This window comes from Diabrotica virgifera, chromosome 7 (assembly GCF_917563875.1).
Source record: "Diabrotica virgifera virgifera chromosome 7, PGI_DIABVI_V3a".
In the NCBI taxonomy this organism is placed as follows: Eukaryota; Metazoa; Arthropoda; class Insecta; order Coleoptera; family Chrysomelidae; genus Diabrotica; species Diabrotica virgifera.
The window spans coordinates 173,617,694-173,761,872 of NC_065449.1; the positions used below are offsets into that span (position 1 = coordinate 173,617,694).

General features: G+C 32.9%; 1 protein-coding gene across 1 annotated transcript; it reads right to left on the reverse strand.

The window, feature by feature from the left end:
* Positions 1 to 21,601: 21,601 nt before the first annotated feature.
* LOC114335131 (gustatory receptor for sugar taste 43a-like) lies at positions 21,602 to 113,700 on the reverse strand. Its single transcript, XM_050655942.1, has 9 exons — positions 113,560 to 113,700; positions 95,455 to 95,644; positions 90,591 to 90,784; positions 51,494 to 51,884; positions 42,306 to 42,403; positions 32,442 to 32,609; positions 31,589 to 31,657; positions 25,785 to 25,874; positions 21,602 to 21,788 (listed from the first exon to the last, which is right to left on the reverse strand). The coding sequence occupies exons 2-9, from the start codon at positions 95,639 to 95,641 to the stop codon at positions 21,729 to 21,731; spliced, it is 1,257 nt and encodes a 418-aa protein (XP_050511899.1). The 5' UTR covers positions 95,642 to 95,644; positions 113,560 to 113,700; the 3' UTR covers positions 21,602 to 21,728.
* Between the last annotated feature and the right edge of the window lie 30,479 nt (positions 113,701 to 144,179).

Consider the following 144,179-nt stretch of genomic DNA (forward strand, 5'->3'; position numbering starts at 1 on the left):
GTTGGAAGAGACCGTATACCGTATGTATCGAAAGTATAGTATCTTGTTACTGTCTTCTCCTGTAACTTCTGATCGAGCAAAGATTGAAGTTTTAAACTGTTAGTTCATCAGATTAACTCAATTAAGTCGAAAGATGAACTTGGGCTTAATAGGCTTACGAAGCAACACAAAATAATAAATAAATAATGTAAATATGTAAATAAACGTAAATATGTAAAATATGTAAATAACATTTAGTAAACAAAATAAACTAATAAATAAACAAAACAATAAACAATAAATAAGTGAGTTATAAATTCTAAAATTCCCTCATTTTTCTTTAGTCTCAGAATCCGTATGGCTTGCATTTTTAGAAGCCTCGGTTGGTGTAACCAGAGAAGGTTTTCATTGTTTTCTTAATCTGGTAGGACATAAAATGATATTTTAAATATTGTTTTATGTGATATTAGATTGCTTAGAAAAATAAATAAGCTTTTAAAAACCTTACACTTTATTATAAAATAATTTTTTTTTATATTATTATGGCATTACTGCGCGATTTTATAAACAGTTCGAGAAATGGATGGTTTGTTGGTGACTTTACTTCTGTACAAAAAATGTTGGGTGATTTTCCAACCCTAGCGATACTTATAATAAAAGGAGTTAAGAGGTTCGCAAAGAAGAAAGAATGGAGGCTTCACCTCTACGTCAACGCTCTAGTTAGGCTATTGATTATGTATTTTAGAAAGGACTACAACGTTAACGTGGTTTTATTGTTTCATATAGTCAATGGACCTCTAAATATGAAAAAACCGCGGAGTGCTACCATTTAAAGGGGTGCGTTTTGGGGAAAGGGGTGAATTAGCCTCTAGGCCCAGGGCGCATTAGGGTGAGTTCTATGCACCGTTGGTACATATATTTCTACAGGAAAATTGTTTCAGATTAAATTTACTATCGAAATATCACCCTTTAAAATCACAACCCTATTTTTTTTATAAAAATGAATTTAAAAAAAAGCAAAAAAAATCACGAAAAAAGCAATTTTGTTTTTTGTCCCATAACTTTTTTCCACGGGGATATAGGTATAATAGGCATTGCTTCACAGAAAATAATCTACCATTCTTCCTCTTTAAAATGACGTTTGGTAAAAATTTCTGGGATTTCCAATTTCCGAAATATGATTTTTTAAAATTTGACACTCAAAGCGATTTTGGGCAATTTTCCCCATTATTTCGCATTTTCCTCATTATTTCCAAACATTGTTTTGTAACTTTTTCCTGTTTGATGATTTTTGATATATTTTACGAGTATTTTTAAATTTCTCATCATAACTTTTTTTCTTCTACATTTAGGTATATACATGTGCCATAAAAAACAAAGCTTATTTATTTACTTTATAATTATGTACTGTATATATTTCTAGGACTATTATTTTTAAACAAGATATGCCTTTTCAAAGTGTGACATATACATGCAATATGTCCCACTAAGTTGGAGCCATATGGAAAACTTTTGTATTAACTAAGATAAATCATCAGATATAAAATTTTATCAATAGTATATGAATGCGAGGTAGTCTAGGCGCCAGAGGGGTCACCGTGTCCTTTTCAATTCTGATGGACAAACTCAACGGTCTCTTATGGATTTTTGGCGGCTGATTACGAATTTGGAGGGTGGATTTCGATCCGAGTGGTCAAAAAATTGTTATAAACAATTTAATTGTTTATAAATTGTTTATAAGGCTCTGGCTCATAAACTAAAGGAGATAAAAAAGAATGTTTTAAGTAAAGCTTGTTCGTTAATAAAAAACGAAGAAAAAAACATTTTTTAAACTTAAATCCAACAGTTTGAACTCAAGATATTGTAAAATTAGTGCACAATGCAAATTGCAAATTGCAAAATAAGTATTTTTCGAAGCTTTATCGATCGTAACTCAACTTCTACGCATGCAAATGAGCCGTGAAAGGTATATTTTAAAGCTTCATTAATAAGCTTCCAAAAACAGTTTGTTAAATTACTTTATTTTCATTTGTTTTAAAATTATACCCGTTTGAAGTTAAAATTTTCTTAAAAAAATTGTACATTAATTTGTTTAAAAGGGTTTCAAGTAAATTTGAGCTCTAAACATTTATACTTTAATTAACAATGATGATAGAAGAACTCAAAAGCAACATTTCGAGCTTTTTAAAATGTTGGTAAGTTTATTTTTGGTCAAGATATCGATATTTTAATGGCGCGCAATGAGGCGCAAAATCGGCTCACAGTCGTCAAGTATGTAAGTATTTTTCGACGCTTTATCGATCGTAACTCGGCTTCTACGCATGCAAATGAGCCAACATGTGATATCCATATCAAAATGGATCGAGTTCTTTTACAGCATCATCATTGCATATAAAACGAGCATTTATGTTGTGGCGGCATACACACAATTGACGTGCCTTGATGATGTTGCAAAAGAACTAGATCCACTTTATATAGATATCATATAGATAATTAGACTCTGAAGCCCCAGAAACTTTTACTTTTACTGCCTACAAGAACAGACTTAGTAGCACCATGTAACTGTAAAAATTGCTCTAAGAACTTATGCAGATAAGTTGATCTAAAATAGTTGAGATTTTCTGTATATCTCGATGCAGATGCATGAAAGATAATGTTTGTAAAAATAATATTAATAAATAATGTCAACTTACTTTTTAGTAATATTTCTGAAATATTAGTTTTTAATTTTTTTTTCTCATTCAGTACAAAAAATAGAAGACAAAGTAAATAGAATGAAATGTGATACGAGGTACAGTATGATGATTTAATTATAAGAATTATATAATAAAATTTTATTAGGATCTTCAAAAATAAAAAATGAAGATAACACATATATACCTACATAGAAATTATAATTTTCATCGAGAAGTTAGCGCGTGAACCTTTACGCGGTGAGCCAATCTCGCGCCTAAGAGCGCGCTATTAAAATATCGATATATTAGCCAAAAATAAACATACGAGCATTTCCTTAAGCTCAAAATGTTCCTTTTGAGTTCTTCTATCATTATTGTTAATTAAAGTATAAATTTTTATAGCTCAAATTTGCTTGAAACCCTTATAAACAAATTAATGTGCAATTTATTTAAGAAAATTTTAACTTCAAACGGATATAACTTTAAAACAAATGAAGAAAAGGTAATTTAACAAGCTTTGTTTGCAAGCATATTCATTAAGCTTTAAAATGAGACCTTCTAAGGCTCATTTTCATGCGTAGAAGTCGAGTTACGATCGATAAAGCTTCGAAAAATACTTATTTTGCAATTTTCAATTTGCATTGTGCACTAATTTTACAATATGTTGAGTTCTAATTGTTGGATTTAAGTTTAGTAAATGTTTTTTCTTCGTTTTTCATTAATGAACAAATTTTATTTGAAACAATATTTTTTTATCTCTTTGAGTTTATGAGTCAGAGCCTTATAAACAATTTATAAACAATTAAATTGTTTATAACAATTTTTTGACCACTCGGATCGAATTCCACCCTCGAAATTCGTAATCAGCAGCCAAAAATCCATAAGAAACCGTTGAGTTTGTCCATCAGAATTGAAAAGGACACGGTGACCTCTATTTGGCGCCTAGACTAAGGTAAGTATGTTAAAAAATATGAATTTCGCGCAAGAGTAAAGTACATTTAGGTATATTTCACAATATCGAAAAATGTTATTAAGAAAAGTTATTTGGAATTTAAAATTACCTTATAATATGCAATTATATTTTTGTAATGAAAAAAAAATTAACAAATTTACTTTTTCTCAAATTACGGATACCCTTGGATATCCTACGGATATCTTGTTTAAAAACAGTACTCGATTTTTTTACAATACACCATTTTACAGTAAAGAAAATAAGCTTTCTTTTTTATTGCACAATGTATATATCAAAACGTACCAGAAAAATTATAATAACCATAACTTGCTTAAAAATGTTCATACAACCTTATCCAATAGACCATTTTAAAAGAAATTGACTTGTCTTCCTACTAAATGCACCATTGCATAATATGCATATACCTCGAAATGAGTAGAAAAAAGTTACAGAACAATGTTGGCGAAATAATGGGAAAATTGGCCCAAAAATGCTGTGAGCGGCGAACTTAAATTATATTTTGGGACCTGTAAATCCTAGACAGTTCTACCTAATTTCATTTTAAAGAGGAAGGATGGACGAATTTTTCTCTAAAGCAAAGCCTGTAGCTATATTTCCGTGGAAAATAGTTATGGGGCAAAAAACAAATTTGCTTTCTTTCATGTTTTTTTTTGCCTTTTTTTTTGAATATACAGGGTGTCCAGAAACTCTACCGACAAACGAAGACAGGAGATTTCTCACCTAATTTTAAGACAATTTAGCTGAATTAATCTAATCCGAAAATGCTTCCTAAGGAGCTTCCTAGAGCTCTTTGAAGATGGCGTCTTGTAGTTAGTTTTTCGCAAACACCTCCAGAACTCTTCTAGTTAGAAAAACGAAAATTGGTACGCGTATTTATCTTTCAGAGATAAATTAATTTCATATATTGCGAAGTTCTAGTACCGGTCATAGGCGGCCGTTTTGGGTAGGACAACGGTTATTTTATCGCCTAAAATTTTTGTCTTTAACTTTTAAGTACTTTTGACCTTGGATTATTAAATTGTAATTCTAGTACTAAAACGTATTCTTACTTTAAGTCGGTAGGACACACCGATTTCTAGAAAAATCTATTTGAAAATTTTTCGTCTCTAGAATTTGAACAAAAAATTTAAAAAAAGTTTCAAAAAGAGACGGTGTATTTCAACAAATTAAGGCAAGAGTAACTTTTAGTACTAAAATATCTCATAATTTAATAATCTATTGCCAAAAAACCTTAAAAATTAAACACAAAAAGTTATGCGATAAAATAACCATTGACCTACCCAAAACGGACTTATATGACCGGTACTAGAAATGCGCAATTAATGAAATTGATTCATCTCTGGAATGTAAATAAACGTACCAGTTTTCGTTTTCTAAATAGTTTTTTTTTGAAATTTTTTTCGGAATTCAAAATACGAAAAATTTTCAATCGTTTTTTCTAGAAAACGGTGTATCCTATCGACTTAAAGCAAAAGTACCTTGTAGTACTAAAATGCCTCATAATTTAATAATCCAGAATCAAAAATGCTTAAAAATTAAAGACAAAAAAGTTATTCAATAAATTCACCGCCGCCCTACCCAAACCGGACACCTATGACCGGTATTCTTTTTCTCATGATCATCTTTCAGTGCGTCACAGTTTTTCGATTTCTTTCTAACGCATTAAATTGTATGTGACAGAAAAAAAGGCACGTCCGTGATTACAGACATTTACAACATTTATTCTAGTTATTATAGTTGTCGATAGATGGCGCCATAAAAAAAATAATTTTTTTTTAATTAGATAATAATATTAAAAATATCATCTGTATAATTTATAAGACTATACAAATCAAAGAAAATACCATTTGACAAATGCAAGAAACACATTTGATTTGTTTTTATTCCAAATTGAAAATAAAATGTGACAACTGTCAGATTTAACTAAAATGTCATGTTAGAATAAATGTCATAAATGTGTATTATCACGGACTTGCCCTTTTTCCTATCATTTGTTACGCACTGAAAAATGCTCATGAAAAGGACAATACTAGAAATTCGCAATGAATGAAATCGATTTATCTCTGAAAGTTAAATAAGCGTACCAATTTTCGTTTTTCTAACTAGAAGCGTTCTGAAGGTATTTACGAAAGACTAATTACAAGACGCCATCTTCAAAGAGCTCTACCTCTACAAATAGGCAGCATTTTCGGACTAGATGAATAAGGCTAAATTGTCTTAAAATCATCTGAAGAATCTCCTTCGTTTGTCAGTAGAGTTTCTGGACACCCCGTATATTATTATTAGTTGTGTAAAAAAAATATTTTTGACTTTAAAAGGTAATATTTCGATAGTAAATTTAATCTGGAACCATTTTTCTGTAGACGTGTTTGTACCAAAAGTGCATAGAACCCACCCTAATTCACCCTATACCTAGGGACTAATTCATCCCTGTCTCAAAAACGCACCCCGTTACATTGTAGTATTCCGCGGTTTTTTCATAGTAATTTAGAAGTTCATTGACCATATTATGAAACAATAAAACCCTGTTAACGTTGTAGTTCCTCTTAGCTCTCTTATTTTGAACATAATCAATAGCCTACTTGTTGACATTATTATTTATGTAAACAATAAAACTAATAGAAGGCCTTCTATTAGTTTTATTGTTCAACACAGGTAAGTTCATTAAGGGGGGCCGAAAAAAAATCTATCCTTAAAAAAACTCGAAATTGTCAGATTAAGATAAGGTAAGTTAAGTACATGCAAAAGAGTGTATATTTCAAAAAACTGACGATTTGTGCCAGGCGTAAGGAAATGGGCGAGTCCCAAAATTTCACAAGAAAATAGAGAATATTTCGCGAAATAATTGACAGATCGAAAAACTAAAACATACGTGCTCAATATTTTTTAAAAATCTATCGAATGATACCAAACACGATTTCCCACGGAAAGGGGTGGGGGAAAAATTTAATATTTTAAATACGAATCCCGCGATATTTCGCGAAATAAGCATCAGATCGAAAAACTGTAAAATACACTTATTCAATATTTTTGAAAAATCTGTCGAATGACACCAAACACGACCCCTCACGGAGGTGGTGTGGGGGTTACTTTAAAATCTTAAATAGGAGCTCTCATTTTTTATTGCAGATTTGGATTCCTTACCTAAAAATAAGTAACTTTTAGTCGAAACATTTTTTCGAATTATGGATAGATGGCGTTATAATCAGAAAAAGCGATTGTTGGAAATGGAAAATTAAATTAAAAAATGGCAAGCACCCACTAAATTGGAAAATTTTACTTAACTTTTTTCGGTTTTAGGACCTACTCTTCACAACCCAATAGGTCCCAAAAGCGCTCGAGTGACTGCACATTTAGCATATTTTGCTCGCCTGCCAAAATAATATGGAAAAATAAATACAACAAAAAACTCACCCAAACCAAAGAAAATAGACTCATTTCTTCATTGCTCAAACTCTTACAACTAAATAGTGTTTGCCCTCTGTGACTTGTATATTATACTTATCTACAATTTTTATTTAGGTTTAGCTGTAACATAAAATTCCTAAGTTTAAAACCTACATTGAAACCGCTATCCAGATAGTGTCAATCTCGTTACTTAAATGCAGATTTTATCTTTAGGACTTCTATGGGCGTAATCTTTTGTTTGTTACATAATAGAAAACACAACTGTTTGTATTAAATGACAGCTGAACAAAACAATACCAAATAAAAGAAAAAAATTGAATAATCTGTTAATGAAAATATTATATACTCAAGGTAGATTTTTTCAATGTAATTATTGACGCATTTTTGAATGAGATAATAATTAAGACACAGTGAATTAATAAAATTAAAAATATTCTGAATATTGACGTTGGGTAAAAATTCCATCGAAAGTTGATTCGGTGATCGCGGATTGAGGTTGTAAAGTTTGTTCCAGGGTAAAAGTCTTTAGATTTTCGGATCAAGGACTTCTCAATATATTAGTAGATGTCGCTGAAGCGATATTAGCAAATACAGAGTCTGAAAGCGAATTATTTGTATAATTTTGCTTAGGGAGACAGTTTGCTTTCTTTTTGATTCAAGACAGGCCTTTTGAAAGAGCGCAAAGAAGGACGATGGTGGCCTCTGAAACAAAATGACATAGACTACTCATGTGAGTACACGGAAACAACTTTCGATGGAATTTTTACATAGATTAATTGACTAAGTGACCACATAAGCCGAATGACAATAAATAGAGTAGTCAGGACAGCAAGGGACAGTTCCCAGCGAGAGAGAAGGAGCAGTGGCGGCCGGTCAGGGTCGGCAGTGCCGACCCGCACATTTATAGATATTACAGATTTTTTTATTATTCAATTTAATCAGAGTTTGTGTCATTTTTTGTATCTATGAAATAAAAAAAATGTCAGATAATACAGACTAAATTTTATTCTTGGTTTTTAAAAGGATTCGACCAATCCGAGCGTTAACACTAGAAAGCCGGAGGGGCAAATTTGGCCCCTGTTGCAATTTAAAGTTATTGTAGTTTTTTCATTTGAGGCAATAATATTTTCATATTTTATGACTTTTAATATGATACAAAGCCTTATTTAAAACAAAAAAATATTGTTTACTAAATTTATTTAATGGTTTTTTTAACAAATCTACCATAGAAGTCTAAAGGGGCCAAATTGGCCCCGTGTAAGTTATTATCATTTTCTGGTAAATTTGACGATCCTTTCTTTTAAATTCCTGTCGAATGGGTAAAATTATATTTATGTATGTTTATTGTAAATGGTTACCCTTATACTGGTACTGATCATCTACGTAATAAAGATACAATTGTTGGCGAACACAAGTGAACACAAAGATGCAATTCTTGGAGTAGAGGACCAAATGACGCGTCTTTATACTACAAAAGCAACTTCAAGACGATTGCCTATGTACGTGTTTTATCATATTCTTGACTTGGAAGCAATAAATGCATGGATTATTTATAAAGAAATAACTGGAAGTAGACTCAGTTTCCGTAAGTTTATTCTTCGGCTGTGTGAAGACTTATGGGCCCCATACCTTGTCTCCCGAAATCTGGAACTACGTCTAGCAACACCAGGTCTACCAACAACTATTACTGTTACTATCCAAAAACGAAAAAAATATCAGTTGAAAATATTTTGTAAAGGAAATCATACTTCAAATCGTTGCCACGGTTGTAACAAGGCAATGTGTGGCAAATATCAAAAACTGCAAATTGTATGGTGTTCCGAATATTTTTGATGGGCAGCGAATGTGTTAAACAATAAAAGTAAAAAATAAAATTAGATTCTACCGTCTAGAGTTGATTTAATTTCTTTAAACTGAGTTGTAATTGATTAAAGAACGTGGGGCCAAAATGATCCCTTCCGGCTTTCTAGGTAGGTATACTAAGCCAGACATTCTAGTGTTAAGTGATTCATGCGCATAAGAGACTTTTCAAAAAATGAATGATCCGAGCCATTCATCTGACTGTTCGGCTAGCCGTCCCCAGCTCATTCGTAGCTTGACGATTTACACGTAAAACTCAACGAAAAATACAAGTCGATGAGCAACCAAACATACAATTCTCGGTAGGCATTAAACGGCAGGTACGGCACATTTAAATCTGCCGGTTTCATTTGGAAGCATCGGCAGAAATTGTAAAAAATAATTACGCCGTTTTACGTCGTTTAATTGATATTGTAAATTTTTTTAAGTTGTCAGGAATTATCATTTGTTTGTAGATATATAATATTGTATAATATTTATATCATATAATTATAGATAACTAATAAAATTGTTTAAGAAATACGATTTGGATTTTCTAATTTACTTTACATATATGATTCTAAGATTTAGCGGCATGTCTAAAACAGTACAGAATAAAATAACAAATATAATCAATTAGTTACATTTTGAATAACGTTATTCTATCTGAGAATCAGAAAACCATTTGCTTTTCGCTAGAAGTAGATGAAACTTATGATTATCATGTCATTTACAATAATTATCAACTGTTGTCCGCTACGCGTTACGTGATAATATTTATGAGAGATTTTTAGGTTTTACAGACGTGAGTAAAAGCAATAAGGCAGAATATGTTTTTGGTTTTTTAAAGAAGAGATTAAATTTTTTTTATATCAAAAATAAATTGGTAGGGAAAACTGTGGCAAACTTATGACAGCGCTGTCGTGATGTCTGGTGAATTGAACGGTCTCCAGGCAAAAGTTAAAACTATTGCACCACAAGCTTTATTTACTCACTCTTATGGGAATATAATGAATAGAGTTTTTCAGGATAGATACGTGTAATATTATATTACGTATGGAGAACGGTAAGGGTTTTATACCGATCGAAGACAATTGTTTGAGATCGGTTACCCTTAACTTTCGACATGCTTATAACGTTTTTTGCACGATTGATACCATTATAAATTATAAAATTAAACATTTTCGTCATATTGACTAGTTTCATTCATTTTATCAAGATAGATACTTTGGTTGTTAGGTAGTAACTAGGGTGCATAACAACAATGAAGAATTGAGTTTTTATTTAGTTGTCAATAATTTTAAGTACAATTTTGATTATTATAAATTAAAATATGAGCGAAAGTGAATTTGAAGAAATTGAACGGGCTTGGGAAGAAGGGTGTTCCGCAAGTATTCCCAAAAAATCCAAAATCCGTTATCAAAATACCTACCAAAGTTTAAAAAAATGGTGCGAAGGCAAGAATTTAAGAATCGAAGAAAAGATTCTATTGGCATATTTCGTTCAAAGACATATGCAGTTGAAAGCTCCTGGAAGCCTCTGGGCAGAATATTCAATGATTAAATCCACCGTTTTTCTTTATGATGGCATTGATATTTCCAAGTTTTCAACTTTGATCGCGTATTTGAAAAGAAAAAATGTTGGCTATAGGTCTAAGAAGTTTCAATATTAATAATTAATTCGTTAGTTTTCTTTATTCTTTCAAAAAATAAATTAAAATTAAGAGATTTTTTAACTCGACGGTAAGTGAATTACTTACCGTCGAGTTGGAGTACTTACCGTCGAGTTGGATTACTTACCGTCGAGTTGCTAGTAAATGTCACCTACTGACGTAAAATCTGTCACGGTAAACAGTCAAAAATGATCAATCGTGCAAAAAAAAATTAAAGAATATCGTCTTTTCTTGCCAGTTTAGCTCGCCCAAACGGACTACTGTTTTAGAACAATTTGTTTCGAAAAAAATGCAAACAGTTTGTTAGACGCGATGAAATTTTAAACCCCGGTTAGTTTCCACTGTAGCAGATTTTCCTGAACAGCTTTTGGAAGTTTTTTAATTTATTATCGAAGGCGACGATTTTGAAATTTTGATGTGATATCTTGATCCGTGAAGCAATAGCTTTGAGAACTTTATTAAATGATTACTCTTTTAATATTCTTTTAAATATTTTTAAGAAAGTGTTTGCCCAAACCGATTTGATATTCATTGTTGTTCAAAATCAGTCAACTGACATTATTAATTCCAAAAATAGAATACGACAGCTGGTGCAAAATCTCAGAGATTTTCGTAATGATAGTAGTTTCAAATATATACCCAGTGACGTTTTTTGGGTCGCTTGATATTTCCGAACCACCCCAAAAAAACACAGGCATGATACATATCTCGAGAAACGAGTATATTTTAAAATTTTGGACACCTACTGTGTATTATGCAAATAGATACTCGTTTTTCGAATTTTGAAGATTTGCAAGTTTTTGACCTCCTTGACGATTCAAAATTTAAAAGTTACCTTCGGCAAAGAATTTTTAAGATATTTATTATTACAAATTACTTAAAAATTATGCTAATCCAAATGTTTTGAAAAAGTTGGATAAGTTACAAAATATGTGTAATTTTATATAGTAAGTTCTGCAATTCATTACAACAAACTGATCATAAATTCTCTTATTACCACCAACTTCTGCTTTAAATGAACGGGATTTCTCTTGTCTCAAAAGAATCAAAACTTATTGTCGAAACACCATGAAACAAGAGAGAATGTCAAGTAAACCAAACAAAAAAATCTCCTACGATGATTTTAAGCCTTTTAATTAGATGGTATACCTATATGAGGAGACAAAAAGACCTTGCCAACCCTGTCTCTAAGGCCACGAGCCACCACTGAGAAGAAGAAAAAGCCAATAGTTATTCATCAGTTCTCCCTCCCATTGTTATATTTCGAAACTTTAGTGTTTAGAAACACTAGAACTTAAACTACTAAGACAGTAAGATAACCAGGTCTACGTAGTAAATATGAAATAAATTGGGAATCCTCATCACTTAAACAATTTGGGCTTTATTTGTTTCCAGCTGGGTTTTCAATATATATGCCGGTCCATATCGCCGGTCCGGAATAAGAACGACGTAACCCCAATAAGCCAAATTTCTCAGAAGAGCAAAAAAACGATTTTTAAATATTTAAAATAGGGGCGTAAAACAGTTCTGTCGTTTTTGTATCATCTGTACACAGTATTTTAGAAGTTAATTACGCAATAAACAGGAATTGACAACATTTGCAGGTACGTCATTCTTATTCCAGACCGGCGATATATACACCTATCGTGACTTACCAAGCGGAGTGCCGATGAACCCCAAGGAATAAAAAAAGACTACACCTTCCCTAATAGCACAAGGACGTCCAATGGACGTCCATAGGACGTCCTTCGCTGACTTTAAGGACGTCCCTTGGACGTCCGTTTTTGTCCAAGGAACGTCCTTTATACGTCCTATTTTGGTCCAAATGTCGCGCTACCGAACGTCCATTGGACGTCCATCTAAGGTCCAAGGGGACGTAAATTGAACCTTAATCAGACGTAAATTGCACCTTAATCGGACGTCCTTGGGGACGTAAATTGGACCTTAATCGGACGTCCTAGGGGACGTAAATTGGACCTTAATCAGACGTCCTAGGGGACGTAAATTGGACCTTAACTGGACGTCCATTGGACGTCCTAGTTTGGTCCAAAGCCACATTGCCAAACGTCCAATGGACGTCCACCTAACTTCCGAGGGGACGTAAATTGGACCTTAATCAGACGCAAATTGGACCTTAATCGGACATCCTAGGGGATGTAAATTGGACATGCTAGTCTTTAGGGAAAAGGAACTTTTATTACAAATTACATTATAATATATTAATTTATTGATATTTATTTATTAATAACAAACGGGACAAACAAACTTTCAAAATTATACACGAATGCAGCAAAAAAGAAAAACATAATATATAAATATTACCTATTACTATCTATATAAAATTATAAATAAAAATAAAATAATAAATTAATACAATAAAGTAGATACACATTTATTGAAACAATGTAACATTTTGCATTTTAGTGCTTCAAATAGTACCTAAAACTATTATTGATATTGCTACTGTAATAACAAATCATCTGAAGTAATTAACCGCTCTGTATTTATATCTATATGACCAAATGAACAGTATGTATGAACACTATGTAAAAATTCGAATATTTGGAGTAACTGTGCAATAGAGTACTTTGAATTCTATAAAAATCTGATACATATATTCCAATTGTTTGAAAGACAATGTGTTCATATTTCAAAGATAATAAATATAAATATAAAAAATTTGAATAATCCAACTAAGAAAATAGTTGAATTAAACGTATTCAAAACAAGACCATGTCGACATAATGTACCTACATTGTTTAAAATATTATTTTTTAAGCAATGGTGCCTAATTTATTATACCTCCCAGTTACAGAAATAAGACGAATTGCAAATTTCTATATACCTACATAAATACCATTTATAGGGCTATTACATCTTCCTAAATTCAGGACCGATAGTCAGGATACGATTTAGGACACTAAATTCAGTCACTGAAGCTCGATATTACACTATCCTAAATTTAGGATCGTAAATTATAAACCACAGGGTTTGACAACCAAGTGTTAAAACCACCGGGATTCGGTTTAGGGCAGTCATTGAGAGCAAGACTATGTTATTACCTCCGAATTCTATCCTACTGCATGGATTTTAATCAAATTTTAGGAATAGGCTCAACTTATCTCCTTTTTCAAAGTCTACCCTATGCCGATGTGTGCTTTTGTCTTGGGGCGGTTCCCACCGCCCAGGGGAAACTTCTCGGGGGTGGGAAATTTTTTGCTTAAATAACTACGGAAGTTGCTAGAGAACCTAATTCTAAGCACAAGCTGCTCTATAATTTTTTTTCGAAAACTCGATACTTTTTGAGGTATTCGTAGTTGAAAATTGGCCATTTTCATTGAAACATAACACCTTTTCAAACGGTTTCTTGCGAATACCTTAAAAACAATGCATTTAACTAAAAAAACTATATAAAACTTTTTGTAGCCTATAAAAAAACAAAGAGATTCGTTTCTTTATAAATCTTCTAGTTATAACACAAAAAGGGATATGATACGTAAGAGAATTTGTTTTTTGGTGCAATCTCAAATCAGTGTATTCAACTTGAAATAACAAAGAAACGGTCGATTTTAGGTGTATAGTGCTACCAATACCTTTTGTTGTGATTGAAACGTTCTTCCAAATAAGCAATATTAAATGTCGACTACATTCAAACTAAGCGAGATATGCTGCAAAAAATTGATGACTAACGAATTTTGAGAAAAAAATGAGAAGTGTATTTAACCCCTCATCCACAAGAATTTAAATGCATCGTTTTCCTTCTATAATACATTTTATTAAAGTATTATTTATATAGTCATAAAGTTGAGCGGCTTTGAAATGAATGGTTTTTGAAAAAAATAAAATCAAATTATAGAGCGCATATTTAAATTTTCTTAAAAATCTTCCTTTTTCTCCATGTAACTTGAAAATGATTAGAGATACGGTTATGAAAAATAAAATTAAAATGTTTATCTAAAAGAAACCTACATTTTTTTATGGCATTTATGTTACATGTTACATGGAGGAACAGGAAGATTTTTAAGAAAATTTATAAATGCGCTCAATAATTGCGCTTATTTTTTTCAAAAACCACTCATGTTAAACCCGCCCAACTATTTGAACATAAAAATAACACTATAGTAAAATGTATTATAAAAGGAAAACGATGCATTTAACTTCTTGTGGATGAGGGGTTAAATATTTTTCTCTTTTTTTTTCTTAAAATACGTAAGTCATCAAATTTTTTGCAGTTTATCTCGCTTAGTTTGAATGTAATCGACATTTAATATTGCTTATTTTAAAGGTATATTCAAGCACAACAAAAATTGTTGGTAGCATTATACACCTAAAATCGACCGTTTCTCTGTTATTTCAAGTTGAATACACTGATTTGAGCATGCACTAAGAAAACAAACTCTTTCACTTACTATATATCTTTTTGTGTTTCTAGAAGATTCTAGAAGTAACTAGAAGATCCATAAAGGAAAGAATCTCTGTTATTTTATGAGGTACAAAAATATTTTATAGAGTTTTTTTAGTTAGATGCATAGTTTTTAAGGTATTCGCAAAAAACCGTTTGAAAAGGTGTTATGTTTCAATGAAAATAACCAATTTTCAACCACGAATAACTCAAAAACTATTGAGTTTTCGAAAAAAAAATATAGAACAGTTTTTGCTTAGAATTAGGTTCTCTAGCAACTTCCGTAGTTATTTAACCAAAAAATTTTCCACCCCCGAGAAGAGGTGGGAACCGCCCCCAAGACAAAAGCACACATCGGCATAGGGTCTTTGTTTCTTGAGCTGTTCCCTACTTATTGTGAAAATATCAAGTAAATCGATATAGTAGGATAGAATTCGGAGTCACATACCCTCATTGACTGCCCTAATTTAAGCAGGTTAAACTTTTAAAAGCAGGTAAAATAGGTACGCTCTTCGAAGATGATTGCCTTTCAGTCAGCATCGTGACATGTTTATCGTTTTGGGTACATCCAGTGACATTTTTATTATTTTGGGTGCATAAAAAATGGTACAGGATTGTACACATGTACATCCATCCGATTTACTAGAGATGGCATGGTGGAACTGGAGCAGGTACCTCTTATAACACACAACTTTGGAGAGATTAGAAATATGTATGCTTACTGCGTTAGATGCCGCCTGTAACAAAGTTTGTTTAAACATAAATTTTGGAAAGACACAAAACATGACAAACCTGGTAATACCAAGCGAAAATCCAAAAGCCGACTTCAATGAAATAGCATTTGGTCCATAAATATAAATATTTAGGGCATGAACTCCAAATTGCCAGACAACCAAACTGCCGAGCTACAAAGTAGGATCACCTCAGCATGGTGCGCATACGGAGCTCTATCAGACATCTTCAAGAGGAACATGCCAAATTATCTGAAAAAGAAGACGTCCGACTAATGTGCGTTTCCAAACATGACTTACGGCGCCAAAACATTATTGTTAACCCAGACCACAACAACCAAACTTTGAGTGCCCCAAAGAAGAATGAAACGGTCTAGAGATGGCATGATGGAACTGGAGCAGGTACCTCGGAATAGGTCCCAATCGTCTATTCCACGCACCAGTGACCAAAAAGTAGACGGTATCGGTTTCGATTTCAACGGCGCCGCATCGACCGCAATCCGCAATTTACAATAAACTCGGAACTGGATTCTCGCTGGGAATAGGTTTTAGCACAGCCACATCGAAAGAGCCACCATAGGGTTAGTAGGAAACACATCGGCGACGTTCGTTTCGATTAGGGATGGCACGCTGGAACTGGAGCGGGTACGTCGGAATATGTTTCATTTCAATCGACTATTCCACGTATTACACGTGACAAAACTTTGACGGCATCGGTTTCGATTCCAGCGCCGGTCGTACACTTTTCGGAACGACCGGGCAAGAGATTTGAAATGAAATAGGTACGGAATAGGTACCATAGAGAAACGCATCGGCGGCATCTGTTTCGATTCCAACATCTCACATCTGTTTAATGTGATGGGTTCAAAGGAATTTCAGGTCGATACGGCTGTAACAGATTTTTAATTTATGGCAGATATAGTTGTCATTTAAAACTGTTAAAATTTTGCCTCTTTCGCATTTTGTTTTTATTTATATGACTATAATCTAATCGATCCTATCTTCTATAATAACTTAGTGTCTTCATTTTCCATTTGTCTCGACTTTAGGTAATTTAAAAACCCATAATAATTACATGTAAGAGAAATTTGTTTAGTTGTGATATAGATTTACGAATTGGAGGAAAAACATGGTAAGAAATATAAATATAAATATATTTAAAAACCAAATTAAATACATGTCATCCTCTGGATCACGGGTTCCCAACCTTTTAGTAACTGCGTACCACCTGAAATATTTTGAAGATTTTGGCGTACCACCAAACATTTGGGGGTAGGGGGTCATGGAATGGAAGAATGCCCCCCGATCATATTGTTTTTAGAAACATGTTTACTATCAGAAACATGTCCATTGGCTTGTTTTATAGACACAATTGTGGTGTCTAATTTTAATTTATACCATAGTCCAGTACTTAAAACCAGTCTTACACGAGTAATTAGTGACAAATGGCATCAAAAACAGCATAGCTTGTCAGAAGAGCATTGGATACTCGGATTTTAACTCAATCCAGAAGTCAACTAAGGATTTCCCTTTAAAGCTGTGTTTCACAGAACTATTTTCTATTAGATCGATGAATGTTTCCTGCAATTATAACTCATTTGGTGAGATTCCTGCAAAAGGATTTCTGATCCAGTCAAGTTTGGAATAATCTTCAGAGAAATATTTATTAAAACTTTCTTGAAGAGATTCCAAGTGAAGAATTATGAATTATGTCAACCACTGCATCTGGTATTTGAGGTATTTCGAGGAATACTGTATTCTGCCACATCCGCAGACAGAGGCCCAGCGTAACAGCTTGTTTCACTCACGCGACGCGTACCACCTGAAATCGTCCCACATACCACCAGTGGTACGCGTACAACTGGTTTTCGAACCTCTGCTCTAGATTAAAAATACAAAACTATTTGTACCTACCAACTAGGTTGATCGTTTGAATGTGATGCATAGGGCTAAAACATTAACTTGTAACTGGCTGAATCACTAATGTGTATGCCAATAACAAAAAAATATTACCGAAAAATACTATTGTGTTCCATTTCTACTATTTAGCCATTTGGGAAGTCGAAAAACCATCCTAATTAGGATGCTGACTGACTAAATGCGATTACACTATCCTGAATTCAGAAAGTTCTAAATATCGGACACTAAATTTAGGAAGATGTAATAGCCCTTTTAATACCGTTGGGTATTGTATTCTATGAACTATGGGTGGATATTGACCACCAAACACGGAGAATTGTTTGAATTCTGCACTTGAAGACAATAACGATCCTTTGAGGTAAAAATTCAACGAAACTGTATTCTCCTTTTCATGACCATTTTTCAGTGCGTCACAAATTATAGAAAAAAAGGTAAGTCTGTGATAATACACATTTATGACATTTATTCTAACATGACATTTTAGGTAAATCTGACAGTTGTCACATTTTATTTTCAATTTGGAATAAAAACAAATCAATTGTGTCTATTGCATTTATAAAATGGTATTTTCTTTGATTTGTATAGTCTTATAAATTGTACAGATTATATTGATAATATTATTATTTTATTTAATAAATAATTCTTTTTTGATTATGGCGCCATCTATCGACAACTAGAATAACTAGAATAAATGTTATAAATGTCTGTAATCAGCGACGTGCGGTTTTTTCTGTCACACACAATTTAATGCGTTAGAGAGAAATCGAAAAACTGTTACGCACTGAAAAATGATCATGAAAAGAACTATAGAACTTTGTATAAGATCGTAAATTATCAAAAAAAAAATATTTAAAATTGGATAGAAAATACATATACATGAGGTATAAAAAAGTATCAAATAATCGAAAAATGTGCTAAAATGCCAATATGTATAATGACAAAATTGTAAAGAAATTTTTTGTTTATTAAAATAAGGTTTGCACAACACAACACAAAAATTAAAAATCTCACTGTTTAAAATGTTTGGATGTCATCCTCCTCGGCGTTTGTCCTCCTCTAGGCCATCGAGAATCCATAGGCTATATCCATACGGTGGTAGCAGAGTCTGAATGCTCTCCGGCGTTCAGTTACCAGAAAGTGACTGGCTACCCCGGGAAACTCGAAACTCCATGAGCTGTATGGGGTTGATGACTTCCAAAACTCCTCATCCGGTCGAGGAATCAGGAACATGGACTGCTTAGGCACTTTAGAAAAACTTCAGGAACAGGAACCCTCAGCGTAGTTGATTAAAATGTTGGGCGCTTCATAGGGGCACATTATAATCCATTGGATGGACCTATGCATTGATGCTCTAAATGGCCCGATGAGACATCCGGACGCTGTGTTATGCTGTGAAACAGCGTCTTCATTTCTTTACATAATAATATGTAGTATATTTATAATATTATACAATTCGTATAAATAGGTATAATATAATTTCTTAAATTACGAAAATAAGTGGTTGATGAATAAAACTCTAGACGGGAGCCCTAACGACGACAACGACTGGGAGATCAGCTCTCGAACTTCGAACTGATATCGGTGAATCGAAAATCTATCGCCTATCGTTATATTTTTTTGAACAGAGAAACCAGGTAGTGGGGGCGATTTTCATACGTCCAGAAATCGTCCGTATTTCGTCCAGTAGAAGGACGTCCAACATCGGACGTCCGAAGGACGTACATATTTAGTCCACCGAAGGACATCCAAAGGACGTTCATATTTATTCCACCCGAAGTACGTCCAACGTCGGACGTCCAAAAGACATCCATTTATAGTCCATAGACACTAGGACTAAAACTGGACCTATTTTGGGTACGTATATCTTCAACTTCAAAAAGATGCTCTCAAGATTCATCTGTATAGTACAGATTCATTGATAAAAATTATATTTTTGCTTATTAGAATTACATAATTAGCAAACTTATGTTATCTTGATAACTAGAATAATAAAACATTATAACAAATAATTTACAAATAAGATTTTCACACTTTACAAAAAAAATCAAAAACATGTTTTGGATATTAAGCTGTAAAATTTTGAATGAAATATGAATATCTCTTCGATTTAAACTATTTTATTAACATAATTAAGTTAATATTTTATTGAATTATTTTGCTATTTGATCCCGTAATTCGTAGGTATAATATGTCCAATATGGACGGTCAGAAAACGTTCGTATTTCGTCCAGTACGGACGTCCAAAGGACGTTCATTTTAGTCCACCGAAGGACGTCCAACGTCGGACGTCCGAAGGACGTATATATTTAGTCCACCGAAGGACGTCCAACCTCGGACGTCCGTTTTTAGTCCATGGACGTTAGGACCAAAAATGGATCTATTTTGAACGTCCAGAGGACGTCGTGTGCTATTAGGGTTGTTGCAATAAACAGCTATTAATAATTAATAAAACATCAAAACTTTCTTACAAATTATAAATGTATTTGAAAAACCTATCTGAAAGTAACTTAAATCAAAAAAATTGTTTTTAAGAATATCGCTAAAAATATTAATGTCTGATATCTGGGGTTCCACTGCACCACGCTCGAGTTTACGAAGGTTAACTCTTAACCACTAAATGCGGTACGCCATACCGCGGTGAAAATATATTTTGCTGTAAAATATGTTTTATACTAGATTCCTAAAACACCATCAGTGTACCTCCAAGTAGTGTCTAATTGTACCTGCTCTCAAGTGCTGCAATTTTTATAATTTTATAGTATGGTTTATTCTTTCAGCTACGTTGACGTTAACGTTTTCTTGCGGTACCACTTACCGCGTATCAGTGTTTACGTTTCTATAGTTAAAAGCATTCCAGCAGCTATTTTAATGATAGGAAGTTCATAATATATTTGCTCTACTTTCAACTGCTTTCAACATTATTTTACCATTTTTTAGTTACCTATTTATAAAAGATCTTGTAAGAAACTTTATAATAATATGCATGCGTTAATTATTTTCTTGAAAAAAAAAATAAAGTTTATGATTGTTATTAGGAGTAGTATTTTATTCTACGGTAGTATGAAGAATTATTCTATAGTTTATGTAGAAACCAAATACAGTGGTATAAGACAAATTCATATTGAAAACCAAAGGAAATAAACAACGGTATGACATACCGCATGTCAAAGTCTACGTCAGTAGTTAAGGATTTTTATTAGGAGTTAGTGCCATTTTTCTGTTACTTTAGTTTTTAATAATTTTTTTGGATATTTATTCTGTAGCTGACATGATTTATATAATTTTTTATAAAAAAAAAATATGTATTTTATAAATTCATTGCGTCAGAATAACAAAGTTCTATCTGCAATTTTGTCTAAACTGAGATTTTTATTTAACTTGGTTCTATTTTATGTTCTTAACCTTAGTATGATACTATAGCACCGACATCTATTAAGAGGTGGCTGAAATATGTAAGTTACAAGGTTCTATCTGAGAGAATTTTAAATGTTGATAAGTTAACAAGGTTCTAACTGAAATAAAAAACATTCAACTAAGTACACAAAGTCCTATCTGCAAGAACTAAAAGTGTTTATAAGTTAACAATAAGACTTTATCAAATAACTTGAAGTGGTTTTATTATATAACAATTGTTAAACAAGTGTATATATGGAAGATAAACCTTTATTAAATACGTTTAAATCATTTCTCAAATTAAAACTCCGTTGTATTCACTATTGAAGTAACCTTTTACGGTTAATAAAAATATATTAATTTTTTTAAAATTTACATTGCTAACACATACAAGTGGCGATAATAATAAATTAACTACATAACATAGAAACTTTAAACAGTCATAACTAAAAATGGCACCTGAGGCAGATAGAACTTTGTTATTCCAATGCAACGAATTTTGAACTTTTATATAATGCACTGATTATTGCGCCATCTATTACGTAATTATTTAACTTTATTTCTGAGGCAAAGTTTTGTGCAGTTTTCTAAATAAAACACTGGTTTTAAAATAGTCGTATTTTTATAGATTATTTTATAATTTTTTTACATTTAACCATAAAAGGCAAACATTAGATGTGTTTGTAGTAAAAATTCAAAATCTGTCCCATAAAATTATAATCTAGATCTGCTTGCTTTATTCTTCTTCGCCAAATTGTAAAAGGATCACTAAGTACGTTGTAACAGCTCCTGCTATCTAGAAAAAAATTACTAATATAAATATTAAGATATTTGCTGAAATATTTCAGCAAAAGTGTTTACGGCAGCTCTAGAGTCAATACTTAAAGACACTTAATATCAAGCTATGGACACCTATCAATATAGATGGAGAACGATTAAAATCATCCGTGGTTTACAGATGGCGTTGTATAATTCTGAGAGAACTTTCAAGATACATTCACTTAAAACTCTGTCTGAGAGATCAGCATAATATAAACTTTGAGAAGACTAAAATTCAATAACACATCTCGTTATTATGATCAATAATACGATACACGAAATAGACACTTAGAAATATGAAACATGACATCAAAATAAGCAGAGATTATCAAACACATGAAATAAAGAAGCGAATAGGCCTGCCATGGGCAGCATTTGGCAAACTAAGCCATATTCTAAAAAGTGCAATTCCCATGTTTCCCAAGCGAAAGGTTTTAACCAATGTGTTTTACCCGTACACGTATATGAAGCAGAGACTTTAATACGGACAGACGCAAAAATCCTCAAATAAACTCAGAGTTACACAACGAGCTATGGAACGTGCAATACTGGACGTAAGCCTTCGAGACCACATAACAAACCAACAAATTAGGCAAAGGTTAGGAGTTTAAGACATTATAGAAATAATCATGATGCTTAACCCTCCGTTAGTCGCTAGGATAAACGGAGCATCAAGAGTCGCTACGGTGTCAGAGACCGACAATTAAAAAAAAATAGTTATTGCTATAAAATTCGTACAAATATTTTATATTGTGTATAGGAATGACTGAAAAATATTTTTGAAAATGTTTTATTGAAAAACAACAGATATAAAATGAAAAACCGCTTTCATTTTCACTTCCCTCATCGTCAAAATAATTTTCATCGTCGCTAGGAACCATTTCCCATAATTCCATTCCAACGTTTTTGTTCGGCTTCAAAGGACATCTATAAATAAGAGATAATAAGACCACAACTTACCGATAAAATGCAATAATAACATGCTATATCTTTACCTGAACTGCAAGTTATGCCAATAAAGTAATATTCACACCTTTAATCGCCACGGAGTCTTGAACCGAAAATAGCTATAAAACTCGCACAACTGTACCCAAGTAGGTAAGAATGTACACTAACACGAAATTAGTTGATAGGAAGAGGTACAGAAAGTGGCGATAGAAAAAAACAGTTATTTTGTAAATCCCGAATGAATAATTCTGTCGTCGGTGTGTGACACCGATAGCGACTAACGGAGGGTTAAGTGGAACTAGCTAAGGAGACAGCTAGAACATAAAATATACGGTGGACAAGACAGATCAGAGAACAGAGGCCCAGAAACTATTAGGGAAGTCGAGGAAGACACCAACTAGATGAACCGGCAAGAGTTAAAAAAGTAGTGTGAAACTGGTTACAAGCGGCCAATAGAGATAACACCGGAAAGAACTATCGGAAGTCTATATCCAGCATTAGACGCGATTAGCTGATTCATGATGATGATAGATACTATGTTTACGAGTAGGGGAGACTGGGTAACAGTGAGATATGGGTAACAGTGAGACACTTGAAATATTTTCCATCCTTTTCGCCACGTGGAGATATTATTATTTATGCATGCCTGCTGTATTTACTGGTTACTGATTACTAATATGTTCGGCGGCAGTGCAGTTTCAGTTTAGGATTTATCGTGATAAAGTGTGTTTGGTGGGCACTAAGTAAAATAATACAGGGATTTTGAGAATTTTTTATAAAAGCATGTTAATTATTAAGATTTTTCTAGTATTACTATGACATTGTGTGTAGATTAGTAAACATGATGCCACAGTTTAGCAATGCAAACTAAGTTTTATAATAACAAAAATAATATTTTTTAAATTTTATGGCGAATGGGTAACGGTGAGACGGGGTACATTGAGACATGTCTCACTGTTACGCAGATGTTATAAAAAATTACATTTTGTATTTTTTTTTTCTAAAATTTGTAGTAAAAGGCATTAAGATGATATTGCCAAGGCCAGTTTGTTAACGTCATACTAAACGGCAATTTTTTTTTTCATTAGAGACAAATTTAAATTTAATAAATGTACGTTATTTCCGATCCCTATTTTTTTAATAAATAAGTAGTTTGTAACTTGAATTTGTTTTTTATTTGTTTTATTTTTCACATAAATAAATATTTTGTAATTTAAATGTTTTTTTATGTTTTCTTTCCTATAAATATTATACTGTCTCACTGTTACCCATGCATGGGTAACACTGAGACAAATGACAACTTGACCTTATGTGTCGAATACAAACTAAACAAACCGAACTATTTTCAAACTTGACCTTTTCTTGTGTAATGAACACATGTGAGAATACAATCCTGAAGAAATTTTGTTTATACATGTCACAGTAGTGGACTTATGGTTAAATGAAAAAAAAGTGTCTCACCCAGTCTCCCCTACCTAAGTGTTGTCTCATTGTAAGAAACTTTGTAAAATGGGATGAAAAATAATATATTCTGATAAAATTCAGATTACAAGGGCAATCTAGTGAGTAAATGTGCAAAACATGAGCTATTATATAGCATAATAATTTTTACATAGAGAAAAGTCGCCAATTATGGAATACCATTTTGTTTTGGGGATATAAAATAACACCATTATAGAAATGAAAACAATTTAATGTTCTGACACATCAGTCATACATCTTTATGTAGTAATTAAAAGTCTTCTATTAAATCTCTTAATTAACAAAAAAAAAATCCAACAAAAAAACAAAATCCCAAATGAGTAACCAAATATGGAATAGGTAATCATATATGGAATATAGGCCTAAACCAACGTATCAATAACAACAATAGACATAAACATCTGAGATCAAATAAATTTAGTAGCTTAATTCACCTGCAGACATCACAGATCCATGTATGAAACTCTAGACCAGCACAATCATAATGAGCCCACTTACACTTAGTCCACTATTCCATAATTAGGCACCAACGACTGTCCATATTTGGATTTGTGCATTAGCTCAAACTAGTATCAACATTTTTTCAAGTCCTAATATTTTAATTACAGAAGGTCATAAAATATCAAAATAAAGGTACTGTTGATATACGCAATAGCATAACAAGTCTGTATTCATGCATAATAACCAATAATACTGGTTGAATATATTTACCTTTGAAATATTCTGCGAGACGATAAAACAAAACGCGCCTGTCAGACACGTATCGTTCGCGCATTTGACACAGAGGTGTGAATACGATAATAAAGAGAGCGACTGAAATAGAGGATGATCTTGTAGTGCTCTTCCAACTTATATTTTCGGAGAAATCAAGGAATTCCATATTAGGGCACTATTCCATATTTGGTTACTTTCCTCTATTATATTGTACAGCGAACTCAAACCATAAACAGTACTGTAATAGCGGATATTTTCTGCCTATTTATTGGGATCGCTCTATGAGATATGTATGTAAGAAATTCTAGATGCTAGTTAAATTCGTATTTCAACTGCCACATCTGCTATAATTGTTTAAATAAATTCATTTTTATTTTTCACACAAAGTCTATAAATTTTCTCTTGTTTAACATCCCTTAAAATGTAAACTTTATTAATTTAATGTATTGAGAATCTTATTTATAATTATAAGGCACCGTTTGCTGTTTAAAAGACAAAGATAAAAATGTCAAGCCTAAAGAAAAAATAATCAACAAACAAAAGTTACTATAAATAACGGTAAACAGTATAACCGCAAATATTTACCATGAAGAAAATAGTTAAACCGTAACAAAGCTAAAAAATAAAGCAACTAAAAGCAAGTCTCCCAAAGACAGGTGCTATTCCTCCACCATTACCAAGTACTAGTAATAGATTAATACCTATATCTGGTTTCAAGAAATCTTTGAAGCAGAAGAGTATACCAGAATTGGTAATAAAAATGACTTTGAAATAAAGCAAATTGTTGTCAGTCTTTGTATTTTGTTACTATAAATTACATAAATCTTACCGAAATTAGTAAATGCCTGTCCATTGCAACGATATTACATGAGGTAAATTTGATAGGACAACGATCCAACATTGAAAGTAATAATTGAAGCTAAAAATAACAACAAAAATCAGTTAGTTTACATATTAGAAAATCTTGTATTACAGTTTTAAACAAACCCTACATTAGCCCATTAGCTCAAATAACCCAACTAAATTTTCATGAGAACTTTGCATAAAAGAAAGACGAATTGTACTTTTTAATTTATTATATACCTTAAGAGCAAACAGTAGCGATCAACAGGTAGCAACAAACGCGTTCCAAGATTGCGGCCCTAATTTTGAATATTTTTTTCGAGATATTTGGCACACATATTCGTGATATAATAAAGAATGACGGTACAGATCCCAATTTCAGAAATATGTTAGTATGTGGAAATTACTTTATAACTAAATAAAATATTAAAAAAGGAGCCTGTACCGCCATTAAGAAAGACAAAAAAATACACTTTCTTCAAATAAACTTTTTTATCCCGTGCCTAGATTTTGTGTCACATTGGAACTACTAAAAATCGATTTTTTTATAACAAGGAATCTAACATTACTGACTTGGCAACATTTCGCGCCTATGTGTATAAAAATTATTGTTTTTGATCAGTTATGTGGGAGGGAGGGGATGTGACATGTGCTGAGGTATATGGGATCGGTTCCGCCATGTTACCTTTCTCATTGACACTATTGACAGGTCGTGTTTTTTGGTAAATTTGTGCATTTAAAGAATTTATTTTATAAATTATTTTGAACTTATTTTTGTTGTGTGTTTCGGTGATTTTATAGTGACAATAATATGCCGTCGTGTGCGTTCCCATTGTGTGATTATAACGGTCGAAATAAGAAAAAACCTCCACCAAAATCACTTTACATGGGTTAGTACGTAAGCGTAAACAGTGTACAGGGCGGTATTACTTCCATTTTAGTGATAATGCATGTAAAAAGAACAGGTAATTTTTTAAACTTGGTTTATATGGTTGTAGTTTTCCTAAAGATGTTAAAAGGAGAGAGGCCTGGATACAGTTCGTAAATAAAGAGAACTGGGAACTAAGAAAAGGTAGCAAATTATGTACAAGACATTTTGCAGAGAGGGATGTAGATAGGAATTCCTTAGCTCATCCTATTCGTTTGCGAGAAAATGCAATCCCTACAATTGGTGAATCTCAGGTAACAATGATTATAAATATTAATAAATTATATACCGAACGACAGAATAAGAGATCTCTGTAACATACAAGATATAGTACGGTGGGGAAGACAGAGACGGCGAGAGTGGAATCAGCATGTAACGAGAATGGACAGCGAGAGAAAAGCCCGTATAGCCAGGGATTCGAAGCCAACAGGCAAGCGACCAATAGGAAGGCCCTTTAAAAGGTGGCGAGATAGCTGACAGTCAACATCACAGCTACGAATACAAGCGCAAAATCGGTAAGGAACAGGCCAAAAGGCCTATTATAAGAAGAAGAAGAAGAAGAAGAAGAATTAATTATATAAATAGTTAATTAAAATAATATAAGTAATATTCTGAAATAGGTACACTTTGAACCTGAATATTACACAACCTACAATAATTTCAATAATCCCGCGTATGAAAAAAAGTTGATTAATAACAACCTGAAAATTTGTTAATAGCTTAAGGGTGTCTAGTCGGACAAACTTTGATATATGGGAACACTGGAACAGGGGAAATTTTAATTGTGGAACAGGTTAAAAATTTCAAATGGTCAGACCACGAAAACGTCACATGTATTTTGTCCGACAGGACTTCCAATTGATTTGTTACCCTTTCATTAAACTCCCGTGCAAAAATCAGACTGCTATTTATCACCTGTCATAATTCCTGTCATATGACATCTTCTACGAGTTAAACTCATTATAATTCCCGTTTGGTGATAAATAGCAGCCTGATTTTTGCATGAGAGTTTAATGAAAGGGTAACAAATCAATTGGAAGTTCTGTCGGACAAAATAGATGTGAAGTTTTCGTGGTCTGACCGTTCCAAATTTTTAACCTGTTCCAAAATTAAAACTTCCAGTGTTCCTATATATCAAAGTTTGTCCGACTAGACACCCTTAAGCTATTAACAAATTTTCAGCTTGCTGTTAATCAACTTTTTTTCATACGTGGGATCCAGACATATGTCACTTGCTTTCATTGGCAAATAAGTTTGTATAGGTAATAGGTGTGTACGGGCAGATTTCAACTAGGTTCTTGATATAATTTTTATAATTTTGTATATTATGTACTCAGTTAATTATAAAATACTAATTAATTAAATTAAGTGATCTCCTATCAAGGTTCAAATTTTTATAATATTTTGTAGGAATAACTCATTTATGAATTCTTTATTAAGCACTTATACCATCTAAACTTACCTTTAGCCTTTTAGGATGGTGTGGAATACGAAATAATTACTTGCATTCTATAAACCTTATTGAGAAGTGGCTAAATAGAATTATTTTTGAGATAAATTTAAGATATTCCAGCGAGCTGTTATATAACGAAAGTCAATTTTAAACTGTACGTCAATTGGTCTGTAACAAAGCTCTTATACTCTATATAATATTCGCGGTGTGCAAGTACTTGGAAGGGAATTGAGAAACTATCGTGCGCGAATAGCGGAGAAATATTGCAACTTTTTTAAATAATTCATATTGTCAATTGAAATTGTCAAATTGACGTACATTTCATATCTACTGTCATTGAAGAGGAAAAATTATATGTTGCTCCATAATATTGATATGATATGCAATTATTATATAAAGGTAAATTTAATTAATTGTATTTTGCTTGCAGTACTGCATTTTAATAACTAATTTTATTTACTACATACAATTGTTTACGTTTTAATAACATAACCTGAATCTAATTTTTTCTTCTTATTATTTTTTTGGACTATGGTCTTGACAATTATCCAGTAATCAGGACTAATATAATTGGCCAATATAATTAAAAGTGCGAATAAAGTTGCAGAGCGTAGAAATAGGTGTCGCTTTGCCGAACTTGTACGGTCCCAATAAGACTTTAGCAATAATGTCCATCAAACCAGGTACACAAGGACTATTGCAATTTTACCTAAATGTAATAAATCCATACTCCAGAGATATGTTGGTTACATAGGGTCCAGAATATAAATATCTAATTGTCTACAGGAGAATTTAAAACAAATTAAAAATTATAAAAAACATAGACATAAATATGAAATTAAACAATGGATTGGAAACAAAATAACACAATTATATGAAGAACCTATTAATGGACAACCGCAGTAAATAATAAATATCTAAAATATTACCAACTACAACATTTCTTCAATTTATTGTAATTAATGTCTAAGACATATTTATGTCACATGCTGTATTAAAATTAATGTATTTGTATAAGTGCGCATACAGTCAGAAAAATAAAAGAATAGGGCTTTTCATCGATTGTCATTTGTTTCGAGCTTCTGTCATGTGTCACATAATATTAATATATCTACGTCATACGTCTTTGGTTTGTATCATTGTAAATACCAATAACATATGACGTAGATACATTAATATTATGTGACACATGACAGAAGCTCGTAACAAATGACTGTGAATGAAAAGCCCTATATCCATGAACGATCATATCAATCACTTATTTTGTATTTGCTATTTTTTTCTATAACAAACGTTTGTTATTTATAGAAAAAGACAGCAAATACAAAATAAGTGATTGATGTAATCGTTCATGGGTATTCTTTAATTTTTCCGACTGTATGTTACTGTTTATTTATATTTTTTTATATTTATAATATTATACAGTGAGGATGTTTGAGTTTGCATAAATTCATTATCTCGAGAATGGGCAAATTTGAAGAGAAATCCTCAGAGAGGTCGATTTTTATTTTTAAATTAGGACTTTTTGGCTTATATATAATACTAGTGACGTCATCCATCTGGACGTGATGACAGCTCATTTGAAAGGGTATTTAATTCTCTATTGCTAACAATAACGTAATTAATTATTCATACAAGGTAGCAAACACAATGTTTTTGAATTAAATTAATTGAGACAAAAAGAAGAATCTACCTATGTAATTTATTTAATTCAAAATACATTTTACTGTTGTCCGAAAACAGGAAAAAATGTTTATTTAATACATAAATAATGTTTTTCGCTTAATTTGTCTGCCTCTTAGCAGTTTGAGCATTTAATTTAAGAGAAAAGCAATTTTTATTTTCGAAATTAACATTTTTTTCTGTTTTCTGACAGCAGTAAATGTATTTTGCATTAAATAAAGTACATACATTCTTCTTTTTGTCTCAATTAATTTAATTCAAATAATTCTTTTAGCCCCCTGTATAAATAATTAGGTTATTGTTTATATTATTGAATAGAGAATTAAATAACCTTTCAAATGAGCTGTCACACAACCCCTACTCCCATTTAAAAAAAATCATCGATTCCGTCATCCACGATGGATGACGTCACTAGTATATATATGCCAAAAAGTCCTAATTTAAAAATAAAAATCGACCTGTCAGGATTTTTCTTCAAATTTGCCCATTCTCGAGATAATGAATTTACCTGACTAAAGCCGTATTGTATACCTGACAATATTTAACTAAATGAACATCTGATACCCTTCTCTGAATATGTCAAATGCTAAGGAGTTTGGATTGATCAAAACTTATATTTCACATATTCTTTATTTTAGTTTAATAAATTTTACTATTATGTTATTATTATTATTATTATTATTAAAAGTGTACTTGAAAAGAACTAAAAATTAAACTAATTTTATTTCAAATAACTGTTATTAATCTAACTCGATGCGTATTCCCAAATAAAATCGTAAATACATCTTGAATTAATTTGAATCCGGACCTGCTCGTCGCCATATTGTTTGCCTCACCAAGTGGTCCCATTTAGTAAGTACAGGCAGGATTGCTCGGGTCCTATCCACTCCCTCCCACATTACTGTTTTTGATAGTATAAACGTCACTGTCAGTGTCGAATTACCGACGCACTGTTGCCTCACTTTTGAAAGTTCGCAGAACTTTCGCAATCTTGCACCGCGTTTGTTGCTACCTGCTCATCGCTACTGTGTGCACACATACAATTGACTCATGAGAGATACATTAAAAACGATGTCAGCAATACTACTAATTGAATAAATGAATTGAACTGAACTGAAATGAACTGAACTGAACTGAATTCTCTCTTTATACTTTCTTCGCTTTAATAAGAGTTGCACTCTTTATACAAATTCGTAAGAACCGTAAATATCTATTTTATTATTATAACATTTATTGTGTTTATCTATTATCTAGTTTCACGTTTGGTATTGAATTAAATGAGATGAGAGTAAAACTCCTAGAGGAATAGAGTCAACAACTATTATTCCTCCTCAACCGTAATAACTGGGTGAAAAAACCTACGCCATGAACAAAATTTTAATGTGTTTGTAACGATTAAATGGCCTTTTTTTATATTTTTGAAATTTTTTCCCTGTTCCAGAGTTGCACAAGTAACAACAACTTAAGGATTTTACATATTGTAGTACAATAATTGTAATTATAATGTTCAACATGATGCTCACGCATACAACTCTAAGTAGTCTTACTTCTTTTTATATACAATGACCATTAGCTCCGATGATGACAATTTTATCCAAAACGCTTAGCTAAGGAAATAAAATACTTGTACATACATTAATATACAATTTTTTTCACTTCCTTTATAAAATACGCTTTCAAAAAACGAATAAACAAACTTTGTATGTTTTGTACAATTTGAAATTACCTTTTCATTAGATTGTATCTCAGTGTTATGACTTAACAGCTTGCATACCCTCAGTGACATCTTTTGAACCTACAAGAAAATCTGTTACAATGCATTTAATATTGTTCAGTTTTCATTTCTTGTATGACATATTTGTACGCTTATTTAAACAAGAAAGTTTTTAAACACTATTGATGGTATAATTTTTTCTGCATTTCTGTGTATATTGTCATCATAAATTTTTTTACATATAGATTAGATGTGAAGCAATTTTCACACCGTATTAGGACAACTGCCCAATAAAAACTAAGACGAATAAGAGACAAATGCTTTAATGAAGCAGGAAACTAAAAAAAATAAGAAAAGAAGTAAAGGGCTGTCGAATACAGCCAAAGAGTTGGGGAACTGGGAAATATACATAAATATTCTTGCAGTATATACCAAAAGAATAATAAGAGCAAAAAGGGAATCTTGTATGTGGATCTACAAGGGTATTTTAGATATATTTACCAGCACTAAAATCATGATGAAAGGATAAGTTTTATAGGAGAGACTTCCTAACTTTAAGCAAAAATGTTATATACAGGACATAAGCAACTGGCAACTAGATAAAAATAAGAAGTGGTAAAGTAGAGACTTAAATACAATAAGAGACCACGTCTAAAAAAGCTAAAGATAAACCACCAAACGGTCGAATAAGTACAGAGAGGCTAAGAAAAACACAAACCATCTAGATATTAAGAGTACTTACTCCACTTGATTATGGAAGAGGCAATAGGTTCTTAAGGAAGCTAAACAAAGTAAAAAGTATTACATACTTTCATAACTTTATATTTAGTTTATATTTTCTTAGTGTATTCAAGAAAATACGTACCTCCTGCTCTACAGAGTTACACGGTTCAATTAAAAGAAGCAATCGCCATACGTGTCCAATTATCCATAACACTTGCAACATCATTAAAAGATAGTCTCGGTTTAATATCGCAATATATAAATCATAAGGATGTCTTAACAAATAAAAGCATACTCCAAATAACAATATCTGAAAAAAATTAAGTTATTGTGGTGTTCTACAATAAACTGTTCCAATAAATTAACACACCAGTCGGTAATAGTATATTACTTTATGAGGCGGAGAAGCATGACTTTTCTTGACGCGCCCGATATTACGCGCCGAACGAAGTGAGGCGCGTAATAGAGGTCAAGTCAAGAAAAGTCGCTTCTTTGTCGAATAAAGTATACTATTTTTTCTTCAAACGTAGCAATTTTCAACCATAAATAGTACAATTCATACGCTATTTTTACTCGAAATTAACTGTGACAACTATCAAAGTCGTCTAGATGTTAGAAATTAAAATAATTAAGTCGTCGGTGGGATTTGCGTCACCCTGGTTACAGTTGTTTGACAGTTGTTTGCAATTATTAACGACAGCTTATTGTTGTTGCAACCGCAAGCGCAAATTTAGTGCGAAAATGGAAAACCTAAACGAAATTGAGTCCGCGACTAATGATGCACTAGCACGTTTGGTGCCCTCCAAGTCCGGAATAAAGTATCGGTTAGCGTACAAGCACTTCCAAGAGTGGTGCGATACAAGAGGAGTACGGCAAGTTACCGAAGACGTTTTACTGGCATATTTTAATTTAATGGAAAATGAAAATAAATGGAAATCTTCTACAATGTGGTCACGATACTCTATGATAAAATCCGAGTTAGTTATTAGAAAAAATGTGGATATAAGCAAATTTTTAAAGTTACGTGCCTTTCTGAAAAAGACAAGCGAAGGATATACTGCAACGAAGTCTAAAGTTTTCACTAAAGACGAGTTTGATAAATTTTTGTTTGAAGCGCCAGATAAGTTGTATTTAGGATTAAAGGTAAAAAAAATTATATTGCAAAGCATGTAGTATACTCTACTAAATTATAAAAATATTTCAGATTGTTTTGTTAATTGGGGTTACCGGCGCCTGTCGATGTATTATAATATACATTAACTAATTGTACTTTTAATATTACTATAAATAAAAATGATGTTTAATTGTTGTTAATGACATTTGTATTGTTGCTTTGTGACATGTTTCATATTGTTGCCATGACAACATTTTTCCCTCCGCCGTAAAGAAATGGGAAAAAACTGCTGCCGGCGGAGACATCAAACTTTGACAGGATCAAGTTAGATAAGTAATGTCATCATAATTTGACGTTTGAAGAAAAACGTTATTTTTTTTAATTGAAGACATCTGTATAAACTGTGTTTTGGATGGAATTGAATCAACTCAGTTGATACAAAACTGTGTTTTTCTACTCTTTATCATCGTTTTCTACTCTTTGTCATTATTATATTATAATGTAGGTTTCGTACATTTTGCGTAAACTGCATATAGCTATAAAAATGTGGGTATATAAAAATTAATTGCTTATTATTTTCACCATTAAAAGTCCGGTGCCAGCCACCGGAGGAAGAAGACGTGTCAGCGCAGCGGAGTAGCAGCCGAGAGCAGCCGAATGGAGAAGGGAGTCTCGATAAGCTGGAATTTTCATTCCGGCCACGAATGTAAGCGTGGTAGCGAGTCGAGCACTTCTAACTCCCTAGGCAAGAAGAAGAGGCAAAGACCAATCTTTTGGATGTGGTGAATTTAGGGAATCTGATTTTTATTGTATTCTCTGAGACGCTACAACTAGAGATTGGTTAGTGGAATAAGCAAAACTGGCTCGACCTGAGCCCGTTACGGGATTTCTACTGTGCCTCCGTAAGGGTATCGACACTGTAAGGTGTAGTTTTTTAGAAACCTACATCGGGCAGCCCCGGCCCCTTGGGTCAGTAGAACGAGAATCAGCAAGAGGAACCCTAATCCAGTTCTGTCTGGGTTAGTGAACAGCCGCGATAGCTCCAAGGAAGCCGACCCTGAAACCGTGCTGGCATCGGGCCAGACGGCTGCAAAAAAGGCTCGTCAAAAATAGGACTGTTCGCCCCCAGATGACTGATGGAGCTAGGTCTCGATCATCTCCCCTTTCTATAGCCACTCCCCCAACTTATGAAGATTCACGAAAAGTGAATCGTTACCTGTTTCAGGAGCTGAATAACGAGGAAACCGACGGTTATTCAACTGTGGATGAGCAGCGGCCAGAAGATAAGGATTAAAGAGCGAGTGACGGGGAATTAAAAATCCCTAGGCGAGGAAAGAAGAACGAAAAGTCGAGAAAGAAATCGGAGGAAAAGAGGGAAGACAAAGGCAAACCGAAAGTAGAGGCCATGGACGACGAGGCAGATGAAGCAGCCAGAGGTACAACCAAAAGGGCTAGGACAGCTGGGACCGAAAACGAGAGTGACGACGAACTCGCGAAAGCGAAGGAAGAAATAGAAGCCCTAAAAGAGCTGATGGGAAGGCACTACGGAGTGACCATAAGCAGAGAGGCTGATTACGAAGAACAGTTGAAGGCAAACGAAGAATTGATAGCCCAACAGATGGCCGAAATAGCGGAACTGAATAAATAAATAGCCGAGCAAGATGCGGTGGTAAAGTCCCACAAGCAGGTGGTGGACAAAATTGACGATCGATTCAACAAGCTGATGGAAGCAACGAGCACCCAGAAGCCAGTGGACAAAAAGAGCCAACAACTTATGAAGGCCCCATCGAAACTGCCGAAGCCAGAAAAGAAGACAACAAACGTAAAATCACCGCCGACCGCAGAACACCAGAAAACAAAGACAAATGAAAAGACAAAGAAGAAAAAAGAAGACTTCCCATCACTCCAACATCCAATCTCAAAATATGAGGCGACGTCATGAGAACGAAAAGCAGAGGACGCTATGAGGGCTGCTTCACCCCCAATGATGGAACTCATCCTGCCACGAGGACCAGTAGATCCAATCCACCAAGCGACTAACACAAATGGAGATACGCTTGCCTTGCGTCATTCCAGTGGTTCGGAGACAGAGAACGTTGAAACGAAACAGAGTGAAGAAACCACCGTGTTTCCAGAACAACAGGCAAAACCATACCGAAAACTGCCTTTAATCAAATTACAGAGCGTCAGCGAGACAGTGGCTATCCTCACTATAGCACAAGAACAAAAAGTGTACACGGTCAACAGGATTTCCAGGAGTGGTAGGGAAACCCTCATCTAGGCGAAAAGCGCGGACGACTACAGAAAAATGGTGAGGTTCGTGGAACAGTAAGCAAAGACATACAAAGACAAGAGGCTACAATGGATAGCCTTCCCATTAGACGAGGATATAACACCCAGAGTGGTTTTAAGAGGATTGCCCACAAACACCACAGAGAAAAGGCAATCCTACCTAGTCAGAATGGTAACCAACATAGTGACTAAGGTAGTCCAAGAAGTCCTCCTAGGCACCAGGCAGACACAGAACTTAATGCAGGTAGACAGGGGATACTTGAGGATAGGCTCCTGGAATCCGGGTGGCATATCAACAAATCAAAACATGATGGACGAACTCGCCAACAGATACGAGATGGATATCGTAGCAATACAGGAAACTAAGCTTACCAACAACTTCAACTTAAAGTTTCCTGGGTACGATGTATATACGAACGACCTCACAAGAAGATCAGGAGGAACGGCCATCCTAGTTAAGAAGGGAATTAAACACACAAGATTCACGACTCCACCACTGGTAAACATGGAAGCAACTACAATAGAAGTAAAAATGAGGCAAGGCGCAGTCAGAATAACATCAGCCTATGTAAGACCTCAAGACCCATTAATGGACGATGACCTAGATTGCGTTCCTAAACATCCGAATTGCTGAAACATCGATAATAATAGGAGACCTAAATGCGAGATCCCCAAACTGGAACGATCGAGCTACGAACAGAAACGGACGACTACTAAATAATTACATAGAAAATAACGAAAATACAGTGGCAATGGGCCCAGAAGAACCAACACATTTTCCAGGAAATGGACTTCCCACCCATATAGACATCGTTGTTGCTAAAAGCAGAACTAATCACCCTAAACGAAGGAACAACACACCACAACCCCGTCCTACTAGAACTAGGAACATGGGAAGAAACAAACCCGCCGAAAAAAGTAAAAAAGAGAATAAAGTGGACAAATTATAAAAGGTTAGTGACTGAAAGAATAAATATAGTGCCAGTTATAAATAACCCACAACAAATAGAATAAAAAGTCCTAGAGCTAGAAAACATCATACAAGAAGCAATTAGAAACAGCACAACAGAAGAAGAAGTCGAGATCCACACTGGAAGGTTCAAAGACATAGCACAAGGAGTACAAGACTTGATAAGGGAAAAAACAGAGCGAAGCAAATAGCCAGAAGAACAAGAAACCGAGTAGATAAAACCTGGGCAAACACATTAAACAGAGAGGTCAAAACGGCTCTTCGACTTTACCGCAGTGAAAAATGGGACTACTATGTACAAGAGATGGAAGAACTAGACTCAAACATGAAAAATGTTTGGAAGCTCCAGAAAATGATAAGAAGCGATAGAAAACCCATCCCCCATTACACTTAGAAAACAACATGGTATACACCATAGAAGAAAAAGTAGAGGTGATGAGGTCCACACTCGAAAGAGAATGCAGGTTAAACTGCCATCCAGATGAGGACGTAGACTTCATGGAAGAAGTCGAAGAGCAATAAGAAAGACCAAAGGATCAAGAAGACATCATCCACCCAACATCACCGGAAGAAATAAATTAACATATAAAAACAGTTCACCGAGAAAAGCGCCTGGTCCAGACGAAATAACAAATAGAGCCCTAAAGTACTTGCCTATAAGAGCCATAGTGTATTTTACAGACATAGTGAATGCGATACTAAGATATAAAATATTCCCAAACAGATGGAAAGAGGCTCATTATCATTCCAAAACCTGGCAGGAACCACACATTCCCGCAGAACTACAGGCCAATCAGCTTACTCCCAGCGATCAGCAAGACAGTGAAAAGAATTATTCTCAGCAGACTGCAAGCGGAAACAAACAGACTAGAGATAATCCCAGATGCTCAACTCGGATTCAGAGAAGAGCACTCTAGCGAGCTAAAAGTACTCAGACTAAATGAGTACATAGCAACTGGATTCAACGACAAGCAGTACACTGGAGCAGCATTCCTGGACGTAAGCAAAGTTTTAAACAGAGTATGGCATAAGGGGCTCATATATAAGATGCGAGGTTATGGGTACAGTGGGGCGATGACGAAGCTGATCATTTCGTACTTGGGCGACAGGAGCTTCAGGGTTCGGATACGAACCTAAGTCCTGTTCGAGCTCGGAAACCCGGAGGCTGGAGTGCTACAGGGAACAGTCCTGTCATCTCTGCTGTACACAATATACACCGCAGACGTACCTGGAACACCAGGTACCCTAATGAGTCTTTAAGCTGATGACACTGCGATAGCGGCCAAACATAGAAACGTAGATATAGCAGTGACCAACATTCAAACAGCGTTAGAAGACATCGAGGAATGGAGTATAAAGTATAAGAAAGCCATCAAATCCGAAAAGACGCAAGCGGTACTATACAAGAAAGGAAGACAACGGCCAGAAGAACAGTTGCAGAGTAACCCCATAGAGTGGAAAAATGAAGCCAAATACCAGTGAGTCATCATGCATAAAGGATTAACCTTCCAAAATCACGTAGAAGACACAGTCCAGAAGGCCAATATGGCGAGAGCAACATTAAGAGGACTCACAGGCAGAAAAAGTAAATTAGGACTAAAAACGAGGTTAAGATTAATACACAGCATAATATTACCGGTATCAACATACGCATCTCTCGCATGGGGACAAGTATGCAAAACTCGCAAAAAGAAGATTTAAGCGGTTCACAACAGCAGCCTAAGAGAAGCAGCCAAAGTCCCAAGATACGTAGCAGAAAGATTCCTGTTCAGAGAGCTACAACAGGTGAGAGTCACCGAAATGATGACAGACAAGGCAAGGGTCAAATTCGCGGATCTGGAACAGCACCGAAGCCCCATAATGCGAGAGATGCTAGGGTATGACGCTTTCCACCGATGTAAGCACAAACGTCCTAAACAGCAAATAGTGGAGTAAAGTAAAGGAAATAAAGTGAGACATAAAGAATAAAGTGATAAAGAAGTAAGAATAAAAAAAGATTAAAAAAAAATAGTAGATAGTTTGTAGCTCGAAACACCAAGTGCCGAAGAAACACGTAACCCAAGCGTAGGTACAACACCACGATCAGGTAAAGTCAGCCCTTAAAAAAATAGAAGAAAAAGGCGCAAGCCCCCAAAAAAAAAGCGCAAACCACCAAGAAAATATAAAAAATATAAAAACAAAAAATACTTGAGCACCAAGCCAATGGGCTGAGCTCAGTGGGGCTTGGTACAGTGACTTGGGGCCCAAGCAAGCAATGTTTAGTTCCGCGGATAGGTATTTAGAAGATAAAGGCATAGAGCGCTGCACGCTGGTCAAGTTTTGAATTCGATTAGGGCACCACATTGGTTTCTTATTACCCAGGATTCGATTGTGAAGAGCATTTGGCTACGATAGTTGTGCCCCCATCGCGCATCAGCGTGCTATGGGGGGAAAGGGATGGCCTGGGGCATTGGAACGAGGTGGGGTGATCCCTGTTTTTCGCTCAGGTCAAAACACCTCGCCCCAATGAATTGTTACACCCGAATGTACTTTTTCGATAGGGTGGACATCTCCCACAGGTCGGGTTAAATCAAATTGCTTGCTTGCTTGCTTTAAAGTTTTTAAACTTAAACGATTAATAACTAAACGTGTTTTTATTCTCCGGAAAATTTTTATTTATGTGTCTGCTTATGAAACTAGTCGATTCAGCTAGTTGTAGAAAATGAAGCAATGTTGTAAAAAATGATTGATTATTTACATTTTATTTTATCTTGCAATACGATTTATTTTAAGTAATATGTTTTTCTATTCTCATACTATGCTTTTTCTCTTGAGCAATTTTTCAGTGCGTCACAGTTTTTCGATTTCTTTCTAACGCATTAAATTGTATATGACAGACAAAAAGGCATGTCGGTGATTACTTTGGTAATTATTCTAGTTCGGTGATTATTCTAGTTGTCGGTAGATGGCGCTATATTAGAAAAAATGTATTTACTAATTATATAATATATCTACGAATATAATCTGTACAATTTATATGACTATACAAATCAAAGAAAATACCATTTTATAAATGCAATAAAGACAATTGATTTGTTTTTATGCCCAATTGCAAATAAAATTTGACAACTGTCAGATTTAACTAAAATGTTATGTTAGAATAAATCTTATAAATGTATATTATCACGGGCTTACCTTTTTTTCTATCATTTGTGACGCACTGAAAAATCCTCATGAAAAGAACCATACTTATAATATATCAATTATGATGTCACTATACCTGTATCATAATAAACTTCATTATAATACAGATTTTCATTACGATACAGATTTTTAAACAATATAATCGCGACATGGCATTCACGATAAAGGAGGCACACGCGCAGTTACCAATGGCGAGTCAAATACATACGCTCTGACAGTTCTCAATATGTAAACACACTGTCAAACTGACAAACTACTTAATTTGTTGGCATTGCAAAATTAATAAATTTAAATATATTTTTGTTGTGACTGATCACAGAAAAAATCGTGTATAAAACTTGCATTTAATTATCAGTAGTAATTGCACAAGAGCTCTAAAATTATTGAATTTTTCCAGAGTGACACTTTGACAGGAGCCGTAGGCGAGTGAAATTATGTCAAAGTGTCACGAGGGCAAAAATTCTATATTAATTTTAGAGATCGTGTGCAATTTGTTGAGATTATTTCATGAATAAAACTGTTCAAAACCAAAATTTTATTGTAATTTGTTTATGAAAGTACAACTTAATACAATCAAACACACAGTTGTTATAAATAGTATAGTATAGTTGATCCAAAAGATGGCATAACCCAGACATCCAAAGTGAAAGTTATCCTTTAACACCAAATTGTTCTATATGGTCCACACAATGTCCAGAAAAAAGTCACACCATTTTGAGCGTCGGGTTTGGGGGGGAGAGGGGGGAGAAATCGGTAAATTGGTAGTTTTTTAAGTTTTTCGCCAATATTTCTAAAACTATGCGGTTTAACAAGAACGACCTTTTATACAAAAATGTTCTACATTAAATTTGAAATAAAAAAGGTCTTATGTATAATCTTTCTAAAATGAATGGTTCCAAAGTTACGGAGGTAGTATATTATAACTGGTCCAAAAAAAGGCCTAACCCAAACATCCAAAGTAAAAGTTTTCCTCCAACACCAAAATGTTCTATATGGTCCACAAATTGTTCAGTAAAAAGTTACACCATTTTGAGCGTCCGGTTTAAGAGCGAGATGGGAGAGAAGCCGGTAAATTAGTAGTTTTTTTAAGTTTTTCGTCAATATTTCTAAAACTATGCTTTGGCGTAAACAATGTTATATAAAAAATGTCCTACATGAAATTTAAAACAAAAAATGTTCTATACATAATTGTTATAAAATCAATGGTTCCAGAGTTACGGAGGGTGAAATGTCAAGATTTTCGATCCTTTTTATATTTTTTGGGCAATATTTTTGATATAACTATACCAAAAACCCAGACATCCAAAGTGAAAGTTATCCTCCAACACCAAATTGTGCTATATGGTCCACATAATGTTCAGAAAAAAGTCACACCATTTTGAGCGTCGGGTTTGGGGGGGAGAGGGGGAAGAAATCGGTAAAAATAAAAAGTATCGAAAACCTCCACTTTTCACCCTCCGTAACTCTGGAACCGTTGATTTTATAACAATTATGTATAGAACCTTTTTTGTTTTAAATTTTATGTCGAACATTTCTCTATAGAACATTTCTTACGCTAAAGCATGGTTTTAGAAATATTGACAAAAAACGTAAAAAAACTGCTAATTTACCGACTTCTCCCCCATCTCCCCCCCAAACCGGACGCTCAAAATGGTGTAACTTTTTACTGAACAATATGTGGACCATATAGAACAATATGGTGTTGAAGGAAAACTTTTACTTTGGGTGTCTGGGTTAGGCCTTTTTTTGGACCAATTATACACTACTACCTCCGTAACTTTGGAACCATTCATTTTAGAAGGGTTATGCATACAGCCTTTTTTGTTTCAAATTTAATGAAGAAAAATTTTTTATAGAAGGTTGTTCGTGCTAAACCGCTTAGTTTTAGATATATTGACGAAAAACCTGAAAAACTACGAATTTGCAGATTTCTCCCCCCTCTCCCCCCCAAACCCGACGCTCAAAATGGTGTGACTTTTTTCTGAACATTATGTGGACCATATATAACAATTGGGTGTTGGAGGATAACTTTCACTTTCGATGTCTGGGTTTGGGTCTAACTATACCATACTAAAATATGTATTTGACGGCTGAAAGTCATCACTTTTATAATTTTTAAAACATTTGTCATTAATGTCACTGAATGTATTTTTCGTAGCAACGAAGGGCATCTGACGTAATATGCTTGACGACGGGCAATTATCAAAAAAGTTATCAGTTTAATTTAGATTTATGTAGCTTTCTATTGGTCAGAATCTCCTATGAATGAAATAATCATTATGAAGTTCGTACTCCATATGAAATGGGCCGCCTAGCGGCGAGTTCCTTATACTCGCTTCATAATGACCATCATTAACTGCTCGTTGAATAATATACTTTTTTCAGTTTGAATTATTTATATTGGTGCGTTAATTTCTTGAAATACTGTATAAATAATAATTTCTTACTAATAATTTTGCTCCAAAATAATTGTTTAAAGCTGTACTAGATTCAAACAGACATTCATAACCATTAAGATAATTAATTTTGGATTCATCGAAAGGTACTAAAACAGAAATAAAATTGTTTTTGGTTTAGAATTTATTTTAAAATAGATATTAATGAGAAATAAGTTACCGGCGACTTGCACAGAATGCAAGCCACTGACCATAAAACAATGTAAAATAAAGGCAATAATGTAATTACCCTTTCAGAGTTAACGTGCTGACTATGAGTCCGCTTGTTGAATTATTGGTCGATTTCTGACGAATCATTACGGTCTCGGTCGTAAGGTGCTCGATAGCTTCAAGCAAGGGGACAATTTATTCAGCGGCGATGTGAAAGTTGTCTAGAGTATTTCGTTCTGAAGTTATATTTAATTGCGGAGTGTGAGTCCGCACGTTATACAAGTTGTAACAAATTTTCAGGTAAGATCCAATTATAAAATATTTTATTTCAAGTGTAAATAAAAATATTTATGTGATTTATAATTGTGAGTGATATACTGATTATGTTTTATGTATATCTAAATGATATAAACGTAAATTTTCACAGATTTTTTGAAAATATGAGTTTTGAAAAACAATAAGCATATCTTGTAAAGCTTCATGCGGAATTTCTCTCTGATTCTGAGCCAGAAGTTGAACCTTGTACATGACGATGCTAGTTTGGAAGGAGATTTCAAAGAGATACAGGACCACGTCGCCGACGTGGAAAAAAAATGAAGGAGCCAATCTCAGAAGTCTTGGATGTTCCACATAGATGGTCATATTTCATTACATGTATAGGTATTTACTATGCAGCTCAAACATTTGTTTTTTATTAAGTCTGTGTTTAGTTTCTTAGAAATAGTTGTTTTGTATTTGTATAATTTGGGTTTTTGTGTTTGTAGTACCCATAATGTGAAAAAAATAATATCTTTTATATCTGTCAACTTTTATTTTCGAAGCAAGAGTTTATATACTGATGTGATCTTTATTATTGATATGAGATAATATTCTTATATGTCATTTAATTTAATCAATGCATTAATAATAATCTAATTAATTTACCAGATCACATATCAATATGTTTTCAATCTCAGGGCGAATTATAAAATTAATTACTTACTCTCGTGGCTTCTAAGTATTTCTCAATGGTTCCTAATCGGGATAGGAAAGAAAAGAGTAAAATAATACACACATATGGGTTACAATTATAATCAAAATATTGTTTATTTTATTTAACAGGCAATCACTGCTTAATATGTGCTAGATCTTATTATTCTTAAACATAACATTTACAAATGGGAATCTTATTTCTTTTGGTTTCCAATTGAAAGTTTTTATTAACATTTAACTATTAGGATTTATTAGCAACAATTCTATTTAAGTTTGATGAAGCTTTTCTGATATTATTGATTATGTTCTTCAATTTATAATGTGGTATTTAATACGAAAAACCCATACATTCATGTCCAAACAAATGAGACTCACCTTTTTCTGGTGAACTGAAAATGTCTTCACACAAGACCCGTTTCCTGCTATCCTTGGCTGCGATCAAAACCTCGTCCTGGCTTTCAGTAATGTTCTCCTTTGAAGATTAGCTCGTATAGCTCTCGTTCCTGCTTCTGTCGTGATGCTGTGTTCTACCTTTTTCGAAACTGCAATCAGCTACCGGGACACTCTTGGCTCAAGGAGGTTCTTTACTCTCAACCTGGCCTACCTCTCGTTCCACGATAGATCTCCACACTCACGGAACTACACCGGCTTTCTCACTCTTCGTACACTACCGTCTACTACTGGACTTCACTTCTCGACAGCTCAAAACATTCTGCTCTCTATTTTTCATTCATTCCCCTACTTTCTAAATATCCCTTCCAGATTCACAAATCAACCTTCCACCACCAACTCTCATTCGCAGTATCTCAAAACCAATTTTTAATCTTTCTAAATATGCTTAATGGATTTCAAAAAAAAATAGTTAATTCCCATTCTAAAATTACTTTCTACTATTTACAAAATTTAATGACCTATTATCTACTTCAACTGAGTCTTATTTAGCATAGGCTAATGATCGAACCTTCCGCGAACAACGATAATGACCTATTATCTATTTCAACTGAGTCTTATTTAGCATAGGCTAATGATCGAACCTTCCGCGAACAACGATAATGGTACGCGCCATTCACTTTGTTTATTCTCGGCGCATTGTCCCGAGTTTCGTAAGCTTCTTCTAATCACTTCTTAAAATTACATATAACAATTTGTTGTATACAGGTTGTTCTAAATTTATATGCCCGTGGTTGAGAAAATTGAAAATATTTTATATTAAATTGAATTCTGTTTATAATTATCAAAATTTAATTTTCATATCAAATGGAAATACAACAATACAAATGATATTAAATTTTTGTGCAAATGTTTTTTTGTTTATTTTAAATATATGACAAGTTATCAGACCATTTTTCCGAAAATATTTGTTTTTAGGACCTTTTGTGGTTTTGCGGACTGTGAGTCCGACGTTACATTTTATGGACCATCATGACACGTTATCTCTGAAAGATTAAGTAAAATAACTAAAATAATAAATTACAGATCTGAGCAAAATATTCTTTTCACTATGTGAGATAGGTGATGATTCTTTTGGGAAGTTATAAACTTATAAAACAAGCTGGAAATCATTATCATTCTAGGGGAAACCCAAGAAACTTCCACTTTTAAATAAAATTGTGACTTTCACTTGTACTTCATTCTTCTATAATTTGCAAGGAAAAAGGGCGATAAATGAATAGACATGGGGAATCTAAAATCTGCATTCCACCAACACATCAATTTATCTAGGTAAAAATCAAACGAATTTTGATTCCTAATACTCAATTCATGAGTAAAAATGAAGGAAGATATAGAGAGTTTAATTTATTTCGGAGAACACCATCTGTTTACATAATGTTCCGACTTCTTGATGTCGTCAGAACTGCCTGTGGAATGCTCTGAATCAAAACTAATCCAACTGCCGTGTAAGAAAATTAATAAAAGAGCACACCAAAGGCTGTTCTATTCTGAGGAGATCAAACACAGGCTGTCGAAACATATGTGATATGTGAAGAGATGGTGGTGGTATCTGAAACAAATTAAATTTTTGACGGTCTTAATCAACTATCATTATCATTTTTTATGGTATAATTTTAAAATTAACTAGTTTTGATAGGAAATAAGTCACAATTTTATTAAACAAATGATTTTATGAACGTTTAGACGCCCAAATCGGGTGTCGTTGTCAAAATACAAAATACTATTAATTAAAAATGTTGTTGCTTAGTAAAAAATTCTTCTAATAATTTATTTGATCGGACTCATTTATATCGGCAATTCAGACATATATAAAGACATATTAAAGTAGAAGGCCTTAAAATGACATTGCCAATATTTATAAGTTGCGTTCTTGGGACGACTTTACTGAAAGATAGTTCATTCGATTACATGAAATCAACCCCGGCTCAAGAATATCCGCCACAAAAAAATCATAACATGTGATCTGTCTTTAAAAAGACAACCACATGCAATGGTGACAGTAAAATTCTCACGCTAGAGATTCCATAGTAAATCACGAGGGAACACCAGGAAAAAAACTCGTGATGCTATCCCGACAATATCATTAATATTTTTTGTATTTTGACAACGACACCCGATTTGAGCGTCGAAACGTTAATAAAATCATTTTTTTTTAGTAAAATTGTGGCTTACTTCCCATCAAAACTAGTTAATTGCAAAAATGCCACAAGAAAATAGCTTCAGAACAACGGTAAAATTTTACTCTCATGTTTCCAGGAAACGTTACCCTATAGTTTGGCTATTATGTGATACAAAACTAATGGGAATAAATAAGAAATAGGCACCGAGCCTTGGTTCAATGCTACTTTCACATGAAATTTATTAGTCTCTCCCACACCTGTCCTAACACTATTTTTGTTACTCCCTCATTTATGTCTCTTATAATCTTTATATATTGACCGGGGACTCCTTTCTTATTCCTTTGGTATTGAGAACTCTGCGATGGCATTCCATACTTGGCTTTTTCTACGGTACCATATGCCTGTCGAAAGTCTATGAATAGATTATGTATGGGTCTGTTATACTCCCATCCCTTTCCTAGAAGCTGTCTCAGCGTGAATAGTTGATCTATTGTTGATCTGTTTGCCCTAAAACCGGCTTCATATTCTCCTACGGAATTTTCAGCATAAGGAGTTTAGACCTTAAAAATATATAAAATATGCATAATTTCAGCATGAGGTTAGTCTACTAAGAATGATGTTTGAGAGGATTTTATATGCCGTGTTTAGGAGTGAAATTTCTCTATAATTCGCACATTTTGTTTTGTCCTCTTTTTGTGGATGGGAATTGTGGTGTTTTCCTTTAATCTTGCTAGTATCCTTTCTTCTAACCATATTATATGCGATATGAATAGTAAGGGAGGAAAGTATGCTATCGAGCGTTATAGGAACCTATTGAGTTGTGATTATTAGGCCCTAAAACCAAAAAAAGTTAAGTAAAGTTGTCCATTTTAGTCGGGACTTTCCATTTTTTAATTTATCTTCCATTTTCACCAATGGTTTTTCCAATTATAGCGCTATCTGTCCATAATTTGAAAAAAGGTCTCGAATAAAAGTTGCTTATTTTCACTTAAAGAATCCAAATCTGTAATAAAAATTTGGAGCTCCTATTTAAAATTTTAAAGTAACCTTCACCTCATCTCCGTGGGGGGTCGTGTTTGGTACTATTCGGAAGATTTTTCAAAAAAAAATTCGATCTGGTGTTCATTTCGCGAAATATCCCGGGGTTCGCGTTTAAAATTTTAAATTTACCCCCACCCCTCTTCGTGAAGGGGTCGTGTTTGATATCATTCGATAGATTTTTGAAAAATATTGAAGACGTACATTTTAGTTTTTCGATCTGACGTTCATTTCGCAAAATATTCGCTTTTCTTTTGTGAAACATTTTGACTCACCCATTTCTATACGCCCCGCTCAAATCGTCAGATTTTTGAAATATACACTCTTTTGCATGTACTTAACATACCATTATCTTAATTTGGCCATTCCGAGTTTTGTCAGGATAGATTTTTTTTCGGACTCCCTTAACGAACTCCCCTGTGTTAAGAGCCACTGTATGGTAGAGGTACATCTGCATGGTACCAGATTTCTCCCCATACGATAATCCACTGGTGGATGTGGCGACGTAGTGGGTCTCCCCCATATTTTAGAGTTTTGCTGGTATCTCTTACGTACCCTGCGCTTTGTGATTTTTCAGCTTATTCGAAGCTTTTTGGGTTTCTTCAAAAGAGGGATTTTTGACCGGTTGACTTTTTGAAAGAATATCCTTTCCATTCTTCAGTTCTTTATCGTCGATTAGCATATGGACTTGATTGTCTCTCAGTGCAGGGCCTCTTTTCACTTGACTGTTACTTTCGCCTCTGTCCTTTCAAATTTAAAAGCAGTAACACTAAATAATTTTAAAAATTCCCATTATATTCCCAGTATATTTAATGAAACACTTTTAGCACGCACATTAAATTTGTAACCATGTTAGAGGAATTGGAATTTGTAAAACCGACACGAACAAATTTTTCGTTAGTAGGTATTTGTCAAATTATTATTAATACTATTGTTTTATTGCCCGTTGCGTCTATAATAAAAATATAGTCCAGTCGGGTTAGACGAATAACAGGCCTAACCTTGCATTAGGAGTTGCCGCCAATTTTATTTTTTTAATCTTTAGGTGGGGTCAATAGTAGTGTAAATTTAAATTGTCGACTGCATTTCGCCGTTGCGTTAGCCGCCATCTTGATTTTAAACGAGAACTGCTTTTGCCCAATGTCTCCGCCATTTTCAACTTTAAGACAAAACGTATACGAACCAAAATTGTTAAAAATGTCATTTTCTATAATTCCTATTGTTACAGTTTTTTCGTGCGGTCGGAAAATAATGACAGTTAGATCATAATTATTGAATTATCTCGTTTTTTATTAGTTTTACGACAAAAATGCTTTTATACAAAAATAGAGAGGATTAAATTCTACACAATTTTTATACAATTCATTTTTTTGCTAAAATTAGTATTTAAGGTAGTACGTATGCGGTAAATGGCGCGAGCGTAAGACCTAATTGATTTTATAGCAATTGTTTTTGTTCACAATCAACGCCATTTTCGACTTAGTCCATTCTTTCACGGTTTTTGCTCTAAATTTTAAAGAACCGCTTGGATTGACATGAAATTTGGCATACGTATAGCTTACATGTCAAAGAAAAAAAGTGATATTGTGCCGATGTGTGCTTTTGCCCTGGGGGTGACTTTCACCCCCTCTTTAGGGTGAAAAAATATATGTCCAAAATAAGTCCGGAAATGAGTAAACTGACTAATTTTAAGTAACTTTTGTTCTATAGAGCTTTTTCGCCAAGTCAACACTTTTCGAGATAATGACGAGTGAATATGTTCATTTTTCAACAAAATAACCACATTTTTAGACGGTTTTTCGCAAATAACTCAAAAAGTAAGTATTTTGTCGAAAAAAACGTTCTTAGTAAAATACAGCCTATAAAAAAGTAAAAAAAAAATGGTGTACGCGTTAGGTCTCTTAATCTTGTAGAACTAGAGTTATAGCCAATGAAAAATAGATTCATATTCACCAAATTTCAAATAAAATATTTCGACGTAAAATATCCAAAAAATTAAGCACTTTTTTAGAAAAACCCATTATAACTTTTTTAAAGTGTTTAAAAAAGCTTTATTTCTGTTTTTACAAAAAGTTTCTAGCTTTAAATTTAAGCAAGTTACGCTCAAAATAAAGTTGGTCCCTTTTGTTTTTGCAAAAAAAAAATCGGGAATACCACCCCCTAATTAGCAAGTTAAATGAAATTAATCGTTACCGCTCCACAAATTATTTAACTTTTGTTGTGTTTATATGATCTGCAAGTTTCATCGATTTAAAGTGCTTATTTTTGAAAAAATTTGGTTTCAAAGTAAAATTTTTAAAAATTTTAATTTTGAAAAATATGCTTTTTTTCAAAATAACTTAAAAACTGTTAGAGATACCAAAATTCCCGAAAAACAAAAAACTCAGATTTGCTTTTCTGAATATCATGTATTTTTTTGTTTTTCTGTTAGACAAAAATTGACTGAGATTTGGTGTTTCTAAATTTGCATACATTCGTGATCAGTGACTCGTTCAACCCATTTTAACTACAGCCCTTTCAATAATAAGGACTTTGAACCGATGAAACTTACAGATCATATAAACAATATATACACGAGTCAAGAAACTTGTGAAGTCGTAACGATTAAGTTCATTTAAGATACTAATTAGGGGGTGATTTTCTCGATTTTTTTACCAAAACCAAAAGGGACTAACTTTATTTTGAGCGTAACTTGTTTAATTTTGATGCTAGAATTTTTTTTTATAAAATAAAAATGAAGCTTTTTTTAAACACTTTTAATAAGTTTTAATGAGTTTTCCCCGAAATGTGCTTCATTTTTGGTTATTTCACGTTAAAGTATTCCATTTGGAATTTGACGAATATGAACCTATTTTTCATTAGCTATAACTCTGCTTCTACTAGGTGTAGAGAAGTGATATGTACACCATTTTTTTAAATTTTTTACAGGCTATATTTTTGCTTAGAATGTTTTTTCGACAAAATACTTACTATTTGAGTTATTTCATGCCAGTTATATTCACTGCCAAATAACTCGAAAAGTATTGACTTAGTGAAAAAACTCTATAGAACAAAAGTTACTTAAAATTAGCCAGTTTATCGATTTCCTGACTTTCTTAGGACGAATATTTTTTCACCCCCAAGAGGGGATGAAAATTACCCCCAGGGCAAAAGCCCATATCGGCACAATATCATTTTTTTTCTTTGACTTGTTAGCTATGTGTATGCCAAATTTCATGTCAATCCAAGCGGTCCTTTAAAATTTAGAGGTTTTGCAATATTTTACCGTTAAAGAACGGACTAACTATAATTGTTCCAAATATGATTTCCTACAATTTCTTTTTAACAATTTTTTTATGCGTCTAATATTTTCCGAGTTAAGTGGGAAAATAGTAAAAAGTGGTGGGGGAGCATAATTATTGAATTGAATGTTGTTTCCGAGCTCCCCCAAATTTTATAATTCTATCCTTTAGGGGAGATCAATAGTAGTGTAAATTTAAAATCTCTACTGGGGAAGCGAAGGGGAAGCATAATTATTGAATTGTGTCATTTATTATTAATTTTACGACATAATTGTACATAAACAAAAAAAAAGAGAATTATATTTTATACAATTTTTGAAACTTTCAATGAAACACCAACAAAACTAAGTACTTACATAAAAGACATAAATAATAACTTATATTCATTAAGTTCACTTAAATATATTCTAGCGGGTTTTATTGGTTGAATTTGTCAGTTGATATTTTAAGTTTCATGTCAGCTAATATATTTTAATATTTCAACCATTCAACCAATTCCCCCCCTCTGGTAGACCCGCCACTGGTTCTCTCGAAAAATGGTAGTAAATCGTAGTTGCAACAATTTGAGTCCTTACACCTTTTGTCGAAAAGTTGAAAATGGCGGAGAAATTGAACAAGAACCATTGTTATAAAATCAATCAGGTCTTACGCTCGCACTTTTACCGCATACGTACTACCTTAAATATTGATTTTATCAAAAAAATGAAAGAGGTTAACATTGTACCTACAAAATTTAATTCTCTTCATTTTTCTATAGGTACATATTTGTTGTAAAACTAATAATAAACGAGATAATTTAATAATTCAATAATTATGCTTTAACTGTCACTATTTTCCCCCATAACTCGGAAAATATCAACCGCATGAAAAAAATTATAATAAACGAATTTATAGAAAATCACATTTTCAACAATTTTAGTTTTTACACTTTTTGTCGAAAAGTTGAACATGGCGTAGTATTGAGCAAAAACGGTTCTCGTTTAAAATCAAGATGGCGGCTGACGCAACAGTGGAATTCAGTCAAGATTTTAAATTTATGCTACTATTGATCCCCTCTAAAGATTAAAAAAATAAAATTTTGGACAGCTCGTAATGCAAGGTCAAAAATGCTATCCCGACTGGGCTAATACTAGAATATTAATTATTAATATAAATAGTAACATACCTGATCTCCTGTCAAACATAATGTCATTCTGAAGAAAAAATTTAGAATCATATTTTGTGATGGAACCATCAATTATGGATTTTTTATCTGGATTTTTGTAATTACATGAATAGCCCTTCAAACGAGTGTTTAAGTACTTCAGCCTCTCATTTAAACACTTTACTAAAAAATGGTAATATATTGAGGCAAATTCCATTGTGACGAATAATACGTACAAAGGTAATTGACGTATCAAATAAGAAGTTATACTAGAATGTGGAAGTGCAATTTTGGCCCATACTGCTAAATCAGTCGTGTATATAAACATCTTAGTTAAAATTGTAGAATATAGAATTTTGTTGTAGATCTTATATTTCTGTATAGATGGTATATATTTGGTAAAGTCATCTGCCTAAAATTAAATCAGTTTAAATAAAATAATTTATTGCATTTAGATTATATATTATATATACTAAATATACTGTGTGTGCATAAGTAAAACACAAGTGCATAATATTATATCGCCGGTCCGGAAAAAGAATGACGTAACTGCAAAAAAACAAATTTCTCAGGAGAGCAAAAAACGATTTTTAAATATTTAGAAGAATGATTAAATGAATTGTAATCTTCCAGGAGCATCGGTAAGGCATTTATTCTTATAATGATGGCTTTTGTTTGTATCCCTACTAGTTAGAACTTCATTATCTTAATGGAGCGTTCAAGTATTACGTAACGCGATTTTTAACGCATTAAAATTAAAATCACTCCCTAATTAACAACTTAAATAGAATTAATCGTTACCGCTTCACATGTTGCTTTATTTATATTGTGTCTATATGATCTGTAAGTTTCATCGATTTAACGTGCTTATTTTTGAAAAAAAAAATGGTTATAAAATAAAATTTTAAAATTTTTAATTTTGAAAAAATTGATCTTTTTCAAAATAACTTAAAAATTATTAACGCCAAAAATCTCAAGAAGTAATAAAATCTACGTTTTGCTTTTCTGAATATTTTGGACTTTTTGTTTTCCTGTTAGACAAAAATCGGTTATGCTATGGCTGTTCAAAATTTGCATACACTAGCGATTAGTGACTCGTTCAAGCAATTTTAACTACAGCCTTCTCAAGAATAAGCACTTTAAACCGCTGAGACTTACAGATCGTATAAAGAATAAATAGCTTAAGTAACTTGTGAAGCGGTAACGATTAATTTTATTTGATATGCTAATTAGGGGGTGCTTTTCGCGATTTTTTTACCAAAAAATAAAAGGTACCAACAATATTTTCAGCATAACCAACTTACTATTAAGGTTAGAAGTTTTTTGTAAAAACAAAAATAAACCTTTTTTTAAACACTTTAAAAAGTTGAAATTAGGGGTCCCCGAAAAGTGTTCCGTTTTTTTGGTTATTTTTCGATGAAATATTCGATTTGGAATTTGACGAATAAGAACCTACATCTTATTAGCTACAACTTTGCTTAGACTGGGTCTACAGACTTAGTATATGCACCATTTTTTTAATTTTTTTTATAAACTATATTTTTATTAAGAATATTTTTTTCGACAAAATACTTATTTTGTTTAAAAATGAATAAATTCACTCGCAAATAACTCGAAAAGTATTGACTTAGTGAAAAAGCTCTACAGAACAAAAGTTTTCATATACTTTTTCACCAACGAGAAGGGGCGAAACTCACCCCCAGGGCAAAAGCACACATCGGCACAATATCACTTTTTTTCTTTGACTTATTAACTATGTGTTTGCCAAATTTCATGTCAATCCAAGCGGTTCTTTAAAATTTGAAGGTTTTGCAATATTTTACCGTTAATAGGTCTGGATCCCGCGTATGAAAAAAAAGTTGATTAATAGCAAGCTGAAAATTTGTTAATAGCTTAAGGGTGTCTAGTCGGATAAACTTTGATATATGGGAACACTGTAACAGGGGCAGTAATAATTGTGGAACAGGTAAAAATTTGGAACGGTCAGACCACGAAAACGGCACATTTATTTTGTCCGTCAGAACAGACTTAAACTCTCCGAACAGAGATTAAACTCCCATGCAAAAATCAGACTGCTATTTATCACCTGTCATAATTCCTGTCATTTGACATATTCTACATGTTCCACTCATTAAAACGCCCATTTGGTGATAAATAGCAGCCTGATTTTTGCATGAGAGTTTAATCTCTGTTCGGAGAGTTTAAGTCTGTTCTGTCGGACAAAATACATGTGCCGTTTTCGTGGTCTGACCGTTCCAAATTTTTAACCTGTTCCACAATTAAAACTTCCCCTGTTCCAGTGTTCCCATATATGAAAGTTGGTCCGACTAGACACCCTTAAGCTATTAACAAATTTTCAGCTTGCTATTAATCAACTTTTTTTTCATACGCGGGATCCAGACCTATAAAGAACGTACTAATTCGCGAAATTGGGCTTCGTTTTATTTTGCAATCAGTCCATGATATTAAACATTCGTCAATAACACCACAAATAGGTGCATAAGTAGAATAGTTGGGGGACACTTTTTGTTCTATACACTTCTTCTTTTCCGTCGTACGTCTGCCAGTCCTATCGCTGTCCACTTTCTTAATTTCTTCTAATTCTAGAAGATTTTCTTCCAAAATTAGTGTGCGTATGATGAATATACATAGTTCAATGTTGCTATAAATCACTCAGTTATTAGTACAGTCACTGAAGGTGGATATGAGCTATTACCTCCGATTTCGTTGAACCTCCATCGATTTGCATGAAAATTGGTGAGTGGTTAGAGGATATCTCAAGGAACAAAGGTGACATGGTGCCAACTTGCGCTTTTACCCTGGGGGTGAATGCCACCCCTCCTCGGGGATGTAAATTATTTTATTAAAAATAACCCCACAATTCGATAGAGGGACAAATTATAAGCAAAATTTGTTATATAAATTTATTAAAATAAATCAAAAGTTTTGAGTTATTAAAGATCAAAGATTTTAATTTTTCGTGAAAAGTGTATGTTTTTAACCGATTTTTCATAAATAACTCAAAAACTCCTAATTTCTTCTTCTAATTCTAGCAGATTTTCTTCCAAAATTAGTATGTGTGTGTGATGAATGTAGTTCAATGTTATAAATCACTCAGTTATTAGTATAGTCACTGAAGGTGGAATTGAGCTATTACCTCCGATTTCGTTGAACCTCCATCGATTTGCAAAAAAATTGGTGAATTCTTAGAGGATATCTCAAGGAACAAAGGTGAAATGGTGACAACTTGCGCTTTTAACCTGGGGGTGAATGCCACCCCTCCTAGGAGGTGAAAATTATTTTATTAAAAATAACCCCACAATTCGATAGAGGAACAAATTATAAGCAACATTTGTTATATAAATTTATTAAAATAAATCAAAGCTTTTTGAGTTATTAAAAATCAAAAATTTTAATTTTTCGTGAGAAAAATGTATGTTTTTAACCGATTTTTCATAAATACCTCAAAAACTATACGTTTTGCAAAAAAGTTATTATTATCAAAATTGAGACTAATAGGAAATAAAATAAACTCCTTACCAGTAAAACCTTTCAGTGTTAACTAAAAGTGAGTTATAGGTAATTGAATATATATTTCTTTCGTCGAGTACCCAAATCTAAGTATTCAATCTTAAACACCGGAAAAATGATACATTTTATAACATGAACTTATTAAACATTTGTCAAAGTTCAAAGAAATATCTATCAAATAAGCCCTCGAACAAGTTGATAGCATTAAAATTTATGCACCAAAAATGTTTCAAAATGCATCTTTTAAATTTTCTTCAAAAAATGTTATTGTTTTTTTTTGTAAATAACTCCGTTAGTTTTCAAGATATAAGGTTCAACTAAAAACTAATTAAAATTTGATTCCAAGAGCTATTAAAAACGTCAAAATTAGTCCCTTCTACATTTCCTTCTACATTTTTAAAAATAAAAGGTTAAATGGCCCCGGTTACATGGTTCTCGAAGCAAAATTGAAATATTAAACGTTTCTATGTCGGTTATTTTTTACTCTACGGAGATAGTAAAATGGATAAAGTATTTGGAACAGAAAAAACTAAAATTTAGTTATATATGACTTTTTACGTATATTGAGTATAAGAATAAAAAACCGCTAAACGCCGTAAAAATGAGTGGCGCATACAATATTCCAGCTACAAAAGATCTGATATGAATATTACGTGGAGCGAAAATGTATTTTCATTTTGATGCAAAACAAAATTCAAGTTTTATTTTAAAAGATTTTTTCATATTATTTGCCCAATTTGGAATAAAACGCGCCACAAAAGAGTAAATTTGATACAGTTTGAATTTTGAAACCCTTTTGTGGAGCGTTTACTTCAAATTTAGCAAGTATTATGAAAAAATATTTTAAAATAAAACTAGAATTTTGTTTTGCATCAAACTGAAAATACATTTTCGCGCCACGTAATATTCATATCAGATCTTTTGTAGCTGGAATATTGTATGCGCCTCTCATAGGTCTGGATCCCGCGTATGAAAAAAAAGTTGATTAATAGCAAGCTGAAAATTTATTAATAGCTTAAGGGTGTCTATTCGGATAAACTTTGATATATGGGAACACTGGAACAGGGGCAGTTTTAATTGTGAAATAGGTTAAAAATTTGGAACGGTCACACCACGAAAACGGCACATTTATTTTGTCCGACAGAACAGACTTAAACTCTCCGAACAAAGATTAAAATCTCATGTAAAAATCAGTCTGCTACTTATCACTTGTCATAATTCCTGTCATTTGACATATTCTTCATGTTTCACTCATTACAACGCCCATTTAGTGATAAATAGCAGTCTGATTTTTGCATGAGAGTTTAATCTCTGTTCGGTGAGTTTAAGTCTGTTCTGTCGGATAAAATAAATGTGCCGTTTTCGTGGTGTGACCGTTCCAAATTTTTAACCTGTTCCATAATTAAAACTGCCCCTGTTCCAGTGTGACCATATATCAAAGTTTATCCGACTAGACACCCTTAAGCTATTAACAAATTTTCAGCTTGCTATTAATCAACTTTCTTTTCATACGCGGGATCCAGACCTATCATTTTTACGGCGTTTAGCTTTTTCAAAGTTATTTATATATTAAATGTATAAAGTTGAATGCAATGTTGCTCGATTACACGTTAGGCTTTATAAATGGTCGCCTTTGTCGCATTATCTCCCAAATGATCTAGTGTCCATCTAATGTACACTAGATTTTTTTTCTATTCGAAATAAAAATATTGGGATGGCCGGTAAATGAACTCGAATTGCCCGTTGCCATTTCAAATTAGCGTCGTAACCACTACAACTACAGAAACTATTTAGGGAATAATCGTTAATTGGATTATACGTTTGTAGCTTAATAACTTCCAAACGGCTTAACCGATTTTGTTCACTAAACGTAAGTTTGGAACGTATTGACAAGTAGTATCTTATGCATCTAAGGTCAAGTATGATAACTGAAGCTATTAAAGGAATTATTGAGCTTGAAAAACTGTTTTTCCCATAAGAAATAGATTTGATCATATTTATGAAGCCTATAAATTAAAAATTCGAATTTTCCGGATATAGGGTATACACCATTAGATTTGTCTTGAGTCCTTCTATAAACGCTCAGTTATTGGCGTAATTCGTAGGTTAAAATTTTGAGTAATTGTCAAAAAACCAAAATTTTAAAAGCTTAGTTTTTCAGTTTTTCGGCTATACTGAGCCATGTGTATGTCTGATACGGATAGCTCAGACACCATTTGAAAGCTTAGCTGAACGCTATTGATTTGGTGTATTCACTGTTCTCCTGTCTTTTCTTGAACCGAAGATATATACTGCCAAAAAATATGCCGTTTTATACCTACCAAGTCCTATAGCTGGCTTATGGGTAGTCAAAACTTACAAACTACACCGGTTCTGAAGCGGCCCTCACCCCCTCTTCAAACACAGAAAAAAAATTCAGATCGGTTTAACTTTTCCGCACACATACATACATACATAATGTTATGATCTGCTTCTTATTAATTTTATATTAATTATTACTTATTTGATTAATTATTTAATTGTCGCAAATCATACATGAAAATTGAATAAAAATTTTAGGGTGCCTTTTTTATACTATTAAAAAAAATCCAAATTATCTCACGTTATACTTATCTTCTCTCGTGGGTTCAGTATCTCTGAGTTGATCCTAATCGGGATAAAATAAGGAAAAGAAATAAAGCAAAATATTAAAATAAAAATACAGAATTGTCTTTTATTTATCAAAATCAATACTCTGAAATCTATCGAATCTAAAAACCTGTGGACACTGATGTCCGAATGAAATTTTTACCACTTAAATTTATTATAGTTAACAGAAAACAATTTATCGGTTTGTTCCCGATGACTTTTGTAAAACAAACTAAACAAAACAAATTTATGTCTTCGCAAGGTTACCTATATTTACTATTTATATTTTGAAATATTGGAATTTTAATTCATATGCTTTTTTCTCAAAAATTTAGTTCCCGAATATAAAAATCTCTTTCACATAAATTGACTGACCTTTTCCTTCACTCACTCGGATGTCTTCTCGTGACCCCAAACAGCTCTCCCTCGTTGACTATGTTAAAAGGCTACTCATCAAGGCCTCTTTCCGTTGTCCAGCTTCAAAACTATCAGCATACCAGCACCAATTCTTCAACAAGCCGGGTCTCTTTTGACACGTACTCGATTCAAACAAAACTCCAAAAATTCTCTGCTCTCCCTCTCACAATAATACAGAATCAAAGAGGTATTTCGTCTCAATATGATCTGTCTCTCGTTCCACTTTTCAACACTATTCTCCACTATCAAACAGCCACTGGTATCTGCTAACTATCTATCCACTTAACACGTCGAACCGTTCCTTAGCGATGCCAAAAACATAATGCCTTTCTTTTCAACCTCTCTCAATCATTCTAACTACTTTTCCCCTTCCACATTGCCAAGCATCAGAAACCTCCTTTTCCATTCGATAAACAAAACAGTCATTTTTAAATTATTCCTACCATCCTAAATACTTTCGTGGAAACTGTACAACATTCACTCGGGTTGACACAAAGATATTAAATTTCCAACTTTCTTTTAATTATCCATTTCTAGAAATTGATAATTACCTATACCCTAAATAATCTTTTTCCATTTTAAATCTAAATACATCGTTATTTTCACTTTAATTATTCACAAAAGTCTTTAATGGTTCATCGGAAAGCTCATTAAAAGAGAAATCTACTTACATCCAAACTACATTCTAAGAAATATCTACAGCTCAATATACAGGGTGTATCAAATTTATGTGCCCGCGTTATTTAAAAAAAAAATTAATTTAATTTTTATTTTGCTTTTGATTGATAAAATGCAAACACAATAACATCCCCGCCTTGTTTTGAGATAAAATCAGTACTAGTAAGTGCAACAAAAAAAAATTGATTTTCTCTCGACAACAACACTTTTCTCTTGTTATCATATTATCCTAACCTAATTCTCTTATCCTATTTTAAATTTTATGCATTTGTCTTTATTCGTGGTATTTGCACACATCATGGATATTGTAAACTCCTCGTATCTTTTCTGAATCCACATGCCTCAGGATATAACTGTTTATTCCATTTTCATTGTGCACGATGTATGGACCCTCGAAAATAAGCATTAGTTTTGCGCAAACGTCCCCAGTGAGATTTGATACTCGTAATGCCCTTACCAGCACCTTTTCTCCCTTCTGAAAAGTCACTGGGCGTCGTCTCCTATTATGATTTTGTCTTTGGAGATATTTTTCATTACTGCGCTGCAGCCTCCTCTGCACAATTTCCAAGACTGGTTGGTATTCCCTCTGCTCAGGTTCTTCCCATGGCCGTAATGGCATAACACCCTTCATGATATATTCCGGAGTCTCTTTTGTCACCGTACTTGGAATCGTGTTTAAGTAGTTTTCTATTTCTGCCACTTTCCTGTCCCATCGTCTATGTTGTCCATTTGCAGCAATGCGAAGGAATTTCGTAGTCTCCTGTATAAAACGCCTTGAAGGATTGCTTTGAGGATGTCGGATACTGACAAAATTTGTCCCTATTCCCCTGTCTTGAAGCTGTCCCTTGAAACGCTCACTCCGGAAATACGTCGCATTGTCTAAAAGAATTCTTCTTGGTGTTCCTACGGTGGCTATAAAATTGTCAATCTTTCTCATTATTTCTTCCCCCTTTGTTGTACGGCAACTGTATAACTTTACGTATTTTGAAAAAATATCAACCATCACCAAAATATGCTTGTTCCTTTGCGTGGTCATTATCAGATCACTTAACATATCTATTGCCACAATATCCAATTTTTGACGGGATACAATATTTTTAGCAATATTTTCATTTCTGAAATTTCTGCTTTTATATTTTTGACATATTTCGCATTTTTGGGTCACTTCTTTGGCAATCCGGTAATCCTTTCGGCAGATATAGTTTTCTCGAAAAACCAGCCAAACCTTCCTGCTACCGATATGCCCATTGTCATTGTGTAATTTTTGTATGATCCTCTCTGCCAATGTCTGTGTTACCAAATATAGTTCCTTTCCATCGATTCTTTTGAAAAATATGTCATTTTCTCTCTCCGCTCTTCTTTTTTCTTTTTCCTCCAGCTCTTCTTGATTTATTCTTATTTCGTTTAACGAAAATACACCTTCCTCTTGTGTCAAGATATTTAGTTCCACCTGAAAAACAATTCCTTCCTTTTTTCCAGTGTCTTCATCACGTGTGAGAGCGTCGGCTATAATGTTGTCTTTATAATTCCTCAGCAACAAAATTCCTCGATGTATACGATTGTTAACCAGTCGATTTTTCATGATATGCACTAAAGCTGCGTGATCTGTTTCAATTGTAAATTTTGCTCCCAATAGATAAAACCTTAACTTATTTACACAAAAAAGTACGCTAGCAAACTCTAATTCAGACACACTGTATTTTCTTTCGTGTGTTTTTGTCACCCGGGAAATAAAACAAATTGGCACTTCTTGATTGTTTTGTATCTGCGACAAAACTCCCGCGAATTTTTGGATGGACGCATCAGTTCGTAATATGAAAGGTAAATTGTACATGGGATGATATATTTTAGTTCCTTTCGAGAATTCTTCTTTTAATATTTGGAAAGCTTTCTCTTGTTCTTCTTTCCAATTCCATTTAACACCTTTTTTCAGTAATTTTATCAATGGAATCTCCTTCTGGCTCAAATCAGGAATTAGTTTTTTGAAATAGTTGATCGTACCAAGAAAACCTCTCAATGTTTTTAAATTCGTTGGCCTTGGGTATTCATCTATGAGTTTTATCCGGTCCTCGGCTAAACTAACTGTTTTTGTTTCCAATTTAAAACCCAAATATGTCACTTCTTTTTGAAAAAATTGACATTTTTCAATATTCAATTTTAATCCGGCCTTGTCCAGCTCTTCTAATATAATTTTTATGTGTTTTAAATGACTCGATTTATCTGGTGAAAAAATTAGTAAGTCGTCAATGTAGTGTACTATAAAATCTTCATACCTGTTTAATATTGTATGCAGAGCTCATACCAGTGCTGCACAAGCACTTTGTAACCCAAAAGGCACTACTTTAAATCGGTACACAATACCATCGATCGAAAAAGCGGTGTAGTTTCTACATTTTTCTGCTAAAGGTATCAACCAAAAACTATGTTTTAAGTCAAATTCAGAAAAAATATGTGATCCTGTAATTCTCCCAAAAATAGCCTCGATGTTGAGAGGTGATTCATATTGAGATACCGTGTGTTGATTTATATTCCGGGCATCCAAACATAGCCTCAATTCTCCACTACTTTTTTTAACAATCACGATTGGGTTGATATACGGAGAGTCACATATCTCTATGATTTGATTTTCTAACATTTTATTGATTTCTCCTTTCACCTCCTGTCGGTACTTATATGGGATGGGGTAAGTTTTCGATCGAAAATTTCCTAAGTTTTTCACCTCAAATGAATGTTCATACTTTTTGGCTACTCTGTTTTCTTCATTTATTAAATTTTCATACTCCCTCAATATTTCACGCAGTTCCTTCTCCTTTTCTTCTCCACATATCAATTTTATTTCTTTCTCCTCCGATTCTTTACACATGTTTATTGTGTATTCTGCCTCCTCCATTTTGCATACTTCTTCTTCAAATACCACAGTTTCCATGGTATCTTTTTCGCCCTCTTTTTCTAATCTGATCTCTTTTTCTTCTGGGCTCATCTCTTTTTTCGAGGAATCCCAATCTTCATTTTCTTGTGTCAATCTTTCTTCTTCTTTTTCTTCTGCTGGGCTCATCTCTTCTTTTGAGGAATCCCAAGCTTCATTTTCATTTGTCAATCTTTTTTCTTATTTTTCATTGTTTTTACTTATCTTCTCCTGCTTTCTTTTCTCCTTTTTCTGTCCTTGCTTAATTGCCAAATTCATTTCCACCGTTTGTTTTTTGTCTGCATTATCCTTTTTCCGTTTCTCATGTTCCTTGTCCATTTCCAGCATGTTAGGTTCTTCTTCTTTTCCATCTGTGATTTTCATCGTGTTATTTTTGAAATCTATCACCACATGTTTTTCTGACAATTTATCCACTCCTACGATCATATCATGCATCATGTTTGGCATTATAACACATTGTAGTGCATAAAATTTCTTCCCCAATCGAACCCTTATTCGTATTCCTTCATTTATTGTTGCCAAAGTCAGTTTATTTGCGCCCACTAAATTTACCCTGGGAATTTTGTAAATCAAATTCGTCAAATCCACCTCTCCTATTAATTTCCTGTTAATCAAAGTAAATTCTGAACCAGTATCAATCATAATTTTAATCGGTTTCTCATTTATAAAACCATCTACCAATTTTAAATTTGATCCACTTCCTTTATCATTATTTTCTGCTAATTTAATAAATTCCTTCGGGTGACAAAAAATTCCTGTTTGCTTTTTTGTTTTTAGTGAGCGCTTTCGTGAAAAGACGCTTGCTGTTCTTCGCTTCTTCTTCCGTGCGTCGCTTTGTCTCTCATCCTCATTTTCATATATTTGCGTGTTGTTTACCGCTCTTCTGTTTTCTCTTTGTCTGTCGGAACCGTATCGGTTTCCACGATTTTCCTGTTCATTCCTTCTATTATCATTTCTGTCCTCTTGATTTGTGCGGGTGTTATTTCTATTCTGGTTTTCTCGATATCTGTCTTCGTTCCATTGCCGATTTCTTTGTTCATAGTTTCCTCTTCCATTGTCTCTATTTTCGTTTTCTCTTCTTGTATAATCTCTCCTAAAGTTCTGTCTTCTATCTCTATGGTCTCGATTTTCGCGTTGTCTATAATTATCTTGCGATCTTCTTATTTCTCTTTCTCTCATTTTTGCTTCTCGTATTTGTAAGAATTGGCACAAACTGTCGATATCTTTGTAGTTTTGTAGAGTTATGTGATCTTCTAAGGTATCTTCAAAATGTCTGGCTATCAGTTCTACTAGCTTTTCGGATTAATAATTGTACTGTAGATGTTTTGCATTATTATATAATTGTAGTGCATATGTTTTCTCTGAAATACCCATTCTATCATGGTACCTCCCATTTTGCAATTCCTTGTTTATTTCTAGTTGTTGTATTTTCCCCAGAAATAACTCAGGAACTTTTGTTCAAATTTATGCCAATTGTCCAATTCTTCTTCTTTGCTATCGAACCATAAACTCGCCTCATCTTTAAGATATGGTTCCTTATCGTTTCTTTGGCTGTCTCGAAGTTACCGATGTGTCGTATTTTCTTTTTTAAATTGTTTATGAAAATTACTGGGTGTAATTTTTTTACATCCCCGCCAAATCTTATTTTTACATCCTCTGTACTATGGATAATCGTTTCTCTTCTTTCTCCGAAATTCTGTTGATCCTTAATTTCCTCCATTTGTCTTTCTATTTCTCGTCTGTCCTCTTGTAATGCGTTTTCCAACTTATTTTCCAAATTTTCTAGTTCTTTTTCTGGCCATTCGTTAACTCCTTTATTTTATCTTGAATTTTCATTTCTTGTTCTTTCATGTGATCCTTCATTCTCATTTCTTGTTCTTGCATGTGATCTTTAATTTTCATTTCATACTTTTCTATGCGTTCCTCCATTTTCTTGTTGTTCTCTTCTATGGCTTGTTTTGTTTCCTTCTGATTTTCTTGCATTATTCTTTTTGCTTCATCCATTTTTTGATCCATTTTTTGTTGTGTTTTATCCATTTTCTTTGATGTTTCCTCCTGATTTTCTTGCATTTTATCCATTTTTTGTGACTGGAGTTGCATCAGTTGTAATAATTTCTCTATTCCTGACAATTCTTGATTTTCTGATGCCATGATTGTTGTTCCGAAAATGTCTTCTTGTTTTTTGTTTTCTTTACTTTTGCTTCTGGTTGTTATCGACATGTATTTAAAATTTATCCCCGCCTAATATGAAATTCGAAAATACCTTGTATGCTGTCGAGACGAAAATTTTTCTCTCCCCAAATATAATCAATTTATCCCACAAATTTTTAAATATTTCAAAATTCAAATCAATCAAAAATAAAATAAACATGTAAAATTGTACCTAGATAAAAAAAATTAAGTCAAACAAATATTTCAAAAATTTTAAATATATCAAACTTTTTCCGACGGGCAAATAAATTCACCTTCACCTGTTTTTCCGTTTCCTATTCCCTTCAAATTCACAACCAGAGATACATTAATGCCCTAACGTTGGCTCGCCATGTTGTTATGATCTGCTTCTTATTAATTTTATATTAATTATTATTTATTTGATTAATTATTTAATTGTCGCAAATCATACATAAAAATTGAATAAAAAATCTCAGGGTGCCTTTTTTATACTATTAAAAAAAATCCAAATTATCTCATGTTATACTTATCTTCTCTCGTGGTTTAGTATCTCTGAGTTGATCCTAATCGGGATAAAATAAAGAAAAGAAATAAAGCAAAATATTAAAATAAAAATACAGAATTGTCTTTTATTTATCAAAATCAATACTCTGAAATCTATCGAATCTAAAAACCTGTGGACACTGATGTCCGCATGAAATTTTTACCACTTAAATTTATTATAGTTAACAAAAAACAATTTATCGGTTTGTTCCCGATGACTTTGGTAAAAAAAACTAAACAAAACAAATTTATGTCTTCGCAAGATTACCTATATTTACTATTTATATTTTGAAATATAGGAATTTTAATTCATATGCTTTTTTCTCAAAAATTTAGTTCCCGAACATAAAAATCTCTTTCACATAAATTGACTGACCTTTTGCTTTACTCACTCGGATGTCTTCTCGTGACCCCAAACAGCTCTCCCTCGTTGACTATGTTAAAAGGCTACTCATCAAGGCCTCTCTCCGTTGTCCAGCTTCAAAACTATCAGCATACCAGCACCAATTCTCCAACAAGCCGGTTCTCTTTTGACACGTACTCGATTCAAACAAGACTCCAAAAATTCTCTGCTCTCCCTCTCACAATAATACAGATTCAAAGAGGTATTTCGTCTCAATATGATCTGTCACTCGTTCCACTTTTCAACATTATTCTCCACTATCAAACAGCCACTGGTATCTGCTAACTATCTATCCACTTAACACGTCGAACCGCTCCTTAGCGATGCCAAAAACATAATGCCTTCCTTTTCAACCTCTCTCAATCATTCTAACTACTTTTCCCCTTCCACATTGCCAAGCATCAGAAACCTCCTTCTCCATTCGACAAACAAAACAGTCATTTTTAAATTATTCCTACCATCCTACTTACTTTCGTGGAAACTCTACAACATTCACTCGGGTTGACACAAAGATATTAAATTTCCAACTTTCTTTTAATTATCCATTTCTAGAAATTGATAATTACCTATACTCTAAACAATCTTTGTCCATTTTAAATCTAAATACATCGTTATTTTCACTTTAATTATTCACAAAAGTCTTAAATGGTTCATCGGAAAGCTCATTAAAAGAGAAATCTACTTACATCCAAACTACATTCTAAGAAATATCTACAGCTCAATATACAGGGTGTATCAAATTTTGTGCCCGCGTTATTTAAAAAAAAATTTAATTTAATTTTTATTTTGCTTTTGATTGATAAAATGCAAACACAATAATACATATCCACAAACATTTTCCCTTTTTTAAATAAAAATTGACTCAGATTTCTGAGCTCGGTAACTTTTGAACGGTATAACTGATTTTCAAAATTAGGCATGCGTTGGAAAGGTAATGGTCGCTTCTATTAGAAGCCGCAAAGGTCGGAGTTAAATTTTAGAAGATTTGGGAATTTTGGGGACGAGAACGAAAAACAGACCCTAAATAGGAAGGGCCGTAAAATCCACACCCTTGGACCAAAATGGACGGTTGACATATGAATGGGTGAGTCTTTTCCTGAACTTGTGGGAGTTGGCCCAATTTCCAATTCAGTCAGATTTAGAAAATCGAAAAATTCGTGTATATATATAGTGTCGCGTCTGATTTTTTTAAATTATATTTTTTTTTTCAAAAATATGCATTCTAAACCGGTAAAAATTGTTGAAATTATTAACTAGGTTAACCTAAAGAAATTCTTGTTAGAATTGCTACAAATTTTAATTTTTGTGGAAATTGCGTATGTTTAATTTTTCACTTTTTCCTAAAAAATCGAAATGGTTCTTTTATTTTCATCATAACTTGCTTACTTTTGATGCTATTAACTTCTACTGGAGCTCATTTGATAGGTGCTCCGAAGTACTTTAACACGTGCTTAAAAAGTATATTAGATAAAATGCATCGTTTTCACGTTATGTAAGCTTGAATACTTAGATTTGAGTACTCGTCGAAAAAAATATACATTCAGTTACCCATAACTCAATTTGAAATAACATTAGTTTAGTTTTCTAAGTGGGAGTGTATTAAATTTTTCATTATCTTTAATTTTTGTAATAATAGCTTTTTTACAAAAGGTTATAGTTTTTGTAGACCAGGACTAATCTGTAAAAAACGTCTATTTTTGGATGTGAGAGGTGGCATTCGGATTTTTAAAGATAAAGTTAGGTGACACCTTCTGTAATAATAATTGACTTATGCTCCTTCTCAAATATGCCCGGAACATTAATAAAAAAATTAAAATATTTAAAAATTTCGAAAAACATCGATTCTTTTCTGCTTTCTTTGCTTATAACTTTAAAACGATTCGTTTTGAAACAAAGTCGTAGAGAAATAAAATAAAGATAATTGAATTTTGTATGACATACGGCTGGTCAAAAATGCCTTAAGGTATTAATTTTTCTGCAATATAGCAATAAATTCAAAATAAGGGGGCAAAATACGCCTGTTGTTATTCAATGTTTCTTAACCCCTTTGGTGGTACTTACAACCTTAGTAATTCGCTTAGAAAATTCTTATAACTTACTTAAACGGTAAAAAAAGTTCAAATTTTTTAAAATCTTTCTGAACAAAAAGTAGACCATTTAGAAGTTGGCTAATTTTTTTTACATATAAAGAGGTGCTTTACCTATCTAATACACTTTACAGAAATAAAATCGGACTATTAAAGGGGCCTCAGAAATGTTTTAAAATTATAAACAATTTTTTGACATATAAACAAATAGCTTTATTTAATAATAAAAAAATTAATTTTTAGCAATGCAAATAATTAAAACCGGTATAATTTGACTTAAACTTTCAAATGCTGTCAGCAGAATTGCTAATTTATTTTTAATCAAAATTTATTTGCGTTCAAATATTGCAATTTTTCGATTTTTTTAAAGTTCCACCGCGTTTATCTCTAAAACTATGCATCCTACGAAAAAACTTGTAAAAACATTTTTTGCTTAGAATTACCCAAGAAATACAAAAAATCGATGTTACGTAATTTCTCAAGTTCTTTTTTTATAACAATCTTATCGATATCCGGATCAACTGTTACCCAAAAAATTCGTGTTCTGCTGGTCAAAATACATAAAAAACCTTGGGTAAGTCCATCTAAATAAAGGAGCCCATAGCACCCCCTCCTGGCCACAGCATTAATTTGTTTACAAGCCAAAAAATTGTTTATAACTTTAAAACATTGCCGAGGCTGCGTAAATAATCCGATTTCAATTCCGTAAAGTGCATTAGATATGTGTTTTATTAATGCAAAAAATTGACAAATCTTTATATGTACTAGTTTTTGTTGTGCCAGATTTTAAAAAAATTTAATTTTTTAAAAAAAGGTTAGATTGCAAATTATTATGCAAAATCTAGTAAGTCAATTTTAATGAAATTTGGTAAACGGTTTTAGCACATTACAAAAATTTTCTAAGCGAATTAGAAAGGTTCCAAGTGTAGCCTAAATGATGGAAAAACATTAAATAAAGACAGACTTGTTTTGCCATTATTTTATTTTTATTGCTAGTTTGCAGCAAGGGTGATAAATTCAGACATTTTTAACTAATCGCACCTGATATAAAATTTAATTATCTTTGTTTTATTCCTATACGACTTTGTTCCAAATTGAATCGTTTTAAAGTAATAAGCAAAGAAAATAGAAAAAAAAACGAAATTTTTTGAAATTTTTAAATATTTTACTTTTTTTATTAATGTTCCGGGCATATTTTAGAAGGAGCATAAGTCAATTATTATTAACGAAGTTATCACCTAACTTTATCCGCAAAAATCTGAATGCCACCTGTCATATCTACCTAAAAACAGATCCTTCCTCGTCTATTGGGTAATACGTGAAAAACAGCTTTAAAACACGCATTTTTTTAAGAAAAATAAAATCTTTGATATTTAATAACTCAAAAGGTATTAATTTATGGTAATAACTTTATGTAACAAATTTTGCTTAGAAGTTGCCCTCTATGGATTTCTGGTATTATTTTTAATAAAAAAAATTTCACCCACGAGAAGGGGTGGCATCCACCCCCAGGGTGAAAGCGCAAGTTGGCATCATGTCACGTTTATTCCTTGAAGTATCTTCTAACTACTCACCAATTTTCATGAAAATCGATGAAGGTTCAACGAAATCGGAGGTGAAAACCTTCAGTGACTCCACTATATGTGATGTTTTTGTGGATGTTTTCTAGAATTTATCGGACTGCCCGAAGCTTCCAATGCTAGATTCTGCGATTTCGGATATTCGACATTTCACAGGGGATGTTTTGGCCTTATCTTTTCACACTGGCCAGGTGGGTTGACAAGAACCCTAAAATCAAAATTGAATAAGAAAAGTAGAGGTCGAATTTTCTTTTTATTCTTATACTTGTTGTAGATCTGTCGATCTGTTAATTCCGACGTTGAAGTATTTCTTGAGAGGTAGACTGGAAGCTATCTCTTCAATTTTTGGTGGTCTCCCCTGGACGCTTGCCTGCTGGTTTTCCTTCTAGAGCAATTCTTGTTAGTCTGTGCTTCTCCATTTTTTTTACATGACTGAAGTATCCTCTTCGTCTTTGCGTACCCCATCTGACTACATCTTGCACGCCACATTGTTCCCTGATGATGTTTCGTATTCTAATGTCGAATCTTGTGGCTGAAAATATAGAGCAGTTGATAGGAAACACGGTATGTATCAGAAATGTTTAGAGCTTACTATATACAAACTATTTGGATCAAAAGCATCGCCAACACCTAAGAATGATAATATGGTACCACAGGAAAAGTAGGTGATGCAGTACTCCAATAAGATATTTCGGTAAAGTTAAAATGCTACAAAGAAACAGCGTAGAAAAACTTGTATCCCTTATATTTAGTAATAGTCACGATACACTCAACCAGAGATAGGATGGTACACATTTGTGGGCGGATCCTCCTTGGCGCGAAATACGTCACTCACAGAGTTGTTTTAAAAGTTAGCTTGCAGTACACATATAGTTAACATACGTTTTCGCTTATAAATTCGTTTAATTGTGTTTTTTGAGTTTTTTTTTTAAATATTTCGTTTTAAATAGGACTTTTCCACACTTCTTATTTGTTGTGAGCTTCCGTCATATTATGTCGTATATTAATATTATACACGGATTATACGACATATGACCGAAGCTTGAAACAAATTCCACTTAAAATATTTCATTTTTTAGTTACATTTTTAAAGCCTAAACATTCTATTGTTTATGCAAAAGATCTGATTCATTTTGAAGGGTCCAGGATTATATCGTAAATATTAATTTTTAATTAAATTTATGTTTATGAAGAATGCGATGAAAAATTATAAACGGTCATTAAAAAAGAGGTCACGTTGTACGACAATTCGAATCAGCTGACCGGACATTTACAAAATTACTCACTGCACTAAAAAACATCAGACCTTTCTGACCTTCATCAACAGAAAGCGAACGTGTGTTTATAATTTCAGCAAATTTCTGTACAAAAAAGGAATCAGCTGGAAAGATCAAACACTGAACAATTTATGTTTTCCTAAAACTTATTTCAATAATAAAAACAACGAAAATTCAGATTAAACACAAATTTATAATTTTCCTGTTTCTAAATATGTTCAATATTTAATCAAATTTATACGTTTTAATACTAATTGCATTGAAAAATAATGAAGATAAAATAGAAAAATAAAAAAGAGAGTGAAAAATAATTAAAAACCAATTTCTTCTCTTCATTTTTAAATTTCCCGATTTCCGGGAAATCATAGGGGGCGGGAAATGGAGCTCTAACTGTAAAAGATACAGAATGGAGTTAAATGATCTGGCAGGATTCATTTGCCATAAATTTAAGAACGACTTATCATATAACGATCAGATGGACACGAGGTCATGAAGGCTGAACCAGAAGGATCAGGACGATATTATCCTTGGATGGAATAAGGAATGACCGAAGATGGAAAGGTCCAATCGTTTACATTGACGAAACAAAGGCCACGTTGCTCAGTCGGAAGAGATGTGGGCATGGTTCTTTGTGTTGGGCTTCTGTTACAATGAAAGGTGTTAAATGAATAAACGATGGTATGCGAATAGAGCTAATGAAACGAAGATAGACAAAAGGTAAATAGATAACATTAACTGCTGGTTTGACACTTGGACTCTAAGGAAACGGAAATACTTAATACTCAAACGAAAATATAGGGCGCCAGGTATTTTGACCAAAAAATACTCAAAGGAACAATAATTAACGAAACATAACACAACAATAACAAATTAGCAAGAATGCTACGACAAAACAACATTGTTCTTAGTCTTGAGCTGTAAATAATAAATAAAAAACGACATCGTACACTTTAACAAAACATTTATTAAAATACTCAATGAAATCTCTTAATGCTCACATAATATATGCAAATAAAACGTAAAAACGTCAACCACAAAAACAAAAATTACACAATAATTATTTAAAAATGGTTAACAAATTGCATATACGTTGGTGTATTCACCAACACCGCAAAACTAACAAAATACGAGATGTACCTATAATGTAAGTGAACGAATATAACTCTTATTAACTCAAAAAAAAATAAACTGAAGTTACTCAAAAAAGTAAAAAATCGATACTCTAAATAAAACTTATTCTTACCGTTCACTTACAACAAAAACGAAAGAGCTCTTTGTTTATATATATAAATCTAATAATACTCAATAATAATACTCTAAAGATACTCAAAAAAATTTACATGGTGAAAATGTCTTTTATTTAAATATTAAAAATAAAAAACAAGTGACCGGCATATATGTAAATGTCACTATTAACACTAAAAATGGGCTAAAACTGTAAGTCAATGAACTTATCCCACGGAAGAAACACAAACATAAGTTCCTTGTTCTGGACACGCGAGAAGACATCTCAATACTTCTAATAAAGGATGCGTAACTTACTTGAAGCAGATGTAGAGGATGCCCTTAGAGGCATTCTTTATCTAGGCCAGGTCATTTACCCAGCGGCGAAGTCGAAATAAAAGGAACGACAAAGAATAGCTTTGGCCACAGTGTAATGTGGATTCAGGTGCTAGCGATAGGTGATAACTGGGACTTGGGCCAGGGACCAGCCCAGAAGAAAATTCTAGGCTGGTCCATCACAAAACAACTAACGTCCACTACATGACTGACACGGCTTAACTTACTGCCACAAAGTTTAACTCACGAATCCAAGATATCTCAGATTTCTGCTTAAATAAGACTGACGGCTTGGGGTACGCGACTTGCCAACGGTCGCCACAGAAATGCAAAAAAGGGCCTTATTAACACTATAAAGGGCTTAACAAGCCTAATACTTAAAATGAGTTATGGGATGCAAGGCCCATATCATTCACCAGAAAGCTATTAAAGTCTAACATTCGACTCTATCGATAGCACACATGTGTTTCTAAGAAAAACACGGCACTAGAGATTCTGAAGTCTACAGGGAAATAAGTTAAAATCCATGTAGCAATGAAAACTGAATTAAATTCTACACTGGGAAAACTTAAACGTTATACAGCTTCCCCCCACGATTTAAACCGTGGTGTAATACCACTGTTTACAATCGGAGTCTGCAGTAAGCACCATAAACAAAAGACTGACCATCAAGCAGTAGCCTGACACAGTTGGTAATGATCTAGACACACTAAAATAGGTTTTGGTACTTGAGGTGCTTGAACACAAGTGACCAAATCGGAAAAAGCTAATAAGCAATAAAACTCAAACACCAAACTAAAAAGGGTTATCTCTATGATAAACTAAACGCAAATAAAACACAAAAACTATCAACTATATATACAAGGACTACTCTAATTCTAAACGACTAAGGCAGCAAACACCTACAGTGTTGCTCTAATCCTTATCATAAAACTAAACATTCAACTCGAAAGTCGACTCAAGGTATGGTTCGTTGACTCACAAGTACAACGACCAATGGCAAATATCTACACAAATGGCTCTAGCCAAACTAAAAAGGTGGAACATACCAATGTTGAAGTTTTGGACGCGAAAATAAGGGTTGCTCCAGCTCAACAAAGGCGAGTAGCCAACAAGGTAACGTAGGCAAACTTCGTTATGGTTGTCCCCTCAACCGGTAACTAGGTAAGCGTCAAGCAATGCTAAGGTTTTGACTGCAAGATCAAAGCAAACAAAGTGTCGAAATTAACAGCTGGTCGAAATTTTATGACAGGGAAAGAAAACAGGTTGGCCAAAAGTTCCATAAAAATCTTCTGGGGTTAACCACGGCGGAAAATTTTCAATCGAGAAACTCCCAGAAAGACAAGGAATGTAATCAGGACAAGATATGTCTGAATATATTATAAGACATTATTATAAATAACTTAAATAATATCTACTCAACTAAAATAAAGTCAACTCCATTGGAATTAACTCAAAACCAAACGAAAAATTAGCACAAGCAAACTCAATACAAAAATATTTGTCATAGTGCTTCCACTAACAACAAACAAACTCGAGCTCTAACAAACTCGACTAAACGCATAGGTGCCTTGGAGTCTCTCATCCAGGACTTTATGAGCTACACTCAAAAATTGCCACGAAATCTTTCATTCGGGACTTTAATAATAACAGACGCACTAGTTATTGCTAGTGGTTTGCTTATTTGATTTCACTTTGCCGGTCTAGGACAAAGCATTTCGCAATCAAACGTTCTTAAAATAAGTATAATGTTCACAGAACACTAACTCAAAAAAATATTTACTGCTATCCCGATAACATGAACCGGAAGAGCCTAAACAAATTCAAACAGCAAACAGAATACAAAAGCAAATAAACACGAGTAACATATAAAATTACCAAAGCACAATTACTATCTCACGTAACGAATAAATTCGAACTCAAACAAAAGGAATAGAGAAGTTAGTAAAACATGCCAAGGAGTTCTCAACAAAGAAATATAGAAAGAAATGAACAAAGGAAAGTTCAGATAATTGTCGAAATCTACCTTTAATTAGGACTGGAAGTAATTACGCATACTAGACGCCTTTCTATTAAAATATATATGATAATATATTATTATAAAGGTAATTTAGATCGTTAGGTTAAATCACAGGTAGCTCACAGGTAGGGAAGTATCACAATTTAGTAGGGACTGATGTCCTAAATAGATACGACATTTTATCGAAATAGTATTTTATGTAAGCCCCAAGAACAAAATTCATTCTGCAAACACATCTGGACCTAGTACGTGCCTGTATTTAACAAAAAAATTAAATTCTTAATAGCCGACACAAAATTGCCAAAACATTATCCTAATTCATTCAAACTAGCGACAGAACTAACAATAATTACTCGAATTCTTGTACTCTAAACAAAAATATTTGCATTATCTGCTACCTAAACATAGAAAATTTATATTCACTAGTCAAACTACTTGTGAAATATAAACAAGCAATAAGATGCTACTTTTTACATCTCATTAATACCTAAAATAGGGTCATAGCCCTTTAAAAATATCTACTATCAAAATAAGTGTATCTACAAGCTTTTGCGGTTGCAACATATGCTAAATAAAAGCTAATAAAAACATTACGCCTCTTTATCTGAAATTAGGGTCAAAAGACACACTTAAATACCTCAAGCCCTGACAGATGTTGTTATTGGGGGTGGGACAAGAATTTTGAAATGTCAACCACCTTATCGTAGGCTAGTCGAAAAATATTAAGATTACGTAACGGTAAACGAAGACTCTACACTGAAAAAAGGAATATTTTCTGGACTGGAAGTAGTTTTGTACCGAATAGATTTTAGAATGCTGATATTGGAGTGGTAAAACATAATTTCTCAAACATATTTCACAACAGCATGCGCCGAGGTCTTTCACTCGCGACTAATAGCTAATTGTCAAAAACAATTTCTGGAATGGACAGCTTAACTTCTTTCATTTAAGACTTAAATCACAAACCTAAAACAATAGCATGACGGAAAGCTGCAGGACTCTTTCATTCTCCAGACTAACACCACGCCATGACTAAAAACTCTCTAAAACCACTCAAAACATTCTGGTACTGAAAAACATACGATATCAACTAAATAGGATATCATCAAAAATACATAACCACATAAAAATCCAAAAATATACTGCACAGAAGTCATTACAACAATATTATTCTACAACGTCAGAAAAGATTGGTCATAAAACCGGACAGAACAATATCGTTGAACGACGAAGAAGCATGTACCCGAAAATTTAGAAGACAACGCAATAATAATAGTGATAGTTGCTACCTCTAAAAACAGTTACAAAGCATTTCATAACTCAAAAACGGTACCTAAATGCAATAAAATAAACGCAATACAGTACAAAAAAAATAAATATACCGCAACACAATACATATACAAAAAATATAAAAAGTAAAATGCACAATAAAACGATATAAAGCAAACTACAATAAATCACAAAAGTTGCAAAGTACGGCACAAAATAAACGTAAAAATCAAAAAGTTAAACAATTACAACTTCTTTGTGATTTGCTACAAAAAATACACAGCTCAAGATCTAGATACCTTTACCTTAATTAGATACATAGCAAAAGACGTATCCCTTTGACATAAGGAAAAGTAATAAAAATGCTCAAATTTACTCAAGTAAAATATATCTAAAGAAAAAAGATCGATACTATACTATATACTTCAAAAAATGATACTCTAGAATTCGAAAAGGCAGAAATGAAAGTGTAAGGTACTACACTGACATTTAAATACAATAAGCGGAAACAAACAAACTAAAATGTGTCAAACTATTATTATCTATTAGCAAATAATAACACGAAAATATATTGTCAATAAAAATAGCTGCAAATTAGCCAAACTTGAACAAAAAAAGAAAATCAGGTCTAATAGGAACATGATAAAAAAGAAAATCATGCTTCACGCATAGACAAGAAAATATATATAGCCCGTGAAAAGGCAATTGACAAAGCTCTACGAAATTATGTATAAGGCAACCATAGGTAACAGAAGAAGTCCCACGTAATTTGTATAAGGCTCCACGAGAGGGGCGCCATTTTGTATAACGATCAGATGGACACGAGGTCATGAAGGCTGAACCAGAAGGATCAGGACGATATTATCCTTGGATGGAATAAGGAATGACCGAAGATGGAAAGGTCCAATCGTTTACATTGACGAAACAAAGGCCACGTTGCTCAGTCGGAAGAGATGTGGGCATGGTTCTTTGTGTTGGGCTTCTGTTACAATGAAAGGTGTTAAATGAATAAACGATGGTATGCGAATAGAGCTAATGAAACGAAGATAGACAAAAGGTAAATAGATAACATTAACTGCTGGTTTGACACTTGGACTCTAAGGAAACTGAAATACTTAATACTCAAACGAAAATATAGGGCGCCAGGTATTTTGACCAAAAAATACTCAAAGGAACAATAATTAACGAAACATAACACAACAATAACAAATTAGCAAGAATGCTACGACAAAACAACATTGTTCTTAGTCTTGAGCTGTAAATAATAAATAAAAAACGACATCGTACACTTTAACAAAACATTTATTAAAATACTCAATGAAATCTCTTAATGCTCACATAATATATGCAAATAAAACGTAAAAACGTCAACCACAAAAACAAAAATTACACAATAATTATTTAAAAATGGTTAACAAATTGCATATACGTTGGTGTATTCACCAACACCGCAAAACTAACAAAATACGAGATGTACCTATAATGTAAGTGAACGAATATAACTCTTATTAACTCAAAAAAAAATAAACTGAAGTTACTCAAAAAAGTAAAAAATCGATACTCTAAATAAAACTTATTCTTACCGTTCACTTACAACAAAAACGAAAGAGCTCTTTGTTTATATATATAAATCTAATAATACTCAATAATAATACTCTAAAGATACTCAAAAAAATTTACATGGTGAAAATGTCTTTTATTTAAATATTAAAAATAAAAAACAAGTGACCGGCATATATGTAAATGTCACTATTAACACTAAAAATGGGCTAAAACTGTAAGTCAATGAACTTATCCCACGGAAGAAACACAAACATAAGTTCCTTGTTCTGGACACGCGAGAAGACATCTCAATACTTCTAATAAAGGATGCGTAACTTACTTGAAGCAGATGTAGAGGATGCCCTTAGAGGCATTCTTTATCTAGGCCAGGTCATTTACCCAGCGGCGAAGTCGAAATAAAAGGAACGACAAAGAATAGCTTTGGCCACAGTGTAATGTGGATTCAGGTGCTAGCGATAGGTGATAACTGGGACTTGGGCCAGGGACCAGCCCAGAAGAAAATTCTAGGCTGGTCCATCACAAAACAACTAACGTCCACTACATGACTGACACGGCTTAACTTACTGCCACAAAGTTTAACTCACGAATCCAAGATATCTCAGATTTCTGCTTAAATAAGACTGACGGCTTGGGGTACGCGACTTGCCAACGGTCGCCACAGAAATGCAAAAAAGGGCCTTATTAACACTATAAAGGGCTTAACAAGCCTAATACTTAAAATGAGTTATGGGATGCAAGGCCCATATCATTCACCAGAAAGCTATTAAAGTCTAACATTCGACTCTATCGATAGCACACATGTGTTTCTAAGAAAAACACGGCACTAGAGATTCTGAAGTCTACAGGGAAATAAGTTAAAATCCATGTAGCAATGAAAACTGAATTAAATTCTACACTGGGAAAACTTAAACGTTATAATCATTGCAAAGTTCGTCGAGTGCATCATTTACGTGGATAGATCATTTGAGCGAGGGTGGTTTGTCAAAACCATCTTCTGCATTCATGAATGCCATTGAGAGTCTCAACAGGGTATTTTTTGCTGCACATAATAAAGATGGATTAGTATGTGGTGAAAATTTCATAAAAAGTCTTTTGTTGCAAAGTGTAGATATTCAATGCCCCGAAAAGGCAAAACGCTTGTTCTTTAGAGCAAGAATGTTCATTCGCATAAAAGAACTAAATAGATCAATTACCCTCCAGAGAGCTACCAAAAGAAAATGGAAAAAAATTTTGGCCTAGAAAACAATAAAAAGCTCTTAATAATGTGTATATGGGATTGAGCCACAATTGTTGGTGTAACGAAAATTACATTTCTTAAATACTACCGTTTGAGTTTCGATTTCCATTCCGGAAATCGCGAAAATTAAAAGTTAAAAGAAAATTACCTAAGTGTTGAAAATTCTGGGAAACTGTAGTAACCGTCTCGTAACCTCGTTCAGGTTACAAGAATTTTCCCAGAATTTTCAACAGCTAATTTTCTTTTAAATTTTAATTTTCAAAGATTCAAGCTCGACTCTTCAATACGATTTGATTGATATGTCACAGGTACTATTTCTGCGATTATATTATATGGCACTTCCGGTTAGAACTTTTTAACCGAAAATTATAGGTATAATAACCAAAAGTATCTCTACATTTATTCTCATTTTGCTAAGGCACGTCAAATAATATATCGCTTTAAAACGGTAGGTACTTCCGGTTGCAACTCTAAAACCGGAAGTCCGATGTCAAATGTCTTATCTTTAACACCATCCTTGGGTTATAAGCTTTCATTCGACATCTCATTTGTCATTCTATCTGTATTAGTAACGGAGGAGTTATATTCACGGATGGACGGACAGACAGTCATGAAAACGGAAGTATATATTTGTTCTCGTCTTGCTAAAGCGGATCGAATAATATATCGCTTGTACTATTCCGGTGACTTTAAAACAGTACTTCCGGTTGCAACTCGAAAACCGGAAGTCCTAGGTCAAATTTCTCACCTTTAGTACCATCCTTATAATATAAGCTTTCATTCGACACCTCACTTGTCATTCTACCTGGTATAATGACGGAAGAATTGTGTCTACGGACGGACGTACGGACAGACATACGTAAATAATTCAACGTTTTCACATTTTTTCAAAATTGGGTGAAAACAACATGCATATTTTATTTAAACTACTGTATATGCGCATATTTCATACGTTTTTATTAGCATACTTGCCTAAGTTTAGTAATAAGTGTAGGAATAAAACTTTTATTTATACAAACGTTAATTCGAAAACAGCACTTATTTATTTCATGTTCTCTATTCAAACCTAACTAAATATTTAAAATAATGCTCGAACATATTTTGTAATTATATACTTGTTTAGTTTTTGAGTTACTTATACAAATTTATTTGGTCTTTTAAATACCTTTTTTAATTTTAATTTGTGGATAATTATTTTAAAATTTCTTGGACAAAAAGTTGTATTTACATATATAGTAACTTCTGCGTAAATTTCAGATTTTTACCTTTTGTAATTTGAATAAAATAAGAGAAGTTTGACGTTATTTATATTGGTTTCCTTATATCTCGCCAGCGATTACTCTGTGAGTGACGTTATGCGCTCGGCAGACGAAAACTCGTTTTTAGGAACATCCGGGCCTGAGTAATAGTCCAAATAATGAAGATTAAAATAGGACAAAACCTCGCAATTTTTACAGAATGGATCGATTTGCATAAAAATTTGGAATTGAGTTGACCCTTCTGCTTCAAAATCTATAATGTGCTAAAGGGCGCTTTTTATTTTTAAGGGTAAAAACTACCCTTTATTTCTAAAACCTATAAAAAAGCTTAAAAAGGGTGAAATTTGTTCAAATGCATTACATAATGATTGTCTAATACTCTAATTAATTGATTGGTTGACTTACCTGTTAAGGAGGGACAATCATAATTGTCCTATCTTACATTTCGAACATTTGTACTTATGGTAGTGGTCTTTTCGGGCCGCTGATCACAGTTTAAAGAAGCAGAAGAAGAAAAAGAAGATTATTAAGCTTCTTGACAAGTGACGTCCGCGCATCACTGTTTTTTTTTTTTTTTTTTATTTTATTTTTATCGCACAAGACATGGGTGGGTTCAAAAGAATCAATGGGGGGGAGCGTACAAATGTTCGAAATGTAAGATAGGACAATTATGATTGTCCCTCCTTAACAGGTAAGTCAACCAATCAATTAATTGTCCTTCACATAACATTTCGAACATTGGTACTTATGGTAGGCTGTTGAAAGATTAAACAATATTGTGCGATAAATAAACAAAAGTACATTGCAATCCAAAAATGAATAGTACTTAGCAATTTTTTTTTTTTTTTTTTTTAGAAACTTTACACAAAATATATACATATGTATACCTAACTAATATATTAGAGCAATTATTAATTAAGATTCATGTTTATATTTTAATTATATGAGATGTGTATTTTCAACCAGGTACAAATAAACATAATAAGAAAATTAATGTTCTTATTAATATTAGTAACCTACACATGTAATATAATTACAATTACATACAATTACATGGACTCACCAGAAAATACGGTTTTGCAAAGAGTCCGTAATCTTTTGCTAGAGGTTTATTATAAAAAATATTGAATACTTGAGAATTTTCTGTCCATCTCGCCGTCTCTCTAATATCTTCTATAATCCAGTTCTAACTCTCGCTGAGGTAGATGCATGTCTGACACTATACACTTTAAAAATATTAGTGTCTATATTTTTAATTTAAAAAAAATGTTATATCTATCTACTCAACGCCTGGGTAGATGTTGCTTTATACGTCTCTTTTTTTTTTGTTTTTAGTTATAAACAAATTGTCTTCCGATTTAGGACGAATGTTTTAGAAATCTCTAAACACTCTCAACTGTGTTTTTTGTTTTAAATAGGTTGATATTTGTTTATTTATTATTATTATTATTATTTTTTGGGGAAGTCTTTATCCTATGTTATATCAAAATGTCAATTTTATCTTGATCCATGAAAATATTCTGAATTTTTATTAGGTACAGGGTTTGCAACCTCTGAACTGAAGTGAGTGCAATCAACATTACAAGTTTGTAAGTAAGATTTTTCAGAGAAAGGCTTGTGAGACGAAATAATGTTTCTAAATAAAGTAATACTGGTAGAGGGTCCCAAGTTAATTAATATTTGGGCAATTAAGGTTTGAGGTTATATATACATTTGTAAAAAAATTTAAAAATGTTTTTATAATATTCTAGGATATCTTCTATCAACGCCAATGCAGCATTGTGAATATTAATATGAGCTATAATTATAATCCGGTTCTACGATAGATTTAATAAAATTAAAATTTGATAATTCATAAGCAAAATGGTTATTATTTTATACTAAACCGTCACCATCTCTTGAAAACTGTATCATACAGATTTAGTGATTTGTTGTAATAGATGGGATGGAATCCTCAGGAATGCCTTTTCTTAAAAAGCTTGCCTGACAAGAATATGGAAACCCAAAGGATGTCCTGGATATAAAACCCCAAAAAAAATTCTAGATTAAATTTTTATCAGGTCCATAATTATCTTTTTGGTTGTGTAAGGTATGGTGGTCAAAGGTTGTGTACCAAGGCTGAAAAACATAAAATATAAATCCATGCCAATCTAGAGTTAAGGCATTAGCTTTCTCTGATCCGGGGTCAGGGTTCAAAATTACATACCTTGCACATTTTGTTTTTTTTTTTTTTAGGATATGTGGCAAACATATCGATTTCTGGAATAAGAAGCTGCTCAAAAATTATAGTAACACAATTATCACTTAAAGAATACCTACTCTGTTTCTATTTTTAAAGATCTTGATTCCGAGTCAGGCAAAAGCATTTTTTTTTACTGTTACAGATACAAAAATCATTTTTAAATTCCTATTTTCACAGAATTATTAAACTTATCTGCAAATGTTGAGTACTGTACACTACCCATCTTGTTAATGCAAGACACAGCTGTTGCGTTATTTATTCCTAGCAAAATGTTACAATTCCTATATTCGTTGAAAAAGGATTTCAAGCCACTATATGCTGCTAGTAACTGAAGTACATTTATATGTAGTTGTTGTTCATGACTCCAAAAACCATGAGTTTTGTTATCAATGCAGCATACCCGCCATGCTAAAAGATATATGCATCGCAAAATATTTCAAGTACATAATTGGATTATTTTATATTTTGCTCACTAATTGGTATGTTATTTAACCACCAATTGTAATCATTTTTAAGTATTTAGGTATGGTCATTTTAGTGTTATAACTATTAGTTTAAGAAAGAGGCTACGTTTCTTTTGTATTTATTTATATATTGTTTTTTTTTAGTATAATTTTCCATATTTAACTTCCATAAATGGACGAACTGTTACAAACTGACCGATTAAGGCTGCAAATGATCTTATTTTACATGTACTTTTATTTTTGATGTTCTGAATACTATTAGATTTTTTTTTTGTCAGCAGGTGCAAAATATATCAGGTTCGAATCAAACGTAAAACCAAGAAAAGTTATATTTTGTGGGGGTGAAAGTATACTTTTCTTTTTTTTTTTTTATTTATAGTAAATCCCAAGCAGAAAAAACATAGAAAATGTTTAAACAATATTTTCTTTACATTTTAAATATGATTTTGAAATTGGTAAATGTTCCTCTAAAAAATTGACAAAAGTAAAGCCTCCTGTTATTAGATTATTTAGGGCTGGTTTTAAAGTTTTTGTAAATATAAAAGCCGAGATATTATTCAAACCAAACGGTAAACAGTTTAATTAATATAAAAAAGTTCTGTACTTAAATTTTAAATATTTTTTAGAATTTTAATGAACAGGAATAGCAAAATAGACAACTTTTAAATCTATTTTTGCCATAACCCTTGAAAATGAGCTTGAGGACTGACCTATTATAGTCTTCCAGCTTAAAATATGTGGCTTCTATAAAGCAATTCAATTGTTTTAAATTCAAAACAAAATATCTGATTTCCGTCTTCTCAGGCACAAAAAACTACGAAAAATAAATTGTCCTTTTGTGTGTGAAGAAGGAGAAATAGTAATTTTTAATTACTTTTCAAGTAATTTTTTTTTTGTCATACGACCAGTTTGGGTCTATGAGAACTTTTGGTGCTCTCTCTTCAGAGGGCGTTGTTTTAAATAAAATATTAAAACCTTAGACCAAACTTAAAAATTTCTTATCTGAAGTAATCCCTTTCCATATTTTAATACAGTTAGCCATATTACCCTATTAATTTTTATTGACATTTAGTATGACATCCTGGTTGTTCTCATTTGCTTGTGGTACTGCTGTCTGTTCGATTGTTTGCATCTCGATGCTAGTAGAGGGTGATTTGAGTACTGACTTTGTCCAATTCTTGGTCTGCTCAAGGTTGGATTGAAGTTTAAACGCTGCTGATTAAAGTTGCTAGATTCTGAAAGAACTCTTGATGGATGCTGAGTGGAAACAGCAGCTTGGCTTTGTGGTATAGTCTTTGGATAAACAGTTGTCTTTTGTGGCTTCGTAATGACTTCGAGATGACTTAATAAAGCTGATTTTGTATCTTTGTTTAATATTTTTGACAAAACCAAACAAAAAATTATTGTAAGTACACTTACTAACTTTGTAATATTAAGGTAGACGATAAAAATCAATGCAGAATGTGCAAAAAGTAGTTAAATATATTTTATTCTCTTCTAAACTTCTGGGCTACTATAAGTAACTCTGCGAAATAGGAGTAGCTCAAAATAAAGATTTTCTGGGCTACTAAAAAAAGTACCCTCTTCTAGTTTTATTGTTTGAGGACAAACCAAACAAACATTTAATGTAAGCAGTAAACTTACTACCCTCGTAATATGAAATCTAGGCAAAATGTGCACAAAGTAGTTGAATAAATACATTTTATTGTATTCTAAACTTCTGGGCTACATTAAAGTACCTCGGAGAAATAGAAGCAGATAAAATAATCATAAAGATTGTCTGGGCTGCTAAAAAGTACCCTCTGCTGTAATTTTATTGTTTGAAGACAAACCAAACAAAAAGCTTGGTGTAATTAAACTTGCTTGTAATCTTAAATCGAAGTAAAATTTACAAAAGTAGTGAAATAAATATAATTCTATTGTATTCCAAACTGCTGGGCTACTGTAAAAATACCTCTGAGAAATAGAAGCAGATAAAATGATCATAAAGATTGTCTAGGCTACTAAAAAATACCTCTGCTCTAGTTTTATTGTTTGAACACAAAACCAAACAAATAATTTAGTGCAAGTAAACTTGCTTGTAACGTGAAATCGAAGTAAAATTTACAAAAGCAGTTAAACTAATATATTTTGTTCTATTCTAAACTTCTGGACTGCTGTAGAGTACCTCTGAAAAATAGAGGCAGGTCAAATAATCATAAAGATTTTTTAGGCTGCTTAAAAGCACCCCTGCTCTAATTTTATTGGTAAACCCTTTATTTTGTTCTATTTTAAACCTTTGGGCTATAATTTTATTTTTAAACCCCTAATAATGTAGTCTGTATTACTTTGGGCTACCTTAAGGTATCCTTATTGACACAAACAATATAAATTTTTGCATAATATCATGTCTGTCGGACATTTTGCTACAAAATAAACATTAATAGGAAAAACAGTGCAGTGTGGCAACATAGCGCCTGTTACATCTCTGTGTGTTTTGACAAATACTATTGACGTTTTGAGTATTTCGAATAGGGAAGAAGGCGAGATATAGTAACTATGACAACAGAGAAAATATATTGATAACAACAAAAAAGGACCCCAAGTTTGAATTTGGTTAAAATTGTCATTTCGTAAATATTAAATATTTATAGTTCGATCTATTCACACATAATTTAATTTATCTAACATAAAATGATTCAAAAATATCTTATAAATAACTTGGTCTTTTGGGATAAAACCAAAAAATATCATATAAATACCTTAACTCTACCAGTTTCTGTTGCAAATTTTCATATTTCCGCTTCTTTCGGGATACACAATTATTCTCTGATGACTTTTGTGGTATTTTAAACACTGTCTAATAATTTTTATAAAACTATTTGGAAAGCACTTGTGATCAGTACACGCACAGAAAAAAAACAGTGATGCGCGGACGTCACTTGTCAAGAAGCTTAATAATCTTCTTTTTCTTCTTCTGCTTCTTTAAACTGTGATCAGCGGCCCGAAAAGACCACTACCATAAGTACAAATGTTCGAAATGTTATGTGAAGGACAACTATAGTTATTCACTATTTCAACACTTTAAAAGTTAATTTTTGAAGGTGCAAACTGCTCTTAAGTGCTTAAAATTGCTCAAAAATGCTCAAGGAGGATAAAATTTGATTCGGATGATTTATGTGCTAATGGATTGATATTCTTAATATAATTTCTGAGTATTTGCACCCTTAAAAATTTATTTTTAAGGGTAAAAACTACCACTTATTGCTAAAACCTATAAAAAAGCTTATAACGTGTGACTATTTATTGACTATTTCGACCTTTTAAAACTTCCTTTTTAATGGTGCAAACTACCCCCAATTGCTTAAATTTGCTCAAAATTACTCAAAAAAATACTTAAGGAGGATAAAATTTGATTCGGATGTTTTATGTAATAATTATATTGATTTATATTCGTCCCGCCTAAAATTTACGAATACAGGCCTACACAAATATGTATACGTACCGGGTGTCCCAATAAGAATGGCTCTCGGCCATATCTCAGGAACCGTTTTTACTACAGCTTTGGGAAAAAAAATTTTATAACAAAAGTTACCCCGAGAAAAGCCTGGAAATTATTTTCATAATTGTAAGTCCACCACTAGAGGGCGTAATTGAGTATCAAAAATTAAAAAATCGAAATTTTACAAAATTTGCCTAATGAAAGGGTACTGGAGATCCAATCATCGTATTCTTCATACAATTCTGTGCATATTTTATTTCACATGTTTAAGTATACCTGTGCAAATAAGAGGTGGGGGTGAGTGGGAACCTTGTTATGAAAAAATCGCTGTAAGTCCGGTTCTGCTTAATCGATTTTTACAAACTTGGTCTTGTTGAAAACAGATCTTTTTCGTCAATGTAATAGTTTTAATTTGGAAACAGCCTATTACGTAATATGCCGGCTAGAAGGCGCTATTTATTTTTTTTAGAAATATAGTATTCTTTGGAAAATATTAAATATAAGTATGTAATTTTTTTCCTGTATTACAAAATTAGACCAAATTAGCAACGGAATACCGAAAACCGCATGTCGATACCTTTTTTCTATCTCGAGATATCTTAAGAAAGGTGTAAATTTTAAACATAATTGTTGCTGTCATATAAGTGGAAATATATAGAAGCAAGTAGTGTGCTATGGAAAAAAGCAAAGGAACATTGTCCAGATGTCACCGTATATAATGAATCAAAACAACAATAAGACAAATAAACACTATAAAATATAACAAAAAAAGAGTGTGTACTTTATACGCGAGTAAGAAGTTATACTTCTATTATTATGATTTTAACGAAATAAATATATTTTAAACAGTTTAATTTTATTTTTATTTAAATATTACACTAATTTTAATACTTAAAATAATAACAGCGTTAATATGTAAATTTTTATGAATTGCTGCCTCCGCGCATTTGCTTTTCTCTCGATGAATCGTAGAAAATGTAAAAACGTCAGATTTTCTACACAATTTTTTAATTTTTATTTCATTATATTTTAATATTAATTATCCTATTCCCAACTACCCAATAACTGTTATTGTCACCGGTAAACTAAGTTAAGGAAGTCAAAGTGGAAACAAGTAGTGTGCTATGGAGAAAAATATAACTATTAGAAGTATTAACTTCAAAAAGTCATCATGTGTCAAATCAGTAAAACCTAAAAATTTGTTTATTGGTGGTTTGTTGCGGTTTGTTTCTATTAAATTTTATATAAAATTTATACAGAGTGAAATTCAAGATGATTCTTACAAATTAAGAAGCATTTGACATGATAGCCACATTCTTTGAATGCATAAGAAATGCAACTGTTGTGGCTAGAATATATGCAATGAAATAACCCCAAAGACGTCTCCCGAGTAGTAGAGTTTTTCATATTTTGTTTTGATTTACTATATACGGTGACATCTGGAAAATGTTTCTTTGTTTTTTCCATAGCATACTACTTGCTTCTATATATTTCCACTCATAAGACAGCAACAGTTATGTTTAAAATTTACACGTTTCTTAAGATATCTCGAGATAGAAAAAAGGTATAGACATGCGGTTTTCGGTATTCTGTTGCTAATTTGGTATAATTTTGTAATACAGGAAAAAATACATACTTTTATTTAGTATTTTCCAAAGAAAACTAGATTTCTAAAAAGAAAATAAATAGCGCCTCCTAGCCGGCATATTACGTAATAGGCTGTTTCCAAATTATAACTATTACATTGATGAAAAAGATCTGTTTTCAACAAGATCAAGTTTGCAAAAATCCATTAAGCAGAACCGGACTTACAGCGATTTCTTTATAACAAGGTTCCCACTCACCCCTACCTCTTATTTGCACAGGTAGACTTAAACTTGTGAAATAAAATATGCGCAGAATTTTATGAAGAATACGATAATCGGATTTCCAGTGCCCTTTCATTAGGCAAATTTTGTAAAATTTCGATTTTTTAATTTTTGATATTCAATTACGTCCTCTAGCGGTGGACTTACAATTATGAAAATAATTTCCAGGCTTTTCTCGAGGCAACTTTTGTTATAATTTTTTTTCCCAAAGCTGTACTATAAACGGTTCCTGAGATATGGCCGAGCGCCATTCTTATTCGGACACCCGGTACATATTCGTATGTGTTATATAGTTCCATGAGTCGAGTATGAATCAATGTATGCGTATATCGTGGGCATACTGGGAAAATCCACTAACTCACAAAAGTAGAGTTTTGAGAAAAACGCGTTTAAACATTATACCTTATGGATTACTTCCTAAAAATCGGATGGGCTTATTGTTCAACTTTTGGTACCTGGATATGATTTTGAAGGATGTTAACCACAGGTGTTGTGCACATACATGTACCGGGTGTCCCAATAAGAATGGCTCTTGGCCATATCTCAGGAACCGTTTATAGTAGAGCTTTGAAATAAAAAATTTTATAACAAAAGTTGCCTCAGGAAAAGCCTGGAAATTATTTTCATAATTGTGGGTCCACCGCTAGAGGGCGTAATTGAATATCAAAAATAAAAAAATCTAAATTTTACAAAATTTTCCTAATAAAGGGGCACTGGAAATCCGATTATTGTATTCTTCATCAAATTCTGCGCATATTTGATTTAACAAGTTTAACTCTACCTTTGCAAATAAGAGGTGGGGGTGAGTGGGAACCTTGTTATGAAAAAATGGCTGTAAGTCCGGTTCTGCTAAATCAAATTTTGAAAACTAGGTCTTGTTGAAGACAGATCTTTTTCTTCAATGTAAGCGTGATAATTTTGAACCATCCTAATAAGTAATAAGCTAGCTGGGAGGCGTTATTTAATTTTTTTCTGAAATCTAGTTTTCTTTGGAAAATATTAAATACAAGTATGCATTTTTAATCATACTTTATAAAATTAGATTAAATTAGCAATAGAATAGCGAAAACCGCATGTCGATACCTTTTTTCTATCTCAAGATATCTCGAGAAACGTGTAAATTTTATACATAACTGTTACTATCACCGGTAAACTAAGTTAATGAAAAGTAGTGTGCTGTGGAAAAAAACAAAATAACATTTTCCAGATGTCAACGTATAAAAATATAATTAATTAAAACAACAATATAAAGAGAAGCAATACTATTAAAATTAAATATAACACAGAACAAAAAGAACTACTTAGTGACGACCTAAATATTCAAATTGTTGCCCATCATACACTACTCTAGAATACATTATCCAGAGAATACTAAACGCCATTCAAAGCATATCGAGAGCAGAAATTGAGACTGCTGTTCAATCTACTCTTGAAAGAGTAAATGTTTGCAACGAAAATGATGGGCAAAAATTTGAACGTTTATGTCATCACTAAATAGTTGTTTTTATTTCTTTGTAATAGGGCTTTTCAACGCTTCTCATTTGTTTCGAGCCTCGGTCATATGCCGTATAATCCGTGTATAATATTAATATACGAGATATGAACGAGGCTCGAAACAAATGAGAAGCGTTGAAAAAACCTAATATACGCTGAGAGCTGGAAAATGTTTTTTTGTTGTTTCCATAGCACACTACTTTTAATGAATTATTTCGTTTACCGGTGACAGTAACAGTTATGTTTTTAAATTTACACGTTTTGTAAGATATCTCGGGATAGAAAAAAGGTGTTAACATGCGGTTTTCGTTATTCTGTTGCTAATTTTGTCTAATTTTGTAATATGGTATTAAAAATGCATGTTTGTATTTAATATTTTCCAAGGAACACTAGATTTCTGAAAAAAATTAAATAACGCCTTCTAGCTGGCATATTACTCAGTAAGTTGGTTCGAAATCATAACTTTTACATTGACGAAAAAGATCTATCTTCAACAAGACCAAGTTTGCAAAATTTGATTAAGCAGAACCGGACTCACAGCCAGTTTTTCATAACAAGGTTCCCACTCACCCCCACCTCTTATTTCCAAAGGTAGGCCTAAACTTGTCAAATCAAGTATACGTAGAATTTTATGAAGAATACGACGATCGGATTTCCAGTGCCCCTTCATTGGGAAAATTTTGTAAAATTTAGATTTTTTAATTTTTGATATTCAATTACGCCCTCTAGCGGTGGTCCCACAATTATGAAAATAATTTCCAGGCTTTTCCTGAGGCAACTTTTGTTATAAAATTTTTTATTTCAAAGCTCTACTATAAACGGTTCCTGAGATATAGCCGAGAGCCATTCTTATTCGGACACCCGGTACATAAAAATATTTGGAAAAGCATTATCTTATTCCTGAAAACATTGAAACAGATGGAGTTAGTTAATTTTCTTTGTCATTGAATGTGCCGATTTAAGCATGGTGGATATAGGGTTTTTTCCTTATATCCACCGTATATATTAGAGATATAGGGTTTTTCCTGTTAACATATTGATGCTTGAGGATGTGTAGAAAAATGTCAAAATTGAAAAAAATGGAGTTAGTGGATTTTCCCAGTACGCCCACCATAATATATAAGTTTCTAGCGTATACCATACAAAAAATCACCGCTAACTTACATTATTATGCTTCCAACTGGATTTTTCTACTTTGTTTTCAAAAAAATATATTGGTTTTTTAACCGTAACTTTTTTATTTTTTCTCTTAGAAAGTTTGGTAAAAAAAATTTTGTATTAATACAAATACAGCTTTGTAATATTAGGTCCTTTTAATATCCTCAGTCGCAAAAAGAGGTGACTTTGAAAGGGTTGGTAAAGGTGGTTTTTGCATGTTTGTACAAGTTTTAATTGTCAAAAGCTCGCTCAATTTTTGCCGCAGAATAAATTCTCGCATACCAAGTTCTTGGGAATTAAAAAAGCTACAATTTCGTATGTAAACGTTTTTTCGTATCTCTGGTGCTAATCTTTCTATTCTGAAGATAGGTGCATTTTTTACCAAATTACAAAAATTCGTTATTCGCTTTTAACTCCATTTCTTTAAAAACTAATCATCCTAAGCCAGTCAAACTTCTAGAATCTATTAACAATACACAAAATAAAGAAAACCGAATAAGGTCAATGAATAATTTTAATTATGGTGGTAATTAGGGGGTTCTTTCCGATCACTTTTTTACTGAAAAAAATAGGGACTGACATTCTTTTCCTTAGAAGTCATTTAATTTTTGAGCTAGAGATTTTTTTTTATTTTTGCAGCTAGATCTTTTTAAATGCTTTAAATTCAATTTTATAAGTTATCCTCGAGAAATCCATAGTTTTCCCGTCTTTTGACTTTGAAACTACAATGTCTAGTATTTGAAGAAGAAGAGCTAACATATAATTAAGTATAGCTCGATTACTATCGGACTAAAAGAAAACTAAAAAAACCATTTTGTTTATTTTTTCAAAAGGTATATGTTTGTTAAGTAAAGTTGTTTGGATAAAACGAAAATTTTGAGTTATTAGTAGAAAACTGATTAACAACATTGATTTTTTCGGTAGGTATAAAACTAACACTTTCGATAGCGAATAAACCGAAAACTATTAATTTTATCAAAAAAATGTATAAAACACTTTTTGCTTAGAATTAATGTTTTTACCAACTTTTGCGGTCAAAATATAATAAAAAATTTCCACCCCCGAGATGGGGTGGCAACCACCCCATGGTAAAAGCGGCCTTCGTCATCATACAGATTTTGATCATTGTACTATCCATTACTTATTCTCAAATTTTCAAGCAAATCCATCCATTCTGTAAAAATTGCGAGGTGAAAAGCTTCGGTTCCTGCATTATAAGGTGTGGTATTTATTTTGTTTTTATTTAAATTTATATACTTACCTTACTCAATTGCACAAAATATTCTAGTAAATATTTAAAATTTATAATCGAAGATAAATAACATATAAGAAATGTTGTCATAAGTGTAGAAATACTAGCACCATTAACAAGTTTAGTCCCAATACTATTCGATTTTAATTTGAAAACTACGTCCATATTATATTTAGTGTAGATCCCATATAAAATTAATGTACCTAAAAAGATTATAAACAATTTAGAAAAGAACGACATCAAATAAAAATTCTTTATTTTTACTGATGAACACTGTTGTTCTTTTATGGATTACTGATAAGAAAACACTTTCATATTTAAATTACAAATTGTACGTTTCTTTCATCCTCCTGAATAATATTCAGGAGGATAATAATAATTATATATTATTATAGTTTTTATTAGTATTGGAGCGGAGATTTAAAATAGAATACCTATGGTATGGATATTATTTTTGAAATACCTATGAGGTTCTAATGCGTTATATATGTATAATTTGCTTAAAATTTATAATTCTAAAAATATATGTATATAAAAGATGTTTCAAAGAATATTTGCACAAACCTAATGATTGATTTGCAAACAAGGTTAAATTACTCCAGGCTGTGGGTGAAAAAACGTGATCAAATTCAGGAATTTTTGAAGCCTATCAGGTGTTGTAAAGGACGATGCCAGGAATAACTTATACTAAAATGTGACCAAAACTATTGTGAGTTTTTTTTTTGCGATTTTCATTTGTTAAATTTTCAATTTTTAAAGATTTTTAATTTTGCAGCTTGAGATATTGATTTTAGAGAAAAACTTTTTTATAGAAAGTTGTAGTAAATTAAAAAACCTACAATTGGAGCTATGGTAAGTTTAATTTCGTTTATTGGTTATTGCAAAACAGCATGCGAAAGGTCCAAAATTACCGTTTTTTAAAATTGCGTTATTTATTGTACAAATATTTTTTTATTTTTTAAAGCTTTAAAATGAACATCTTTCAATTCCAAACATAAAAAAAATTGTAAGGCCGGATTAACGAATTTGTTGCATAGATATTATAATTTGTTTATACCAAGAGGTCAAATGTCGAAGACTATAACTTTTTGAAAAGAAAAATCGTAGAGAGTTGGTGAAACATCCAATCTCCTTCTAAAGAGTTATATTTTTAGATTATGATGTAAATAAATGCGTAAAACATTTTTAAACTTCTAATTTTTGAGTTTGAAAATAAGGGGGCAAATTTCGTTATAAACATTTAGAGCTGAAGCGGCCCTGTACATCCTACGAGTTTATAACTTACAGATTATTGTTGCTGAAGACGAAACAAAGATTTATAAAAAATAAAAATACTTTACAACCAACTGAAGCCGAGATAATTGTTTCTTTTTTCTTAAATCGTAGTGCCTTTATTTTTAACAATTAAAAAATTATTTTACAGTCATTGACTAAAGAAAGACTTATATTATCTTAAAATAAAAATTATTCAAAAATGTAGTTACATTTAATTATTAAAAATTATTTTTAAAATCGGTGCTTTTGCGAGCGGCCGAATTTTGCAAATCGCCCGGCTCGCTTCAAATCCGCGCGCTCGGAAAATTTTTACGTAACTTGGTAATAAATTTTGACCGAAAACAATTTAATAATATTACCAGTATAATATATCGTCTATTTACCACTGTATTTGTTTTTCTTGAAGAATTTTTATATGTGAAATCTCATTTCTGAAGAAATAATATTACAAAAATGATACATATTATATGAAATATATAACTATATTTTTAATTTTTTCATTGTTATATAAATATAATAATAATAATTTTTATTTTAAGATAATATAAGGCTTTTTTAGTCAATGACTGTAAAATATTTTCTTAATTGTTATAAATAAAGGCACTACGATTTAAGAAAAAAGAAACAATTATCTCGGCTTCAGTTGGTTGTAGAAGATTTTTATGTTTTTATAAATCTTCGTTTCGTCTTCAGCAACAATAATCTGTAAGTTAGAAACTCATAGGATGTACAGGGCCGCTTCAGCTCTAAATGTTTATAACGAAATTTGCCCCCTTATTTTCAAACCCAACATTTAGCTCGGCTTCAGTTGGTCGTAGAAATTTTTAATTTTTTTTTATAAATCATCGTTTCGTCTTTAGCAACAATAATCTGTAAGTTAAAAATTCATAGGATGTACAGGGCCGCTTCAGCTCTAAATGTTTATAATGAAAAATATTTTCAAACCCAAAAATTAGAGGTTGAAAAATGTTCTACGCATTTGTTTACATCAGAATATGAAAATATATTTCTTTAGAAGGAGATTTGATGTTTCACCAACTCTCTACGATTTTTTTTTAAGTTATAGCCTTCGACATTTGACCTCTTGGGATAAACAATTTATAATATCTAAGCAAAAAATTCTTTAATCCGGCCTTACAATTTTTTTATGTTTGGAATTTAAAGGTCTTCATTTTAAAGCTTTAAAAAATAAAAAAAAATATGTGTACAATAAATAACGCAATTGTAAAAAACGGCCATTTTGGACCTTTCGCAGGCTGTTTTGCAATAACCAATATACGAAATTAAACTTACCATAGCACAAATTGTAGGTTTTTTAATTTACTACAATTTTTTATTAAAAAGTTTTTCTCTAGAATCAATATCCTAAGCTGCAAAATTAAAAATCTTTAAAAACTGCAAATTTAACAAATGAAAATCGCAATAAAAAAAAGCTTACAATATTTTTGGTCGCATTTTAGTAGAAGTTATTCCTGGCATCGTCTTTTACAACACCTGATAGGTTTCAAAAATTCCTGAATTATATCCTGAAATCGATCTATTTTTCACCCAGAGCCTGGAGTAAATCAGTTAAAACATTAAGTGAAACGTACATCGGCATGTACTGTCAATGTAATTATTAGGAAATGGCTATTATCTCGGTGGACGTATTTATAAAATTTATTGTAATGTTTGATCTCGAGGCTCCCATTTTGTGTAGCCGATTCAGGGTATATGCATAAGTTTAGTGGGATATTCAGTATCATAAACATTAGTTTACAAACTTGTGGCCTCTTTTTGTTTATATATTAATTTATTGTTTTTATGCGGTTACAGCACCACCAATCACGAATGAAAAAAAGGGTTTTCTATTTACGACTTCAAAGTTGCTCTGTGCCACACCCCTAGAGGGATATTCTCCTCCTCCTACGTGCATTCTCTATGGAGGTTGGCGATCAATATTTTTTTTATTATAGGATATTTACTACATGCAATCATTACATAAAAATTATAAGCATGTTTGTTGTTTGTCCAAAGGGGTGTATGTATAAATTTGGATTTGTTATCCAGTGATAACAAAGGCTCCACTAGTCTCTTAAATTATTGAACTGTGCCCTGTAAGGGTAAGTACTTCACTGCACTGCACTACACTTCACTTCACTGCTGATTTGAACCTATATGGTAGCTCCAATAGTTTGTGCCTCTTCAGTCTCCGAGTCTGCTCACTATTATCTAGCAAGTTCAGTGCAAGATTATTTGGGTGGTTTTCTAATTTTACCAAATAGCTGCTGCTGTATTCACTCACTATCTCCTTTACTGTAGCTACTTGGAGATGGTCTCGGATTTCTCTGTTTGGTATAAACCAAGGTGCATTTGTTATGGTCCGTAGTACCTTCGACTGGAAGTGTTCCTATATCTCTATGTTTGAGTTTGCAGCCGTACCACATAGTTATACACCATATGTCCATATTGGTTTTAAGGCTACTTTATACACCAATAATTTGTTTTTTAAACTAAGTTTTGACTGTCTTCCCAATAGCCAGAAGTATTTGCAGAGTTTCAAGCTAAGTTGTTTTTTTTTTGTTAAATATGTGCTTTCTCCAGGTAAGTCCTTGGTCCAAGTGCATCCCTAAATACTTGACGCTGTCAGATTAAGGCAGATATTTTCCATTTAGTGTAACAGATGGCACTGTACCTCTGCATTTGGTAATTGTAACCTGCACTGGTTTTACTTCGCTGACTTTAATTCTCCAGGTTCTTGTCCAGTCCTGAATTTTCACTAGATGTTGTTGGAGAATTTTTGCGGCTATGACTGGGTCTTTGTGTTTAACTATTATTGCTTTATTGTCTGCAAAGGAAGCTGTGATTGTTTGACTGCTTGCTGGAAAATCAGCTGTGTAGATAAGATAGAGAAGTGGACCAAGAACAGAACACTGCCCTGTGATACTGCTGCCTTTATCAATGTGATTTCTGATGTTGTCTGTCCGGATCTTACAGTAAAATATCTTTCTTTTAGGTAGGATTCCATAATAGTGTACAGTGAGTGGAGGAGTGATTTTTTTAATTTAAACAGCAGTTAATCATGCCAAACCTTATCAAAGGCTTGACTCACATCTAAGAAAGCAGTCGTGCAGTAACTTTTTGCTAAAATGCTTCATTTATTTCGTCCACTACTCTGTGTATCTGTTAGTACCTCTACCTGGAGCTGTTAGTCTTGAGCCCCATGCTATATTTTCCGCATTGTAATCACCTTCTGCTAGGAACCTGTGACCTAAAGACAAGAAGTATTCTTCCATCTCTTGTTTATTTGGTGGGTAATTTGGTGGGAAGTATGCCGCTGATACTGTTAATGGACCTAGCCAATCTTCAATTACGATACTGGTTGCTTGTAGAAGGTTTCTTTTTGAACTTAGGTACTGAACTGACATAAGAAATCAAAATCGACAAGTACAAATGAGGGTTCCCATTTAATTTAAAGTTGTTCCTCAATACATCTACAGGAAGTAATGCTGAAAGGTCGACGTATAATAAACCAAGTGGCTGCGGTACGACTGCAATGAAAGTCTTAATTATGGAAAGAAAATTAGTTATTTAGTTATAATATATCTAAAATACATACCTATTGTTATAACTCCAATCGCCCCAGTAACGACGCTCCACCATGACGAATAAATCCACCAGACGTTATCAGATTTTTTAATTGTAAAAGGTAAAATACAAAAACATTTACAAATCCAAATTATTGGCCGAAGCAATTGATATTGTGAAGATGTTAAAATAATGGTTTTTTGCATACTTGTTTTCATCTGCTAAAATAAAGAATAATACTTTTTAGTGATCTGGTAATACCTGTGTCGGTCAGATGGCTCAGTGGGCTGAGGCGCTCGATCGACAAATCTAGCGGATTTACGATCAAGTTTCGATTCCCTGCCCGCTCATTGAAAAATAAAAAAAGCCAACGTCGTAGTATAAAATTATATAGAATCTACGACTTGGAGTAAACTGGTGTCTGATCGGCCTATGAAGGAGCAGTTCGGCAAGGGATAAGGGCTTGCGGCTTGGTGAAACTTCTCCATAGATCCCTACCGAAGGGCGTTGACGCTTAATAACGGTGTATATACACTCACCGGCACAAAATAGTTTGACAATTTATAACTTTATTATTTGTGCTCCGATTTTTAAGATTCTTGCACCAGTTTGTAGGTACATGTATTGATATCGTTTGGTATTATTCCGGTAACAAAAAATTTTTTGCTGGCATGACATTATAACATTTTTATGACATTTTCACCTAACTTTAAAAAATTCTGTGGAAAAATGGAATATCTGATTATGTTGCATAGTCCTGTCATATTATCCCGGAGGCATTACTAAAATTTTCTTTTCTGAATTATCCATATATCTCTTTTTTTGTAAGAGTTGTACCATTTTTTTTTAAATAAAAACACTGACTGACTCATAAAATAGAGGTTGGATTGATAAGATTAGAATGGCCTGCATGCAGCCCAGATCTTAATTCTATTGAGCATTTATAGGATGAATTAAAAAAGCTATTCGCCGTCATCCTAGGTCTCCAGAAAATTTGGTACAGTTATGGCCCTGGTAGAGGAATATCGGACTATTACCTAGGCAAGGATAACACATCTTTATTCAATGCTAAACAGATTGCGAGCAGTCGTTGATGCACGAGGTGGACATACCCGCTATTTAATTGTTTTGTTTAGTTGTTAATTTTGTTTTGCTTTGTTAATTTTAGTGCGTTTGATATGTTTAATTAAATAAACCTTCTAAGCAGTGTTTTTATTTACCGCTCTTACAAGAAAAGAGATATTCGGATAATTCAAAAAACAAAACTTTAGTGATACCTCCAAAATAATACAAAAGGAGCATGAAACAAAATCAGCCCTCCAATTTTTCCACATAATTTTTTAAAATAGGAGAAAAAACAACGCTTTCATTCACCGCCGTATAATGTCATCTAAGCAAAATTGTTTTGTTACCGAAATAACAACAAACGACGCCAATACCTACAAACTGATGCAAAGATCTTGAAAATCGGAATACAAATAATAAAGTTATAGATTGTCAAACTTAATCAAAAATTTTGGGTGGCAGAATTTTGTGCCGAAGAGTGTATAATATATGTAATACCTGTCCTTGTCTTGCCAAGGCCAATACCAAGACAGGGAGGACATGGAATATTTGATAAGGAAATCAAAGGAAGAGTTGTAAAACTTTTAAATATTTATGGTTATTGATAAGACGAGATGATACTTGTATGAAAAATATAAAAATGAGAATAGCACAGTGGAAACAAGGCAAGAATGCACTCCACGGAGTGATATGTAACAACACTCTGACCAAAGAAAACAAAAAAGGATCTTTCAGAGCATAGTGGTGAATACTACTCTATATAGAGCGGAAGTATGGCCAATGACAACAACAATAAAAAATAAAATAAGAACAGTTGAATTTTACTTTATAAAAAGATGTCTGCAAATCACAAGAGAGGACAAAAGAAGACAAAGGAAATATGGAACATAATGAAAGTAGAAAGTTCAAGTACAAAAAGCTTGGAAAACAGAGCCCTACAGTAGCACGGATATACAGGAAGATTCACCGTACTAGACACATGGGTATGTACCTAATTGCTATGTTTATGGGCTGTTTTTCGATACAAAAAATACATTAGTTAATAGTAATATTACTCTGTTTTAAAATAATTTTATTCAAACACAAATAATAGTACAATATAGTTTAAAGTAGTGATGTAACGAATATTCGTATTCGCATTCGCATATTTTTGCACATTCGCATCCGCATTCGCGAAGTTTGTGGGAATATTTTACGAATATGAATAACAGAAAAAAATAATTTGAAATTAATATTTGGCTAATAAAATCAAAATTAATCACTTCTCGTTTTTTTTTATCAAGAAAAGGTAACTTAACACATTCCCGGACACGCTTCACATGTAGACACAGACACGTCTTCTTATGGAGTAAGTGACTTCATATGCAGTCGTGTCCGTAAATGTGTTAACCTCAATAATCACATTATCAGCCTTCACTTTTTTTCTTATTTGGTATGATGTAATAAAGCTTTTAATTTTAAAAATATGTATTTGGAAAATATAGTAAGAGATGATGGAAAAACGGACATGTCAATAAGAGTTATAAAATGAAGAAGGTTACTAAAGTGTATTACTCATTAAATAATACAAATTTTGGGAAATCAGAAATAGATAACATAGTTAATCCGATAATGACATATGGAAGATCGAAAACTAACAATTGAACTGGCTTGGAACAAAACTTTTAAAATGGAGCAGAAGAGGCTAACAAAGAAATTACATTAAGCCAAAATTGGTAACAAAAAAGTGAAGGCTGAGGAAGACATGGATAGACAAAATCCATAATATAGGTGAAAAGAGAGACATGACTATGAGAGATATGAACAAACTGGCTACCAATAGAAGTGCGTGGAAGAAATGGATAAGAAGCGGAGCGGAACCCTATATCCGACGCACTGAAGGTCACAAAGGATTATGAGAAAGAGGAAGTAATAAAATAAAACGTAAGATTCGGATTGATTTACACTAAATATCTATTAACTTCTTATTATAAAATTTAGAAAACATTGCAAAATAGAAACAAATTTAAAAAACTGAATATTCGCATTCGCATCCGCATTCGCGAATGTCGGTAGCAGATATTCGCATTCGTATTCGCGAATGTTCAAAAAATGACATTCGTTATATCACTAGATTAAAGCTTTTACAACCTTAACAAATCAAAAACAACGTCAGAAAAACGTCAAAGTGAAAACCGATCTTTTAAATTTCTCTTTAAAAATATTAGTTTTCGACATTTTTTTCTGCAGTTTTATAGTAGTAATCATAGGAATCGGACGTACCTTTGGTACAACGATAATTGAGACTATAGATAACCCCCACTGTCTTAATTTAATTTGAATTTTTTACGACTGCAATATCGTTTGCTGAAGCGCCTACAACTGCAATATGAGTGTCAATAGCGTAGGTAGGCCTCCTGATCCACCGCCCAGAAAACCTATTATATTCGATAGTCAAAATGATGCCGAACAAATGGAACTTTCTGTAAGTACTCCCATTCCAATCAATTTGACAACCAAAAACAACAACAACCAGTATCCAAATGATCCAAATACAACGAATATGAATGTTAATAATAAAACAAAACAGAACTTAAAAGAGGTAAGGCAAGCATTTTTATTTAACAGTAATGACCGAGGTCCATATCACGTTTACATTGAAAACAGTTCTACGGATTTTAAAGGTAAAATAAATTCTTTAAAAATTGGTGAAATTATTTTGTCTAACTTTCCTGAAGCAGACAATATGATTTCCAGTATAGATGCCATCGGCCGTAATAGAATTAGAGTCAAATGCAAAGACTATAAAACTGCAAATAATCTTGTTAAAAACAAATCTCTGGAAATTTTTAGATCAAATAATTTGGATCTGTATATTCCAAAATTTATTTTACACAGACAAGGAGTTATTAGAGACATAGACATAGATTTCTCTGAAGAGTATATAAAAAATAAAATAAAACAGTATGATAGTCATTGTATATTTGAATTTGCAAACGTTAAAAGAATTACGCGTAAATTAGAGAAAATTGTTAATAAGGAAAAAATTGTCGAATATATCCCTACTAAATCTTGTATTGTGACCTTTAAATCGCAAACGTTATCTAAATATGTAGTCATCAATAAAGTTATTAAAGAAATTGAAGTGTATAAACAGAAAGTTCTGTTATGTTTCAACTGTCTTAGGTACGGCCACCTAGGCAGTCAGTGTAGGAGTCAGCCAAGATGCAATAGATGCCAAGAACCTCATAATTCTAAAAATTGTACAAAAGTTGAGTTCACACAAGTATGTTTCAGCTGTAAGGGGAATCACTTGACTACGAATTTAAGCGCGTGTCCAGAATTCACACGACAAAAGTTAACAAAAGAGACGATGGGTTTAACAAACGTTAATTTTTACGATGCAAATAAAAATATACCAAAGAATTCATATGCTAGTATTCTTAGGTCAAATATAACAAACAATGATACAAATTTTTCACAAAATTCACAACCTTCTACTGCTACCCAAGGAAATAACTTTGCTAAATTTATATTTAATCCTCACACCAACACCAGTAGGCCAAATAAAAGGCAGAAGCCAAATAGTCCAGACCCAACTGATATAGCCAGAAAAGAAATAACATCTGTAGTTTCCCCTTCAAAACATTCTGAGGGAATAGTTAAAAGTCAATTCTATCAACAAAACTTAAACGTTGCAGATTCACAGTCAGAAGACTTAGATTCTTCTGTAATAAATTTCATTTTAGAATCAGTTCTCACAATTGTTAATTCAATTAAACAAAATAATAATTTTAATATTTCAAAATCTGATGTAATTCAGTTAATTAGTAACCATTTTAACCAAAAGCTAACATCAAATCGCAGTCCTAACTAAAATAAACATATTACAACGGAACTGTCGTTCGGAAGTTGCTAATAAACATAATTTAGAATATTTACTCCATCAGAACGATATCAGTATAGCTCTATTATCTGAAACCTGGTTCAAACCGGGAAAATATTACATTTTTTAAGAATTTAATTGTTTTCGAGCTGACCGCCCTGATGAATATGGCGGATGTGCCATCCTTTTGAAATCTAACATAAAATGTGAAGAAATATTTTTTCCAAATACGTATTCGTTTACATATATGTAAGTGTATTTCCATTAAAATTTCACCTATCAGAAAACGTTTACATATAATTTCTTTATATAATGAACCCAATAATAAAGTTTCAATTCAACAATGGATAATTTTTTTAGAAAATATAGCAAAACCATTTATAATAGGAGGCGATTTTAACGCACACAATTTGGCGTGGGGTTGCGAAGTTGATGATAGATTAGGTAAAGATCTTCTAGATGCTATAATTTAGAATATTTAAACGATGGGTCTCCGACTCTCGCTATTTCCAAAACACCTTCTGCTGTAGACTTAACCATTTGTTCCCGAGATTTTGCTTCTTATTTCCATTGGAATACTCTACTAGAACCTCATGGATCTGATCATGTGCCAATCATTATTTCATCACAAAGTTTCTCCACAACAGAAGCCACATCCAGTAGAAAACATAGAATATGGAACCTTAGCAGAGCCAATTGGATGACTTATGCCAGTATTTTGGAAACAATGGAAGTTCCATTAATCTACGAAGAACTGTTAACAAATATAGGAAGCCAAAATCGCTATTCCAAAATATTCCTCCATTAACGAAAAAAACAAGCCATATTCCGAAACCATGGTGGAATAATCTGTGTCAACTAGCAGCTGAAAGTAGAAAACATGCGTTCATTAATTATAAACAGAATCCAACGCTCCAAAATTTAATAAAGTATAAACAACTTGACGCTGTTGCAAAGAAAATCTTCAAACAGAAAAAAAAAAGAAGAATTGGATTGATTTTTGCGAAAGCCTAAACCCAAGAACACCATTAAAAGATGTCTGGCGAAAAGTTAATTGTTTTAAAAACCGCAAACAAGCCAACAGACTACCTATTGATCCAGAAGATACATGGTTGCAAGATTTCCACAGAAAAATTGCTCCGGCATGTGTTCCAAATGACGACACCGTACAAGAAGATATTCAAACAGTATCCAGACAAAACCACAATTTTGAAGAAAATTTTCATCTAAGGGAATTGCATCGAGCCCTGGAACAAAGAAATAATATTTCTCTAGGTATAGACAATGTGTCATATTCGCTGTTGTACAACTTACCGATCGCACATAAAATTTCACTGCTAAACATTTTCAACAATATTTGGACAAATAAGATACTAGTACCAAATTGTTGGAAAGAATACCTGATAATTCCTATTAAAAAACCTGGCAAACCAGACCGTGATCCAAATTCTTACCGACCTATCTCCTTGTCTTCATGTCTTTTAAAAACATTCGAAAGAATAATTAAAAATAGATTTGAACATTGGTTAGAACACGACGGTATACTTCCAAGATCCCAATATGGTTTTCGCAAGTCTAGGTCTACTTAAGATGCAACTGCAGCTCTAGTTACGTCAATTTAGCTTAACTTTACAAGAAATAACTCTACAGCAGCTGCGTTACTTGATATTTCCGCTGCTTTTGATAATGTTAATTTAGACATTCTTTACAAAAAAATGTTGTATATTGGAATCCCTAATTCATTTGCTCTCTTTTTAAAATCTTTATATTCCAACAGATTAACTTATTTAAAAATTAATAATGTTGAATTTTCATATCCTCGACTAACTAATATTGAATTGCCACAAGGGAGTATTTTAAGCCCGATTTTATACATCCTGTACAACATAGATCTTGAAGTAAGTATACCCAACAATACAAAAATTCTTCAATATGCTGATGATGTTGTTTTATATATAGAAGGAAAATTGTTAAGTAGATGTGAGGATAATTTAAAAGTCGCATTAGAAATCGTAAATCAGTGCTATGAAGAAGTAGGATTATCAATTTCTGACACAAAAACTGAGGTGTGTTACTTTACAAAAAAGCGTAGAGTTCCGCAAGGTAATCTTAACGTTGAAAAATTTAATTTTCCCATTAAAAGCTGTGTTAAGTATCTTGGTACCTATCTAGACAGGAAATTGTCATGGAAAGATCACATTCATCATATTGTTAAGAAATCAGAAAACTCCATAAATATTTTAAGAGCTTTCTGTAAAACAAATTGGGGAGCAGACCCAAATATTGCTTTGATGTTTTACCGTAACATGATCAGACCCATTTTCGACTATAGCTGTCATTTGTTTGGATCAGCGACCAATACACGTTTAAATAAACTTGAAATTCAAAAAAATAAATGCTTAAGATTATGCCTAGGCTATTTAAAATCCACTCCAGTCCAAATAATGGAAAATGAAGCAGTGGAACCTCCATTGCATTTACGCCGCCAATTTCTCAGTGATAAATTTACAACTCGAATTCTGTCCAAAAAATGTAATTACCTTCAAGATCTACATGAGCTATCTCAGTTTTAGACCTCACTCATAGGTACTGGAGACCTAAAATCTATACCTTTGGTAGAAAGTTATCTAAGTACTGTAAAGTACAGTGAAGTTATCTATAAAAGCCAAATTCCGCCTTACTACAGTGCAATGACAAAAACATTATTTTCTAACAAGGTTAAAGCATGTTATTTAAACTCACATTTACCGCCAAATATGTTTGATATACTTATTAGAGAAAAATGGTTAAATTTTGAGTACATATTTACCGATGGGTCAAAAGACGCAAATGGAACGGGCAGTACAGTATTCCACGAAAATAAAAATTGCCATCATCAATATAGCCTACCTATTGAATGCTCAATATACACAGCAGAAATGATAGCAGTAATGTTTGCTGTTCAGTATGTACTACTGAATCCAACTAGCAATTATGTTATATTTACTGACAGTAAGAGCGTGGTGGACAGATTGAGTAACATTGAAACAGTCAAACACATAAACCACATTGAATTGAATATTCTTAAAACTCTGTTTGAAATTATACAATTAGGAGAAAATGTAACAATTGCTTGGATTAAGGGTCATTCGGGAATAAAAGGCAATGAAATAGTTGACAATTTTGCTAAATTAGCTTATGTGATCGGAGAAAAAATAAACAAAAATTTAATTCCAGCTTCAGATATTGATACTTTTAGCAGACAAAAACTTAAAAATAATTGGCAATTGCATTACAGAGAATGTAATACTGGCTCAAATTTTGCTCATTGTAACCCTAGGATATTCTCAAAAAGATAGTTTTACACAGAATATAACAGATATTTTATAAAGACCATTAATCGGTTGAGAGCCAATCATGCTCTTACGCCATCTTACATGCATAGAATTGGCTTGGCAGATACTCCCAATTGTACTTGTGGCAAAATCGGAGATCTAACACGTGTCATATTAGAATGTCATTTAAACATAAATAACATAAACGACCTTTATAAGGAATTAAAAGGTTTAAAATGTTTTTTCCCAATAAAGCTAAATACTTTAATATTTACAAATGATATGGAAATTCTTCATCTCATTTATAAACATGTTAAATTATGTAAATACAAGTTGTAAACGTAATATGTAATAAATAGATATAATTTGTTAATGCGGTTTGAAAAAATTAAAAAAAAAAATAAAAAAAATAATATTAAAAAAAACACAAAATAAAATAAAAAAAAAATAATAAACAAAAAAAAAGAAAAAAAAAGGAACAAAAAAAATAGAAAAAAAAGTAAAAAAAAGTGTTTCGCACAAATTAAAATATATATTAGAAAAAACAGAGTAAAATAATTAAAAAAAAAACAAAATAAAAAAAAGCGTACCAATGTATCTATAAAAATAAAATTGTAGAATGTACTTATGTTATAAGAAATTTATGACTATGAATCTGCAATCAATCAGAAACAAGTCCGGCTAATTGGCTCTGTCAAAGCCATTTTTCAAAAAAAAAACTTTAACAAAATGACAACTATAAACGTCAAAACTACATCATAATACAGCTGATCTATTATTTGTCAACTTTCTATGTTAATTTTCAATATACATTTTCTAACATCACTTGACATAAAAATAAACATTGCAATAAGTGAAGGATCCAGGACTGTAATAGCTCAATGTTCCTATGTGTCTAGTACTGTGGCGGCTACTGTATACAAAGAATTCCAGAGCCCAATCCAATATTCTTTACCGCCACAGGTGGTAAAGGATATTGGATTGGGACCTACCGGGAAAAAGACGGAGAGCAAGACCTGCTATGAGATGGAAAATGTACATAGAAAATGCTATGATAGACCTCAGAGAAGGTGACTGGGGGAATAATAATAAAGTCTTGTGAAGGACATACATGGCGAAATCACAACGGGAAAAGCCGAAAAAGAGGAAGAAGTAATTGGATCCTCACTTCACAAGACCGTGCACCCTAGGTATATACAAACAGAGGAGGCATATATCCTGCTGGATTTAAAACGGTCTGATATATACGTTCTTGCTTGTCTTCCTCGCCCTCTAAGTACAATAATTCGTTAATCATCTGATTTTACACATCCTACTTTCGTTTCAATACAGCACACTTTTCCAATTTCTAATGTTCCGGTTTTGATGTTGAAGACACCAATACACGTGATCATCCTTGTGCCGCCTGATTAATTCGGAATTGTGTAACTTCGTCCTGCTATAGAGTCGTTGGGCACGGCAACTCTTGTTCTTATCATTTCAACTAAAATATGTACATATTTACACCTATTTATTCCAAAAGCTGCAGGTTTCAAATACATAATGATTCCATATAAGTTTCGTTGAGTATATTATACAGAATGTCCAGAAACTCTACCGACAAACGAATACAGGAGATTTCTCAAATAATTTTAAGACAATTTAACCCAATTAACTTCCTAAGAAAATGCTTCCTAAGGGAGCTAGAGCTATTTGAAGATGTCGTCTGGTAATTAGTTTTTCTTAAATACCCCCGGGACGCTTTTATTTAGAAAAACAAAAACTAGTATGCGTACTTACCTTCCAGAGATAAATCGATTCCATCCATTGCAAATTTATAGTACCGGTCATAGGCGTCCGTTTTGGGTAGGGCAACGGTTACTTTATCGCATAACTTTTTTATCTTTAATTTTTAAGCATTTTTGACTCTGGATTATTAAATTGTGAGGTATTCTTGTACTAAAAAGTACTGGAGAGGCCCTGGACGTAGACGTATATCGTGGCTGGCCAATCTTAGGAAGTGGACTGGTCTAACGTCAACTGATCTATTTCGAGCTGCCGTAAATAGAATAAGATGGGTCAATGTGGTCGCCAACATCTCCACAAGATAGGCATTTTTAGAAGAAGAAAAGGTACTCTTGTTCTAAGTCGATAGGACACACCGTATTCTAGAAAAATTTATTTGAAAATTTATCGTTTTTTAAATAAAAAAAAATTAAAAAAAAAAACTATTTAGAAAAACGAAAACTTGTACGTTCAATTATATTCCAGAGATGAATCAATTTCATTAATTGCGAATTTCTAGCATCGGTCATATGCGTCGATTTTGGGTAATTCATGTGTTATTTTATCGCATAACTTTTTATCTTTAATTCTTAAGCATTTTTGACACTAGATTATTAAATTATGAGGTATTTTACTAGTAAAAGTTCCTCTGGCTTCAAGTTGGTAAAATACGCCGTTTTTTAATTTTTTTTTCAAATTCAAGAGACGAAAAATTTTCAAATCGATTTTTCTAGAAAACGGTGTGTCCTACCTACTTAAATCAAGAGTACCTTTTAGTACTACCATATCTCACAATTTAATAATCCAAAGTGAAAGATGCTTAAAATGTAAAGATAAAAAAGTTATGCGATAAAATAACTGTTACCCTACCCAAAACGGACACCTATGACCGGTACTATAAATTCGCAATGGATGGAAGCGATTTACCTCTTGAAGATAAATATGCGTACAAATTTTTGTTTTTCTAACTAGAAGCGTTCTGTAGGTATTTAAGAAAAACCAGTTACAAGACGCCATTTTCAAAGAGCTCTAGCTCCCTTAGAAAGCATTTTCGGACTGGGTGAATTTGGTTAAATTGTCTTAAAATTACCTGAGGAATCTCCTATCTTCGTTTCTCGGTAGAGTTTCTGGACACCCTGTATAGCGCTGTATTACAAAATATACCGTTTTTACCTGTTCTAAAGACCACCTCGGGACAAGTAGTGAGCATATTATTATGGGCAATCAACTCCTATCATAAGTCACTATTTGTCTAGTCGACAAAGTGAAATCTCAAAATAAAGTTTTACAGTAAGTATACGGAAATTAAAGAGTGGTCAAAACAGCTTATCTAGATTATTTCCATTGTATAAAGAATTTAATATATTAACCGAACATTTTGAAAACATTTTAGGATATAAATATTTTACGATTATTCAAATTACCTAGATTAAAATTATAAACTGGTAAACACAGAAAATAGCTTCTCTAGATTATTTTTCTATTGTATAAAGAATTTAATATTAAGTAACATTGTTGAAAAGTGTCAACTCAAAGCTACAGCCTGAAATAAGCAAATCAGTAATAAAGGAGGCATTGAAAGAAATGTAAAACCACAAATCACCTGGAAAAGACGGAATAACTGCAAAGTTGCTGAAATATGGTGGAAAAGTAGTTAATACTGTCCATTCCCTTTTTAACAGAATATTAAAAGAAAAAAGAATCCCACACAACTGGAAGGGATCTGTAACCATTATCCTACACAAGAAAGAGGACAAAGCAGAAACTACCGTCCTATAACAATCCTCAATATAATTATAAACTCCTAACAAAAATTTTAACCAATAGACATTTAACAAAATTCGACGGATATCAGTCGAAAGAACAAGCTTGTTTTAGAAAGGGATTTAGCACAAGTTACCATTTATTAAGTATAAAAACCTACATAGGACTAACAAATGACTACCTCATTCTTCTATATAGCGTTCATAGATTTCGAAAAGGCCTTCAATAGTGTTGAACATTGGACAGTGAAAAGTTCTTTAATTAACAGCAGAATTTACCACAGATATACAGACTTATTAGCCAATATACAGGGTGTCCCGAAAAGATTGGTCATAAATTATACCACAGATTCTGGGGTCAAAAATAGGTTGATTAAACCTCACTTACCTATATACAATAGTGCACACAAAAAAAGTTACAGCCCTTTAAAGTTACAAAATGAAAATCGATTTTTTTTAATATATCGAAAACTTCTAGAGGTTTTTTATTGAAAATGGACATGAGGAATCTTTATGGTAGCAGTACCTTAAAAAAAAATTATAGTGAAATTTGTGTACCCCATAAAAATTTTATGGGGGCTTTGTTCCCTTAAACCCCCCCAAACTTTTATGTACGTTCCATTTAAATTACTATTGTGGCACCATTAGTTAAACACAATATTTTTAAAACTTTTTTGCCTCCTAGTACTTTTTTCATAAGGCAGTGTTTATCGAGATATTTTGAATATTTGTCGAATCCACCACCTATTTGTATATGGTTAAGTATGATTATAGACACCTGTTAATAATCTGAAAATTTATTTATAACTTAAATTTTTTGGTATATTTTGAAAAAGAAGCCACATCTCGATAAAAGTTGACTTATCGAAAAAATACTAAGAGGCAAAAAAGTTTTAAAAACGTTGTGTTCAACTAATGGTACTACAATAATGAATTAATTGGAACGTACACAAAAGTTTGGGGGGGTTCAAGGGAACAAAATCCCCATAAATTTTTTATGGGGTTGAAAAATTTCACTATAATTTGGTTTTAAGGTGGGACTGTCATAAGAATGATACATGCCCGTTTTCAATAAAAAATCTTTGAGAGTTTTCGACATATTGAAAAAAATCGATTTTTATTTTGTAACTTCAAAGGGCTGTAACTTTTTTTATGAGTACATTTGTACTAAGGTAAGTTAAGTTCAACCGAACTATTTTTGACCCCAGAATGTGTGGTATAATTTATGACCATTCTTTTCGGGACACCCTGTATATTATAAGGAAGCCAAAACAACAATTAAACTATGTATATGAAGGAACAAAATCAAAACAAATAAATATGTAGAGACGTGAGACATGGTAACACAATATTACCGAAACTTTTCAATCAGGCTCTGGAATACATTTTTAAAAGATTAGAATGGGAAGAAAAAGGCATACAAATTTGTGGACAACGCTTGAAAAATCTAAGTTGCGCTGACGACATCGTAGTGATAACCGATAAAAAGGAAGAAATGTTTGAAGTGATGAAAGAACTGGACATAGAAGCTGAAAAGATAGGCCCTAATATGAATTATATCAAGACCCAAATCTTAACAAATTTAGATGAGAACATCACACTGAGGATCGGAAAAGATTAAATAGAACAAACTCACGATTATGTATTATATCTGGGTCCAATTATAAAACTTAACAAAGAAAAACCAAGCATCCGAGATCAAAAGACGAGTTAGACTGTCATGGGCGCCGTTTGGCAAACTAAGCTACATCCTTAAAAACAAAATATATCCACAACATCTTAATACCAAGGTATACAATCAATGCGCACTCCCTATTCTCACTTTTATGGTTCTTTATGGTTTTTTTATGGTTCCCAAACATGGACGTTTACAAAAGCAGACAAGGACAAAATCATAAAAACGCAAAAAGCAATGGAAAGATAAGCGTTGCACATAATACTAATGGATAAACAGAGAAACGAGTGGATAAGATAGAAAACAAAAGTTAGGGATGTTAGACAAGAAGTTCCAAAATTGAAATGGAGATTTGCTGGACACAATATAAGATAAACAGGGGACCGATGGAGCAAAATTCTTATAAATTGGAGACCGTGGAAATATAAACAAAGCAGAGAAAAGCCCCACATGAGATGGGCAGATGATATCAAGAAGGATGTGGGCTCTAAGTGGATAACTGTAGAGACAAACTTGGGGAGGCCTTTTTCCAAAGATGGGCCGAAGAAGGTTAAATAGAGAGGTAGACAGAACATTATTGAAAAACCGTTTAAAATTCAAAAATTAAATGCAACTCATACAATCTTTTGTTTGAATAACAATGATTCGTGTAAACAACATTTCTGTACATACAAAGAAATCAGTCAGTATTCGTAAAAACCCTAGTAGGTAACTCTGTAATTCAAACCACAAATGAATTACGTCTCCCTCCTAAACTTTGCGTGCTGCTCACGTCTATTTTATACTGAGCATAATGTGCTGATTATTAAGAAGACCTTTATTTCTTCGCGTCTTATTGCAGTTGTATATCTCCCTTTACAATATTTTTTACTGTTTCACATACTCAGTACTGCCATGCTATTCTGCCAAATCTATAAATAACTGGTGTAATATTTTGTTGCATTTACAATATTAATAAGGTTCGTAAGTCTACATATAGTTTGCGTAGTAGATTTTCTCTTTCTTTTTATGTATAGATGCAATAACATTGAAACTGGAGAACCCTAAAAATTATGCATTATTTAAAAAAATTAAATATTTGAACCGTAAGTTTAAACCACAACTTTTATTCATTCAAAGCTATAATTAAGAAATAAGAACCGACATTGCAGAAACCTGGAAAAATTTGTTTCCATTTTTCATTTATTATGGTGCCTATGTAGTTTTAGTTTGTCATTTTCTCTACAGGGGTTTAGTTGATGTGGAGTTGATCTTCTCTTATTTTTATTGCTATAGATCATAAACTTTGGCTTATTTACGTTTATATTGGCTCCATAGTGTTGACTGTAATTCGTCATTTTGTTCATAAGAATTTGTAGATCTTCTAGGTTGTCTGCAGATATTATGGGGTCATCTGCATACTTCAAGTTGTTTAGCCGGTACCCGTTCAGTATAATACCTTTTCAACTTTCATGCAAAGCTTCAATAAATATTCTTTCAGAATCGAGGTTGAATATTAGACGAAACAACATACAACCTTGCCTCACTCCACGCCTGGTTTTAACAAATTCGGTGGTGTGTTTACCTTCAACTCAGAGGTTTGCTTTATATATACTATAACTATACTATATACTATATAATACCAAATTCATCTAGTCCGAAAATGCTTCCTAAGGGAGCTAAATCTCTTTGAAGATGGCGTCTTTTAATAAGTTTTTCTTAAATACCTCCAGAACGCTTCTGGTTAAAAAACGAAAATTGCTACACATGTTTATCTTCCAGATATAAATCGATTCCATCCGTTTTGAATTTCTAGTACCAGTCATAGGCGTCCGTTTTGGGTGGGGCAACGGTTATTTTATCGCGTATTTTTTTTATCTTTAACTTTTAACATTTTTGATACTCGATTATCAAATTCTGAGGTATTCTAGTAGTACTAAAACGTACTCTTGCTTTAAGTCGGTAGAACACACCGTTTTCTAGAAAAATCGATTTGAAAATTGTTTCTTTCCTGAATTTAAAAAAAAATTAAAAAGATTTTTAAAAGAAAATCGGTGTCTTTTACCTACTTAAAGCAATAGTAACTTTTAGTACTAGAATACCTCATAATTTAATAATCTGGTGACAAAAATTCTTAAAAATTAAAGACATAAAAGTTATGCGATAAAATAACCGTTGACCTACCCAAAACGGACGCTTATGGTCGGTACTAGAAATTCGCAATTAATGAAATCGATTCATCTCTGGAATATAAATAAACATACCAGTTTTCGTTTTTATAAATAGTTTTTTATTTTTTTTTATATTCAAAAAACGAAAAATATTCAAATCGATTTTTCTAGAAAACGGTGTATCCTATCGATTTAAAGTAAGAGTACCTTTTAGTACTACAGTACCTTACTTTTTAATAATCCAGACTCAAAAATGCTTAAAAATTAAAAACAAAAAAGTTATGCGATACTATATCTATTGCCCTACCCAAAACAGACGCCTCTATCAGGTACTAGAAATTTGAAATGGATGGAATCGATTTATATCTGGAAGATAAATACGTGTACCAATTTCCGATTTTTTTTTAATAGAAGCGTTCTGGAGATATTTAAGAAAAACTAATTACCAGACGCCATCTTCAAATAGCTCTAGCTCCTTTAGGAAGCATTTTCGGACTAGATGAATTGGGTTAAATTGTCTTAAAATTATCTGACGAATCTTCTGTCTGCGTTTATCGGTAGAGTTTCTGGACACCCTGTATAATAGGCTGTAACGGTAATTAGGGCAGTTAATGAGGATATTTGGCTCCGAATTCGATCCTACTACATCGATTTGCTTGATATTTTTAGTGTAAGTAGGGAATAGATCAGGAAACACAGTCTACCCCATGCCGATGTGTGCTTTTATTTTGGGGGTGGTTCCCACCCCTTCTCGGGGTGGAAAATTTGTTGGTTAAATTAACCACGAAAATGGCTAGAGAATCTAATTCTAAGCAAAAACAGTTCTAAAATTTTTTTTGAAAACTCGATACTTTTTGAGTTATTCGTGGTTGAAAATTGGAACATATTCATTGAAAAATAACACCTTTTCGGACGGTTTTTGCGAATACCTTAAAAACTATGCATCTTACTAAAAAAACAATATAAAATTTTTTGTAGCTTATAAAAACAAAGAGACTCGTTCCTTCATAAATCTTCTAGTTATAATACAAAAAGAGATATGGTAGGTGAGAAGAGTTTGTTTTTTTGGTGCATGCTCAAATCAGTGTATTCAACATGAAATATAACAGAGAAACGGTCAATTTTAGGTATATAATGCGACGAATACCTTTTAGAGTGCTTGAAAAGACCTTTAAAATTATCAATATTAAATGTCGATTACATTCAAACTAAGCGAGATAAGCTGCAAAATATTGATGACTAATGTATTTTTAGAAAAATTGGGAAGTATATATTTAACCCCTCATCCATCAGAATTTAAATACATCGTTTTCCTTCAATAATACTTTTTATTATAGTGTCATTTCTATATTTGAAAAGTTGGACGGGTTTAAAATGAATGGTTTTTGAAAAAAATAAGATCAAATTATAGACCTCATTTTTAGAAGATTTTCTTAAAAGTCTTCCTTTTTTTCCATGTAATTGGAAAACGATAAGACATACGAAAAAAAAGATACCGAACAAAAATGTAGAGTTTTTTAGATAAAAAGTTTTATTTTGTTTTTCATTACTGTATCTCTTATTGTTTCAAGTAACAGGGAGAAAAAGGAGGATTTTTAAGAAAATTTAAAAATGCGCTCTATAATTTGATTTTATTTTTTTTTTCAAAAACCATTCATTTTAAACCCGTCCAACTTTTTGAACATAGAAATAACACTATACCTAATAAAAGTACAGTAGAAGAAAAACGATGCATTTAAATTCTGGTGGATGAGGGGTTAAAATATACTTTCATTTTTTCTTAAAACACATTAGTCATCAATTTTTTTGCAGCATATCTCGCTTAGTTTGAACGTAATTGACATTTAATTTTGTTCATTTTAAAGGTCCCTTCAAGCACCACAAGAGGTATTGGTAGCATTATACACTTAAAATCGACCGTTTCGCTGTTATTTCGAGTTCAATACACCGATTTGAGCATGCACCAAAAAAACAAACTCTTCCCACCTACCAGATTTTTTTTGTATTATAACTAGAAGATTTATAAAGGAACGAATCTCTTTGTTTTCTTATAAGCTATAAAAATGTTTTATATAGTTTTTTAGTGAGATGCATAGTTTTTATAGTTTTTAAGGTTTTCGCAAAAAAACGTCCGAAAAGGTGTAATTTTTTAATTAAAATGGCCAATTTTCAACCACGAATACCTCAAACAGTATTGAGTTTTCAAAAAAATATATAGAATAGTGTTTGCTTAGAATTAGGTTCTATAGTCACTTCCGTGTTTATTTTAACCGAAAAATTTTTACCCTCGAGAAGGGGTGGGAACCACCCCTAAGATAAAAGCCTACATCGGCATAGGGTAGACTTTTATTTAGGAGATAAGTAGAGGCAATTCCCAAAATTTCATTAAAATCCATGCAGTAGGATAGAATTCGGAGGTAATAACCTATTCTTGCTCCCATTTACTGGCGTAAATATAATAATATAAAACTTTTAATAATTTTATAAATATAATTAAAAAAATTGTCATAATGATATATTTATATAATAGTATAACAAACCTGTTTGGTAAATCACTATGATAACTAGAAAAAAAAATCATAGGTAATTAATTTTGCGACGGTAAAAGCATACTAAAATACACAAAAATAATTTTATGGTACAGAAGCATACTAGAACAAACAAATTATGTTAAAACTTTCATGTTTGTAATCGAGATGTAACTATGATTATTGAGCACTTCATTTTATATGTAAAAGCCACTAGTTGCGTGTCATTAATTAAAGTTAATTAAAAAAGAGTAAATTGAAATTGTTCTCAATACAAAGAGAGTCATAATAAGTATCATATTTATTAACATTTAAGGGGATGTGCGCAATCTTTTAGCTCCATTGCTATTTAAATCATTTTCATAAACGCTCAAGAAACGGTGAACACATTTTTCACTTTCGAACAAACACAATTATCAACATTTATATCACAGGAGAGTGAGAATAAATTATTGACAATAATGCGAGAATTTTTAGAGTTGTCACCTAAACTCTGCCATGTAAGGTCCTACCTACAAATTTCCAACCGATATGGTTGATGTTATGTGATGCCAGGGGTTAATCTGGACATATTTTTTAACTTCCTTTAAAATCGGATAATACAATGTAACCCCAAATGTTTAAAAACAACTCAAGGGTATTTACCCTTATGTTTGGTGGCTTAAAGCATGTAAACATGTGATATGACTGATGATGGAATATTGATTCCGAAAACGTTTTGTTGTGATATAGCCCTTTTTAGGGATTTTAAATACACCTTTTACAAGATAAGGTTTTTATTTTTTGTGATTTATGGTATACAGCCAGTTACAGGAAATTTTCCTTGTGATATTTTTAGAAAACTTGTTTTTCTACAGTAGAAACGAGAGCTCTCAGGGCTCGAGTGACTATTACCGAATGGCAACAGATTTGAGAAATAAACTGGAGCATTATTTTCTTATTTATTTTTACTATAGTGTGATATTCGAAAGATTATTTTCTAATACTCACATACAAAATTCAAATCTTTGTCAACAGACATTCAGTGATATTTTTATCGCAATTGTTTTACGACTTGTCAAAGTGAACAGCATGAGCAGGTTTAGCAAATATTCAGACAAAGATATCAATAAAATATTATCTATGCATTCTCTGAACAACCACTAAACAGTGGTGAAATCGTCGATAAGAGTGCTGGTTGCGCTCTCTGAACTAAGTAAAAATTTAAGACTGTTTTGACTTCGCATTGTAACTGAATAAAAATGGTATAGTCCCTTTCATGAGCATTTTTCAGTGCGTCACAAATGATAGAAAAAAATGGTAACTCCGCGATAATACACATTTATGACATTTATTCCAACATGACATTTTAGTTAAATCTGACATTTGTCACATTTTATTTGCAATTTGGCATAAAAACCAATTAATTGTGTTTATTGCATTTATAAAATGGTATTTTAGGGGAGTGCATATAGATTTTCATTTCGGAAAAAATCAAACAAGGCAGAACTTTTTGTAATTTCATTAAGAAATGTTTAATAAACAACATATCAAAAAGTTCTACTCGAGAAGTGGGTGCTTCATTTTTTATTAAACAAATGAACTACGAAATTAGATGTTTTTTTAAATAACTCCGAAAAAAAAAATAAAATATAAAATACTACATAAAATTTTACAAAAAACCTTATATAAAGAATTTTCTAAAATTAAATCTGTATCTTCTATAATTTTTTATTTATAACGCTAAAGTCACCCTTCTCACAAACATTGGCGCATTCTAAACTAGCGTACGGCGAAGTGCACGGTTGAATTATTTTAATGTAATTCTTTACTAATACATTAAGGGCCGGTTGTTCGAACGCTAATCAACGATGATCATTATCAAATATTTAATTACTGTCACAACTGTCAATGTCAACTTTGATTGGGTTGCTGAAAACAAAATTATTCATTAGAATTATGAAATTAGTTAATCAATTATGTTAATAATTGTTATGTTCATTGATTCACTGATCTCATAATTATAATCAATTATGTTTTCAGCAACCCAACCAAAGTTGACATTGACAGTTGTGAGAGTAATTAAATATTTGATAGTGATCATTGTTGATTAGCGTTCGAACAACCGGCCCTAAATGAAATTTGACAAATTGAACATGAAAGAAGAATAATTAATCTATCTTATGGTTATAATAAAAAGAAATAAAATGTATGGGCATAAGTACGGTATGGGCGGAAAGTGAGCCTTATATGAATTTTCTTTAAAAATGATTTAAAAATGTGTAATTAATACAATTTTTCTTATTAAACTCTCAATTTTGAACAACTTACCTTCCAAACATGTTGCTAAATGATATTTCATTAAAAAAAATCTCAAAAATTTAATTCAAATGATATGACGTCTCAAAAAATGTAATTTTTGGAATCTTCGTAGTTTTATAGAATTACCACCACCTTAAGACGGCATCACTCAAGTTTGAACAGATCTATTACAGTTTTATATAATAAGTGCTTCTTCAAAGCTTAGGATGTAATCTTCAAAACTCACTAAATTATTTTACTTTAGACATGAAGTATACTATTTCTTTTTGAGAAAATCAAGAAAGATAACAAAAATGTAATACAAAAACCGAAAATTACCAGCTAAAAAAATGTTTATACAAAATGATTAAAACTTCTTTCTGTGAAACTTACCTAAAATACATTGAATAATAAGCTTCAACAATAATAAAATGTTCTGGAAAAAAAAATTTTTTAGCTTGTATACAGTATGTCTGCTTAACTTGGAACCTATTGATAACTTTTTTATTATCAGTTTACGAAAAAAAGTTATTCTTTTTAAAGTACTCTGCATCATATATAATCTAAGATGCAATCATTAAATATTAAATTTAATTAATTTGATACGAGATATGTCAAAAAATATGATTTCACTCAAGAGTAAAATATCTTTACATTTCACAATATCGAAAATTGTTATTAAGAAAAGTTGTTTGGAATTAAAAATTTTGTTTAAGTGTTCAATTACATTCTTCTAATTAAAATATTGTGAAAAATAAAGGCACTTAACTCTTAAGAAAAAATAATAATTTTTATATATCTCGTATAAAATTAAAAATTTTGATATCTGATGAGATCTTAGATTTTAGACCAGGAAGAGCATTTTAGGAAGAATAACTTTTTTTCTTAAAAGTGATATTAAAATAGTTCTCATAATTGAAATAAAATGATGATGAATATCCGTAATCTGAGAAAAAATTGAAGAAATTTTTTCGATTAGAATGATGTAATTGCATATTTAAACATAGTTTTTAATTTCAAACAACTTTTCATGATATCATTTTTTGATATTCTTATTCTGGAATTTAAAGGTACTTTACTCTTTAACGAAATTCATATTTTTGACCTAACTCGTATAAAATTGATAAAATTTGATATCTGATGCTGGAGTTTTAGATTTTTGACTATCCAGAGCATTTTATGAAGAATAACTTTTTTTCGTAAAATTGACAACAAAAAAGTTTTCCATGTGGTTTCTAGCTACGCAGACATACTGTATACGAGCTTCTGTATTAGAATTTTCAAATGGCAATGCCATATTCGGATTCAGCATATTCAAAAACAAAATAGAAACATATTTGGTTAAAGTTAAATGATGAATTTAATAATATTTTTAAAATTATTTATACAAAATAATTGTTATTGTTTAAACAATTAATAAACAATTAGCGGCCAAATCTGCGAGTAGAAATTTTTACTTTAACATGTATATAAACTAACAAAAAAAGTCTTAGAAAAATATAAGCTTGTTTGAATTTTTCCGAAACAATGCATATTTTCGTTCTAATTGCACTCCCTTATTTTCTTTTATTTGCATAGTCTAATAAATTGTACAGATTATATTCGTTAATTTATTATATAATTCGTAAATAATTTTTTCTTCGATAAAGCGCCATCTATCAACAACTAAAATAACTAGAATAAATGTTATAAATGTCTCTAATCACAGACGTGCCTTTTTCTGTCACATACAATTTATTACGTTAAAAAGAAATCGAAAAACTGTGACGCACTGAAAAATGCTCATGAGACGGACTTTATACATTTTTATTTTATATTAGTATTACTTCTTTGAGTAACATAGGTCCATTTTCCGTTGGAATTTACCACGTTGAACAGACGGGGTCGTGAATTGCAAAATTCACGACCAATTAGAATTTCCTCTTGTCTTCTTCGAGTCGGCATCCATCTGGCTTGCAATTTTTAGAAGCCATGGAGGTGTTACCAGGAAAATGGTCAAACTTTATTAAAAAATATTTTTAAATATTTTTATTAGCATGAAAATTTTGACTTTTATTTAGCAGATGCCGCTACGCACCTACTAACATCACGTCAGTTGCAATGCGGGGACTAATAGATCTGGATCCCGCGTATGAAAAAAAAGTTGATTAATAGCAAGCTGAAAATTTGTTAATAGCTTAAGGGTGTCTAGTCGGATAAACTTTGATATATGGGAACACTGGAACAGGGGCAGTTTTAATTGTGGAACAGGTTAAAAATTTGGAACGGTCAGACCGTGAAAACGGTACATTTATTTTGTCCGACAGAATAGACTTAAACTCTCCTAACAGAGATTAAACTCTCATGCAAAAATCAGACTGCTATTTATCACCTGTCATAATTCCTGTCATTTGACATATTCTACATGTTCCACTTATTAAAACGCCCATTTGGTGATACATAGCAGTCTGATTTTTGCACGAGAGTTTAATCTCTGTTCGGAGAGTTTAAGTCTGTTCTGTCGGACAAAATACATGTGCCGTTTTCGTGGTCTGACCGTTCCAAATTTTTAACCTGTTCCACAATTAAAACTTCCCCTGTTCCAGTGTTCCCATATATCAAAGTTTGTCCGACTAGACACCCTTAAGCTATTAACAAATTTTCAGCTTGCTATTAATCAACTTTTTTTTCATACGCAGGATCCAGACCTATAATAGACTCAACTCAATTTCAACTAAGTAAAAATTACGGCAGTTTTGGCTTCACATTGCAAGTGAATAAAAATGGTATACATTTTTATTTTAAAATTATTTATAAACACAGTGAAACCTCGTTAACTCGGATTAATCGGGACCGCGGCCGATCCCGGTTATCGAAAATTCAGGTTAGCCGGAAAAAATGGTAAAAATTCTTATATAACTATTATATAAAATAAACTCTTGTTATAATTGAAATAACATGACATGTATATTCACAGTACACATCTAAATTACGTATCAATTACGCCTTTATCAATTAGTTTCTTTCCATTGTCACTACAACATTTTTACGTTTTGTTGCCATTACTTAGACCAAAAACACGCAAACACAAAATATGAATAAATTTACGAACGATTACAGAACGGAAGCAAACAATACGACTGTACATACTACACACAATATCGTCTCAATCGCAACGATGTTACGTTATTTACTAATAATAGTGAAGACTAAGGCCATTGCTTGAAAAATTATTTTTTATTAGTGTTTTAGTTCAGAGCAAAAAGTTCTCGAGAACACCAACAAAAAATCAAGAGAAAAGAAATGAAGAAACAAAAATTGATCAATTATTAATAATGATGAGCCACCTCACCGATGACATTAAGGAAATAAAAAGAAATCAAAAAGAAAGCAAGGAAGCAATAGAAAAGCTCATTATAGAAAACAGAGCGCTGAGAAAAGAAAATGCGGAACTAAAACAAGAGAATATAGAAATCAAGGAGGAACTCAGAGAAATAACAAACCACATGGAAGTTATGGAAAAACACCGACGAATAAATAACGTAGTCATGAACGGTCTAAGGATAGACACATATGAACAAGCAGGGTTAAAAGAAACAACTAACAATTTCATCAAACAACACTTAGGAGTAGAGGTTAAAATAAGGAATGCTCACAAGCTAGGAGAAAAAACATGCCTCATTGAATTAGAAAACCAGGAAGAAAAAAGACAAATAATGGAAAAAAAGTATAAGTTAAAAGAAATATGAGGGCTGAAGGTATATATTAACGAAGATGCAACCATAAGAGAACGAGAAATACAGAAAACAATTAGAAACATTGCTCAGGAAGAAAGAAACAAAGGAAATGAAGTCAAGATTGGAGTAAAAAAAATATGGGTAAACAACAACGAATGGAAGTGGAACGACAAAGAAGGAAAAATGATCAAAACAACATCAAAAAACTAGCAGACAATTGTACCATGGGAATAACGATGACGACACAAGTACAGAAAAAGGATAACGATAATTCAAAAAAAGGACAAAAAAAAATGAAAACCGGACAAAAACACAAGAGAACATGTCGAAAAGAACACTTACTTTTAGGAACATGGAATGTAAGAGGCACATATAGAGAAGGTAAACTTAAACATCTAGCGAGAGAAATCGAAAAGTTCCAATTTGACATAGTAGCCTTGCAGGAGACGAAACAGCTGGGAAATGATATACTAGAAATAGAAGATACAGTGTTTTTTAATAGCGGCGGAAAGAATAGAGCACTAGGCACAGGTTTTATGCTACGAAAAGAACTAAAGGAAGCAATAGTAGAATTCAAACCAATATCAGATCGAATATGTAGTATCGGGATCAAGGGAAAATACCAAAAAATCACTCTCATAAATATTCACGCACCATCTGAAGAAAAAGATAATGATGTCAAAGAATCTTTTTACAGTGAACTAAATAGAACAATCGAAAGTATACCCAGATACGACATGAAAATTATTTTAGGCGACGCAAATGCCAAAATAGGGAAGGAAGAAGTATTTAGACCGACAATAGGAAAACATAGTAAACACAATGAAACTAATGAAAACGGACAGTTCCTCATAGATTTTGCAAGAGAAAAAAATATGATCATAATGAGCACATATTTCGAAAGAAAAGAAATACACAAGGAAACATGGATATCGCCAGATAGAAAGACCAAAAACCAAATAGATCACGTGCTGATCGAAAAAGAAGAGCAGCAATGTATAAATAAGATTAGAACATACAGAGGACCAGATGCCGACTCCGACCATTACATGGTGGGTATCAAAATGAAGCATCTGATACCTGAAAACAAAAACAAAATAAAAGAAAAGAAATGTATAAATAAACCAATTCGGTTTGCAACAAAAAAAAGAGCAAGAAACATACAGAGAAACAATGGAAAGGGAACTAAAAAAGATACAAATAGAAGAACAAACGGAGAACAACTGGGAAATCATAAAGCAAGTAATGAACAAAGCAGCAAAAGAATGTAATAAACAAGAGATTAAAAAGAGGAAGGAGTGGTTCGACATAGAGTGCCAAAAAGAAATAGAACTAAGACAATCATTAAGGATAGAAATGATCAAGAAAGAAACAACAGAGACGCATGATAGATATATAGAACAAAGACAAAAAGTAAAGAGGTTGTTGAGAGAAAAGAAGAGAAAACACTTAGATAATAAGCTAAAAGAAATAGAAGAGAACTACAGAAATAAAGAAATAAAAAACCTGTATCAAGGTGCCAGAAACGAGAAAAGAGGATACCAGCAAAAACCATATTCGGTAAAAACAAAGCTGGAGATAATATAAGCGGCGAAGCAGAAATAGTAGAGAGATGGAAAAAGTATTTTGACGAATTACTAAATGGCAAGAATAAGCCAAACCAAAATGAATCCATAGAAGCAGAGACAGAAAATGAACAGTTAGAAGACATAGAAGATAATCCACCGAGCAAAGAACAAATCGAGGAAATAATTAGAAATCTTAAAAACAACAAATGCCCTGGAAGCGATAACATAACAGCAGAGATGATGAAATATGGTGGAAAATTGCTGAATGATTGGATACACAAAATCATAAAAGATATATGGTTAAAAGAACGAATACCAGAGGACGGGAAGGAAGCAATTATCTGCCCATTACATAAAAAAGGCGACAAAACAGAATGCAGTAATTACAGAGGAATAGCTTTATTAAATACCGTATACAAAATCCTAGGAAAATCAATAAAAGACAAACTTGAAAAAGAAGCTGAAAATATAATAGGCGAATATCAGTGCGGATTTAGAAGAGGGAGAAGCACAACGGACCAAGTATTCGTAATCAGAGAATTACAAGCAGAAAGCTATGAACACAACCTACCAACGATAGCACTATTCATCGACTTCCAACAAGCATACGATAGAATAAAGAGGAAGAAATTAAAAGAGGCGCTTGAGGAATTGGGAGTTAGCAGAAAGCTACGTAACATGATACATCTCACTCTGAAGAATACAGAAAACAGAGTCAAAATAAACAATCAATCATCAGAAAAATTTATAGTAAACAAAGGATTAAGACAGGGCGATCCTCTGTCATCTTTACTCTTCAACTTATGCCTAGAAAAAATAATGCGAGAAGCAAAAATCAATAGAGAAGGACTCATATATCAAAGAAGACACCAAGTTTTGGCGTTTGCGGATGATGTGGTGTTACTGGCAAGAGGAAAAAAAGAGCTACAGGAGATGGTACAGAGAATAGTAAAAGCAGCGAAGAAAATGGGACTATATATAAATTCAACTAAAACAAAATGTATGGAGTGGACAGATGGTCAGTTTAGGAATGGTCAAAAGTTTAAAGTAGAAGTAGAAGAAGGAACATCATACGAATTCGAAATGGTAGAAAGATTTACATACCTAGGGGCAATTTTATCACGTAAACCTATCATTAAAGAAGAAATACAAGCTAGAATAATGGCAGGCAATAGAAGTGTACATGCGCTTAATGTAATGTTGAAAAGCAAGTTTCTATCAAGAAGGGCAAAAGTACAGCTATACAAAACAACTATACAGCCAATAGTAACATACTGCAGTGAGACATGGACAATGACAAAAAATGAACAAAATTTACTGGAGATCTGGGAAAGGAAAATACTAAGGAAGATATATGGAGGAAAAATAAGGGACGGTTTATGGATAAGAAGATCAAATGATGAGTTAAAGCAATTATACAACCAACCTAATATAATAGGAGTGATAAAGGCTCAGAGACTTAGATGGCGAGGTCACATTGAAAGGATGCCAAACACGAGGACTCCAAAAAAGGTACTAAACTACACTATAACTTCAAGAAAGAGAAGAGGAAGGCCGAAAAATAGATGGAAGCAAGACGTCGAAAAAGATTTGGAAAGAATGGGGCTAGAGGGCCAAAAAAAGAACAATGAGTGACAGGAAGGAATGGAGGAAAATCACATATCAAGCCAGAGAAGAGCTCAGCACATAAAGAAACGTGAAAATGAAGAAAGAAAAAACAAACTTTTCAAGCCATGGGCCTCTAAGGCCTTTAGTGCTATTGTATATATATATATATATATATATATATATATATATATATATATATATATATATATATATATATATATATATATTTTAGTGTTTTTTAGCTAACAATGCTAAGACAGTTTGAAATAAAAATAAAGGAAACTACAGGTGCCTGTTGTTTCGGATAACACGACAATGAACGTCGTGTGGCATGAGTCATTTTTACTATCCTATATGTAGTTCAAATTACACAAATACCCATTATCTCTCAAATATTATATTACACACATTTTTATTGATGAAATGTTTGTCTGATAAAAGTAGGTCCGGGTTAGCCGGACTTCTGGGTTATCGGGGGCCGACTTATCGGGGTTCCACTGTACAGTTTTATTTAGGAAAGGATGTTACCGAATTACATTCCAGCTCATTCATTCAATTCATTTTCTTAAAACTGCCTGTAGATTATTCACAATATAATAAAAATCTGATTGGACAGAATTATTGAACACGTGACGAAAATTCTTACTAGACGATGGAAAATTAAAATCATCAAAAAGTAATCTTTTCAAAAACTCACAAGTTAATGGTTTTTCCTAATAGTTTTTGCCTCATGCGACTTGTTTAAACTTAACTACAATTTTTACAGTTTAAAATCTATAATAAAAACTGCTATCCAGATTATGTCAAACTCTTTACTTAAAATCAGATTTTATCTTTGGACTTGCCTTTATATTTTTATATCCATTATTTTGATGCAAGTAATCTTTTGTTAAGTACATAATAGAAAAATACAACTGTATGTATTAAACGATAGCTAAACAAAACAATACTAAACAAAAGGGATATATTAATTTATTAATGAAAAAATTATATTACGAAGGCAGATTAGCTGACAGCATAAAGTTAAATGTTTTTCCTTGCTATGAACAATATGATTTACCATAATATTATAATATATAATAGGGTGTAACAAAAATACAGGTCATAAATTAAATCACATATTCTGGGATCAAAAATAGTTTGATTTAACCTAACTTACCTTAGTACAAATGTGCACATAAAAAAGTTATAGCCCCTTGAAGTTACAAAATAAAAATAGATCTTTTCCAATATATCGAAAACTATTTGAAGTGTCTTATTGAAAACGAGCAAGTGGCATTCGTATGATAGGAACATCTTAAAAAGAAATTATAGTGAAATTTGTGCACCCCATAAAAATTTTATGGGGGTTTTGTTCCCTTAAACCCACCCAAACTTTTGTGTACGTCCCAATTAAATTATCATTGTGGCACCGTTAGTTAAACACAATATCTTTAAAACTTTTTTGCCTCTTAGTACTTTTTCGAAAAGCTAGTTTTTATCGAGATATTTTGCATATTTTTCAAATCCACCACATATTTGTATACATACTGTTAGGTATGATTAAAGAAACCTGGTATACTACATTCGCTCTCGCGAGATTTTTTTTGAGACATTCGGAATAGGAAACGTACAACACAAAAATTCCTACCTTACACTATTAACTGCTAAAATCAACTCAAATCAACTTAATCTTTCATTAAAAAAAGAAGAATTATTAGAAATAGTGGGAGTGTCTACTAATCTCATAAAATTTTGTGAAGTTTATTTCTACAAAATATTTTTATTTTGTACAATAAATAATTTTCTCATTTGCTATCAATACATTATAATGGTTTAAATAATTAAATATTGATTGGCGTAAGGTTTATGTTATTTTTATGTCTGTTTACTATTAATAATATTGGATATGAGCAGGTGCGTTGGTTTTGTAGTAATTTCCAGTCACTTCTGACAACTGAAATTTTCAAAAAAGAAATTACTAACGTCAGTGTCAAAAAAAATCTCGCGAGAGCGAATGTAGTATAAAATATGAAAATTTATTTATAAATTACAGTTTGAGGTATATTTTGAACCATATTAGAAAAGAAGCCACATCTCGATAAAAGGTGCCTTATCGGAAAAATACTAAGAGGCAAAAAAGTTTTAAAAACACTGTGTTTAACTAATGGTACCGCAATAATAGTTTAATTGGAACGGACAAAAACATTTGGGGGGTTTAAAGGCACAAAACCCATATAAAACTTTTATGTAAACATATTAAAAAAGAAGCCGCATCTCGATTTAAACTGGTTTATCGAAAAAATATTGAAAGGCAAAAAAGTTTTAAAAACATTGTGTTTAACCTATGGTACCACAATAATAATTTAATTGGAACGTACAGAAAAGTTTGGGGGGTTGAAGGGAACAAAACCCCCATAATATTTTTATGGGATGCAAAAATTTCACTATAATTTCTTTTTAAGATGCTCCTGCCATAATAATGCCACATGTCCATTTTCATTAAAAAATCTCTAATAGTTTTCGATATATCGGAAAAATCGATTTTCATTTTGTAACTTCAAAGAGCTGTAACTTTTTTTCTGTGCATATTTGTACTAAGGTAAGTTACGTTCAATCGAACTATTTTTGGTTCCAGAATATGAGATTTAATTTATGACCTGTATTTTTGTTACACCCTGTATATTATTATATTAATTTAGTTTTAAAACATCCCAAGTAGCACAATAAAAACATTTTAGTTTTATTTAAGGTTTATAAAGATTTTAGTGTGGTAAATAAGAAGATAATGGTCTTATAGCCCAGTAAATGAACGGGAAATTCGGTGATACCGTGTAATTTTCAGGGACAACTCCGAATTGCATGAAAATTTGGATTTAGGTTCTACTTACCCTCCACTTCAAAGTTGAAATTGTTCCGTTGGTTGCTTTTACTTGGAGGGTGACAGTCACCCCTTCTCGAGGGTGAAAAGACATACGTTCAAGATAAGACCGGAAATGAATAAATTGACTGATTTTAAGCAACTTTTGTTTTTTACGTAGTTTTTTACGTAAGTCAATACCTTACGAGTTATTTTCCATTGAAAATGTTGATTTTTCGACAAAAAAACTACGTTTTCATACGGTTTTTCGCAAATAACTCAAAAAATAAATATTTTATCGAACAAAATATCCTTAGCAAAAGTGTAGCTTATAAAAAACCCAAAAAAATGGATTATCAGCTAAGTCTATCAATCAAATAAAAACAAAGTTGTAGCTCATGAAAAATACGTTCTTATTCGTCTAATTCCAAATCGAATATTTCAAGGTGAAATCACCGAAAAATTAAGCGCTTTTCGGGAAAAGGCCCATTTAAATTTTTTTAAAGTGTTTATAAAAAGACTAAATTTTCACTCTAATGGCATATAAAACAACGTAATGCTATTCTACATCCCACCAGAATGAAAACAATGGGAACCTTCTCTGGTTACACCTCCGAGGCTTCTACATTTTGCAAGCCATACGGATGCTGAGACTAAGGAAGATGAGGCAATTCTACAATTTACAATTCACGTCCCATCTGCTCAGCGCGGTAAAGTTCCAACGAGAATGGTTCCCTTCGTACTCCAATCAGAATAAATGTAAGTCAAAAATGAATAACCATTTTCAATTTCGATGCAAAACGAAACTACAGCCGAACCATATTCTAGTCCAATCAGAGAGTGAAGCAAGCACCTCTACCGGTTTTGAAACTTATTAGTCTCTCATCAGGAGACACATATGCTGCTCTCCCTGATCCAACCAAAACAAACCCCAGCCTGCAGTCCCGGATTGCAACGAACGAAATGGCATAGATGCCTTAGCGGCAACTGCTAGCAAAAAGATTAAGTTTTCACTCTAATGGCATATAAAACAACATAATGCTATTCTACATCCCACCAGAATGAAAACAATGGGAACCTTCTCTGGTTACACCTCCGAGGTTTCTACAATTTGCAAGCCATACGGGTGCTGAGACTAAGGAAGATGAGGGAATTCTACAATTTACAATTCACGTCCCATCTGCTCAGCGCGGTAAAGTTCCAACGAGAATGGTTCCCTTCGTACTCCAATCAGAGTAAATGTAAATCAAAAATTAATAACCATTTTCAATTTCCTTGCAAAACGAAACTACAGCCGAACCATATTCTAGACCAATCAGAGAGTGCAGCAAGCACCTCTACCGGTTTCTAAACTTATTAGTCTCTCATCAGGAGGCACATATGCTGCTCTCCCTGATCCAGCCAAAACAATCCCCAGCCTGAAGTCCCGGATTGCAACGAACGAAATGGCATAGATGCCTTAGCGGGAACTTCTAGCAAAGAGACTAAGTTTTCACTCTAATGGCATATATATGTGACGTGAATTGTAAATTGTAGAATTCTCTCATCTTCCTTAGTCTCAGCATCCGTATGGCTTGCAAATTGTAGAAGCCTCGGAGGTGTAACCAGAGAATGTTCCCATTGTTCCAGAGACTAATAAGTTTCTAAACCGGAAGAGGTGCTTGCTGCACTCTCAGATGGGACTAGAATACGGTTCGGCTGTAGTTTCGTTTTGCAACGAAATTGAAAATGGTTATTCATTTTTGTTTATAAAAAGCTTTGTTTTAATTGTTAACTAAAGTTTTAGCATTAAAAATAAGCGAGTTACGCTCAAAATAAAGTTGGCCCTCTTTTTTTTTGTAAAAAATCATGAAAATCCCGCCGTGTTTAGCTCCCCAAATGAAATTAATCGGTACTGCTTTACAAAAAAATTACTTACCTATCTATTTTTTATATGATCTGTCAGTCTCACCGGTTTAAAGTGTTTATTTTTGAAAGGGTTATAATTGAGAAAGCTTGAATGGGTCACTAATCACGAGTGTATGCAAATTTTGAATAGCCATATCTTAACCAATTTTTGTCTTACGGAGAAACAAAATGAAACTTGCATATTTATAATAGCAAAACCTACATTTTTTACTCTTTAAGATTTTTCTTATCACTAATACTTTTTAAGTTATTTTGACAAAATAAAATTTTTCAAACATTTTTAGAAAATTTTTTTTTTTACTATAAAACCAATTGTTTTCAAAAATAAGCACCTCAAATCAATCAAACTTACAGATTATATAAGCAATACACATACAGTTAAAATAGATGGTAAAGCCAAACGATTAATTTCATTTCGGGTGCTAAATAGAGGGAGGTTTTCACGATTTCTTTTTTACCAAAAAAAGGGGCTAACTTTTTTTTTCAGTGTAACTCGTTTATTTTTGATGCTGTAAACTTTTGTAAAAAAACAAATAATAAGATTTTTTCAATGTTTAAAAATGTTAATAAGGTTTTCCCGAAAAAGGCTTTTTTTTTCGGTGATTTCGTGTTGAATTATTCGATTTGGTATTAGACGAATAAGAACGTATTTTTCATGAGCAACAACTTTGCTCCTACTCAATTTGTAGACGTTACTAATACACCATTTTTTTTTCGTTTTTTTAGAGGCTACACTTTTGCTAAAAGTATTTTTTTCGATAAAATATTTACTTTTTGAGTTATTTCGGAAAACGATCTGAAAACGTAGTTTTTTTGTCGAAAAATCAACATTTTAAATCGCAAATTTCTCGAAAAGTATTGACTTACGTAAAAAACTTTATAGAACAAAAGGTGCTTAAAAAAAGTCAATTTATCCGTTTCCAGCCTTATTTTAAACACGCGTTTTTCACCCCCGAGAAGGGGTAAATGCCACCCCCCAAATAAAAGCAACCAACGGCACAAATTCAACTTTGAAGTGGAGGGTAAGTAGAACCTAAATCCAAATTTTCATGCAATTCTGAGTTGCCCCTGGAAATTACACTCCAAAACGGTCATTTATTGGGCTATTAACCTTTAACTACCCGCGCATCAAGTTATAACATAACTACACGCGTGACGTACTTTATACGCCACAAGAAAATACACTAAAAAACAGCGGATTTGTTTTTTTAATTTTTTTTTTTTGAAAAAATACACTTAGTTGTTTGTTATCAACCTTATTCGGCATCAGTGAATACTTGGAGATCCTTCTCAGTAAGCCAATTGAGATTTATAATTGGAATCATGGAATAACTGGATTCCATGATAAATAAAATTACTAATAAAAAATTTTTTTGAAATGTGATTTTTTACAGGAGAAAAAGTATTGTTTATAAAGAAAAATATAGTTTGTGCCATAATGACTAAAAAACAATTTAAATATGTACTTATATTACTTCTTATGTTAATATAATCGTGGCGTATATTGTCCACCACAACAAATAATAAACTGTAAATTACGATATTCCCAGAACGCCGATTATAACGAAACAAAAACCAAATTATAAAGCACATTCCAGTGATAGGTTAGACAGATAAACAACGTCAAAAATTAAATTTTTTTAATATATTTGCAGTAGAATTCTTATATCTGGCGTACAAAATACGCCAGCTCGTGTAGTTAAAAGTTAAAGTTACCTTGTAGGTATACTGTCAGAACTTTAAAACTGTTAAGCATTTGTCACTAGTTTTAAAGTATTGTAACGTTACAAACGCCACGTGTTTGATATTTTTAAATAATTATTTTACTTTATTTTCTTTAATATTTTATTAGTAATTATTTTCTTTTAGTTGTTTTACCAGTTTTCTTCGTTAAGAACTCGTTGACGCCCTCTTTTATTACCCTCTTTTGTTATCTTCTATTTACTATATCTCTTTTCATCTAAAATCTAAATCATCGATTGAACATACTGAACGTACCCCATACATTTTTACTCTGTAAGTATCTGTTTTTCAATACGGAACATGCCCGCCACTGCCTATGTCGCACTGTCATGAAAGTGTCACTTCATCCGTCATCCCTACCCGCTGACACAAAATTGAAAATGGAAGGACAGGGAAAATAAATCTATTTAACGAGATGAGATGATGTAAGAAATCATTATTATTGTTTTGTAATCACAGTTCAACGTCTAACAGTCTTTCTAATGTTTTTTTATATCTAACCTAACCCCAATGTCAATCCATGTGTTCTGATATTTTAGTTTTGAATATTAATCCATTGGAATGTTACATTTAGTGTGCATTTCTTAGAGGAGTCAATTTTATTTTTTTAATGTGTAGGGGGGCTCAGTAGAAGCTTAAATTCAAGTTTTTGGGGTCGGGACCCTTGTCCCCCGGCCGCCATATTGGAAAAAGTGTTGCAAAGGGCTTTCGCGCTGTATCTCCTAAACTAGCAACCCTACAGAAAATTTAGTTACACATAAAATGTAGCAAATTAAATTTTCTACAATTTTACATCTATTACTTTTTATCGACAAGTGACCAACAAAAAAGTTATAAACAAAAATAAGAGAAAATTTTGTAAGAAGTTTCCTTTTGGAGGTTATAACTTTTTTTCCGTTCATTTCACAATAAAATAACATAATAGCTATTTTGTAGAGGATTTTTCGATGAACATTTTTCACTATACAGTTGTTTAATTTTATTTATTATCTAGGTTTTACAGCGCTCCAAACTTGACCAGATTCTCTAATTCTCATAGGAATACAATAAAAACAATACTTTAATTAAAATTACGTTATGCCGACCACGAAAATCAAATTTAAGGTGAATTACGAATGTTGGTCATTTTTTATGTTTTCGAGGTCGCTGAATCCGAATATAAAGTTTATTTTTATCTAGAGTCGGTACAACATGTTCAAAAGTCAAATTTTATACAAAAATGCCAATAATTAATTTTTATGATTTTTCAAATTTACATCGCTGTATCTGTATCATTCGTCGCTGTAAATATTTCCTTTTGTAACTTTTACTGTGTCATCTTTGAGGTATTTAAATAACAATGAAATTTGTACAAAATGTTCCAACACATTACAAAAGGAGCTGTTAATTTTTAAACATTTTGTCACCATATTTCGTTAGTTTCATGTTTAGTTAAAAACGTTGAGTGACAAACTTTTTAGTTTATAATTTTACTAACACAGTAATAAAATTTGATTCATGAGGAAGTTTTTTGGAAAATTTTAAGTCAAAATATACAATAAGAAAAAAGTTATGTTACTTCATAGACAAGCGGCACACCCCAAAAAACGCTTATAGCTCGAGGTCCAGGTCACGGTGTGGTGGATGGCTAATTTTGATCATACTTTATAATTTTGATATCAAAATTCGTTTTTTTGTTTTTCTTAAGAATTTTGTATTTTGCAGTTGCGTGATTCTTCTTCTGGACCGGCGAATTTGTCCTCAAACAACTTCTTGGGCCTTTTCTATATATGCTTACGGTTATAAGTTTTATAGTGGGGATAAAGGTCAAAAATACATTAATAATAGCATAAGAATGTTAAAATCATAATAAATTGTATGAATAAGAAATTTATATAGATAGAAAAGTAAGCCTAACCTTTTTTTTTAATGTATCCCTGTGAGCATTCGAGCATCTGGTAAAGTTTGGAGCGCTGTAAAATCTATACACATAAATAAAATTAAATAACCTTTTAGTGGAAATTGTTCGCTTAAAAACCCTCTACAAAATTGATATACTGCTATTTAATTTTAAAGTGAACTGAAAAAAAGTTATAACCTCCAAAAAAATCTTGGTTAAAAAATGTTATGTTTGGAAAATTTAATTTCCTACATTTTATGTTTAATTAGATTTTGCGTAAGGTTGGTAGTTTACGAGATATAGCGCGAAACTCCTTTGCACCCCATTTCCCAGATGGCGGCCGGGGGACAAGGGTCCCGACCCCAAAAACTTAAACTTAAGCTTCTACTGATACCACCTACACATTAAAGAAATAAAATTGACTCCTCTAACAACTGCAAGCTATGGCCTAAAAAATGTAACATTTTAATGGCCTATATATTATCTTTTTAATTTATGTACATATATGCATGTTTAGTAATCAAAATTTTTACCATTCTCCTGATCTTAATTCCATAATTTATCCCTTGCCATCTGCTACTGTTTGCATACTTTTTGGCAAAGGGTATCTTTTCTTCTCGATGTGAAAACTTATACACGCATTGATCTTGTAGTTTTTGGAAATAAGATCACCTTTCTCCCTCCGAGAGTTTCAACAACCCTCAAATCGCCAACGATAGAACAACGAAAACCTGGCATCCATACTGCAACCACAACAGCTAGACTGCACCGACCATCTGTAGGCCTGGTGGAGTACAGCCTTTAGAACCCCAGAGCCTGTTGCAGAACCAGCAGCAGTACCATACGACATCAAGAAGTTAACATCAGCTACCAAAAGCCATAAGTATAATCCAGAATTGTTAGTTTTTGGCACGAATTTGAATATATTTGTTAATGCAATTTACTAAGTCATATTTTTGTTATATCTTTATTGAACAATAAACATGATTAGTTAAAACTACTGTTCTGTTTGCTTCCATTCTAAATGTTCAGAGTTTATTTCTAAGATTAGGACAAGACGAAAACACACGTAAGTGACTGAGCTAAGCTAAGGGTGTAAATTTTATATGATTGTCAATTATCTTTCATCTAGCCCTCCTGTTTCAAGATGGTAATAAGGTTATCATGATTTAATCTATCAAATGCCTTTTTGTAATTGATAAAAAATATATTTACTCCAGAAAGCCACTGCGCACCCGCTAGGAAAAATATTCTAATTCGGATTTTTTGCGCAATCTTACTCAAATAGGACTCCTTTTAACAAATTTGCATGTTGCCAGGACCAAAAGGTGGTCAAAATTTTTTTAAACGTTTTTTTTTTTGTTTTTTTCCTAAAATTATTTTTTGCATGGAAAAAAGTTTTTTTAGGTTTTTTGGATCATTCCAAACAGAAAAGGTCTTTAGTGACTTTTTTCTAAAAATGATAGTTTTTGACATATAAGCGATTAAAAATTGAAAAATTGCGAAATCGGCCATTTTTAACCCTCAAAAACTATGTAAAAAACTGAAAATTTTAATGTTGCCAAGGTACGTAGATATTCTTTAAACATCGATAGATGAAATCCCGAAGAGTTTTTTGCAATACAAAATTCAAAACTCCTTTGTTTATTAATTGCTAATCAAGCGTGCGCGACACTATTTTCCACCGACAGTATGGTGCAAATGAAAGGAATAAATTCGTTATTTCGTAAACTGGCGAGTTTAAGGAAACATCCCGAAACAGGTCGATTTTTATTTTTAAGTTATGATATTGTGGCATATATGGTATACTAGTGACGTCATCCGTCTGGGCGTGATGACGTAATCGATGATTTTTTTAAATGAGAATAGGAGTCGTGTGGTAGCTCATTTGAAAGGTTCTTCAATTCTCTATCCAGTAATGTAAACATTTACATAATTATTTATACAGGGTCTCCTTCTACTTCTTTTTTTGTCAAATAATTTAATTTAATTAAAATTTTTTGGATACCCTGTGTAAACAATTATGTAAATGTTTATATTATTAATAGATAATTAAAGAACCTTTCAAATGAGCTAGCACACGACCCCTATTCTCGTTTAAAAAAATCATCGATTACGTCATCCCGTCCAGATGGATGACGTCACTAGTATACCATATATGCCACAATATTATAACTTAAAAATAAAAATCGACCTGTTTCGGGATTTTTCCTTAAAGGCGCCGGTTTACGAAATAACGAATTTATTCCTCTCATTTGCACCATACTGTCGATGGAAAATAGTGTCGCGCACGCTTGATTAGCAATTAAAAAACAAAGGAGTTTTGAATACTGTATTGCAAAAAACTCTTCGGGATTTCATCAATCGATGTTTAAAGAATATCTGCCTACATTGGGAACATTCAAATTTTCAGTTTTTCACATAGTTTTTGAGGGTTAAAAATGGCCGATTTCGCAATTTTTCAATTTTTAATCGCTTTTATGTCAAAAACTATCTCTTAAAGAAAAGTCACTAAAAACCTTTTCTGTTTGGAATGATCCAAAAAACCTAGAAAAACTTTTTTCCATGCAAAAAAAATAATTTTAGAAAAAAAACAAAAAAAAAAACTTTTAAAAAATTTTTGACCACCTTTTGGTCCTGGCAACATGCAAATTTGTTAAAAGGAGTTCTTTTTGAGTAAGATTGTGCAAAAATTCCGAATTAGAATATTTTTCCTAGCGGATGCGCAGTGGCTTTCTGGACTAATTATACTTCGCAGTTGACATTCCCGCAATTCTTTATGCGCTTATAATTTTAATCTAATAATTTTAATTTGTAGCATTCGATAGAAACGAAGTCTTTATAGAGTTAGCAGACAAAAATATTAGTAGTGCAATTGTGCACTTTTAGACAAAAATATTAGTTACGCACAATATTCAAAGTTCTCAATTGGTAGCGAGAAGGACGGCTACCCGCTCAAGGAACTTACTGGATATTCAGGCAATGCAGGGGATAGTTTAAAAGTTCATTACAATGTAATAGGGTAAAGGCACCAGTTATTGGCCTCTTAAGGATAGCACGTCAATAAATCTATGAAATGTTTTGTCACTGTGGCCTATTATAACTATTTTTAACATCATGGAATTTTATTATTATTTCTACATAATTGCAAAATTTTATTATGTTAATCTTTCATGTCTGAAAATATTTTATATGTGTTCTTTTGTAAATGTGCAAATGAACCAGTTATTGGCCACCCTGTTCCAGTTATTGACACCATATGTGTTAGTGATTGGCCATCATTTTTTAAAGTGATATTTTACCAAATAATTCGTAAGTTAAAATAGGTAGATATGTAGGTGTTTGGGTAAGCAAGGATTTTGTGATGACTGTGGACACAAAAAAAAAGATAATTCAAAGTAAACTTTATTTTTTATTCTGACAAGATTCGCAAACATATACTTGATCTGTGTCGCCCTATAATCTTGTTATGCAAGTTACATGATATTACGTTCTAAGACACATTTGGCATCTATAATGCCTTTCTTACACTCTGTAACTTAGTACACATATAGATAACACACACCTTTAGAAACTTTTTGCTTTTTAAAATGTGATCGAATGTTTGATACCAAGTTTGTATGTATTATTAAAACGCGGAAGAACGTTGGATACCAAGTTTCGATTTTCGAAGTGTGAAGGAATATTTGATAATAAATTATTAGACAAAATTTTAATTTTTGTTGAGGACTGATTTGTATTATCATCAAATAATTTCCATGGGATCGGTACTCACCGGAGGGACCGCAGACGTTCGGATACAATTAGCCTCTCTTTGCAAAGACAATGACGTCGACTTTGCAAAGTAACAAGACACTTACTCAGCACACACACTACACATTACACCTGAGTTAGTGATAAGTTATAGAGTTACGTGGCTAAAGGTTCTAGTTCTAAACCAAGGCCAGAATCAGGTACAATTTTTTTCTCAGGGCTTGGAGATTTAGTGTGAGCGAGAAACATTTTCGGACATAATCTCAAATCCGCTTCTGGTGTAGGTGAATGCTTAAAAATGTCAATATTATCTTGGTTATTTACAGAGCTTGATGATTTTGTGTGAGAATGAAATTCTGGTGTAGGAACTTTGACAAATTCAGATAGTGGTGGCTCAAAAACCTCAGTATTGTTACTTCTACTTTCCTGGTTTAGAGCAGAACACACTTTCAATGCTTTTTTGTCTTTTCTTGATATTTTTCAATAAGAAAGTAAACTTTTAAACCTTTTTTTAATTTTTGCCAACTATTTCACAACATTGTTTATAAGAAATTTATGTATTTGGATCAATAAGTGTTGGTAAATCATTGCGCTCATCCAGATTATCTTCAGTTTCAAATTCTTTCCCAAGACATTTTGAATAGTCAAGAGCAGAAGAATTCCAAGGAAATATACCGCATGCCCTAAACCCACTTCTCATAACATCTGGATTTAACCTATCTATAGTAGATTTTAAAATTGGGGCAAACTGTACTTTCGTTAACACATTTTGGGGTTGTCTCTCCTAAACTGAAGCACAGATTTGTTCCAAAATGTTTTTAGAGGCTTAAATGCTGTCACATCCGCTGGTTTCATTAATCTCGTGGCATTAGGATATAAAGCCACCTACTAAAATAGTTTTCAAATCTGTACAAAGGTGACTTGTACAGTTAAATGGGTTTTATGCCCATCAACAAAAAGTATCATTAGACGTGTAATATTATTTCGATCTAAATAAGGGTTAAATATATTTCCAATATATTCATAAAAGTTTTTGTTGTCCATGCAACCATTTTCTGTTAAACCATTACCCCACGAATTCGGCACAGCACTTAATATATCATTTGGCAATCTTTAATGGGGATAAATTATCATAGGAGGTAAAATATTTCCTATTGCAGAAAATGTGAACATAACTGTTAAGTTAACCTTTGGGTTATATTCAATTTCATAGACGTTTCTGGAACCCTTCATAGCCAAAGCCTATTTATTTTTGGGACATAAATAAAAACATGTCTTGTCACCATTGAAGATTCTTGTTGGGTCTTGAAGAACGTATTTTTTTACTAGTTAAGATTTTATGTTGTCAAAATATTTGGTAATATCTGTTTGATTATAATGTTTGAACTTATTAATGTCACTCCCTCTGAAGTCCTTAGCGAATTGTTGGGATTGCGCTTTAGAAATGCTGATAGCCATGTTCTACCTGGTCTATTTTCAACACATGGATTACCTCTAGGGTTACTCTCTAAAAATGATTTAACGGAGTCCTTAATGTCGTCAACACGAACAGAAAATCCTCTATTTTGACAATGAAAAATCCAGCGTTTCAGTTGTTTCTCTTCATCCTTCGAAAGAAATGGATCTGGTCCATGCGTTATCTTGTTATGAAATTTTTCACTTTTCCGGTAACTTATAGTGTCTCTGGGAATATTAAAAATTCTTAAGGCTTCTCGCTCACTCATTCCATTTTTATTTAACTCTAACGCTTTTTTAACATCGTCTTCGGAATACTTTTTTTATAATTGTTTTCAGTTTTAGATCGTTTTCGCATATTTTCTAAAACAATTTATAATAATTAGTTATTGGCCACACATAAAACACTAGTTATTAACATATGTCAATCACTAGATTTTTACAAAATCTAATGTTTCAGTTATTGGCCATCGAGGCCACTAACTGATACATTGATAATTTCATGCATTAGTAGTTGGCCCCCTTAAAATTTACGTTATTTGAATAAATAACGTTATATTCGTTATGCAGTTTGGAGCAGGACATACACTATATTCTCACAAAAACATAAAATATAAAGTAGAAAGTGAATTGCAGTATATAGTACTTACCGACCAACGCAGGTTTCTCTAGGTAAATAACAAAATTTCGGTTGCAAACTACCGGCACAGAACAGTGTCTCGTTCAACATAGAATACTGACCAAAATGTAATGGTTATCTTGAAACTAGATGTGTCATATTCTAGGAGACAAGTTTCCAAACTTAGAAAGATAAGATAAGAATTAGGAAAATGTTGGTATTTTGTTAATTCTAACTAATCTTTCTAAGTTTGGAGTTAGAATTAACAAAATACCAACATTTTCCTAATTCTAATCAAAACATATTAGCAGGCCAATAACTAGCACATGGCCGACAACTGGTGCATTTACCCTAGTCCGTTCTTTAACGGTAAAATATTGCAAAACCTCTAAATTTTAAAGAACCGCTTGGATTGACATGAAATTTGGCATACATATAGAGCAAGTCAAAAAAAAGTGATATTGTGTCGATATGTTCTTTTGCCCGGGAGGTGGTTTTCATCCCCTTTTGGGGGTGAAAAAATATTCGTCCAAAGTAAGTCCTGAAATGGATAAACTGACTAATTTTAAGTAACTTTTGTTCTATATATAGAGTTTTTGCACTAAGTCAATACTTTTCGAGTTATTTGCCAGTGAATATGTTCATTTTTTCAACAAAATAACCACGCTTTTAGACGGTTTTTCGCAAATAACTCAAATAGTAAGTATTTTGTCGAAAAAACATTCTTAGCAAAAATATATCCTGTAAAAATTTTTTAAAAAAAATGGTGTATATATCACGTCTCTATACCCAGTAGAAGCAGAGTTATAGCTAATGAAAAATAGGTTCATATTCGTCAAATTCGAAATGGAATGCTTTAACGTAAAATAACCAAAAATGAAGCACATTTCGGGGAAAACTCATTACACCTTATTTAAAGTGTATAAAAAAAGCTTCATTTTTGTTTTATAAAAAAAATTTCTAGAATCAAAAGTAAACAAGTTATAAGAGACTAAGTTTTCACTCTAATGGCATATAACATATCCCACCAGAATGAAAACAATGGGAACCTTCTCTGGTTACACCTCCGAGGCTTCTACAATTTGCAAGCCATACGGATGCTGAGACTAAGGAAGATGAGGGAATTCTACAATTTACAATTCACGTCACATCTGCTCAGCGCGGTAAAGTTCCAACGAGACTGGTTCCCTTCATACTCCACACAGAGTAAATGTAAATCAAAAATGAATAACCATTTTCAATTTCGTTGCAAAACGAAAATACAGCCGAACCATATTCCAGTCCAATCAGAGAGTGCCGCAAGCACCTCTACCGGTTTCGAAACTTATTAGTCTCTCATCAGGAGGCACATATGCTGCTCTCCCTGATCCAACCAAAACAAACCCCAGCGTGCAGTCCCGAATTGCAACGAACGAAATGGCATAGATGCCCTAGCGGCAACTGCTAGCAAAAGACTAAGTTTTCACTCTAATGGCATATAACATATCCCACCAGAATGAAAACAATGGGAACCTTCTCTGGTTACACCTCCGAGGCTTCTACAATTTGCAAGCCATACGGATGCTGAGACTAAGGAAGATGAGGGAATTCTACAATTTACAATTCACGTCACATCTGCTCAGCGCGGTAAAGTTCCAACGAGACTGGTTCCCTTCATACTCCACACAGAGTAAATGTAAATCAAAAATGAATAACCATTTTCAATTTCGTTGCAAAACGAAAATACAGCCGAACCATATTCCAGTCCAATCAGAGAGTGCCGCAAGCACCTCTACCGGTTTCGAAACTTATTAGTCTCTCATCAGGAGGCACATATGCTGCTCTCCCTGATCCAACCAAAACAAACCCCAGCGTGCAGTCCCGAATTGCAACGAACGAAATGGCATAGATGCCCTAGCGGCAACTGCTAGCAAAAGACTAAGTTTTCACTCTAATGGCATATAACATATCCCACCAGAATGAAAACAATGGGAACCTTCTCTGGTTACACCTCCGAGGCTTCTACAATTTGCAAGCCATACGGATGCTGAGACTAAGGAAGATGAGGGAATTCTACAATTTACAATTCACGTCACATCTGCTCAGCGCGGTAAAGTTCCAACGAGACTGGTTCCCTTCATACTCCACACAGAGTAAATGTAAATCAAAAATGAATAACCATTTTCAATTTCGTTGCAAAACGAAAATACAGCCGAACCATATTCCAGTCCAATCAGAGAGTGCCGCAAGCACCTCTACCGGTTTCGAAACTTATTAGTCTCTCATCAGGAGGCACATATGCTGCTCTCCCTGATCCAACCAAAACAAACCCCAGCGTGCAGTCCCGAATTGCAACGAACGAAATGGCATAGATGCCCTAGCGGCAACTGCTAGCAAAAGACTAAGTTTTCACTCTAATGGCATATAACATATCCCACCAGAATGAAAACAATGGGAACCTTCTCTGGTTACACCTCCGAGGCTTCTACAATTTGCAAGCCATACGGATGCTGAGACTAAGGAAGATGAGGGAATTCTACAATTTACAATTCACGTCACATCTGCTCAGCGCGGTAAAGTTCCAACGAGACTGGTTCCCTTCATACTCCACACAGAGTAAATGTAAATCAAAAATGAATAACCATTTTCAATTTCGTTGCAAAACGAAAATACAGCCGAACCATATTCCAGTCCAATCAGAGAGTGCCGCAAGCACCTCTACCGGTTTCGAAACTTATTAGTCTCTCATCAGGAGGCACATATGCTGCTCTCCCTGATCCAACCAAAACAAACCCCAGCGTGCAGTCCCGAATTGCAACGAACGAAATGGCATAGATGCCCTAGCGGCAACTGCTAGCAAAAGACTAAGTTTTCACTCTAATGGCATATAACATATCCCACCAGAATGAAAACAATGGGAACCTTCTCTGGTTACACCTCCGAGGCTTCTACAATTTGCAAGCCATACGGATGCTGAGACTAAGGAAGATGAGGGAATTCTACAATTTACAATTCACGTCACATCTGCTCAGCGCGGTAAAGTTCCAACGAGACTGGTTCCCTTCATACTCCACACAGAGTAAATGTAAATCAAAAATGAATAACCATTTTCAATTTCGTTGCAAAACGAAAATACAGCCGAACCATATTCCAGTCCAATCAGAGAGTGCCGCAAGCACCTCTACCGGTTTCGAAACTTATTAGTCTCTCATCAGGAGGCACATATGCTGCTCTCCCTGATCCAACCAAAACAAACCCCAGCGTGCAGTCCCGAATTGCAACGAACGAAATGGCATAGATGCCCTAGCGGCAACTGCTAGCAAAAGACTAAGTTTTCACTCTAATGGCATATAACATATCCCACCAGAATGAAAACAATGGGAACCTTCTCTGGTTACACCTCCGAGGCTTCTACAATTTGCAAGCCATACGGATGCTGAGACTAAGGAAGATGAGGGAATTCTACAATTTACAATTCACGTCACATCTGCTCAGCGCGGTAAAGTTCCAACGAGACTGGTTCCCTTCATACTCCACACAGAGTAAATGTAAATCAAAAATGAATAACCATTTTCAATTTCGTTGCAAAACGAAAATACAGCCGAACCATATTCCAGTCCAATCAGAGAGTGCCGCAAGCACCTCTACCGGTTTCGAAACTTATTAGTCTCTCATCAGGAGGCACATATGCTGCTCTCCCTGATCCAACCAAAACAAACCCCAGCGTGCAGTCCCGAATTGCAACGAACGAAATGGCATAGATGCCCTAGCGGCAACTGCTAGCAAAAGACTAAGTTTTCACTCTAATGGCATATAACATATCCCACCAGAATGAAAACAATGGGAACCTTCTCTGGTTACACCTCCGAGGCTTCTACAATTTGCAAGCCATACGGATGCTGAGACTAAGGAAGATGAGGGAATTCTACAATTTACAATTCACGTCACATCTGCTCAGCGCGGTAAAGTTCCAACGAGACTGGTTCCCTTCATACTCCACACAGAGTAAATGTAAATCAAAAATGAATAACCATTTTCAATTTCGTTGCAAAACGAAAATACAGCCGAACCATATTCCAGTCCAATCAGAGAGTGCCGCAAGCACCTCTACCGGTTTCGAAACTTATTAGTCTCTCATCAGGAGGCACATATGCTGCTCTCCCTGATCCAACCAAAACAAACCCCAGCGTGCAGTCCCGAATTGCAACGAACGAAATGGCATAGATGCCCTAGCGGCAACTGCTAGCAAAAGACTAAGTTTTCACTCTAATGGCATATAACATATCCCACCAGAATGAAAACAATGGGAACCTTCTCTGGTTACACCTCCGAGGCTTCTACAATTTGCAAGCCATACGGATGCTGAGACTAAGGAAGATGAGGGAATTCTACAATTTACAATTCACGTCACATCTGCTCAGCGCGGTAAAGTTCCAACGAGACTGGTTCCCTTCATACTCCACACAGAGTAAATGTAAATCAAAAATGAATAACCATTTTCAATTTCGTTGCAAAACGAAAATACAGCCGAACCATATTCCAGTCCAATCAGAGAGTGCCGCAAGCACCTCTACCGGTTTCGAAACTTATTAGTCTCTCATCAGGAGGCACATATGCTGCTCTCCCTGATCCAACCAAAACAAACCCCAGCGTGCAGTCCCGAATCAGTCCCCAGCGTGCAGTCCCGAATTTGGTTGGATCAGGGAGAGCAGCATATGTGCCTCCTGATGAGAGACTAATAAGTTTCGAAACCGGTAGAGGTGCTTGCGGCACTCTCTGATTGGACTGGAATATGGTTCGGCTGTATTTTCGTTTTGCAACGAAATTGAAAATGGTTATTCATTTTTGATTTACATTTACTCTGTGTGGAGTATGAAGGGAACCAGTCTCGTTGGAACTTTACCGCGCTGAGCAGATGTGACGTGAATTGTAAATTGTAGAATTCCCTCATCTTCCTTAGTCTCAGCATCCGTATGGCTTGCAAATTGTAGAAGCCTCGGAGGTGTAACCAGAGAAGGTTCCCATTGTTTTCATTCTGGTGGGATATGTTATATGCCATTAGAGTGAAAACTTAGTCTTTTGCTAGCAGTTGCCGCTAGGGCATCTATGCCATTTCGTTCGTTGCAATTCGGGACTGCACGCTGGGGTTTGTTTTGGTTGGATCAGGGAGAGCAGCATATGTGCCTCCTGATGAGAGACTAATAAGTTTCGAAACCGGTAGAGGTGCTTGCGGCACTCTCTGATTGGACTGGAATATGGTTCGGCTGTATTTTCGTTTTGCAACGAAATTGAAAATGGTTATTCATTTTTGATTTACATTTACTCTGTGTGGAGTATGAAGGGAACCAGTCTCGTTGGAACTTTACCGCGCTGAGCAGATGTGACGTGAATTGTAAATTGTAGAATTCCCTCATCTTCCTTAGTCTCAGCATCCGTATGGCTTGCAAATTGTAGAAGCCTCGGAGGTGTAACCAGAGAAGGTTCCCATTGTTTTCATTCTGGTGGGATATGTTATATGCCATTAGAGTGAAAACTTAGTCTTTTGCTAGCAGTTGCCGCTAGGGCATCTATGCCATTTCGTTCGTTGCAATTCGGGACTGCACGCTGGGGTTTGTTTTGGTTGGATCAGGGAGAGCAGCATATGTGCCTCCTGATGAGAGACTAATAAGTTTCGAAACCGGTAGAGGTGCTTGCGGCACTCTCTGATTGGACTGGAATATGGTTCGGCTGTATTTTCGTTTTGCAACGAAATTGAAAATGGTTATTCATTTTTGATTTACATTTACTCTGTGTGGAGTATGAAGGGAACCAGTCTCGTTGGAACTTTACCGCGCTGAGCAGATGTGACGTGAATTGTAAATTGTAGAATTCCCTCATCTTCCTTAGTCTCAGCATCCGTATGGCTTGCAAATTGTAGAAGCCTCGGAGGTGTAACCAGAGAAGGTTCCCATTGTTTTCATTCTGGTGGGATATGTTATATGCCATTAGAGTGAAAACTTAGTCTTTTGCTAGCAGTTGCCGCTAGGGCATCTATGCCATTTCGTTCGTTGCAATTCGGGACTGCACGCTGGGGTTTGTTTTGGTTGGATCAGGGAGAGCAGCATATGTGCCTCCTGATGAGAGACTAATAAGTTTCGAAACCGGTAGAGGTGCTTGCGGCACTCTCTGATTGGACTGGAATATGGTTCGGCTGTATTTTCGTTTTGCAACGAAATTGAAAATGGTTATTCATTTTTGATTTACATTTACTCTGTGTGGAGTATGAAGGGAACCAGTCTCGTTGGAACTTTACCGCGCTGAGCAGATGTGACGTGAATTGTAAATTGTAGAATTCCCTCATCTTCCTTAGTCTCAGCATCCGTATGGCTTGCAAATTGTAGAAGCCTCGGAGGTGTAACCAGAGAAGGTTCCCATTGTTTTCATTCTGGTGGGATATGTTATATGCCATTAGAGTGAAAACTTAGTCTTTTGCTAGCAGTTGCCGCTAGGGCATCTATGCCATTTCGTTCGTTGCAATTCGGGACTGCACGCTGGGGTTTGTTTTGGTTGGATCAGGGAGAGCAGCATATGTGCCTCCTGATGAGAGACTAATAAGTTTCGAAACCGGTAGAGGTGCTTGCGGCACTCTCTGATTGGACTGGAATATGGTTCGGCTGTATTTTCGTTTTGCAACGAAATTGAAAATGGTTATTCATTTTTGATTTACATTTACTCTGTGTGGAGTATGAAGGGAACCAGTCTCGTTGGAACTTTACCGCGCTGAGCAGATGTGACGTGAATTGTAAATTGTAGAATTCCCTCATCTTCCTTAGTCTCAGCATCCGTATGGCTTGCAAATTGTAGAAGCCTCGGAGGTGTAACCAGAGAAGGTTCCCATTGTTTTCATTCTGGTGGGATATGTTATATGCCATTAGAGTGAAAACTTAGTCTTTTGCTAGCAGTTGCCGCTAGGGCATCTATGCCATTTCGTTCGTTGCAATTCGGGACTGCACGCTGGGGTTTGTTTTGGTTGGATCAGGGAGAGCAGCATATGTGCCTCCTGATGAGAGACTAATAAGTTTCGAAACCGGTAGAGGTGCTTGCGGCACTCTCTGATTGGACTGGAATATGGTTCGGCTGTATTTTCGTTTTGCAACGAAATTGAAAATGGTTATTCATTTTTGATTTACATTTACTCTGTGTGGAGTATGAAGGGAACCAGTCTCGTTGGAACTTTACCGCGCTGAGCAGATGTGACGTGAATTGTAAATTGTAGAATTCCCTCATCTTCCTTAGTCTCAGCATC

Excerpts from the sequence above, each read along its gene's own strand:
- LOC114335131 (XM_050655942.1), bottom strand. The coding sequence starts at position 95,641 with ATGAAAACAAGTATGCAAAAAACCATTATTTTAACATCTTCACAATAT. Across the intron at positions 32,610-42,305 it reads ATTTTGGAGCAAAATTATTA|ATATTGTTATTTGGAGTATG; the intron begins GTAAGAAATTAT and ends AATTTTTTTCAG. Across the intron at positions 31,658-32,441 it reads GTAACTCTGTAGAGCAGGAG|GTTCAAAAGATGTCACTGAG; the intron begins GTACGTATTTTC and ends ATTTTCTTGTAG.